The 144,179-nt window shown below is 36.0% G+C and overlaps 1 protein-coding gene across 4 annotated transcripts; it reads left to right on the top strand.

The window, feature by feature from the left end:
- The first annotated feature begins 28,304 nt into the window (after positions 1 to 28,304).
- LOC126827188 (neuroglian) lies at positions 28,305 to 119,955 on the top strand. Of its 4 annotated transcripts, XM_056102373.1 has the most exons (25): positions 28,305 to 28,402; positions 86,215 to 86,353; positions 87,726 to 87,843; positions 88,327 to 88,733; positions 89,475 to 89,603; positions 93,106 to 93,208; positions 94,836 to 95,026; positions 95,560 to 95,691; positions 96,057 to 96,200; positions 96,826 to 97,007; positions 98,211 to 98,301; positions 98,834 to 99,115; positions 99,947 to 100,323; positions 100,821 to 101,052; positions 101,669 to 101,799; positions 102,444 to 102,672; positions 103,876 to 103,998; positions 104,631 to 104,810; positions 105,672 to 105,797; positions 106,744 to 106,926; positions 109,078 to 109,155; positions 110,866 to 110,991; positions 111,852 to 111,924; positions 112,467 to 112,662; positions 112,983 to 119,955. In XM_056102373.1, exons 2-25 carry the CDS (start codon positions 86,281 to 86,283, stop codon positions 112,986 to 112,988), a joined length of 3,912 nt encoding a protein of 1,303 aa, XP_055958348.1. In that variant the 5' UTR covers positions 28,305 to 28,402; positions 86,215 to 86,280; the 3' UTR covers positions 112,989 to 119,955. The 4 variants fall into 4 exon arrangements, with proteins under 4 accessions (XP_055958348.1, XP_055958347.1, XP_055958349.1 ...); XM_056102372.1 differs by having other exon boundaries at positions 112,467 to 119,955; XM_056102374.1 differs by lacking the exon at positions 109,078 to 109,155 and having other exon boundaries at positions 112,467 to 119,955.
- Positions 119,956 to 144,179: the final 24,224 nt, after the last annotated feature.

Here is a 144,179-nt window from a genome sequence, read left to right as displayed (position 1 = left end):
TCTTCAATTTTGACGAGATTGTATCACCATGAGGTCCCCTTTATTTCTACCATAAATAGACAAATAATGTACGGAGGCGTTTGATTAGAAGCACAACAACATCTTCTTCAACATTTCTAGTAGATGCTGGTAGCTGAGTTTTATTCATTTTTTTTTAAATTGGTTTTTCCGAGCTACACGTGAGTTAAATAGGATCATAGGATCCGGAATAGACCATGACGTCATCGCAGCAATCTTATAATTGTGACGTCATATCCGTCAATCGATGTGCAATTGTCCAAGGAAACATGCAAGTCCAGTTTCATGTCGAGCGTTCTTTAATTTGCAGAGCCTTATGGTTTTTTTCGTCTCCAAGAAATACACCAAGATGAGCAGCACCCTGGTCCAATTATATGACCAGAATATCTCTATATACCTCCTGTTCACTATTGATTCAAGTCCTCCAGTGACATTTTCAGCAAGCTTAATCCGACCCTGCTGACCATTTCTATATTATACTATTATTGACATATTACATAAATTGTTTCAATGGCATTTAATATTTGAACGGGAAATACACGGTCACAATTCTATGGAATAGAATTACTGTTTACTACCGAGCGACATTTCCAGTAGGCTATTCTTTAGTCTATTATCGTTGCATGCATGAATCCCTTATCCCTGGTTGGTCATCATTAACATGGTTTTGTTTTGATCGTCTCATCAGGCCACCGATCACCAATGATTTCCCCATTGACTTTATATTAATTCTCATATCTTAGACTTGCTCTAACTTATCCCCAAATTTTCGTTGGATAGAACGCTTTCTACCACAGATGGCGAACCCCCTTGCCCAAAAACACGTATGAGGTTCATCATGAACAACTTGAGATACACAAGCTTTAAGTAGAGATAACCAAACATGCAATTTTCCGCCCTATACTAAAAATTACTTTGACTGTAGGAATAATTGGTGAGCTGCGTCCATCATATTTTATCATCGCTTGATAACGATTAGAAAATCATGGTCGAAAGGTCGCTAAAGAAATAAACATGAATTTGTATTCTATAGAATTGTGTCCATTCTGTACATAAGAGACACGCCACCTGCGGTGAAGTATTTAGTTTTAGAGCGATAGTTACGTATGAATTGTGTCTTGTGTAATTCATTATTGCGGGATGTTCTTTCTTGTTTGGGGATTGGGGAGGTCAAGTGGTTAAATGCGTGCGCGTGAAACCATAAGGTCTGTCATCGAGTCAAGTGTCGTGGTTTCGATTCACCGCTTGTACGTGACCCAACATCGTGGGTTTTCTCCGGGTCCTCCGGTTTTCTCCCACTGCTAAAGACCCATAAGCGCAAGCGAATTATTGAAATAAAAGATATGAACCATATAGTAGTGTCGAATTGACCTATTTTGTGTTGAGTGGACGTTAAACCCAATTTCCTTCTTTTTCTCTTTCGTTTTGCTATGATGTGTTTTATTAATTATGTTATCTTTCTATAGAATTTTAACCCAGAGAATTTACAAATTTGTCTTTTTCGTGATACCAGCCCTACGTTTTATTTCTCATATCTGCTTGTTCCTACGTCTCGGCACTATTTTGACTTCAGAAAAGGACAATCTCGATTCCAGAGATCACCTTACCCTTCGTTTATAAACTTATCTCTGGAATCGACCGACACAAACTAGGTCATTTCGGGACTAACATATGGCTCAATTTTATTTCAATAATTCGATTGCGCGTAGGGACCTTTAGCAGTGGGAGGAAACCTGAGGACCCGGAGAAAACCCACGAGGTTGGACAGACGACCCTACTCCTTGTCACACAATCTGGGAATCGAACCCACGCCAATTGACTCAATGACAGACCTTATGATACAGCGCGCACGTGCTAACCATTCGGCCACCCAACCCTCTGCATTAGAACAGATTATTCAGTGTGATATTTGCGATATGTAAATATGATCGATTATTTTTGATTAAATGCACAGTTGACCAGAGATGGCCTAATTAAGTAGAAATATTCCTCTGTCTATTCATTAACTCTTAACATAAGGCCCAAGCAATTTAAATGTTTGATAAATATATAGTCTCTCGAGCCTTGTGAACAATGTTTTATTTAAAATTTGGATATTTTTAGTAGAGTAATAAAATATTTTTTAATCTTTTTGCAATCTGATTAAAATACAGATATATATTTCGTTTCATTTTTTTTAATACTTTTGATGGCCACTACTACATGAATATCTGGCCGGTTTTAGTGGAAGGCCACGTCAGAGGTCATGCGAGCGGCTTTTGACCTATGACGTCCGACATTTGATTAACCAATCAGCGTTGGCGTTTCTAGGGGTTTACCCACAGTTCCGTGCACCTCACGCCAAAAACTCACCGTTTCATTGGCTAATCAGTCACATCATCCACAACGCGGGTTATATATCAACTCTATCAGATCCTAGTGTAGTAAAGACAAGTAAAACAAAATTTTGAACTATAAAAACGAAACGAAATAGGATCTGCGTTTTAATCATATAAATCTTTTAGAGACATTAAGTAACTGGATAGAGCAATACACTATAACACATACTTATGGAAGAACAATTACTGATTTATTTGGGCGACGTTTCGAAGAGTATTCTTTCAACGTTATCTCAAGTATTTTTTTCTTTTTATATTATTTCGTCGAACGTCGAATGGGCAGTAGGCAACAAGGGGGTCGGGAGGGGGGGTGCTCCCCTTAGAACATTTTTTAAAATCGGGTGTAGAAACGATGAAATCTGGCGTCTTCTGCCAGACTACCAGTTAGAAACCTATCAGATCAAAATACAACTCAACTTGCCCCGTGCTTTTGGGGCAGGGGGCATTTGTAACCATAGCCCCGAGGTTCCGGCTCCCCTGGACAGGTATTCCCGAAAAACAACAGTTCAAATGGGTGAGGCCTAAATGAAGAATAAAAATTCTAACGAAGCCATCCGAATGATGCGGGAAATTTGACGAGACAAATTATTGATTATGATATTTATCATTTATTGAAAGGCTCGTGCATAATATATGATATTACTACTTCGTTGATTATATGAATATGATTATATCTTGTAGTTGACTCATAGGCTCTTATTGTTGTTCTATCATAAAATTATGATGACGATGGCGTTTACAATCTATTGCAATTGGTAGGGTCGGATTAGGCTTGCATGAAACTGCCTGGCTGAAAATGTCAGTAGGGCACTTGCATCAACAGTGAAACGGAAGCATATTCTGGTCATTGTCCATCGATCACACCCACGAATGCTATTTGTATGATAGATAGATAGATATATTTATTTTACACAAAGATATACAACATAATAAAAAAAATTGTAATTATGTTGGGGTTTTTTTTCAGAACTAATTAGGAGGTATATTGGGGTCCCTGAATGCAGCCCAATCAGCCCCCCGCTCCCCCCCCCCCCCCAAAAAAAAAACAAAAAAAACATACACACACACTCACACACCTTAATCCGGGCCTCGCAAAGTGCTAAATATAACCATAGATTTCCTCACTTATCCTAAAGTTTGAGCTTTAGGCCAAAAGGTCTGTTGTCATTAAACGACATAATTTTGTCGATTAGACGTTAAATCTCATCTGCCTCCCTCACTTTTTCCTAAATTTTAGTTGGGTTGAACGCTTTCTACCACAGATTGATGATGGATCGACATGTGGCAACGTCTGGCCTCAAAAGCATGTTTGAGTTCCGCCATTGAAATCACAGAAATAATAAACATGCACCTGGCACAAAATGTATATGCAAACCCCTTTCTTCAATACTACACTTAAACAAGCATACTGCACATAGAGATCTATCTACTTAAAGACACATTATGGGAGATTAGATAAAGAGCTGACAGTTCTAATAGTTAAAAACTAGATAATGTAAAGGGAATTTGCTGAACATTTTAGTCAAATTAATCCACCCAATACCGAAAATTTAGCGATTAAAATTCTTGGCCTAGCCTCGATCATCATTACTAAAGTGGATACGATAAGAAAAGATAGTCTCGATTATCCACTTGTTGATTTAATCATCAATGAGCGTTGAGCAGCAGATCGGATTCGAGTAAGTCTACGTGTAGGATTGTGGGTTAGGGTCAGGCCTAGTTGTAGGGTTAGGGTTAGCGCTATCTCTGTTTACATCTCGTGACCTTGACGAAATCTGCAGGTGACCTTAATATTTAGGTCTAACCCGACTTTATGATGCTTTGGCGCCATCTATTACCCTTGGGTAATTTACTATATTAAAGGTGACCCGCCCACGTTGATTATATTCTACTAACGATATAAATGTTATAAAATATTTAGTTACGCCTGGGACATGGCCTTACAGGAGTAACATTAAAAGATCCCGGCCCATCAGATGGTTGAGAGAGGAATGTAAAATGTTCTGAGAAGTAGGTCAATACAATCACCAACAATCATCTATAGGGACAGTAATCAGTATTCTATAGTGTTCATACTATCTTGATGTTATTCACCAGTCGTCAATATAATATTAGGTATATTAAAGTATATTAATGAAGACAAACATGGCCAGGCACACTTTACAAACACTGGAATACTGACCGTAATTTTTTTACAAACCATTGTTCAAAATAGAGAGAGAGAAATTGGACTTAACGTCCATTCGACAAAAACTAGGGCATTTCAGGACTAGCATAAGGTTCGATTTTTACAAACCAGTGTTCAAAATAGAGAGAGAAATTGGATTTAACGTCCATTCGACAAAAACTAGGTCATTTCGGGACTAACATAAGGTTCAATTTTATTTCAATAATGCCCGTAGGGTATTTTAGCAGTGAGAGGGAACCGGAGGGCTCGGAGAAACCCCACGTATAAGCCTGGGATCGAAACCAAGCCACTTGACTCAATCACAATTTTAATTCAATAATTCGCTTGCACATAGGGGTCCTTAGCTGTGGGAGGCAATCGGAGGACCCTGGAAAAACAGGAGGCTGGAAAGGCGACCCTACTCCTTGTCACGAACAAACGGAGAATCAAATCCACGTCACTTGACTGAATGATCATAAGGACAGTCAGTGAATCAAGTGGCGTGGTTTAAACCCCAAACATGCACGTGACAAGGAGTAGGGCTGCCTGTCTTATCCCGTGAGATTTATCCGGGCCCTCTGGATTCCTCCCCTCCGAATTATTCAAATAACATTGTATATATACTCTTCAAAAAAAGTCGGGGATTGAAATGCAAATACCTATGCAGGTTGTGATGTGATAAATAGTTATGAACACTTGACATGCTTTGAGAGTATGTTCACAGATGAAGAACTTATCGGCACAACAGAAAAACTGAGCTGCATGTGTGACACGCAATAGCGCCATACACGTGGGACAGCGTGGGAGGGGTTCATTGTCAAATTTGACACTTCAAGTAAGGGTTGATGAAAACTGCCGCTTGCTGGTTTATCTTATCCATGTTTGCTTTCCTATCGGTTCATGCATAAGATTTACTGTTTAGCGTATCTTTGCTTTAGTGTGTTACGTTTAATTTGATCGGGAGACGTGTTCGTCGACGTCAACGTCAACCGACAACACTGCAAGAATTGGCCGTGGCACTGCAAGAGGAGTGGGTCAGATTGCCCCAAATCGGGATTGAACGGTTGATTAGGAGCATACCACGACGAATTGCTGAATGTCTGAGGATTGGTGAAGCAATTACTCATTATTAAGACAAAAATCAAAAACGTTCATTTTCACATTTGACAGTGTATCTCTTTGCGAGTGAAATGGGGCCGTCAGATAAGCCGCCCATTTGAACTGTATTTCTTCATGTGTAGGCAATTGGCCTGTTATTAACGTACACTGGTTACCTCTAATAACAACAGCATTGCATTTTCGCAGTTTTGTATTGTTTCTGAATATCCCCTACTTTTTTTAAGTGTATATTAGTCCCGAACACAGTCTGTGTCCATTTTGGGATGAATTACCGGAATGCCAATAAAAATGAAAAACCTTAGAATGTCGAAAGTTAATTTATGTGAAATCCTCTGTTAAATTGTTCGGCCCTCAAAGTCGAGCACCCTGTGCAACAGCGCGGATCACACACCCCTAAGGGCTGGACCGTGTAGACGACAATATGTTATTTGTAGCACGAGTCATTATTAACCAGCAATAGATTTTAATTAATAACAATAAGTCTAATAATTAACCATTATAAATAATTAAAATAATTATAAGTTATGCTTGCACGGAATAGATCATGCTGATCCATCGACTTTTGTTCATGAGAAAAATCATTGTAACTTTTGCGATGGTTTGGTCACGATCTATTGGCTTATTGTAATACAATCCTACATCTTTGTCTGGTAATGATAGACTTTTAGTTGCTCGGCTAAATCGTCCAAACATTCTTTTTCGCTTGAACCATTAGCAGTCTATAATTTGGCGACGAAGGCTATCAATTTATGGAGTCGCATTTCAATGCACCAAAGTATACTGTATTCCCGAGCACGTGACTCTGCTTTGAAATCTTCGATTTTTTCGAACAATCTTCCTCAAAATGTCTTAAAATCGATGGATAATCACCGAGAGACGTTTTCACTTGACGTGCATTTCAAGGACCCTCACCTTCGTCACCAATAATTGCAAAGGGAGAAAATATCGAGTGCAGAATTTTAATTTGTGAATGTCGATACGAAACCAGCATTGCATGAGCTTGATTCTCTGTCATCATCCTGGTGATAATTATTCCAGGGCACGTGCTCTATTCTCTTAACACGTCTGCTATTTAAGGCCGCCATCTTGATAAAGTGACAGAAACAGGTTCAAGTTTAATTACTTGTTTTCTATTTCTGGCTCTACACCATGATGATTAAAACACGACAGTTCTTAAGGCGATGTTGTAACGTTTTGGTTACTCGGTTTATAATTAAATTGGAAATTGAGTTTATCGTATAGACATTTTAAAATGGCTGTTGATCTTGGACAGAAAATGTTCATGCCTCTTCCTACTTCCATCCATATTCCAGAAATTTAAAAAAGTAGAAGATCTTAAAGGGGCTAAAACACCAACTCGAAATTTTCCATAATATTTGAAATTAAAAACATGAATTAGAATTTTCCATAATATTTGAAATTAATATACGAATTGGAATTCAAATTGGTCTGATCAGAGACCGTTCCAAAAGGAACTAAGTCCACCCCTGCGTTAAATCCCAATTCCTTATATTCCCTTACTATGACAATTCTAGCTAACAGACAAACCTTACTGGAAAGAACATTCAAAATTATGTACACAGGTCACATTTAAAATTATAACGAAATGGGTTGAATCTTTCAAAATTTACACAGACATGCAAAGACCGAAAAACATATATGAGATTAGGCAAAAATGATTTACACCGGAAATGATGAGCTGTGGCGTAGAAAATTAGATGCAAAAAAGGGGCTAAATCTATTTGTTAAGGTCAGCTCAATTTTCGTCAAGGTCGCTGAGATGTAAATAAGGTGAGGACACGTGATTGTTGCACGAGATTGTAGGTTAGGGTAAGCATTAGGGCTAGGTCCAGGGTTAGGGTTAGGGTCGATTAGGGTTGGGTGGGATTTGCTCTAGTTGACCAAACTTGAAGTTGGTCTTATCAAATAGACCTAACCTGCAAAAAAGCACAAGTTATTTATTCCTGAACAATAAAGTCTACTGTTAAAAACTATTCTAACTACGTCATCTTGATCTATTATATATGTATAAGCCCACAAATTTTAATACATGTCAGTTATCTACATCTACACGAATGGTTTTAATGTCAAACGGGCGTTAATATCTACAATTGCTGTTTGTAGTATAACTGATTTATTGTGGACTTGAATTTATCTGCACTTTAAATTTGTACAGAGCAGCGTGTTGAAGGTAAAAAACACATCCTGGATTAAGAATTACTTGTACATAGTCACAATAACATCGTTGTTTTTGTCCTGGGAAACAAACTGTGCAGCGTAATTGCTTATCTAGTATGCCCTCAGGAGATCGACGATTTGAATATTAATAATAATTGCTAAATCTATTAGATTTTAGAAGCATACATCAAACCACTAAGCACCCTGGAGTTGTTACTGGATCAATCTATAACATACATATCCGATTGCAGATTGAACAATGGCCATATTGCAATTGTTCGCCTGTTGAATAGAAAAAACAACAACAGAAGACGTTTGAATGTATTATATTGTGCGGATAATCATTTAGTTTTATTTCTGTGTTGCCACATGAAATATGAGACCGGGATTTTAGTTTGCCGAATGTTTTTATTATCATATTGCTGTTGTTGTTGTTCACTGGGTTATTCAAAATCGTAATCCCTGGAGTCACCGTGGACGTATGGGAGGAAGTAAAATTAATATCAAAGGCCCTTACTTGAAAGTGATTTTATTTGAATTTAACAAACTGCCATTAGTCTGACGCTTGAAGTCTTATATATATTCGAATCATTGATTATTTAAGCCGCATCCCCCATTCTCTCGACCAAAACTCAAAGTTATTTCTGGCATTTAATCCAAACTTATCCATCCTCCCGTTTCCAATAATCTCGAAACGACTTATTGTTGTTTATAGGGGATCTGTGCATGGGGTTCAACGTCTGACATTTATACGCACACCGAGCTAATGAAGACGAGAGTACGCAATGTAGTGTGTTGTGGGGGATATTTTTGCCTGCTCTTCTTGGAATTTTAATTGCCAAGGGTTCTTTTACGACCTGCGCCTTTGACAAGGCTGGAAAATTTTGAGGATTTCTGGTCGTCACTGTGGCTCAGTGAGTAAGACGCTGGCTCGCTAGTCTGGAGGTCGCGGGTTCGATCCCGATGTTGGCCGAGGTAGTTCATCAGAGATATTTTCGGCGTGGTCCCCCCTTGTTAGTGGTGCAGGACAGAATGTCTGGCAAGGACAGCTGTCTAGTCGTTCGGAAGGTACGGAAAAACGAGGTCCCGTGTACTCATTGGTCTCAACGTAAAAGATCCCTTGGCAGTTGGAATTCGATATAAGAGTAGGCCGTAGCGCCGCTGTCCGGGACAAATTTCCGCCATAGCACACTGTATGGCAGAAGAGAACAGTAGGACGTTAAACTCCATTTCATTTCTTTTCTGAGGTCGTGCTTCTTCCAACACCGGGATCGGACCCGGTACCTCTTAGTAAGTGGGCCAGCACTGTAATCACCGAGCCAACATATCTTCCCGGCGCTATGAACTATAGACTAACCTTGTACTATTTATAAAAATTCCAGACAAATTCATTTTACGATTCATTAGATTTTGAATTATAAATATGCTAAACTTCATATAAGAAGGGATTAATTTACCGAGAAAAATGTCGATCGAATTCTACCTTCCGCTTGAAAGGAGAAAAGGCTGTTCTGGTCGGACTTTATTTCTCTAGCAAAGCTAATTTTAAAATAGATTAAGATTGTTTTTTTACCCTTGATATTAAAAGCGTGGGTACTGGACGCTTTGTACTGAAAGGTCCACAGATCACCAACAACTGTGAATTAATGAGTAACAAATGAACTCCGTATAGAAGATCACATTATTCTAACAATATTGATTTTTAGACATCAAGTTATATCGTGCTATATAGTTCTATTATCAACACACTCATATCACGTAACAAATCCTGAATACGAGTAATTAGCTTCTATACAGACCAGTGTTTCATGTATTGAAGGAATCGGTTAATTCATGCTACTACTGCGGCCATCAGCTCACGTCTCAATATAAACCCAGTGAAATGAAATGAGATCAAATGGGGTTTAACGTTCTACTTTCCTGTGCTGACTGTATAATGTCAGTGATCATGATATTGGATATAAAGTTGCAGAATTGTCAATTTGCGAATATTGGCGCGCAATTTTGACATGTTTGTTAGTATTATTGACCGGCATGACATTCGATTCCTGGAACGAAAATAAAATGAAATAGGGTTTATTGCCTACTGTTCTGCTCCTACTGGGCTAATGAAGACGGGCATATATACGCCATACAGTGTGCTATGTGGGAAATTTTGTCCGGGCAGCGGCACTTATATCGTTCTGGGATCGAATCATGACGTTGACCGCGAGGAACTAGGCCATTGATAGGAAAAAACTATGTTGGGACAAGATCTTTTTTGCCCCCCCCCCACTCTTTTCCAACACTAGTCATATTTAGATGATCCACTAGCAGATTGCGATAAAGCGAAAACATGTGTACATACTTGTATATAAGCTTCAAAGGAACAAAAAAAAGTTCATGTATAATTCAATTTTGAACTTTGGTATTCATGGACCCTATGGACTCTTTTGGGCCCTTATCCAAGGCGTCCTCCAAATCGCGTAATTATTCCACAAATTCAGCTGAGAACATAATAATTTCTCCACTGATCAACTAAGATGGCGACAGTGTCGTTCATGATCATTGAGTGGCATTTAGCGATTGAACGACACTAAAAACACAACACAGTTTATATGGAAATACAACCATTAAGCTTGATAACTATAAGAGAATACTTGTCGAAACATGCTATGCCTATAAACCAGTGATTGTATTTCCATATAAACTGTGTTGTGTTTTTAGTGTCGTTCATGGTTTGGTGATGCCCGGGATCGACTTGTTGAGTGTATGTCCCCAAGACTCAGGTATAGGGACTAGAGTTCAGAAAAGTGAGAAAGAAAGACTATAAATAGACTATCAAACAGATTAAATATTTAAATATTGACATTAATTAGGGCAGTTTGTACCATAAAGTTAACAGTGATGATTTCAGAGAGAGAGAGAGAAAGAGAGAGAGATGGGGTTTAACGTCCACTCGACACAAACTAGGTCATTTCGGGAATAACATATGGTTCAATTTCATTTCCATTAATTGGTCCTTAGCAGTTGGAGGAAACCGGAGAATCTGGAAAAACCCCACGAGGTTGGACTCCTTTTCACGTACAACCGGGAAATCGAAACCACGCCAGTTGACCCAATGACGACCTTATGATGCAACGCGCACGCGCTAACCATTCGGCCATCCACCCCCCCCCCCCCCGATGATAATTTCAAAAAACTTGATTGAATACTTCACTCTCTAATATGATGCCCCCTAAAATGTTTGCTCGCTGTCGTCGCCTCCTTCCCCACGGCCTCTTTACATACCACTGAGTGACAATATGTTTCAGGTTTATGATTTCGCACTTTCTCTGGCAGTATCTACAGTATCGATATGTGTATAGTCGTTCTCTTGTTTATCAAGTCCATTACACTTGTAGCAAAGAGCTTATATTGAATCATGTAAGTTAATAAAGTACGGCCATTCCGTTCACTCCCTCTGGCTACAAAAATCTATAATCGTCCCTTCTATAGTATAAAAACTTCATCTAATATTGACTTTGGTCCAATCTACGTCTTATAAAATGGCTTTCAGAATAAAGCTGGGTCACATTGATTGATAAACCGAATATTGCAAGGAAACACGATCCAACATTTTCAAGAAAGAACGTTCTAGAAACTTAAAATGTTCTATACACGCAAAGATAATTTGATAACCTTTTTCTTAAAACGCGACCAATTTACGAATCCTTACAGATTACAATAAATCAAAGCTTCTTGAGTTCAGATCTAAACGATCTAAACTTAACGGAAAACGCCGAAGGGGCTAGAATGTGGATGTTTTATTTATCTTGCAGCATCGAAGAAATGAATCTCAGTAAAACAAATAGTTCATCTTGATGTTCCATTCATAATACATTATTTTATGCGTTGCGATCCATTTCTGTTCGGGGGGGGGGGGCTGAATGGTTAGCGTGCGCACGCTCTATCATAAAGTCTGTCATTGAGTCGACTGGCGTGATTTCGAATCCCCGGTTGTACGTGACAAGGAGTAGGGTCGCCTGTCCAACCTCGTGGGTTTTCTCCGGGTCCCCAGGTTCCTCCCACTGCTAAAGACCCCTATGCGCAAGCGAATTATTGAAATAAAATTAAACCATATGTTAGTCCCGAAATGACCTAGTTTGTGTCGAGTGGACGTTAAACCCAATCTCTCTCTCTCTCTCTCTCTCTCTCTCTCTCTCTCTCTCTCTCCATTTGTTTTCCGACGTGGTTTCCCCTTGTCAGTGGTGCAGGACGGAGGGATTGACAAGGACAGCTATCTAGTCGTTCGGATGGGACGAAAAACCGAGGTCTCGTGTACACATTGGCGTGTACGTAAAAGCTCCCTTGGCAGTTGGAATTCGATATAAGAGTAGTGCCGCTGCCCGGGCAAAATTTCCCTCATAGCACACTGTATGGCGTATGCCCGTCTTCATTAGCTCAGTTTAGGAGCAGAACAGTAAGACGTTAAACCCCATATCATTTCATTTTCCAGTCGGAGCAGAACCGTAGGACGTTAAACAGCATTTCATTTCATTTTTATTTACGTATCGAAAGCAACAAGAGAGAGATAGAAGTTGGGTTTATGTCCACTCGACACATATGGTACAGTTTGATTTAAATAATTCGCCCGTAGTAGAGGGCCTTTACCAATGGGAGAAAACCGGAGGAGCCAGAGAAAACCCATTGAATTTTAATGCAGAATTTAGACAGTGAACATTCTTGTTTACGAACCTTATCGGTACACCAGAGAGAGAGAGAGAGAGAGAGAGAGAAATGGGGTTTAACGTCCACTCGACACAAACTAGGTCATTTCGGGACTAACATATGGTTTAATTTTATTTCAATAATTCGCTTGCGCGTAGGGGTCTTTAACTGTGGGAGGAAACCGGAGGACCCGGAGAAAACCCACGAGGTTGGACCGGCGATCCCATTCGTTGTCACGTACAAGCTTTTGATCGAAACCACTCCACTTGACTCAATGACAGATCCCCCCCCCCCTCCTGCAATTTCCCAAAGAACCGAGTATCAGTAAATACTCTCCTAAAACGCCAAATTATCGATGAATTCAAAAATACTCGAGACTTTGGTCTTTATCGTACCGACTTTAGTAATGATGGTCGAGGTTAGACTAAAATTCAAAAGCTAATATCTCAGTTCAGAGTTGTAGGATTTGACTGAAATATTCAGCATATTCTATTTAAGTTATCCTAACTAATACAGCGAGAACTTTCAACTCTTTATTTATCTAATCTCCCATAATTCCCCTTTTAGCCAATGTGTCCTGTTTCGTTTATTTCCAATAAAACCAGTGATTATTGGAACGACTCTATAAATGTATTTGTAAGTCAATCCGATGCTATTCCTGTCTAGAAAAGATCGAAAGCTTTGATTCAGAGACATTTACGATCGGAACATTTTACGTCATGGTATAAAAGTTATTCTTGAGAGTAATATGTTTGCAATATCAGCGCCCATCAGTGAAACATGCAACCGATCATGGATCATGGTATAAATGTTATTCTACAGAACAATTTGAGTAATATGTTAGTAATATCAGCACCCAGCAGTGAAACATGCAACTGATCAATTTAATCGGTATTATTCTGTGATACATCAAACATGGTCCCACCGCCATCAGAAGGTTATAAAGGTGAATAATTCATGAAGTTGTGGAATAATAAAATAAGCTAGATCAAATCTAACGGCTCTTTACTATATTTGTCAGGAATTGGTATCCACGAAAATTCAGAATTTGGGGGCGTATTACCTACGATTTTCTCCGGGAAGAACACGTGTTGCCATGGTCATATGTGAGAACTGTCTTGCCAGACTCTCAAAAATGAGGGAGCCACGGTGGCTCACTGAGTAAGACACTTTGTGATTTTCCAGCTTGGTTTAACCTTGTAAGTGGTGTGGTAAAGAGGGCCTGGTAAGTGATGTGGTAAGCAGGGCCTGGCAAGAAAGAGTGTCTAGTTGTTCAGTTGGGACGAAAAGTCGAAGTCCCTTGCACGAGCGGGGAATTGAAACCACGCTACTGGACTCAATGTCAGCCCTTATGATCCAACGTTAACCATTCGGCCACCCAATCCCACTCCAGTTTCTGAATAATATAATTTATTGTGGAGAAAGACAGAGATCATGGAGTTGGTTTATATTTTATTTACAGTACAAGACGTTAGTAAATCACAATTAGTGCCGGCCTTTAAACCCGAACAAGAGAATATTCAAATTATGTTGTCAGAGATAGGTCAAAATGCTATCGTGACTGACCAAGTCTTGAGTGCAGATGGATATTGTGCGAATCAATTTTATGAGTGTATTGCATGTCCAGGTTGATGTTTGACCAGGCATCAAGATTAAACCAAAAGATTTATTGTTCATCAATAACAATATGAGTCACTCGGGTCAGATCTGACCGACAGATTAATACGACTTACTGATGAAAACAAATCTTACTCATACCATCAGGCGGTAAGTCTCGATGGCCTTGAAGGCATTATCCAGATTTCTCATGGGTTTCCTTTACTTTAAGCTATCGCCCACAATACCAAACTGGAGAGAGAGGGAGAGGGGGGGGGGGTAACGTCCACTCGACACAAACTAGGTAATTTCGTGACTAACATATGGTTAAATTGTGTTTCAATAATTCGCTTGCGCGTAGGGGTCTTTAACAGTGGGAGGAAACCGGAAAACCCGCAGAAAATCCACGAGGTTGGACAGGCGACTCATTGTCACGTACAGACCGTATTGACTCCAAAACCTGATTTTGTGATGACCGCCATTATTTTCTCGGTCATAACATTAACACCATTAGATAAAAAAAAATGTAAATCATGCAAGACCAAAATCGATATTTACAAAACTGATTTAGATTTAATTATTTATATCTACTTCCGTAATAATAATTATCAGAAAATCATGACTCATGATCGTACATCTACCTAATGTAGCAGCCACGTGATGACTGACCATTGGTCAACCATATCTGTGATTTATGCGGTGTTATCCGTGGGGGTTACTAAGAGGGATAAAACTTTCTGATTTATGGACTTGTTCTGACTAGGGATCAGTGAGGTTACCGCCGGAAATCACAGGATTTGTCTCCTATTCTATTCAGATTTGTCACAATATCACGTCTGTCTTTAATTTACGATGTTTGTTGAAACTTGGGTTGTGTTGTCGTCTGATATAAAGAACAGACAAATCTTCAGTATACTTTATTCCCATTGACCTCCTCACCTTTCATGGCTGATAATCGCAGATTTTTAATTAAAATTATTGAAAAGGAAGGCCAAATACACACCTCACTTTTACAACTCTGCCTCTGCCTCTACACCCCACCTCCCTCTCGTAAACCAGCTTAGATCTAAGATCTGAAAAAATCTGTGTTCTTCTATAACAGAGTTCTGTTCGGCCAGGGTCTGTCACTGGAATTGTAGCACGAGACTATTACTTCCGGGATTAGTCTAGACGTAGACTTAATAGAAATTACTATCATCCACCCGTTCCAATATTACCACCTAGAAGTGGATAATAATAACGAATTAAAACGGACTATAAGGAGGTAAACGGCAAGCCGTTTTTACCGCTCGGTAAATTTATGACATCCATCATATGGACATAAAGGTCCACTTTCCAGAATATTCGTATCTTATGGTTTAATAATGGTTTATCACCCAATAATACATTCTACAGTAGATATCGCTTGTGTGATAAGGCCACAGATCACTAAAGATTTCCCCATTGACTCCAATGTTAATTCTCGTATCTTAGACCGGCTCTAACTTTTTCCCAAATTTTCGTTGGGTAGAACGCTTTCTACCACAGATGGAGCAACATGTGGCAACCACTTGCCCAAAAGCACGTATGAGGTTCTTCATGAAAAACTTGAGATACACAAGCTGGAAGTAGAGACAAATAAACATGCAATTTCAGGCCCTACATTTCAACCTAACAAACCTCTCAACTCTTGTATCCTTCCGCATCAAAATTATGAATATTCACCAAAACCTGGCAGAAAATGTATTTTCAAACCCTTTTCCTCGATTCTACACCAAAAAGTCAACAAAAATCGCCATGCAAAAGGGGGGAAAAGGAAAAGGGAGAGGAAGACTAAAAATAGCTTTGGAATATTTGGTGGTCTGTGTCCATAAATTTCAGAATCCTTAGGAGATATCGCTTTAAATGAATTTGATTGGTCAATCAAAGGAACTACTTTTTTTTTATTTTCAATGAACAGTTCATTTTTTATTAAAAAGTTCATTTTTCATTAAAAAGTTCATTTTTCATTAAAAAGTTCATTTCTTATTAAAAGTAATTTCTTTCTTATTAAAAAGGAACTATTTTTATTTAATTGGCCTTGATGGAAACACTGGGTCAATATAAAGGACTTTGAATTGCTGCAAAAAAGATGATGTATCACTAAGCCGTAATGTAATCAGGTTCAGTAAAAGTGAAATCTATAGCAAAGAATTATATTTATTTATTTGTGCATGTAAGAAGGGATTGGGTGATAAATAAAATCTCCTACTCGTCTTATTTTATATCAAAAAAGACTGATAGGAGATTCTCTCTCTCTCTCTCTCTCTCTATATATATATATATATATATATATATATATATATCTTGGAGTTATCTCGACTGTCCCTGGATTGAAAGCTTCCATGTGCGTGATGGACATTTATTTCGCTAGAGTTAGGGTTAGGTTTAAGAATTTTAGATCAATCTTATAAATTTGAAGGACAATTCAAATCACATTATTCTACGATAAGATAATTTATTCTACAGGGATATCAGTTGAAAACAGTTTCAATTCCTTTCACCATTTACCAACGTTTGATTTATTGAACATTTTGCAAAATTCGACATTCACGGCAGACGATATAATCAAGTCTTCTTTTAATATAATTGACTGTAAGTCGGGTGATTATCTGCATGCAATATGTTCCAGGAGAGGTGGAATGGCCGAATGGTTAGCGCGTGCGCATTGAGTCAACTGGCGTGGCTTCGATTTCCCGATTGTACTTGACAAGGATTAGGGCCGTCTGTCCAACCTCGTGGGTTTTCTCCGGGTCCTCCCGTTTCCTCCAAGAGCTAAGTGCCCTCCCACAGCTAAGGACCCCTTTGGAGTAAAATTGATCCATGTTACCCTCTCTCTCTCTCTCTCTCTCTCTCTCTCTCTGCAATCTGTTAAATTTAGCCGTTACATTAAATGCTGAGCTTTTGTAATCGGATTTCTGAAACGTAAACCTAAACTTTGAGCTTTTTGCGATGGGGTGGTGGTGGTGGTGGTGGGCTGCGTTATGATACATTTATGACAGCAACAGCAACCGTGCAAAGATCACAAGCGCGTGTCCAGAGTAAGGCGTGTGTGTGGAGGGGGGGGGTATGATGTGTAGAATAAGCTTATCTGTAACATATCTTTCATTGTCGGTCACTTTGGGCACTAGTAAGACCGGTTCACACTATTACCATGGACGCGACCTGTTCGGAAACATAATAAAATACAGTCAAATAGTTTGACTGTTCTTGTCTGCGATATCACCTCGGTGGAAGCGGACGTTAAATAAAGCTACTTCACATACACATACACACATTTGACTGTTCAGTAAATCACTGATTTATCGACAATTAATCCAAGTAAACAGTCATTTCAATAGGAACGAACAATCTATCAAAAGGATATCGTAGATCTCATATACTGAAGTCTATGTATATAGACCTAACGTGGTATACTATATCATAACCGGATATCGAAAAATACAAAACCGTTAATCCTAAGCCAAAATTTAAACAACTTAAACCCCTCCATCGTTAAGCCATCAAATAAATGATTAACTTGTCTTACAAAGCTCTATTTCCATAACCGATAGCCTCGTTTATAATTGAATTTTCCATTTCACTTCGAGGCCTTGTTATTTATTCAAACAAATCGTTGACCATAAAGAACAATTCAAAATGGCGGGCATCAATTACCTTTAACTCACAAACAACAGAGATTTTTAGGTCTTTAGAGTATTGGATTTCAAATACGAAACAATGTGACATCAGGGGGGTACGTGACAAATGCACGCGACTGGGAATGGCGGTGCACGCGCATTGGTTCTGTGAGAGCACCTTAAACTAACAAACTATTTATTCTGGGTCATGATTTTCTGCCATCTGGTCTTTTAGAGGCAGAAGTTTCAACTAACAGCAAATTGTTTTCAATAGATGAGTTACATGAGTGGGATGTGTAGTGCTTTGATGTTGGACTCCGACTGTTGGAAAACGATAATACGAGATTAATAGGAAAGGGATGGGATTTCAACTCTTGCCCTTGTGAGTTTACGTCAAAAATAATTGAGGATGCGAGTGCAATAAGGTGCCATTTCACACAATCTGCCAAAAATAGTATTTTTTACATATTTTTAGACCAGAACACTAAAACTGACATATACTGTGATAAGAGGAAACAGAATGATAAAAATTAACAAGTTGTTAAGAAAATCTGCTAAAAATAGATTTATTATAAATAATCAAATATCCTTATTTAAAAACAACGGCACTATTGCATCCTCAATTGTTTGTCAATGTCGTTACAGTCTTACTGTGTAATTCTTGAAGGATGCATACATAGGACCTTATGCACCTGCGAAATGTAGGGGTTCTAATAAGAATGAGTGTATCGATTCCCTATAAAGTGAAATTCACCCTTTCTGCTGATTGCCAGAATGGCTATGGAGAGTAACACTATTGCGGGAGGCGGTGGTTGATGTTCCCAGTATAGAATAGGTATAGGGTCGAGGTGGCGGGGCTTTGAGCAGATGGCATCCATTTTAGGGTCGCAGTGGGGGTGGGGTGGGGTTGAGAGGATTTAAAGCAAATTAAGGGGTTTGTTTATATTTGAAATTGTTTCTGTTGTGCAAGCTGAATTTGAATAAAGAGTTTATTTCATCTGTTTTTAAATTTTAAAATGTCTTCTTGTCACATTCTCAGTATAACTTGGCCCTGTACTTGAGTTTCTGGCGTGGTTTCCCATTGTCAGCGGTGCAGTACTGAGGGCCTTACAAGGACAGCTGCCTAGTCATTCGAACGTGACGAATAACCGAGGTCCCGTGTACATATTGGCGTGCACGTAAAAGATCCCTTGACAGTTGGAATTCGATAGAAGAGTAGGCCGTAGTGCCGTCGTCCTGGCAAAATTTCCCCCCATATATAGCACACTGCATGGCGTATGCCCATCTCAAATAGCCCAGTCGGAGCAGAACAGTAGGACGCTAAACCCCATATATTTCATTTTATTTCTATACTTGAGTATTGGGGGCATTCAATCAAATGATCAAGGACATCAACAAACCCCATGGAGAAATGCCGAAGGTACATTCATTGGTTGCCTATAGTTATAAACCCCTAACTCCATCCATGAGAACGACAGATACCATATTTCCCTGACCCGAAAGAAAATAATAGACACATTTTTCAACAATAGAGGCTCGATCGTCCTTTTAGTACATCATCTGTAGGCTATAATATATTTTGTATGGATCTGTGGCAAGTTGGCTGTTCAAATAAAAAGTGCCAGTGGATATCAGTGACTATGACAATTGAATACATCCGTTGAACAGCGCCATTCATCTTACCATGCTACACTGATTGTATTGTTAAATCTTAACCTCGACAAATTGTCACACATAATATACTGATAAATTACCTTCGAAAAGATAAAAAAGGGGGATTAGGGATACATTCCATTATATTGCACACATTCACCGTTATCTTGGAAATGGTTGGAGGGTTTCTGATAATTGACAGATTACAGTATTGTTCAAAATCTCGTAGGATATAGGACGATCGGACACAGGTTTTTTTTAACACAAATCCTAACCCTGGTAGGTGAAGCGTGGTTTGACGCATAGCGTAGGAGCCGGGGGGGGGGGAGGCGGAAGCTATTTGCCCGAAAATTTTCGTTTTCACCCGAATTTTCAGAATGAATCAATCTTTCACTAAAACGAGTTTTCCACAAATGTTATTGCGCGAGGTCTTAAGTATTATAGTATTGAAAACGTAAACCGCGAGCGATTTCGTTTAACAATTAAACCAATATATTTCTTTGATATATCGTCTCATTCTCTGATGTCTGTGCCCGAAAACCAGCCAGAAATACATTGCCCGAAAAATTATGGGGGGCTGTGGCTATGGTTTGACATACCACTTTTCTGCTCCATCTAAGCTAAAGAAGGCGGACAAAACATGGAGTCGGGAGACCATAGTGCTCTCTGACCCGCCGTTTAACTGAATAAAACGGTCGGTCATTACCGTCATACAAGGGGATCACGTGGCTAAGTGGGTAAGACGCTGGCTCGCTAGCCTGGAGGTAGGGTGTTCGATCCCTGCATTGGCCGAGAAAGTTAATCCAGATTTTCCGGCGTGGTTCCCCCTTGTCAGTGATGCAGGATGGAAGGCCTGACAAGGACAGCTGTCTAGTCGTTCGGATGGTACGAAAAACCGAGGTCCCGTGTACACATTGGCGTGCACGTAAAATATCCCTTGGCAGATGGAATTCGATATAAGAGTAGGCCGTAGCGCCGCTGCCCGGGCAACATTTCCCTCATAGCACACTGTATGGCGTAGCCCAGGTTAGGAGCAGAACAGTAGGACGTTAAACCCCATTTCATTTCATTTCATTTCCGTCATACACAATTATATGAACACGTAGGAGACGTATTTGAGTCGATTGGATATAATGGAATTATTGTTCAACGTCAATACAAAGAACTTTATTGTTCTTAAAAGTTTTTTTTTTGCACGGGAAACCATGGTGCTCACGGGTGCATTTGAAGCCAAGAACAACGAGATCGAGTTATCTATATTTCCTGTAATTTAAAAACCTGGGGTCTGAAAGTAGAGGTTTTACACAAAAATATTCAACGAGGTTGCCGCTGCACTGACACAATTTTCTTGAACCTCGATATCGTACATAACTATTTACGTACGAAAATTAAATGGTAGCTAACTTTTCACTTCTCTGCAGGGGCCAACTATGTGTTAAGGCCAACTGAGTTTTTGTCAAGGTCGCTGAGATGTAAATAAGGTTAGGGCACGTGATTGTTGGCGAGATTGTAGGTGTTTCGGTAAGCATTGGGGCTAAGTCTAGGGTTAGGGTTGGGATTAGCGCTGGCCCTGTTTACATCTCGTCATCTCAATCTGAACGACAGACTCACCCTACCTGCAGAGAAGTGACTCTGACACAGTGAATAGCCATGATAGCCACGTTATCTAAACGTCACAGGTCATGAGGTCACACCAAGAAACAAATGTAAACACCATCATTATGATCATTATCAACATTACAAGACACAACGTTACATTGTAAACAATAGCCTTCTTGCAGCCTTTAGGACAGTACAATCCGTACAGAACGTCTTATTGCTTCTTCCAATGATTTTTCACAAAAATAACATCTACAACTCTAGATTTGACGTCGGAATATTGGCACTATTTTGTGCTTCGGTCGTGTCTATTTCAGATATACACAATCAATTCTGTTAATGTTTTTAGCGTGGGGATTGACTAAAAGTTAATTTATTTCAGTTCTAAACAAAAATTTAAAACTTTAACGCAATTTTAAAAAAATAGCCAAATTCTGGCTGGGATTACTGGGCGTGCGAAAAAAAAAAGCCAGCTACCATTTAATTTTCGTACGTTAGTTACGTACGCTCGTCATCTATGACGAAAAATTGAGCTGGCCTTATCATTTAGCACGTACGATTCAATGTTATTTCAATAATTCGCGTAAGGGTCTCTAGCAGTGGGAGACAACCGGAGGACCCCGAGAAAACCCACGAGGTTCTCACGTACAAGTTTGTGATCGATACCACGCCATTTGACCCAACGACAGATCTTATGATCTAAAGCGCACGCGTTACACCACACGACTTCCCACCTATACAGTAAATATTGAACAATATAATTTCAGGAGATGTTGAAAAACATGTCTGTGCAACAGATAATTGATAGTTCTAAACAAATCTCACCATTTCCGCTCCTTGCTATATAAATATATACTATACAGCACAATTAATAGACTTGTTTACAATGTGTGTTATATAAATATATACTACAGCACAATTAATAGACTTGTTGACAATGTATGCTATATAATTTGCCAGTCTATTATCACACGCTTCCTGCAAATCAAAAAGGTGAAATAATGTTGCCAGGCAACGTAACTTGAGTAAACATTTCTCTGTTATTGAAAATCATATTCACACATCGGCCTATAATAGATTAATTAGTCAAATAAAATGGGGTTAAATAATGAAATGAAATGAAATGGGGTTTAACGTCCTACTGTTTTGCTCCAAACTGGGCTAATGAAGACGTGCATGCGCCATACAGTGTGCTATGAGGGAAATTTTGCCCGGATAGCGGCACTACGGCCTACTCTTATATCGAATTCCAACTGTCAAGAGATCTTTTACGTGCACGCCAATGTGTACATGGAACCTTGGTTTTTTGTCCCATCCGAACAACTAGACAGCTGTCCTTGTCAGGCCCTCTGTCCTGCATCACATACAAGGGGGAACCACGCCGGGTTAATAATAGAGACGAGCATGCGCCATGTAGTGTGCTATGGGGGAAATTTTGTTACGGCGTACCCTTGTGTCGAATTCCAACCGTCAAGTGATTTATCCGAGACTTCGGTTTGTCGCCTCATCCGAACGACTAGACGCTGTCCCTTGTCAAGCCATCCAACCTGATAAGTGAGCACACAACGTTGAACTTTCTCGGCCAAGTCAAGTGGCGTGGTTTCGATCTAAAATCTTATTCAATCAGATATTGTTGATAAAAATCCACTTGAGTGTCTCTTATTACCTACTTATACCTAAATAAACTCTTCCTATATAACACTTGACATCGCTATAGTATATTATATAACTTCTGTTTATATACAAACAATCCATATTGATGATATTGATGACACTCTCGGGGGTTGGGTGGCTGAATGGTTAGCACGTGCGCGCTGTACCATAAAGTCTGTCATTGAGTCAACTGGCGTGGTTTCGAATCCCCGGCATGGCAAGGAGTATGGTCGCCTGTCCAACCTCGTGGGTTTTCTCCGGGTCCTCCGGTTTCCTCCCACTACTAAAGACCCCTACGCGCAGGCGAATTATTGAAATAAAATTAAACCATGTGTTAGTCCCGAAATGACCTAGTTTGTGTCGAGTGGACGTTAAATCCCATTTCTCTCTCTTGATGACACTCTCAGGTCTTTAAGATAAAGTAATATTTTAGAAAGTTGGCAGACAGTACAAAAATGAAATAATATAAAATGAAATGAGGTTTAACATCCTACGTGTCTTCACTAACCGGGATAATGAAGATGGGGATACGCGATGCAGCGTGCTTTGAGCGACATTTTGCCCAGGCATCGGCGCTATGGCCTAAGGTTGTTTCAATTTCCAACTGACATGGATGGAGGAGGGGGGGGGGACTTATTCCTTCTTCGTCCCATCCGAAAAACTAGACCCATCTGAAAAACTGGGACCAATAACAAGGTGAATCTAGATCGGTAAATCCCGAGAAACACTTTCGACTAACCCCAGGATTGAACCAGCAAGGTACCCACCGAGTCACCATAACTCCCTGCAGTTTTACTCAAACCATGTTAAGCCTAATTATAGAAATGTACTTTATGTAAATATATGGTTGGGTGCACTGATTTAGAAATGAAAGACAGTTGTGGTGTCTTTCAAACACATGTTGTAATTTGTTCAGCTTGCTGAAATGCCAACTGATGTCAGGCATATTATTACCTAGATGGAAAATGTTGAAGGTCCAATAACGTATTTTGAAGGTGTAATTAAATATGGAAGTCAGAATAGATCTAAATGCGCACTCGGCAAACCTCGACAAATTCCGGTACCCTACAGTTAGATGTAGGGTACTGGAATCTGCCGAGGTTTTCCGAGTGCTAAATGCGCACATATACGAAACTTACACTGTCTGTCTGCAAAATAGCCCGGCTTGAGAACAGACATAAAGCCAATCTGATTAAAATACAGATCTATATTTCGTTTCGGTTTTTTTATACTTTCGTTGGCCTCCACTAAATGAAGATCAGCCCGGTTGTAGTGGGAGGCTTTTGACCCCATGTCGTCAGACTTTTGATTAACCAATCAGCGTTAATGTTTCTAGTGGAATACTTGTCGCAACAGACTGTTTCATATGGCTAGTCCCTCACATAAACCCAAACGTAGTTTACATAACAACCCTTCCAGATCCTAGCGTAGTAAAGGCAAGTAAAACGATATTTTGAACTATAAAAACGAAATGAAATAGGATCTGTGTTTTAATCAGATTTTGACACGAAGCTATAGTTGAAAACAGTAAGTATACTTCGAGAATTTTGAGAAGTATTTATTCCGCTTCCATTTGATATATAATTAAATTGAAAATGTTTATTTTGTCTTTGTGTGTATGAAACAGATTAGAACCACATACTTTTGTTTGTACACAATATTGTTCAATATGGCGGCCATTCAGGGCTGAGACCTATTATTAAAGTAGATAGTTTTCTGCGTCCAGAATGGTGGTAGTGTAACAAATTTCAAACGTATGATATAATCTGATTCCCGTATGCGCATTTATTGTAATTAATTTATGAGAGAGAGAGAGAGAGAGAGAGAGAGAGAGAGAGAGAGAGATGGGATTTAACGTCCACGCGACACAAACTAGGTCATTTCGGGACTAACATATGGGTTTTTTAAAAATTTTATTTCAATAATTCGCTTGCGCGTAAGGGTCTTTGGCAGTGGGAGAAAACCGGAGGAACCGGAGAAAACCCACGAGGTTGAACAGGCGACCCTACTCCTTGTCACGTACAATCGGGGATTCGAAACCACGCTAGTTGACTCAATGCGCACGCGCTAACCATTCGGCCATTCCACCTCTCCCGGAACATATTGCATGCAGATAATCAATTGAATTAAAAGAAGACTTTACCCAAAACTTACAGGTGGTGCTGGCTTGATTATATCGTCTGCCGTGAATGTCGAATGTTGCAAAATGTTCAATAAATCAAACGTTGGTAAATTCTGAAAGGAATTGAAACTGTTTTAAACTGATATCCCTGTTGAATAAATCATCTTATCGTAGAATAATGTGCTAACCATCCCCCCCCCCCCCCAATTAATTTATGGCACTTCTTGAAGAATTGAGCTATTTTTATTGTTGTTAGATTTATCATACATTTTTGGAATTTTCAAAAATATTCTTTAATCAAAATGAGCAGGGGTCTTTAGCAGTGGCGGGAAACCAGAGGACCACGAGGTTAAAAATGAGCAAGTTCTTGTACTCTCTTTCTATAACATACGCGTCGAGGCCTCAGTTTCCTCCGTAATTAAGGCATATTATATACATATTCTAAAGGTTTTAAACCCCCATGGCTTTAATTCTTAGACTGGGAGAATAAACTCTTACTTCTTTTCTGATATTAATTCTTGGGGATCACGGTGGCTAAGTGGGTAAGACGCTGGCTCGCTAGCCTGGAGGTCGGGTGTTCGATCCCTGCATTGGCCGAGAAAGTTCATCCAGATTTTCCGGCGTGGTCCCCCCTTGTCAGTGATGCAGGACGGAGGGTCTGACAAGGACAGCTGTCTAGTCATTTGGATGGGACGAAAAACCGAGGCCCCGTGTACACATTGACGTGCACGTAAAAGATCCCAAGACGGTTGGAATTCGATATAAGAGTAGGCCGTAGTGCCGCTGTCTGGGCAAAATTTCCCTCATAGCACACTGTATATGGCGCATGCCCGTCTTAATTAGCCCAGCTCGGAGCAGAACAGTAGGACGCTAAACGCCATTTTATTTGGGAGAATAAACTCTTACTTCTTTTCTGATGCATTGATAAACAATAAGTAGGCCTATATAAGATTGTAATACTAAAGAAAGGCCTACCGAAAACTTGCAAAACAAATTAACACTAAAGTAGGCCTATCGAAGATTTTAAACACAAATAAACAGAACACGGATGTACCCAAAAAATCGGTCGACCATTAGATGGAATGTCAAAGATGATAAGAGGTGCAAATGTAATCGACTCATTATCTATTTTCAGTTCAAAATACTTATGACTAGAACACGTCCTATTATTTCTCGACCAATCAGCCCGGTGCACATCAAACAATCAAACGCTGCTATCATTATCATCATTAAATTGTTTGGACGGGAAGCCATGCCGAATGCCGAAAGGCTGACCCACAAGGTCAAAGGGTTCAATATTTGAATGCCAGTGATAATCTGGTGCCAATTTCCTTTTCTATTGTTTAAATTATAAACAAATCTTCCAATACCCAATATAACCACGTGTCTATTTCCCGCCACTAAAATTCCAATGAGTTCTATTTTGGTAAGAGAAACCACTTTGATTTGTTTCCACGTGTCTTTTTATACCAGAACAATGAAATGTGGTCCGATATTGCCGTCACCTCGGCGTGTATCCGACCGCCCGTAGTCTTTCACAATTTATTGTGTAAATTCTTGTCGAATCTGCTATGCATTTGTTATATCTATGAGACGAAGAAACCCCATTGATTTTTTTAAAAATAACGACATTGCAGGATCTTTGGATCTGGGTGAAACTGATCTGCGTTGCCACTATTGCTTACTTCGTTGCCTGGCATTGTATTTATTGGAGTTCAATTCCCTTCTTGTGTGGCACAAGAAACAATTAAAAAAAAAAAAAAAAATATCACGCAGACAAACCACAATTACAAAATGAACGAATATCATAACATTAAAAAATAAAAAGTGACAAAAGTATCCGAATATCAAAAATCCGACAGTTACAGGTGCCTGCGCATTTGTTATGCCCACGGTACGAAACATTAGTAGCCTACAGGAAGGGAACAGAGAGAGAGATCTGAGAGAGAGAGAGAGATTAATAGGCAAAAGGAAGGGGAGAGAGAGAGAGGGGTAACGTCCACTCAACACAAACCAGGTCATTTCGGGACTAACATACGGTTCATTTTTATTTCAATAATTCACTTGCGCGTAGGGGTCTTTAGCAGTGGGAGGAAACCGGACTACTCAGAAAAAACCCCACGAGGCTGTTCAGGCGACACCACGCCATTTGACTCAATGACAAATCTTATGACATAACGCGCACGCGCTAACCATTCCGCCATCCAACCCCCCGGGAAGGGAACATGAGAAGATACATTCTTATAATTGAAATGTTTGTCAAATTAACACTTCTGGTTTTGACGCATGCTGGAGGATTAAGTTGTGCAGAGAGACACAATGCCACATCAGGTGTTGTTCACAAACAGTACAAATAGCCTACTAGGCTAATGACGCATTTTCTAAACATAGAAATATACAGCCTATCATTGATTATGAGACCAAAGGTCAGTTCTCAATAATTAATTTCGCCATTTATTCAGTCTGGTACTGAGAATTCTCAATTAGTCGACCATTCTTGTAAGATCTGTGATGCTCACCAAAATTTAATCAACCTGAAAGTTTCCTATTGGAGCATTACCAACTGAGATAAAAGCGACCGAAATGACACCTTTGAGAGTTAATTTATTTCACGTGACTGTATAATATACACTCTGATAACTAAAAGATCAAAATCTCTAATTTTATACCGTGTTTATTTATTTAGGGGTATTAATTATCCATAATCATCTTTGTTACATACGGGAATATATTTTTTTTTCAAAAACACCTGCATCGACTATTCAATAAATAAATCTAAGTGATCTAACAGTAGATTTTCGCCACTGCCCCATCAAATTTTTTTGCCATAGTTCATAGGTAAAGGGGTAGCCTATCGTGGGGACTCAGTGAGTAATTTGGGTCTGACCCGCTAACAAAGGAGGTCTCGGGTTCGCTAACGGTATTGGCCAAGAAAGTTCCCCGGGATTTTCCAGTGGGATTTGTCAGAGGTGCAGGACGGGGAGCCTGGCAAGGAACAGTCTAGTTGTTCGGGTGGGACGAAAAATCGAGTTGTCGTTTACACGTTGGTGTGAACGTAATTTTAAGAACCCATGACAGTTGGCATTCGTAATAACGGTAGGCCGTAACGCCGCTGCCTGGGCAAAATTTCCCTCAGTCATAGCACACTGCCAGTCTTCTTTAGTCAGGTACATGTAGGTGCCGAAATATAACTTATAATAAGTCGTCCATTTCACACTCCACAAGTAAAATTTCAATAGCCATCTTAAAATACAATTATGTATTAATGAAATCCGTCCTCTATGTAAAATTACTAATTAGCACCTGATCAATTTCATGGTGACAAACTCGCTTCTTCTCTTTATTTGACAGCTGTAGGATAAAAAAAAGAACACGAAATTGAAAGTAGACACACACCGCTGCGAAATGATCGATCCATGGCGCGCGCTAGTTGTCAAAATACCACAGATCCATTGGATGGTAACGGTCACGTGGTGCAATATATATGCGAAGCATTAGCAGAGAACGGGTTGACATTTAGAAATTGGTAAGGTGAATGTGTGGATAATTTTAACCTACGAAGGGAAGTACTGTTAAATTGTTTCACAATAAGGTATGTAACGTTCGCTGATATTTTTGTATGTGTAATGTATTTGAACCAGAGAATGCCGGTGCATCGTTAATCTGTTTGAAAATAAAATAAAAAAATACAAGCAAAGCAAGGTGGAAAGCCTGCAGACGGCTCCACATGTTTCTATAATAGCGTGATTGCCAGGAATCAGAATTGCCAGGAATAGGAATCGGGATCATCAGAATGGTTCCATGGTTTGTAATGGCACGGATCGATAGAAAGCTTCTCTAGCTGTTAGTTAGAATTAGCAAGTCGCCATTTATCATATGTAAGACTGTGTGGTTTGTGTGCAGACATTCGGTCTTTTTCATTTTTGACTTCGACAACCTGTTAATCATTGTTGTAATACTTATCTTATTGGAAAATAATTAGATCTAGGCTGAATAGGCTTTTATGTTGTTATTTGTATTAATTATGAAGCAGACGACGCTTGTCACGCTTGGCTGGGATCTAGATAGTTTGTCCCAAAAGATAGGCCTGACATTATGAATATGATGTACATTAGGCATGCCAGTATTATTAGGTGATATTGAATTGAAATAAAACTGGATTATTAATAAGAGAAACTAGAAGAGCCAAGCTTTTAATACAACAAGCTTTAGACCACTGTGTTAAGATGTGGGTCCTGTGTACACCTGTACATGGAAGATGGGCAAAATATTTCAGGTGTAGCCTATATATATACAATTAAAGCATATTATTAACCAACATCATCATATTTATTTTTTTCTGACACATATTATAAAAGTACATTTTATAATTGTGGGATCTGAAAACAAGTCGGAGCTTATATAAATTCATCATCATATGAACATCTAGATGTTGCCCAACATTGCACCATGTCATTATTCATCTTTCTGTTTTGCCTGGCCTTTGCATTTCATAAATTATTCATCCTGTTTAGCGGTCCCAACTTGTCCAGGATGTGAGCTTGCCTGTCCCACCTCTTATGTTTTCTCCAGGTCTTTTTGGTCTCCTCCCACTGCTAAAGACCCCCATGTGTAAGCGAATTATTGAAATAAAATTGTACATGTTAATTGTTAATCCCAAAATGACTTAGTTTGTCTTCGAGTTGGTTAACTTTCTCGCTCTCTGTTAACAGGTAGATTATAAGTTCTAATGGATAAAACACACTCTGTATTTTATAAACAACTGTAGAAACACATGCAGACTAATAATAGCTTATAATATATCAGGAAATACAAAAACACATTTCTGTATTCATTAACAAATTGCCAAATAGCAAGCCTAGATAGGCTACATATATGTTTGTAATACTTATAAATATTTCGAATGCAAGCCATGATGGATAAGCTTCTGCATTGCATAAAAACATGTTGACTTAGACAACGAAACTAATATAGGTCTAGACTTGTTTCAACACATCAATGATCTTATTGGTAAAGTTTGTCAGTAGAGAGGATTAAATTCTGAATTTAATTAGCCCAAAGATTTGGGATGACCCCTCACCCCTCACCTCTACTGCTCCACTATTTATACAACTTTACACACATCAATTTGCCCTGTTTACATTGGTCGAACTCATGGCAGTTGTAAGTGTACAAAGTGAAATAGTCTGAATGCAGTATACATGCTCAGGACTCTGTTTCTCGAAATCTTAACTAAAGATCAAATCCAAATTTTAGTAGATACTTCAGTTTTGATTCAATAAGCACTAAAATTAATTTAATATTATCCAATCAAATTATTAAATTTGGATTTTTTCTTCGTTAAAATTTCGTGAAATAGGCCCCCGAGATGTATTATCATTGGACAATAATCTTTATTAAAGATACTTTATGTAAGATAAGAGCTGGTTGTTCTTGATATAATAGTTCAAAAATAGATAATGCAAAATGAATAGATTGAAAATTTCATTCAAATTACTTTATTCTGGTTGAAGATATTAGCCTTTGAAGGTTTGACAAGATGTGTGCACTGATTGTAACCACCTTATTTAAATTAAGTCATTAAATGGCCAAACTGTTCTAATCTACTTAAAATCGGACCCATCTGGTGACATTGAGAGTTGATTATGGTCTTGTCATGTTAATAAATAATTAAAAGTTTATATAACATTTAAGGCCTAAAGAAAGACCTGCAGTTGGCAGATTTGACTCTTGAATAATGCCCTGTTTAAGTTAATACTGTGTGCTTTATTTGAAGCCTCATCTCTGATTGTAATTTTGCATTTTGTTCGGAAAATAACATATTTTCGATAATAAAATAACTTATTTTAAAATGTACTCCTATCATATGTTTATCATTTTATTATTATGACAAAATAAAAAATATCAATGTCAGTAAATAATCTCCGGGCTTGGATTTAATTGGATTAAAAAGATGCTTATTAAAATCTGTCAGTGAAACTCACATGTTTTTGGCTTGTGTTGACTATAATTTTTGATTCATCATATCTTTGTAAATACTGAACGGAAGTCAACCATTGCTGGACAGATATTCCTTTCTGAGATTCAACTTTCACAATATTGTAGTTTCAGTAAGGGATTAAACCATACTAAACTTAGGCTGTCTGTCTACAGTTAGCTCCGCTTGAGAACAGACAATAAGCTAGTTGACTGACATTTTATGTCCTAAATTGACGATTTTAGTTGAAAACCGCTAAGTGTACTTCAAAAATTTTGTTGAGTATTTATTTTGCTTCCATTTAAAAAAATTGAAAAAGTTTATTTAGTCTGGGTGTTCAAGACAGATGTGAAATGGAGTACAAATGCATTACAAAACAGTATACTAATGTTTGGATATGGCAGCCATTTACGGCAGAGATCTATTTTCAAGGAATGAAGTAGATACAGTGCAGAATGGGATTAAACATCAATCAGACACTTTAATGTTGAAATATGAAGCGACTGTCTTGACATGCGAGTTTTCTATTTGATTGTTTCAAAATATGCATTCATCATAGCTTGTTAATTTTAATGCATGTGCTTTTTCTACACCAATCAAAATATAACCAGTTTTGCATCCTAAAAAAAAAAGGAGGATATTCAGTGACATTTTGAAACCAAAAATTAGGAGAGATAACTGATCAAGATGTCTGCTCAAAAGTCGCTAATATTGCTAGTATTAATGTCATTGAGGTTTTGGGGGATTAGAATTAGAAATGATACATGTAGGTGGTCAAGGGGTTACCACATGTTGTCAATAGCCTTTGGACTGATGGTCAGTGGTCAGTTTTGAATGAATGGCTGAGTGACCCTTGTGTTTTGTTGTTTATCTAGAGGGAGATATGTCAGATGCACTTATGAATGAAAACTGAAAATCTGTCAATCAAATTCCAGTCCCTTCCTGAATGAAGCTGTTGGGGGCTGGGATTAGTCGTGTGGTCTAACACGTGCTTTAGATCATCAGACATGTTGTTAAGTCAAGTGTTGTGGTTTCAATCCCAGGCTTCGATGTGACAAGGTGTAGGGTAGCCTGCCGAACCTCATGGGTTTTTACTGGGTCTTCTAAATCTCAAGGTGGGGGTGGCCGAATGGTTAGCGTGTGCTTGCTGTATCATAAGGTCTGTCATTGAGTCAACTGGCAAGGTTTCGATCCCCTGGTTGTACGTGACAAGGAGTAGGGTCACCTGTCCAGCCTTGTGGGTTTCTCAAGGTCCTCTGGTTTCCTCCCACTGCTAAGGACCCCTACGCAAGCGAATTATTGAAATAAAATTGAACCATATGCTAGTCAAAAATGAAATGACCTAGTTTGTGTCCAGTGGACATTAAACCCCATCTCTCTCTCTCTCTCTCTCTCTCTCTCCTCTCTCTCCTCTCTCTCTCTCTCTCTAAATCTCCACTTTCCTGGTACTGCAAGTATCATACTAATATAGTAAGTGCAGGGGGACTGCACCACACACAAAAACAAATATACAAGACAAACCTACGGACAAGACACAATATACAATATCAAATCAAGTGTGTGGATCCAGGGGTTAGTCGTAAGCATCCACTGCGCTGTCCCGGGCCTGTAGTGATACAGACTTCAGTCCTATACTGCCGCTACTGCAAGTATTAAACCAATGACTAGTGTTCAGTGGACAAGAAACTCTCTCGCTCGATCTCTGCTGTCAAACATTCATTGTTGTTCAAAATCAATTTGCTTGATATATTGATTAAATGATTTTTGTTAAGATTTCTTTCTATCAGCAATTCTTTAAAAGACAGGATATTAAAATAATCAGAGACTTGATATTTATAGAATATTAATTACTCTTACCGTCTCCAGACATGGTATTTATTAATATTATAGATTTTCTCTCAATCAGTCTTTTTTTATTGAATACATGTCTAGTCTATGTAAAAGTTCAATGCCTTTTTATTACTGGTTTAAAAAACAATGAAATAATCCTGATTTATAAATGAAATAAATTGGATTGAATTTCCAACTTTTCTGCACCAAAATAGTTATACCTTGTTTATTGGTGCCGTCCAAACGACGAGACAATAATTTGCTTGAAAAATCTTTGGGGCCCAACCTTGTGGGTTTTGTCCAAGTCCTCTGCCTTTGCTCCCACAATCCTACTGTTTTTGACCCATAGGCGTAAGCGAATTATTGAAACAAACTTGTACTGTATAGTTCCAAAATGACCTAGGGGGGTTGGATGGTCGAATGGTTAGCGTGTGCGAATTGTATCATAAGGTCAAGTGGCCTGTTGGTTTCTATTCCCCAGTGGTACATGACAAGGAGTAGAGGCGCTTGTCCAAGTCGTGGGTTGAAATAAAATTGAACCATATGTTCGTCCCGAAATTATCTAGTTTGTGTTGATTAGACATTAAACTCTATATCCCTCTCTCTCTCTCTCACTCTCTCTCTCTCTCTCTCTCTCACTCTCTCTTATCTTTTTAAATAGATGATTTGTAATTTTGTACAAGATTTTAACCAGCCTATAACTGCCGAGAGATTGTCTGTATGACTCTCTAGCTCTCTCTTTTTAAATACATTTGTAGATGATTCGTAATTTTGTACAAGATTTTAAACAGCCTATAACTACCGAGACGGTCTGTATGACTCATTCTGTTACTTAGAAACATATTACATAATTTATGTATAATAAATCAAGTTATTCCACTCTAGGTCTTTTTTCTATTAAAACTTAATGATGTAATTTAGCAGAAACAAGTGCAATCATGTTCACTTCATAAAGTTATAATGATTCCAATTAATAAATTAATAGTTGACGCCATTGTGTAACCTACTCAAGCACAATAATATTAGCCTCAATTATCATGATGAAAATATCAAAAAAAATTTGATCTTAGTCACTTCAAAATTGATTTTTTTTTAAAAATTTAATCATATTGTTCATACTGACATGGATTGATTTGACAATTTGAAAATGCAGAAATTTGGTGATTGAATATAATTATGTTTCAAGATTAAGGAATTAAATTTGTTTTTTTATGTCAACAGCTTAATAAAGAAATGAAAAGGGGTTTTACAAACTACTTTTCTTCTTGGTCAGTGTACATGTAACTTAAAGATACATTATGGGAGATTAGATAACAAGTTGGCAGTTCTCACTATAATAGTTAAAAACTAGATAATGCAAAGGCAATTTGCTGAAAATTTCAGTCAAATTGATCCACTATGAACCCAGAAATAAGCGATCGAAAGTTCCGCATAGCCTCGGTCATCATTACTTAAGTCGGTACGACAAAAATCATAGTCTCGATTATCCATTTAATCATTAAATCGAGAAGGAAAGTTATGCAGCAAATCGGATCATAACCCAACAATTATCGAAGGCTTGCGTTGACTTCGAGATTTGAATTTGGCCAGGATACGTTAATTAATGTCTAATTAATAGTTTATATAACATTTCAGGCCTAAAGAAAGACCTACAATAGGCAGATTTAGCTCTTGCATAATGTATGTTTTAAGTACCGGTATTGAATTTGACAAAAGAATAAGCAAAGGGTTAACAATGGATGTACATGTATATTGTTTTTTGACGTTGCAATGTAGGTTGTTACACCACAACCCTGGCAAAAATACAGCACATGAATATAATCTGCCTGTCCAACCTTGTGGGTTTTCTCCAGGTCCTTCGGTTTCCTCCTACTGTTAAAGACCCCTACGTGCAAGCAGATTATTGAAATAAAAATTGAACCATGTATCAGTCCCAAAATTACCCAGTTTGTGTCGAGGACATTAAACTCTCTCTCTCTATTTATCTTATTCGGATTCATTTAATCTTTTATGTTTAGGGTTTTTCAACCATCAGTGGTGTAGGACCGGGGGCTTGACAAGGAACAGCTTCTACTCTAGTGGCTTTTAGTGTGTGGTTTGTATATGTACATATTGGCATGCACGTAAAGTAAAGGAGCCCTTGATAGTTGAATCTGAATTAAAATTAGGCTGTAACACCACTGTCCAGTCAAAATTACCTCATAGCATCCTGCATGGCGCTTGCCTGTCTTCATTAGCCCAGTTGGTGCTGAAAAGTAGGATGTTAAACCAGGGTTCTTAATCCATTTTGAAACGAACCGGCCAGAGTTGGGTCAAATGAGGGCTCAGTGGGCAATAGGTTAAATACAAACTTCCATTCCCTTTAATTTTAACCAGACTTCACCAAAAATAATTCCTGGTAATTATTTATGGAGAATTTCGTATTCTTATGTATGTGGTTACCACAAAAATAACACAAATATACGTAAACCTTTTGAAAATTTTCCATATTTAATTCATGTACAGCTTGATGTTCAGAGCAGTAATATTTCTGAATAAATTACTGTCTTCATTTACTCGACGCAACATTCGTGTTTCATCAGTTGAACACGATGATCTAAAATATTAGCATTTTTCTACTATTGCCAGTATCAGAAACCCTATTTCATTGACAAGTATGCAAAAATATCAAGGAAGGAAACTAATAATTAGTGTTTCTAATTGAATAGAGTCTGGATGTTTAAAAGAAATGATCTATTATCACCCTCAATTACATTTTAACTATCACATTATAGTTTCCTTCCAGATCGTAAAAAATGACTTTAATTAAGATTAATTACCCCTGTGGCGAGTTTTACCCTCATTCTTTTTATCATCAACCTCCGCATGCAGTCTTCACTTGATCTCTAATTTATTAAAATCAAGTTCTGTGTTTAAAGGGAATTGAATTTGCATCTTGCTTCACACTCAAGACATTTAACTGGATTATTTAAGAAGAAAAAAACTTGGGGAAACTTTGTGAAACAGGACAAACCTGTTATATATTGTGTTTTATTTAAATTAATGCATCTGGACTTGAAAATTGGTTTATATTTCTAGATATATAACAAATTAAAAGCTTATTTTAATACAAATAGACCGGCATTTAAAGGAGCTAATCGCTAATATTTTTAGTACCTAGAAATTGACACAAATGGATAGCAACGCACATAATAATGTAATATGAATGTACATGTATGTAAACTGATTTACATTCAATCGTTTCCGTTTTTACTCTTAATTTCAAATCAGTTATGATTGACGAAATATGCCTGAAGTGTCAATTGAATGGCAATCTCTAGCGTCTGGTTATTCCAGTCTACATTGATAGTATTTATTGCACATGCTCTCCAGACTAGAATGTGGCATTACCATTTGACATGACTTGTGGAATATATCTAGCCTTGTTCTTCGAGTCCCTTGTTACAAATGGCGCTGAAGCGCATTATGGTACACGATTCGTGTACCAATGTTAAAATGTTTATTACATCTTAAATATTGGATATCAGAAGCCCATCTTTTCACGGTACGATAACAACATCAATGATACAGCGCGCACATGCTAACCATTTGGCCATCCATCCCCCCTCCTGGGTTGTAATGAGATTTCTAATAATTAGTATTTAAATCTAGAGTCAACAGCAAAAATTAATTCTATATGTGGGGCCCACGTGGGGGCAGTGGATGGCCGAATGGTTAGCACATGTGTGCTGTATCATTAAAGGTCTGTCATCGAGTCAACTGGCGTAGTTTCGATTCTCCGGTTGTATGTGACCAGGAGTAGGGTTGCTTGTCCAACCTTTCAGTTTCCTTCCACTGCTAAAGACCCCTACGCGCAAGCGAATTATTGAAATAAAATTTAACCATGTGTTAGTCCTGAAATGACCTAGTTTGTGTGGAGTGGAGTTAAACCCCATCTCTCTCTCTCTCTCTCATTAATTTTAAAACTCATCTTCTCTAGCCCCGTTGGTTAATCCTCATATTTCTCATTATTATACAAGACAATAGTTTGGATTAGACTAAATATGTGACCTGGATTAGGCTGAATATGTGACCTATTTTTTTTTATATTCATCAACAACAAAAGAGTGTCTTTTTAACATAATTAAGCGTGGATTGTCACATAGTTTTAATGTAAAGTTGAAGGGTAATGTCCACCCCTACACACTGTGGAACATATCTAGTTACTATCACACTATAATGTTTTATAATAAGGCCACACCAATTTTATTTTCTGTTTTTTGGGAAACACCTGTCAAAATTTCCTTCTAATTATTCTTCAAGCAAAAGGCCAATTTAAAGCTATATTATGTGAGATTTAGATAAAGAGCTGACCTTTTCTGCTGTAATAGATGACACACAATCATTGAAAGTTTCATTTAAATTATTTTATTCTGAGCCAAGTTATCACTGTTTGTAGTTTTGACAAAATGTGTGCATTGATTGTTCATTATCGTAACCACGGTACTGGTATACTCAAGACTTAGACTCTAGTTAAAATCTCAAGCATCCGATGGCATCGAGAGTTGATTACGGTCTTGTCATGTTAATATATGGCTAATTAATAATTTAGATAACATTTAAGGTCCAAAGAAAGACCAGCAATTGGTAAATTTAGCTCTTGAATTTAATGTGATCTTTACAAACCAAAAGTACTTGGTTGTGCTGATCAAGAGCTTTGTTTCCAAAATTTTGAAGTTTTGAAATCTTAAGCAACACATCTTTCATATGATTCAAGTGGCTATGTACATGTATTTGTAAAGGCCCTTAAGAACTGAAAATTGGTTGTGCTGTTCAACAGCTTTGTTTCCAGAATTTTCAAGTGGCTATGTACCATGTATTTATCAAATTAAATTGCTGCGGCCTTAAATAGAAAGACAGGGCGGGGAGAAGTTATTGAAGTGTTTCATATAAATCTGAAAATGAACATCTGTTTTGAGTGATTCATTCTGTATCAACAACTTCAGAAAGAAAAACTTTAAAAATTCATTTACTTTTAATTCAGATTTTTGATTAGCATGAAAATGAATTGAATTCTATAGAACATCCTCGTTCTCGCAATCTTCTCGACTATCACTATTGAATTGTACCGCTAAAAAAAACAAATATGATCCCCTTATTTTTCTTTAAGAATTAATAGCATTGGTCTTTATTAGGGTTTCAGTTTGAATCATCACAATTTAAATCAGGATTCCTTGTAATTTAAAATGTATTCCAGACTACGTTTTCAGTTTTCTTTATAGGTTTTTTTTTTTTTTTTTGAGGAAAAAGGGAAATAGCCCAGAAGGCATAGAGAGAAACCAATAGAGTATCATGTTAGTGCTTTTAATTTTGATTTCCATGGGCTTTAAAGGAAATGAAATTGGGTTTAACGTCCTACTGTTCTGCTTTGACTGGGCTTATGAAAATGGGGATATGTTATACAGTGTGCTATGAGGGAAATTTTGCTTGGACAAAGGCAAAACGGCCTACTCGTGTATCGAATTCCAACTGCCAAGGGATCTTTTATGTGCATGCCAATGTGTACATGGGACCTTGGTTGTTGTTCCATCCGAACGACTACATGTTGTTCCTTGCCAGCTTTGTTTAAAGACAATCTAAGGATAATGTGTACGCTTAATAAATTTTGTCAGGACCTAGTTGGTGAACAACAATGTAACTCTGGGTGGTTCAGTACATAAGGTGCTGGTTCAGTAACCATGTGGGCCGTGATTTTTCAGCTTAGTTACCGCTTGTCGTATTTGTTTGTGGTACAGGAAGGAGATCCTGGGCAGGAATATCATCTCATCGTTCGGATGGTATGAGGTCCTAGCGTGCACATAATAGAAACCTTGGTCATTTGAAAAACTGAGGTCCTGGTGTGCACATAAAAGAACCTGGTCAGTTGGAATTGAAAAAAATGGAGGACCCGAAAAAAAACACCACGAGGTTAGACAGGCGACCCTACACCTTGTCATGTACAAACATGGAATCGAATCCAAGCCACTTGACTCAATGACAGATCTTATGATGCAACGTGCATGCGTTAACCATTTTGCCACCCGACCCTCCTGTCTTCACTCAATCTGGTTAAAACGCAGATCCTATTTCGTTTCGTTTTTATAGTTCAAAATTTCGTTTTACTTGTCTTTACTACACTTGGATCTGGAAGAGTTGTTATTTAACTTGTGTTCTGAATGGTGTCAGGGATAAGCCAATGAAACAGTCTGTTACGGCGAGCTTTAGGCGTGTTTTGCACGGAACTGTGGGTAATCCACTAGTAACATCAATGCTGATTGGTTAATCAAATGTCTGACGTCATAGGTCATAAGTCGGTCTTTTGACCCCTGACGTGACCTATGGCTATAACTTGTCAGATCTTCATGTAGTTGAGGCCATTGAAAGTATAAAAAAACGAAACGAAATATAGATCTGTATTTTAATCTGATTGGTCTTCACTAGCCTGGTTGCTGCAGAACAGTAAGATGTTAAACCCCCATTTCATTTCATTGATTGTAGTTTGCGGTTTGTTGTTTAAAAGTTAAACCAACCATTATGAAAGGATGTTAGTTGATCATATCCTGTAATTAACGGTTGACACGGGCGATAACTTAACAATCCATCAGCTTACAAAATGATCGTATCTAAATGTCAGTACTCTATTACTATTCACATTTCAAAATTGGGTGGAAGCGTAATTTACATTAACTGTGTCGTTTCTTCCAAATAGTAAAGGTTGCACATGAATGAAAATGTTGTAATAGTCTGACATCGTTGTAATATTTTTGTAATTATGTAATTTTGATTAAAATGATCAGCTTAATATGATAAATGAAGATTCAGATGCATTTCATACAGAAAGAGTTGAAAATAAAATAACCGTATTGTATTTTTAGAATTACACAAATATCAATTTCTTAAAAAAGGTCACATCAATCAAATCATGCAGGGCCTGACAAGGACAGCTGTGTAGTCGTTTAGATGGGACAAAAAAACCAAGGTCCTGTTTATACATTGGTGTGCACGTAAAAGATCCCTTGCCAGTTGGATTTCGATATAAGAGTAGGCCATAATGCTGCTGCCCGAGTAATGTTTCCCTCATAGCACACTGTATAGCATATATGTCCGTCTTCATTAGACCGGTTGGAGTAGAACCTTAAACCCCATTTCTTTTTATTTCTGATAGCAATTTGATAGATTTTTGAAATGAAATGAAATGGGGTTTAACATCCTACTGTTCTACTCCGACTGGGCTAATGAAGACGCGAGATGGATTTCTAATCCCATGCTAACTACAATATGGTGAAAGGGATGACCGGGATTGGAAAACACAGAGATAAATTATTATCATCATGTTTGTTTTCAGATTCATGTTTGTTTTTAGTTTCCTATTCTTTTATAAATAAATAATTAGTGGAAATACCAAACACAGGAAGTATTCTGTATATAAACTAGGAGGATCAATTTACCATTGCCTGGTGAGTTGAACCATTCATAAAGTATGATTGAACCCTAAAGGTGATCCATGTGACCTTTAGTAGTCCCTGTTGACCAGTTTAGTGGTTAGATAGATAAATAATATGGTCCGATTTTTCTACTACATTACTCTCAAGTCTCAATATTGATAATCAAATATCACTGACTGTGTTGATTGATATCTTGCTAGGAATATTTTCATCTGATAAACATACCAGAACGAGAGAAGGTGTGATGTCCAGATGAATGAATGAAATGGGATTTAGGTTACTTCTTTTCTGCACCAACCAGGCTACTGAAGATTGGCATACACAGAGACTGATTTACCTACTTGTGGCACCTAGGCCAAACTCACCAGTGAGCCCCTAAATGTTTAATAGAAATGTTGAAATTTATTAAAATGTACGCAGGCACTCTGCATGAGAAATTGGTTTCAGTGGGCCATAGGCCAATTGGGAATGTGTCACTGGGCATACACTGTATAATGTACTATGAGTGAAATTTTGCACGGACAGCAACTGTCGAGGGTTCTTTTACATGTATGCCAACATGTTACTGCACACAGGACCTCATTTTTCATCCATCCAAAAAACTAGATGCTGTCCTTTCCATCCCTCAGTCATGCACCACTAACATGAGGGAACCAGGCCTCACTCACTGAGCCACTGCGCCCCCCCATTCCAGACCGGCCAAATATTTGGTGGTCGGGGTCAAGTAACTGTAAATACAGTTAATTTTTTGTTTTTGGCGACAGCGGTCTAAGTACTAAGTAAATTGTGATGTATGTTATTATTAAACATTAAAATTGCCACCCAAACTGAGTGAGAACATTCACCTCTTTAATCCCCCCTGTGCTTGCTACCATACTTGTAGGTTCCCTTCTCCGTCCCTGTCTTTATTAGCCCAGTCGGAGCAGAACAGTAGGACATTAAACCCCATTTCATTTCATTCATACAGATGATATTTTACTCGATTGACGAAGGAATGAGAGGAAAATTATTTTCTCATTGTTGCGGGTAGTGTTTCCATACTTGGTTATCTATGGAGAAGGGGGATATATTTTGAAAGAAGGAAGTAGAGTTAGAATGAGAAGTTTATTTCCCTTGTCCATCATGGTATAAAAGTATATTGTGATGTTATTAAATATATTAAACATGTGTTTTATGTTTTGTGTTAAGTGTTATATTATACATGCTCAATAACATGAGCAGGGTTCACACGTGTTTTTACACAGTCAAGTTATGTGCTGCTTCTGTGGGAATTAAGTTGAATTGGAAAATTTTACATGTAGCTGTTCATGAAATACTCCTTTGTCTGGGAATCAGGAATTTGTGTTTTGTCCAGAAGAGAGATTCTAAATATGAGGTTAAAATAACAGTTTTTCCAATTTCCAGGCAAAATTTCCCTTGCGCATTGCATGGCTGTCTGCATTATCCTGGATTGTCATTTATGATGGTTACAATTAAAAGCAGTTGAGCTGCAAAATATATTATAATATAAATATTGATTTTAACAAAAAAAACTTTGATGCAGTCTTCTCCATGGTCAAAAGCGGTCATTTTATATGATGGTTACAATTAAAAGCAGTTGAGCTGCAAAATATATATTATAATATAAATATTGATTTTAACAAAAAAAAAACATTGATGCAGTCTTCTTCATATCAAAGCAGTTTTGCTGCAAAATATATATTTTATTATGAATATTGATTTTAAAAACCCCCCAAAAAACAATGATGTAAGTAGGTTAATAATATACATTGTACATGTATATAAGTATCTGCAGCTGTACAATAAAATATAAACTGTAAATTATTTGAATACAAATAGTAAATTCTAATTGTAAGTTCACTTAGGCGTGTAAATGGCATCGCTTACATGCGTACCATCATATTATGGATGTTGGAGTTTAAATGATCTGTATATTTCACAAGTGAAAACAAATAAATTGTACTATTTTAATAAGTTTTGAATAATTTTTTTAAATGAATTTTTTTCTATTAGTGGTCTTAAACTCTTTATTTAAACTTTATTCTGGCATGGTTGAGCTTTAAAGCATCAATGAAAAAAATATTTGAATGACCTGTAAATTACACAGGGTGGAGTTTGCTAGTCCCAAAATAAACTGTTTGTTGGATGACTATTAACCCTTTGAAAACAAGTGGCCAGATTTTCAGCTACATGGTTGTTTACATTTTGATTTTCAAATCTTGGGTTCAAAATCCAGTGTTAATCTGTGAAATGTTCAGGAACTCGAAGGGTTAACACTATTTTTCTCTGTTTCTTGTGTTGCGGGGAGTTGGATGGTCGAATGTTTAGCACGTGCACGCTGTATCATTAGGTCTGTCATTGAGTCAACTGGTGTGGTTTCGATTCCCCAGTTGTACGTGACCAGGAGTAGGGCCGTCTGTCCAACCTCGTGGGTTTTCTCCGGGTCCTCCATATTCCTCCCACTGCTAAAGACCCCTACGCCCAAGCGAATTATTGAATAAAATTGAACCATGTGTTAGTCGCGAAATGACCTAGTTTGTGTCAAGTGGATGTTAAAGCCCATTTCTCTCTTTCTCTCTTGTGTGACTATGAGCACCTGCCATACTGTAGTTCATGAATTGAATAGTAAATACTATATGGGTCATATGGTTTCTTTCAAACCTATGGATTATTAATCTATCAATATTTATAATAAGTGATGAGATGTCCATATGGAGAGTATCAACTGTATTTTACACACCCACTCAAACTATACACTGTATTCACCTGCTATGATAAATTTAATAAATATTTGATTCAGTAGGGAAGGTGGTAATTAAATTTGATCTTTATTTCATTCTGGGATCTTCAGTGGCTAAGGTGCTGACTTGCTAACCTAAAGAGGGTCTGTTAAGGAAAACCCAAAATCCTATATGAACATGTACTAGTTGGCATGCGCTTAAAAGAACCCTTGACAGTTGGAATTCAAAAAAGGCATAGATGGAATTGCCGCTGTCTGAGCTAAATTTCCTTAATAACACTATAATACCTAGGAACTTTTGTGGCCAGTAATAGGATCTAACCCAGGACCTCCCGGTTATTGAGTAAGCGCTACACTCGCCAAGCTAATTTATCAGGATCGGTTGGTAGAGCAGTTAAGCTCAACATAATAATTAGAGTTTGTTCATTTAGGGCTTAAGTCTGCAGGTTAGTGGTGCAGGATGGAGGGGCTGGCAAGGGACAGTGTATATAGTTGTTCGGACGTGACAAAAAAAATTGAGGTCACGTGTACACATCAGCGTGGACGTAAAAGAACCCTTGGCAGTTAGAATCCAAGGGTGATATCGCAGACAAGGAGTCCTTAAAAGTTTTAATCAAGAATGTATTTAATTCTAATGGTCACCGCCTCTTCATAATGTCTTGCAAGCACATCATGGTCCTATGTAATACCATGGAATCCATTTCTGTCATATCCATAATTGATCAAACTGTTTAAGTTATAAAAACTAAATTAAGAATGTATTTAAAATTCTACTAGTCACTGCCTCTTCACATAATGTCTTGCAAGCACATCATCGTGAGCAATACTATGGAATCCATTTCTGTCATATTTGATGAAACTGTTTAAGTTATAAAAACGAAATCAAAAATGTATTTAATTCTACCAGTCACTGCCTCTTCACATAATGTCTTGAAAGCACAACATGGTGAGCAACACTATGGAATCCATTTCTGTCATATTTGATAAAACTGTTGAAGTTATTAAAACTAAATCAAGTATTTGTTTTGACAAACAGAGAGGGTGTTTACCAGTGTTTAGATCCTTCAGGCAATTATTGTCGGCCATTTTCTTTTCTCAGTAATAGATGAGTCATCCCTTACTGCAACATTGAACAAATTTACTTTCTGGTAACCGTAGTAACAGAATGATAGTTTCTGTTTCTCTGTAAACAGAACCACTTGTTGTGTTGTGATGTGTTCCTAACAATCTTCGAGCACTGATTTTCAATCTTCTCTGGATCTATTTTTTCGTATTCATTATTGGCACGATGACTATGGAATCAACATCAATGTCAGTATTGATTTTCTGATTCACCAAGTCTTTGTATATTTGTGGTTAATTTACAATATAAAACCTTATTGATTCATCCATTATACAAAAGTTCTGATTAAAATTAAATTGTATATAGATAGATCTATTCTTTGGAACCATAAAAAACCATTATGTAATATTAAGTGCAGGAGGACCGCACTACACGCAAAACAAACATCTACAAGATAAACCTGCGGACAAGATAGAAAATAGACATTGCACTAAATAAACAAATATCAAATCAAGAATTAGATAAAGAGCTGGTCATTCTTGCTGTAATACGAGGGCTGGATGAAAAGTTCTAAGTCTATCGGTGAAAGACCTTCAAATCAAGAATTAGATAAAGAGATGGTCATTCTTGCTGTAATACGAGGGCTGGATGAAAAGTTCTAAGAAGAATTAGATAAAGAGATGGTCATTCTTGCTGTAATACGAGGGCTGGATGAAAAGTTCTAAGCCTATCGGTGAAGGACCTGCACAAAGTTGATGGTTTCTATTTATTTTTCTACATAGTCCCCTTTGAGGTGTACACACTTTTGCCTGGATGCTGGTTAAGAAGAAATTTTCTTCAGCCACGCTAAAAAAAGTCGTTTAGCTGACATGACGTCTCATCCATGGTTACAAATCTGACCCAAAAATTAGCAGGATCTGCTTCAAAACCGGAATGTCCGGAATCTGTCATGTTTCTGATCCGCAGTCAAGAGCTTTTCCACCAATCTTGCAAAAACTTTTGTCATTCCTAACTCATTAGCGATAATGCGCTGAACCCTCACATAAGAGATGCCCACTACACTGGCAGTATGTCGTGTGGTCAATCGTCGATCAGCCATCACCATGCCATGCACCCAGGTAATGTTTTCTTGAATGGTTGCTGTTTATGACCTTCCAGGACGTGAATCATCGTCAAGGCTTTCTCTGCCACACACCTTAATTCCACAGTCCACTTCTGTACTGTGGTAAATTTTAAATCACGCAGGTGTTCAAATGCATTGATTAGTTGATTATTGGCTTGTCATGTGAATGAATGGTTAAATAAAAATTATATAATATTTGAAACCAAAATAAAGATCTGCAATACATGTAGGAGATTTAACTCTTATATAATGCATCTTTAAAAAAGAGGGAGGTTGGGTGGTCTAAAGCGTATACTGTAGATTGGAACATAATATTGGAACATAAGGTCTGCCATTGACTCAAGTGGCATAGGTTTGATCCCACACTTGTACGTGACAAGGAGTAGGGTCGTCTGTCCAACCTCATGGGGTTTCTCCAGTTTCATCCTATGTGCGATTGAATTATTAAAATAAAATTACCTAATTTGTTTTGAGTGGTCATTCAACCCCATACCTCTCTCTCTTAAAGTTAATTTTTTCCATGTCGATATCACTCAGTTCTTTATGCCATGCATACTACAAACTTACTAAATTGTATAAACATCCACATTTCACAAATAAAAGTTTTTAAAGCACTAATTCTTGTTGAATTGGGTAGCTATCAAAATATGGGGTTTGGGTGGCATTTGGTTTAAAGCATGCACGTTAAATCACAAGGTCTGTCATTGAGTCAAGTTTTGTGGTTTCGACTCTTCACTTGTACATGACAAGAAGTAGGGTGGCCTGTCCAACCTTGTTGGTTTCCCTGGGTCCTCCGGTTTCCTCCCACTACTAAAGACCCCCTATGTGCAAGCGAACTACTGAAATAAAATTGAACAGTATGTTAGTCCCAAAATGACCTAGTTTGTGTGGAGTGGTCCTTAAACTCCATTTCTCTCTCTCTATCTGGCTACCAAAATAGCATTTGTTTACAGTTTAATTAAGGGATGTTATTGCAAGATAAACAGTGGGTGTTTTATTCAAGAACTTTGCATGAACCAGAGTTTAAACAATTAGAATACATATTAAACATCTTTATGCAAGAGCTAAATCTGCCTATTGAAGGTCTTTCTTTAGACCTGAAATGTTTTCTAAATTATTAATTAGACATTAATTAACTTATCCAGACCATAATCAACAATCGATGGCATCGGATTTCTCCGATATTAAATAGATTAGAACAGTTCAGCCATATTTTGATTTAAGCTAAAAATAGAGGAGTGAGACTTAGCTTCGAACAATTAGTACGGTGGTTGAAATTATTGCACATGTCTTGTCAAACCTTCAAAGGCTAATATCTTCGCTCGCAATAGAGTAATTTGAATGAATTTTTCAAATTATTCATTTTACATTTATCTATTTTCGAACTATTATAGCAAGAATGGCTAGCTACATATACCTAAATCTGACATAATGTATCTTTAATGTACATGTTTAACAATTAGTATGATTAAAGATACATTATGGGAGATAAGATAAAGAGATGGCAGTTCTCGCTATAATAGTTAAAAACTAGATAGTGTAAAAGTAATTTGCTGAAAATTTCAGTCAAATTGATCCACTATGAGCCGAGAAAGAAGCGGGTGAAATTTTTGCATAGTCTCGTTCATCATTACTAAAATCATTAATATAAACAGCATAGTCTCGATTATCCACTTTTATCCACTTTTTCTGATTTAATTATCAATAGCCGTTAGCGGCATATAGGAATCTAATCCAGCCAACATCGAAGGCTAGCCTTGACATCAAGACATGACACAATTATATGGAATACAAATTACTTAAAGAGTTTATTACAGCTCAATCTCATCAACCAAAATAGTAAATCTGAGGGTAAATATATCAAAGTGTGTAACAGTCTAACATTTCTCATGCGATGTAGAGATAGTTGTTTGGTGCCGAAAGGATTTGCTTCCCACCCCCTTTGATGGTTTCCAAATGATTATCTCTGATTGTATATAGATTATAGATGTTTGTCTTTGTTCCATATTTTGTATATATATCCTATTGCACTATGATGGTCATTCTTTGCTTGATAACGACGGGAGAATCCTCGTCGAAACGTCACTGTAATAAACTCTTTAAGTAACTTGTATTCCATATAATTGTGTCATGTGTTATTCTCATCCAGTTACTAAATGCCACTAAAACAATTGACATCAAGAGTTTATTATGGTCTGGATAAGTTAATTAATGTCTAATTGATAATTTAGATAACATTTCAGGCCTAAAGAAAGACTTGTAATAAGCAGATTTTGCTCTTGCATAATGCATGTTTAATGATGACAAATTATTCTGGTTTGCCTAGACTTATTGAATGCCGATCTAAAAAGACAGTCAAAATTGTAAATCCTTCAATCATCAGTCAGCTTCTTTGGTTCTCTTTGATTAGCACCAAGATACTTGGCTGCTTAGTAATTTATTATCTTGGACGGGTTTGACAAATTGGCTGGATGAACAATCTTAATACCCAATCTTTATTGTCTATAAGACATAAAAGCAACATGGTCAGAAAAAAATTGTACATGCTCATTAGAACATGTCATGCATGCTTTATTATCATGTAGAAGCTTTATTGTCCATATGAAAATATAATCACAGGAGAATGTTAAACTATTATTGTATGATCTGGGATCCGTGCCGCAGATGGAACATGGCGGATGCCTTTCTATGATAGCAGTGTGATTAACATTCTCGACTTGCCATGGTGGAAGTCGTTCGTTTAATGAACCCTGCTTTACACTTATTTTTAATTAGGCAAAAATAATTGGCACTCAAAGCATGCATTTAATTATGTTGCAAATGTATTCATTTGGAATTCTTTACATGTATGCACTGACTGAAACAGCCAAAATATTTTGTCTAAAAACAGCTAGTTAGCATCCCATTTTCTTCATTTCTGTGAATATTATTTATTTTAGTAACAGTATTTTGGCAAAACTATTTTTTAATTGAAATGAAATGAAATGGAATTTAACCTTATTTTTCTGATTATTTATTTATTTATTAATTTTTTTCAATACACAAATGTTAAAGATTGCATACAATTTAAATATCAGTATACAATCTAAACAAATTTAAATTTGAATAAAAAACATTTCAATTTATGTATATGAAAATAAATGGCCAGTGTTCTTCATTATTTTGTGGGAGTATCATTATCAGTACTATGTGAATGAAAGGACAGATTAGAATCTAACGAAAACAAACATTAAGCTACATGGGTTTACATGTTAACATTCTTGTAAAGGATACTTAATGTTCCTCCGCAATTTTCATCTACTATATTATAATAAAATAAATAGGTAAATGTACTAATAATAGACTGGGATAGTAAACAATGGTACTCTATCAGTAAGTATATATGTGTCAGTGTCATCACCTTAGAATAGGTAGATCTAGGGTTAAAGATATAGGATATCTTAACTGGTATGTGTCAAATTGTTTTGCTAAGACCCAACCACTTTAAACACAAGTTTTTTGTTATTTTATTAGACACCCATATTGGTTCTTCAATAAATCAAGTAGCCAGCTTTTTAAGCTTCCCTGCTTAAAAGGATTTATTAAAGAGGCAAGGAGTCTGATCTAGTCAGAAAAATTTACCCATCATTACTCAGCCTTTTAAATATGCCAATTGTTGAACATTCATAATGAGTTGGAAATGAATTGAAATGGGGTTTAACATCCTACTATTCTGGCCGACTGGGATAATGAAGAAGGGTATTGAAGTAAAAGTTCTAACAATTTAAACTGTGCAATATTAAATAATGCGCATAGATTGTTTATTTCTCGATAACATCACTTCACTGTAAACTTTATTTTGGTAGCCAACCAATTTAAAATTTAGAGTTTTCAAACATTGTTTTTAAGAAATGTGGAGATTTGTAAGATTCAGTAAATTAAAAATTTTAACAGTTTAAACTCCTGTACCGTACTTACAATATTCTAAAATAATGCCCAATATTCAACTTTTGATAGTGAGTAAGATGTTGGCTCGCTAACCCTGCGGTCCCGTGTTTTGTGCCCGCGTTGTCCGAGAAAGTTCCTTGGGATTTTCCTGCTAGGTTCCCCCTTGTCAGTGGTGCAGGACAAAGGGCCTGGCAAGAGACAATGTATTATAGTCATTCAGGTCGGACAAACTTTCCATAGCACACTGTATAGCGTATGCTCGTTTCATTAGCCCAGTCGGAGCAGAACAGTAGGACATTAAACCCCATTTCATTTCATTTCTCTTTTGATAGCGTCTTGACCATTAATAGGCTTGAAGATAACCATCAATAGTATGTGTTAACTAACACTGTTAAATATTGCTACTTTAAAGTTGTGTTAATAGTATATCCTTAGGCAAATAATATCTTCTATTTATCCTAAACTCTTTTCTAATCTAGCCATCCTATTTAACTTCAAACAATCTGACCTCAAAGAATGTCAATGATTCTCTGATAATTCATTAATATTTGATGAACAATAATTATCTTTTCCCCAGTTTATTTCGTTTTTCCCAATTATTTTCTTAGTGCGAGTTCTTGTGAAACAGTTGTTAGTGCGAATTCTCTTGAAACAGTTTTTTCGTTTTCTTTTGAGATCGAGAATTGTAAAAGATCATCCTACTGTCGTTGAACGTTATTAACATTCTGAAACATCTTGTCCAGCTTTTAAAATAGAAACACAACAGGAAAAATCAATTATTAATTTGATTAATTTAAACGCAAAAACTTGTAGATTTTTACAACTCTGACTTAATTAAAAGATTTAAAAGTTTTTGTTAATCTTCAAACATTCCACAAAAGCATGTTCCTGCTGTTGGTATTTGAATAATGGTGATAAGGCTGACGGCTCTCAGCAGACACACAGATTGTTGTTGCCCAACAAAAGATTCAATCATAGGATTATCTTGAACTAAATCAATCAATCAGAATTTAGATACCTTCAAGGTATTGGATATGACACTTGATATTAGCTTTTACCTTTAAGCTGTGGAGTCGATGGGTTGGTTTTTGTCTTCACAATGATGTAGTACTGAGTGATTATCAATTGTCCTGGGGGTAATGAAATGAAATGAGGATTAACGTCCAACTTCGTCCTGGGGGAAGACATTTTCTATAGCTGCAGGAAGATCAACAAAGTCATCAATATTTTTTGTGTATCTTATTTTAGAAGATCATTTGTAGAATTTTAGTGGCTCTTATAAAGAAGATACATTATGTAAGAGCTGGTTGTTCTTGTTATAATAGTTTAAAAAATAGATAATGCAAAATGAATACATTGAAAATTTCAGTCAAATTACTTTATTCTGGGGGAAGATATTAGCCTTTGAAGGTTTGACGAGATGTGTGCACAGATTGTAACCACAGTACAGGTTGTTCGAGGTTTAGCCTCGCTTCACCATTTCTGAGTGAATTTATGAATGTTTGAAGTTTTGACAAGATTTAGCCTGAATAGTCTTGATTTTTAAGTACCATTGCTACAATGATAAACAAATGCCCTGTTGTCCATTTTAATGTTAACCAAGTATATGGTGTAGATGGGCTAATTTGTTTAATATCTCGGGCATCCGTTGGTTTAAATAGTTGATTATGGGATTGTTGTCATGTAAATAAATGTTTAATTGATATTTATGTAATATTTGAAACCAGAAAGAGACTAGCCATAGGCAGATTCAATTCTTACATAATGCAGTGTTAAATTTTATATTTTTTTGTTTATCATCAGTAATCTGATAGATATAAAATTTCCTGATAAAAATGTGTTGTTCAGGTTTAAATTCCATTACAATATCTGGTTATTTATAAAGAAAAGCCAAGAAGAATCCACTTAAGGATTTGTTTTGACATTGACAGATAGAAGAGAAATCTGTTATAACCCCTGGCATAGTATAATATAAGACTTGTGAGAAATCTCAGATTAGCCATTACAAATCTGCATAATTCCTTGCTAAGACAGATCTTGATGTCTATACAGGAAGATAAAACAAATCTACTAGTACATTTAAAACAAAAACTTGTCAGCAGCTGACTGTAAAGTGGTATAATAAATTATTAATTCCTGTTCTGGAAGTAATCCTACACAAGGTATTGATTAATCTGATTAAAATACAGATCCTATTTCGTTTCGTTTTTTATTGTTCAAAATTATGTTTTTCTTGTCCTACTATTTTTAATTCCTGTTCCGGTAAAAAATCCTACATTTACACAAGGTATTGTTCAATTTGATTAAAACACAGATCCTATTTCGTTTTGTTTTTATTGTTCAAAATTTTGTTTTTCTTGTCCTACTATTTTTAATTCCTGTTCCGGTAAAAAATCTTACATTTACACAAGGTATTGTTCAATTTGATTAAAACACAGATCCTATTTCGTTTTGTTTTTATTGTTCAAAATTTTGTTTTTCTTGTCCTACTATATAACTTGTCAGATCTCCATGTAGTGGAGGCCATCGAAAGTATAAAAAAAAAAACGAAGCATAGATCTGTATTTTAATCAGATTCATTGTCAATTCGAGAATCACTTACAAACTACTATATTGTGAAAGTTAAATCTTTGAAAGCAATGGAATGTCAATCCAAAATAGTTCAGTTCCGGTCATTATTTACAAAGATATGGTGAATTGAAAATTTACAACGGGATACAGTCAAAACAAGTCAGTGCCATGTATAATCTTCTCTTAAATCTTTTGATTGGCCTCTTTTTAATCCGATTGAATCCAAGCCGGGAGATTATCTACCGTTCATATCTTGATTTAGATTTAGATATTCCCCTACAGATACAAGGGGGTTGGATGGCCAATTGGTTAACAAGTGCGCGTTGGATTGTAAGGCCTGTCATTGAGTCATTGAGGCTTGATTTTGATTTCCCGGTTGTATGTGACACTTATTATGGTTGCCAGTCCAATCTCGCAGGTTTTCTCCGGATCCTCTGTTTTCCTCCCACAACACCCAAACTCACGCAAATTATTGAAATAAAATTGAACCCTGTATGTTAGTCCTGGTAGTTAAACTCTCTCTCTCTCTCTTTCTCTCTCTCTCTCTCTCCACACTGGAGAATAACAGATAAGCTGTCTATAAGCAATCAGTGGTATAAAAGCTACCAAGCGGAAATCATGTCAAGTCATCTGATGACACTAATCTGAAATCATTCATCTATTTATGTCTAAATAAATCATGCCTTCATACTTTATCTTTAGGCTACATAGAAAATTCTGATATACCAGTAGTAATAAGTCTACCCAGATTCACAATTTTACACCATCAATAGTCCAATGACTAAAGGCTTTAGGTCATGTTTAAGATTAACCTAGAAATACAGTCCAGATGTACTCAGTGGGGACATTTTGCCTGGACAGTGGTGGTACTAGCACACTCTTATTTCAAACATCTTAATTGTAATCCAATCTGATTAAAACACAGATCCTGTTTTGTTTCGTTTTTTATAGTTCAAAATTTTGTTTTACTTGTCTTTATTACACTAGAATCTGGAAGAGTTGTTATATAACCCGCGTTCTGGATGATGTGAGGAATTAGCCAATGAAACAGTCTGTTACAGCGAGTTGACCTCTGATACGACCTTCCACTACTACAAGTCAGATCTTCATGTAGCAGAGGCCATCGAAAGTATAAAAGAAACGAAACGAAATATAGATCTGTATTTTAATAAGATTGAATTACAATCCAGAAGAGTTGTTTTTGGAGCACCTTGCAGCTGAAAATCACTCTTCATAATTCCCTGATGTAATTTTATGTCTTTGAGAAATGGTCAAAAACCACTGACTTGTGTAATTGTATATGGTGTGTATCAATGAGAGGAACTACTCTCTTATATAATTCAACCTGTCCAAATTGGATGAGCTATTTCTGACTTCTGCAAATTAAAGGCGAGAATTTTCAGCTAACCTACCAAATGACTGCAAGTATTTTAAATTTGCCTAGAAAAATGTGCAGGATATACTGCTCTGTTTCACTGGAAGTTTGGTTGTGAAACTGTAAATTGAGATATGATACTTCTTTGGTCTTCAGTCCAGACAGGCAGCCGAAACATGTAATTTCCCTTTCATACACGGTTTTAATTAAGTTAGGTTTTAAAAAGATTGGTTTGATAATATGGTACTTGAAAATGACTTCTTGATCCCTTTTTGAGAAAGAATAAGGTTTAAAGAGGATTTATGTAAGAATTAGATAAAGAACTGGCCGGTCTTGCTATAATACTTAAGATAATGAAAAATGTATATATTGAAAATTTCATTCCAATTACTATATTCTGTAGTCGTTGTTGTTTGTATTTTAGAGGAGGGCCGGAAAAGGCTCCCCTTAATCAACAAATTGAAAAAATCGCTCCCCTAGAAAAGCTCGTCCAGTTTCGATAAGAAGAGTGATTTAGAAATTAAGGAGAGTGATCTGATATTAAGGAGAGTGATTAGTTGTATGTATGGGAAATGGTTCCGAAGATCAATAACTGCATGTTAGGGGGTCATTCCTGAATTCTTAAAGGATAATAAAACCCTCCATGACTTTGTAAAGGAGAGCGATTTTCAACTTTAAGGAGAGGGAGAAAAAGCTCCCCTCGGTCGACATTCAGAGTGATCGCTCGCCTTAAAAAAAACAATGACTGATTCTGAGCAAAGTCATGAGTGTTGGAAGATGTAGCGTACACTACTCAACAACCTCGACTTATCCTTGATTATCCATTTTATTGTTGAATTTTAAAATCTCACGGACGGCAAATCCATTAAATCTCTGCCATCCGATTGTCTAGATAACATTTGAAGCCAAAATGAAAAAGAACTGCAACAGGCAGATTTAGCTCGCACTTAAATAATGCATCTTAAATTAATTTGAACGGGAAGACTTTGAAGTCAGAAGTTCTATACACATACCGGATAAATTTGAATCAGCTGTCTCCACTTCGTAAAGATTATGGAACTTTCTTTGTAAAAGTTTGTTTGATAGAAATTCATGTCTGTCTGCCTTTAACGAAAACAATTTCTATATAATTACCCAGACAAAGTGTGGTAATCATCTTTTATTTTTTTAAAGATACATTCTCACGAAAGTATTTATACGGTAGTTATTTCCAATGAAACTATGGCAAATTTGGTATAAATGAAAAGTAGAGAAGCCCAATCCTAATAGAAAAATACCGGATTCCCTGAAAAACACCCATGAGGCGAGAACTGGGCAAAACAACAGCTTATTGTCAGCCAGCTTGACTTAAAGAGCGGTTATTATTTCTTGATAAAATGATTAGGCGATTTTTAGAACATTGAGTGGTTTAAACGTTCAACAGACTCTGCAGAAGATAATCCAAGAATTTACTTGGGCATTAATATGTATGGCAAATGGACAGTAAGTAATGACAAATACATTCTCAGAATGGACCCTCCCTCAACCAAGTTACATGAGAAACATGGCTTCTAAAATAGATTTGAAGCAAGTTTTTGATAGATAATTAGTTTGAATATATCATGAGATCACTCTGTTTGTACCCGGGAAGGCATCTTTAAAGCATTTTTTATAAATTGTTCAAGTCTCAGCATTCATAGTCATTTAGGGTTGCTGTGAGAGTTGGATTGTCTGGGAATCGTGAATGCGTAAGCAGACTGGTTATGTAATGGCGAAACTTGATTTATTCTTGCATGAGAAAGATTTAAATTACAGGAATCCATGAATAATTAGCAAGTGTATTATACAGTAGTATCCATAGGCGTACGAGCTGGGGGGGGGGGGCTGCCCCCCCATTTTGGGCACCAAATGCTGGGAAAATTTGGGTACACAATTGTATTTTGTAAAAGTTGTATAAAAAAAGATATTGTGTTCATGAATGTGTCCAATTTAACAGCGAATTTATTATTATTATGTAACATACTAAGAACCTAACTACATTTTTTGGGCACCAACCACCACCGCCCCCCCAGTCAAAAATAAGCCATAAAATGTGCTATGAGGCAAATTTTGCTCCAGACAGCGACGCTATGGCCTACTCTTATATCGAATTCCAACGGCAATGTGTTGTCCCTTGCCAGGCCCTCTGTCCTGTCCCACTGACAAGTTGGAACCACACGGAAAACCCAGATGAACTTTCTCTGCCAGCACCAGTATCGAATACAGGACCTCCAGGTTACTAAGCCATGATATAATTGGAAAATGGAAATAAAGTCAAATATAAAGTGGAAGATGGGTTTATTACTTCAAATGCAAAGATATATTTAGATGCTTTCTCTGTGAGAGTTTGTTTAGAATTTGAGGTTAGATTAAAATAAATTCCCTCCCATCCTCCCACCATTCCTTTGTAAACTCCCTTCCCCACTCCACCCCACTCCACCCCACCCCCTTAGCTAGGATATCTACTTTAGCATTGTCATTTCAGCTCACATTTAAATCTGTTTATTCTTTTCATGTGTTTCCATAGGGTTTTGAAGATTTTGAATTTACATGTATTTTGTTTGGGGAGGATATATTAGCCAGCTTGGCAAGTATTCATTTTGCAATGGATCAGGTGGCATTTGTTAGTCTTAGGGGTTTTGATTAAAGGTGTTGAAGCTGTACCCAGTAGTTGATTAGTTGCCCTTAGAACTAATAATCTAGTTAATTACTTTATGCCAATCAGTGATATCAGATTATTGGAAATTATGTAACCTTTAATTATCATCTACTCAATTAAATGGTGTACATGTATGTAAATCGTTACAGATCATCCAGGAGATATTACGCTAACAAGCTATTTATATTTAATGTAACGAAAGATTAGATTAGTAAGGGAGAGGTAAGCTCATTATTGAAATAAAAAGGTACCATATGCTAATTCCGAAATGATATCTCTCTCTCACTCTCTCTCTGTCTCTGTAAACTGTAATGTTATATATATGTTTATTGTGGACTTGTGTCCCTCTTTCTGTTTAAACATCTGTAATGTCCTAGGTATGTTGCTGGGTCTCCTGCCTCTTTCTATGATTGTATTTTGTGTATCATCTATTATTGATTATCATTGTGTTATTTATAGCTCTTTCCGTATCTACAAACAACATACATGTTAACTGTGAGATCAATACTTACATTCCTTTAGGATTATTACTTCATTAAACTAATGCCTATACTAGGCTATACACAAGACATATTGATGAGAACGAATCTACTGTTTTTATCTTGTTACAACTGTATTTGACCTTTACTTTCAATTGATATAGAATTACACTTTTATTATAGAGCATGATAACTGAAATTTTATTTTAATAATTTGTAGTGATGCGACAGACAGACCCTACTCCTTGTCAAAGACACCATGCCAATTCAGTTGTTAGAAAAAAAACTCCATTATGAAAACAGACAACAAAATAAATATGTAGCCTAATATTTTTTCACTGGAGTCCCAAGTACAAGACACAGATCCAAAACGGATACCAAATCAAATCCATAATAATACAAATGGTATGGCAGCACCTGAATCGCAGTACCCAGCACTACCGAATACCAATATTTATTTGACGTCTCTACAAGACATTAAAAGCAATAATCATCATTTGAGGGATTATGACCTTGGAGTACATAATGAAAAATTAGATATTGTTCGAAAAAATGCACAATCTAGATTGGTAACTTTTAAAGTTTCAAACTCAGTTGATTTCCATTCTGTAACATGAGCAGCTATACTTAATTATGAGAGAAAAATTTCATGAAATCTTCAAAGACATCTGCCCTCACCACTTGGTTTTGTTACTCCAGATGGCTATATATTAAACTGGAGTTAATATTATAGGATCTGTTCGACATTCTCTCAGAATAAATCTACACACTTTCTGGTTAAAAGTTTTATTTATCATCAAATTTGACTACTGTAATAATAGCTTTTACCTTTTAGCTGAATATTTAGGATCTGTTTGACATTCGGTTAATAACGTACCATCTTTTATTTATCATCCAATTTGATCATACAAAAGGTTTTAGCTGTATTATAGATAAAAAGATATAAAAACTCTCCAACTGTTATAATGTATAGATGAAGATAAATGAATGTTTGGTATTGATTGGTATAAAACCTGTTTGTAACAGATACATACACATACATGCTGAGATGTTTTAATTCAAACCAATCTGATAACATACGTCTCTCATCTCATTGATGGTTTCAGTAACATTTACTAACATACTGGTACATAGAATTCTATGGAATATGATTAATGTTGAACCTTTCGTTCAGGTTTCCTTCAGGTTTCTCTTGTGTTGTCAAGCAAATGATATTGCGCTGAAAAGCGTCAACTGTTTCAGGTGGACTCTGACCCGTAGAAATTTGTACTTTTATATGGCACCATACTTGTGACAATTTAGGCTTATAAAAAAAAATTTTTGGGGGGGGGTGAGACAATTATTATTGTGATTTTTAGAAATTGTGAGGAAATCTGACCTGTAGAATTTTGTAATTTTAGATGGCATTGTACTTTGAAAATACTTTCATGGGCTTATTTTTTGCCACGAACGAAACTAAGTGAAGCTTTTATAGTTGTGATTTTTCAGTGCTACTCTGTTAGATTTAAGACTTTTTGTTACAAACAGCATTAAGATTGGATGTGACTTTGTATTCCATAGTGTAAAAATATCTTATTATTGGTTGTCAATGTCGATAGTGTACAAGTAAGATTATGCCCAGGGGAATTGTGAGTTAATCTGGTAGCAGGCAGTAAGTCATGGAATTGTGAGTTAATCAGGTAGCAGGCAGTAAGTCATGGATGGAATAGAATATAGGAAATAACAGCATGAAGCTGTCAAAGAGAAACTGGAAGCGTGTTATTGATCTGGGAGTGAGATCTAAGTTGACCCAGTAAAAGTATGTGTTACCATTACTCACCATCGTTTTAATGCCTGTTAAATCCTGACAAAGTCTGACACATTGAACATAGATGACTAATGTACAATAACCATCAATACTTTCTATCTTTCTATAGTCGTTCAGTCATCCTGCAAGTTGTTGATGTTCCTTCCTCCCACCTTGATAGCATCATCCCAGAGTTGATGACTAATATGTCTCAATAATTAAGGAGATTGCATAAATCTCTTTGATGAAATGAAATGGGTTTTAACATCTTACTTATCTGTACCATCTGGGTGAATGAAATGAAAAGGGGTTTAATGTCCTACTGTTTTGCTTCGAACTGGGCCTGGGTGAAGGAAGACAGGCATATAGCATGGCATGCAGTGTGCTATAAGAGAGAGAGAGAGAGAGGTTTAAGGTCCACTCGACACAAACTATGTCATTTCGGGACTACCATATGGTTCAATTTTATTTCATTAATTCGCTTGCGCGTAGGGGTCTGTAGCTGTGGGAGGAAAACGGAGGACCCAGAGAAAACCCACGAGGTTGGACAGACGACTCTACTCCTTGTCACGTAAAACCGAGAAATCGAAACCATGCCAGTTGACTCAATGGCAGACCTTACGATACAGCAACGCACGTACGCTATTTGACCATCCATTCCCCTGTGCTGTGATGAAGAATTTTGCCAGGACAGCAGCCTTTCTGCCTATTCTTCATCGAATTCCAACTGTCAAGGGTTCTTTAAAGTGCACATCATTAGGTACACAGGTTAACCTTAATTTTTTTTTTGTGCCATCCGAATGACTAGACTCCCTTCGGACCCTTCTCCTTCCCAGACTCCAATGTCGGCGCCTTTATCATGAAATTATAAACAATTATTTCCACAGAACCAAAATAAAAACCGGTGGAACGACAGCTTCAAGATGCATTATGTAACAGCTAAATCTGCCTATTACAGGTTTTATTTTGGCTTCAAAGATGCTTAAAGATGCATTATGTAAGAGCTTAATCTGCCCATTATAGGTTTTTATTTTGGCTTCAAATGTTATATAAATTATTATTTAGACATTTATTTACATGACAAGCGTATAATCAACTCTCTTGACCGTAGGATGGCACAGATTTAAAGCAACTGAAATGCGATCACCATTTAATTTCAAAATGGAGAAGAGAGGCTCGATTTACAAGTAATGTTGCTAAAATAATAAACAATATTTGCCACATCTTGTCAAAACTTCAAACAGTGATAACTTCACTGAAAGAAATGTTCAATATATTATAATTTTGTATTTTCTATTTTGGAACTAGAATAGCAAGAACGTTCAGCTCAAAATTTTACATAATGCATCTTTAACCGTTTTCATTGATAAACTCCTGTTGACTTCATCCATTTCCAAATCACGGATGGGAAAAAAACATTTTTTTTTTAAATGATTGAAATGTAATCTTCTTACTTGAAGTAAATTGAAGTAGCTTTTGCTATTAACTCCTGACAGTTGTGTATCTTTTGAAGTGAGAATCAACTGATTGTTCTATTTATCACATCTGTCAATTTGATTGAGTAGTAGCACATGAAAAATAAGTCTAGATAGATGGTGCACAACATATTTATATGCCCACATCTCAGGAGGACTTTTATAGTACTTCTGTGGTTCTGTCTGTTTGATTGAGTAGTACATGAAACACAATTGGGAATTAAAAGAAAGAGAATGAAATATAATAGTCAGTGTAAATCAATTGTACTGCTCAATGGTTGAGAGAGAGAGAGAGAGAGAGAGAGAGAGAGAGAGAGGGTCATTTCGGGACTAACATATGGTTCAATTTTATTTTAGTAATTTGCAGTGAGGCAGATGACCCTACTCCTTATCATGTACATGACGTGTGGAATCGAAATCATGCCACTTAACGCAATGACAGTTCTTTTGATCTAAAGCACAAACATTAAGACTATTTGCCCCCCTCCCCCTCCTTACATTTATATGCCCACATACATGTATATTGTCATCACCCTAGTTCATCTGTGGTTTGGTTGCCACTGTTGGTCTGTCTTACTGCGGTCCTTTCCATCCTTTTGAACGCGACAGTCATTGTTTTCCATCTGTTTTTAACGGAACTTCGCATTTGGCTTTATGTCTGTGACATATCAGATGAGTTGAAATCAGAAAGACATTCATCAATTTTTTGGCTAAACCAAGGCACTTGGTGTAACAAATTGTTTATGATGGCAACTTTAAAAAAGTACCCAGTATATATTTTTTTGGGGTGTTATCATTTAATAAATATTCTCTCTTTTTATGTTTCAGGTGAGTTGTATTAATGTTGCTACTAGTACATGTAATTCAAGACTACAAGGGATATTACCTTTAATTATTCGAAATATATTTTCTACTCACGGAAGTCAAGTATTCATGTTCAAGTAAGTAGTACTATGAATTAATTTCAGACAAGAATGTAGTGTTTCTATATTGAGAATTAAGAGAAATGAACTGAAAGCCTCTTTCAATCAAGATTTATCTACATACAAGATTAGCCTTCATGTACGCTTGTTTCTCTGATAAAACCAAATTTCCGCCCCCTGCTGAATAGCAAAATTATTTTTTTTTTCCATTTATTACTATATCTACAAGAGAGAGCGATAGATATGATTTAGTTTGACGGACTGAAGTACTGCAGCAAATAGCAAGACTAATATTTGCTAAAACCAAATTTGCGCCCCCTGCTTAATAGCAAAATTTTTTTTTTTCCATTTATTACTATATCTACAAGAGAGAGAGATAGATATGATTTAGTTCGATGGACTATAGTACTGCAGCAAATAGCAAGACTAATATTGATTGGAAGATTCTGTGAAAACTAAACTCTGCAGGGATTTGTGTTTCTGACAAGTCCAGGAATATACAGTTGCTGTATCTCTATACATGTAACCATCAGTGCTGACGATATTCAGTGAGAAAAAACCGGAATACAGAATGAGAAGAGTATTGATTTCTGTATCGAGTAGCCATTACACGGTTTATAAAAGCCAGTAGAAGGTGGGTAAAACCATCTATAATGAAGTAGGCCACAGAAATGTGCTACTAACTCATATCTACTTCACATCATCCAGCATAAATCTCAATTTATTTCACGGTGTGGTTCAAAAGAAAAATAGAATTAATTTGACATTTGAAATTGTTGAATTGGATAAAGTTTGGATATTACCGTTTGTCATCAGAATTAGAATGTTATAAAACAGAATTGAGGTAACTTGAATTTGTATTTGATTTTCTGAAACTAGTATTTGTTGACAATTTGTATTTTGTAATTTATTTGGCCATTTTAATAATGATTGATATTCAACTAAGTTTATTGTTTTGTAGATGAGATTTGTCACCATAATAAAAAATTTGTTAGTCTTCTCTGTGCAGTTCAAGTACTGGGAGCTGCAGTGGCTCAGTAATTTTGGTTCTGGCTCACAAACCAAGTAGTCCCAGGTTTGGTCCTGTGGTTCGCCCATGTCAGTCGTTTGAATGGGACGAAACACTTGAGGTCCTGTAACAGTTGCAATAATCCAAATTCGACAAAAAGCAGATGAAAATTCAACTGCCATGGCAAAATTTTCCCCAGAGGACAGTGTATGTCCATCTATTGAATGTTCCATTTTCTTAATGTCCCTTAGATGATCGTTGCACCATGAAATAAAAGTCAATGTTTATTTCCCATATTTTTAGAACACATAATAATGTTGAATTTGCACTATACAATTGCGATACACCACCGGTTTGATTATTAGGAAAACTTGGCACTTTCAGAAAGAAGTTCTCAAAATTGCGTCGCCAGAAGAGTGTGTAGAATTTTCAGTGCAAAGTTGTCCTTGTTTAAAGAAAATCGGATAAACTTGAAAGAAAAACAGCTCCAGACTTTGAAAGCTTTGTATGAAAAACATTCTTCAAAGGTGGCGTCATGGGCAACATGGTTGGTAACCCGGGAACTTGAAAAATGAAAGTAGTTCCAATGGCAGACTTCATCATACAGCCGAGGCTAGATTCTAAGATTAGATCTAGATTGTTTATAGACACAAAAATAGTTTTTCATGTCTATTAAATAAAACCTTGTAGACAGATAGTTTGTGAGATTGTTATAATATATCCTATCATTAGAATTCATATATGTTTTTTCACAACCACGTGGTAGTGTTTTTGGGTGTGTTTTTTGTTCCTTTTAAATTGCTGTGGACAGTCTGTAAATCCTCACTTATTTTTCGTGGAGAGAGAGAGAGAGAGAGAGAGAGAGAGAGAGATTAATGTCTCCTCACACAAACCAGGTCATGCAGGACTAACAAATGGTTCAATTTTATTTCAATAATTCGCTTGGATGTAGGAGTATTTAACTGTGGGAGGAAACCGGATGATTCGAAGAAAATCCACAAGGTTGATAGGCTGTAAGAACTCTGCAAGTCAATGTTGGATTTTGTTTGAATTAGAATTAGATATGTCGGTATTTTATGAGGAACCCAATCAAAATGTAGATTTGCAGATGGACAGTTCTGACGTCAAAGCTGGTGTTAAGCACACTTATTCATTGACTAACAACGTTATGTTATAATGGAAGCTGAGATTTACTGGAATAATTTATATAGTAGTAAGGTGAACCTATTAATATTAATGACACCCAGGATAGAATTATCTAGAGAATGATTCCAACTCTTTCTGGATTATCGACATCCATTGATTGGCAGGTAATTTAATTTGTAAAGAATTTCCACATTCTCCATGAGTCATTGCCTCATTGACCAATTTATTGAGAAAGACTTACCAGTGACTCTGACGACACTGTATATTCTGTGTATATATAGAGGATGGAATTTAGTCAGTGAGGCAATGGAAATACATTGATTTTAATCACTTGTCAGGGGTAACATCATACTAAACTTATGCTGTCTGTCTACAATTAGCTCCACTTGTCAGGGGTAACATCATACTAAACTTATGCTGTCTGTCTACAATTAGCTCCACTTGAGAACAGACACTAAGCTAGTTGACTGACATTTTAGGTCCTATATAAATCAACGATTTTAGTCAAAAACACTAAGTATATTCTGCTATTATTTAATAGAGTTGAAAAGGTTTAATTAGTCTTTTTGCGTTAAAAAGAGAGAGAGAGAGATGGGGTTTAACGTCCACTCGACACAAACTAGGTCATTTCGGGACTAACATATGGTTTAATTTTATTTCAATATTTCGCCTGCGTGTAGGGGTCTTTAGCAGTGGGAGGAAACCGGAGGACCCGGAGGAAACCCACGAGCTTGGACAGGCGACCCTACTCCTTGTCATGTACAACTGGGGATTCGAAACCACGCCAGTCGACTCAAATGACAAACTTAATGATACAGCGCGCGCACGCTAACCATTCAACCATCCAACCCCTCTTTTTGCGTTAAAAGATGTGAACTGATGGAGTAGGACCGCATTACAAAACAGTTGGATTGTTGGATATGGTGACCATTTAGGGCAGAGATCTATTCTTGAAGTAAGAGTAGATAGTTCTAAGTGTGCAGAGATAGAGAGAGAAATTGGGTTTAACGTCCACTCGACACAAACTAGGTCATTTCGGGACTAACATATGGTTTAATTTTATTTCAATATTTCGCTTGCGCGTAGGGGTCTTTAGCAGTGGGAGGAAACCGGAGGACCCGAAGGAAACCCACGAGGTTGGACAGGCGACCCTACTCCTTGTCATGTACAACTGGGGATTCGAAACCACGCCAGTCAACTCAATGACAGACTTTATGATACAGCGCGCGCACGCTAACCATTCAGCCATCCAACCCCCCTTTTTGCGTTAAAAGATGTGAACTGATGGAGTAGGACCGCATTACAAAACAGTTGGATTGTTGGATATGGTGACCATTTAGGGCAGAGATCTATTCTTGAAGTAAGAGTAGATAGTTCTAAGTGTGCAGAATGCGTAGCATCATTAGAAATGAAAACCTGAAGTACACCAGTGTACACATGGACATTGATGTTACAGAACCCTATGTTAGAATTAGGCAGAAACGCTGCTGTCTGGGTAAAATTTTCCTATGTTGCATTGCACACGTAACCATAGAAATAAAAAACACCATATATGTGTGTTTTTGAATGATCAAAGTATTGTATTGACAAGACTTTAAACACCACTCCATTAATATTAGATCAGCATTCATAAAAGCAGACAAATTGGCTTTGTCTGTTTTGAGGTGCTACAATGTTCTGTCATCTTGTATTAAATGTGTCAATACAAACTGGCGTGTATTGCTAAAGCTATATGTCTCAATTCGTACTAATATGTGTTGATACACAATTGGAATTTGCTGTTCTATCCTCAAAAAAAAAAAAGATAATCATAATTTTATCCAGTTTATAGGTTACTGTCAATATAATAAGGCAAACAATGAATTAACCATACATTATTCAAGAACTAAATCTGCCTATTGCAGGTCTTTCATTAGGCCTGAAATGCTATAACTATTAATTAGACATTTATTAACATGAAAAGACATTTATTAACATGAAAAGACCTTAATCCACCCTCGATGCCATCTCAATGCCATTTGACTGAAATTTTCAGCATATTCCTTTTACATTATCTACATTACATTATTGTGAGAACTGCCAGCTCTTTATCTAATCTCCCATATTTTCCCCGTTAATTTGATCCACTAATTTACCAGGCGAAGATTTGATTGGACATGAATTTTGGTCTGTGATTTAATACATTGTATATTTTACTGTACAAAGAGATTTGTGTTTAATTTGTTGGATAAGAATGTTATTGTACTCCGATATTAAAATATTTTTCTATTGTTGTACAGGAAACGCACACCTGGGATATTCAGGTATATAAAGTAATTGTCCATGGTATATTATTAATATTGTTATATATTAGTTTGTGATAAAATTTATAGAATATATAATTTACTATAGTATTTCGTGCAAGCTGTCGTAGTTTAGATTATACTATAATAAAATACTTCATTTAATACCTGAATTCTCGTATATCGTTCAATTTATCATGCATATGATTTAAATGAAATTATAATCCCTGCTATGTTAATTTTTTTAATGTACATGTATCATGTAAATAAGATAGTGGCCCATGGAAAGGAATCACCACATGGTGTCTCTTTTAATCAGGTCCCATCTGAGGGATAACGAAATACTCTGTGTAAAACTAAAAACAAATAAAGCAAAAGGTTATGAAATGCCTCTAGTTAAAGCTGGTAATTTTAAGCTAACCTGTTCAGACGACCAAGATCAGTCAGCTTAGCAAAATGATAGTTTTCTCTAAGACAGGTAGCAAACTGGGTTTTCCGAACTTTAACCCCCCCCCCCCCACCTATGTGTTCAGATTATAATGTTTCACTAGCCTAACGATTGCCAACATTTTTAAGCCAAATTGTTTCAACCAGGCATTTATTAATTGAACTAGAAATACACAGATCAAAACTCAAAACTCTATAGAATATTGTCCTTTAACTAGGCTTCTCTGTGACCAGCGTAACTTCATTGTCTGAATTACGACAGATGAAACATCTGTTGTGAAAAGTTTTCCTAAATTACATACTTGTACGTAGATTCCACTCAACACAAACTATGTCATTTCGGGACTAACATATGATTCAATTTTATTTCAATAATCCGCTTGCAGTGGGAGGAAACAGAGAAAATCCATGAGGTTGGACAGGGGACCCTACTCCTTGTCACGTACAAATTGGGAATCGAAAACACGCCACTTGACTCAATGACAGACCTTATTGTGCGTTAACAATTCGACCATCCAACCCCCGCATACGACCAGACCTGCATGTATTGTAGTCTAAGAACAACATGATTTATTGATTAACAATAGAGTTATCAGTCTGACATTCTGCTAGAACGACCAGTCGCACCATTTACAACGTATTAATTATTGATTAAAGTAAACAACACAACTAGTACATCAATTACCGTTTTATCTCTTTCAACCATTGTGTCTGCTACATGTACATGCCATTTGTAATCAGACATTTTAAGTATATTGGAATAATCTATTTTGTCAACTTTTGTCTGAATGTGAGAGAGAAATGGGGTTTCAACACCCACTTGACTCAAACTAGGTCATTTCGGGACTAACATATTTTTTAAACTTTATTTCAATAATTAGTTTGCTTTGGGAGGAAACCGGATTGCTGTGGTAGTCAAACTGTAAGAGCACTGCATTGTCAAGTAGAATATTTCTGGTTTCTAATCTCAGCAAGTGACAGAAGAATTTTTGGATTTCTCCAAGTGTATTGGGAATTGCGCATGCACGGGTTGATGACAAGTAAAGTGTTGCCTAGTCGTTAGGATGGGACAAAAAACGAGATCTACCAATGTCCATGTTGGCGTGCATGTAAAAAAACTCATGACAGAAATGCCGCTGTCTGAGCAATATTCTCCACCCGAGCAATGTACACTTGACCAAAGAAAAAACAACCATGTCTGTTTCAGAATGACCGAAGTGTTGTGATAATGACACGTTAAACTCCTTTCATTTTGTAATTACTTAAATTTTGCAAATTGGCTCACCACATTCTACTGTTAAAGAATGTGTTTTAAAATATTTTTCATACAAAATGCACCCATAAACAAATCTGTGGACCAGTGAAACTTCAGGATTTCGTTTGTTCTTATGGCTTGAGGGGGTTGGATGGCTGAATGGTTGGCACGTGCGTGCTGTATCATAAAGGTCTGTCATTGAGTCAGCTGGTGTGGTTTCGATTCCACAGTTGTATGTGACAAGGAGTAGGGTCACCTGTTCAACCTCGTGGGTTTTCTCCAGAGCCTCCGGTTTCCTCCCACTGCTAAAGACCCCTACGCGCAAGCGAATTATAGAAATAGAATTGAACCATGTGTTAGTCCCAAAATGACCTAGTTTATGTGGAGTGGACCTTAAACCCCATCTCTCTCTCTCTCTCTTTCTCTCTCTCTCTCTATGATGGCTTAACGCCCACTTCCACCAAGAGTGATATCGCAGACAAGGCAGTAAAGTTATTTCAAGACGACTCTATTCTAAATTCCTATGGGTCAAAATAATAAACTAATAAATATTTCTCAATATCTAGCCATCTTGTGAAGATGTGCACCAATTATTTCTGATTTAATCGCCAGCTTAACGCCACACCTAAATACGATAATAATATAGCTGAAGGGCAAGCTATAGTATAATTACCCCAACTACTCAGTAAAGTCCATCAAAAAATCTGTATTAATATTGCCAATGATAATATTATGTCTAGGATGATAGTATTATCTAAAACAATAGAAGATGAAAGATGTAGACCTGCGATTTAATGTGATCTGTGTTTATCGTGAGTATATAAAGTAATAAATGGTTATATGTTTTAGTGGTGTATTAATGGTGTAAAAACATCCTGACTATATAATAAATCTTTTATATTTAAGCTCTTTTATGTACTTAGAGTTTTATTACTGTTATTATTATAAACATTAGGACAAGCAGGATTAGAAATAACCCTTTTAATTTTTAATTGACAAAATTATCAGGCACTATGCTATATAACTCTTTGTTGCAGGAAACTGCATTTCTCAGGATTTTCAGTGTGGATTTCGCCTTGTCAGTTGTTTAAGGAACAGGGCATAGTCATTCAGATGGGACAAAAAATTAGGTTATGTGTACACATTTGCATGAAAATAAGATAGTCCTTTGTAGACAAAACGGTAGTGTCTTGCCCCCCCCCCCACACACACACTTCATTCACACACACTTCATTACATGTGCACGTAACCATGGTAAAACTAAGGTTTTCTATATAAAATGAACTAAATTTTGTAAGGGAACCTAGATGACGTTGCCTTCTCTTTTCATTATTTTATGCAAGAATAAAGAAAGGTATAATTGTATTCATTATCTGCTTTTAGTGCATCCAACTTCTGAGTTTAAAATTATCTCTTTAAAGTTGTTAATCTGATAGTTGATAATAAAAGATGAATTCTTCCACAAAAACTACCAGAACAGAGACCTTTAAATAATGTAATGTAAATCATTGCATAGAGTTACATCTGGTTCAGAGACCTTTATTTATATCATGAAATGTAAATCTTTGCGTAGAGTTACATCTGGTGCAGAAATAAAACACATGAATACCTGCAGAAGTGTGAGAAAATCGTAGTAAAAGTGAGGTTACATGTAAATCTAGAAACCGGGAAACGCCTAAATATCATCATATTTCAGTGAAGTACTTTCGAGGTAAATGACATGAATGTGGCTTGATGCCAGTGGTTGAATGTAGAAACTGACTATAGCCTAATTTTAGTTGGGGAAGGAGATCTGTGGAAACTATTTTAATACTCTGTTATATGACATTTAGAAGTAGAGGTATACATTTATGATAACACATCTTTATGGATTTAACACTTCTTAGTTTATTCGTGGGGTTTCGTGGCCGAATGGTTTAACAAGTGTGCATTAGATGATTCCCCACTTGTACGTGACAAGGAGTCGGGTTGCCTGTTCAACATTGTGGGTTTTCTCTAGGTCCTCCGATTTCCTCCCACAGCTAAAGACCCATACGGGGCAAGCGAATTATTGAAATAAAATTGAACCATATGTTAGTCCCGAAATGACCTAGTTTTTTGTCAACTGGATGTTAAACCCCATTGTCTCTCTTACTTTATTATATCCATTGCTCTGTAAAGATACCTGTAAGAGGATTGAAACATTGCAGGTAATAAACTTACTCTGTAGTACATGTATGGTTATAGTAGACTTGTTGAACATCCCACCCACTTTCATTTCATTTCTGTTAGTTGTATACCTGTAGTTAAAACTATTTCAAAGAGATTTTCTCAGTATTGTTAACACACCTATTTCTAAAGGTGTGTTTTGACTTTGTGATATGCATTATTGTAATTTAATACTTTTAGTATTTCATACCCTATATGAAAGACAGAAAAAAACGTATGTTAACTGACTGAACTTTCAAAATGTGAATGAAAAGTGTTATCTTGTTATCTATTATGTTCATAACTCATTTTTCTGATGTTTCCACATGAAAGTCCACTGTACAAAAACGTTCTTTCTTTTTGCTTTGCATTGGGTCTGAACGGCTGCCGTAGCACCGTTGTCAGGTCAAAAATTCCCTCATATCAGACACTGCATGGTGTATGCCGTCTTCATTGGCACATTGAGTGCCGTAAAGTAGGACGATAAACCCCATTTTATTATTATATATTTGTGATTTGTCAAGTATGTAATCATCCAATTTATGTTTGGATTATCAGGTGTTATACAGTAGGTGTGTATTAGACCAGAACTATGTTTATTACAAGGCCAGAGATGTATTAGAGTGTTAAATATATTATATAGGTGTTCTACATCAGGTGTGTTTTAATCCTATCTATCTTGATTGGAAGGCTAGTAGGTGTGTATTAGATCAGACATATGGTTATATAGGCCAGAGATTTATTTGGTGTTAAACATATTATATATAGGTGTGTATTATACCTGTATTTTTGTAGATTACAAGGCCAGTGATCTATTATATGTTAAATATATTACATATAGGTGTTAGACATTAGGTGTGTATTATTTCTGTAGATTACAAGGCTAGTGATTTATTAGGTGTTAAATATATTACATATATAAGTGAGAAGTGTGTATTATACCTGTGTTTATGTAGATTACAAGGCTAGTGATTTATTAGGTGTTAAATATATTACATATATAAGTGTATTATACCTGTGTTTATGTAGATTACAAGGCTAGTGATTTATTAGGTGTTATACACTAAGTGTGTATTAAAACAATACATGTATATGGAGTAGTTTATAGTGTGTTAACTTGCGCACTAAACTTATTAAAACCTTTAAAAAGTTTTATGGCCGTCATATTGATTTGATTGGTAAATATAATGTGTCTCTCTCGGCTATTATTCTAGATATATTTAATTGACACGTATACTATTACTATCTCCCTGATAATGTCTACTACATCGTTAACACAGTTCATCGCGTGCATTTTGCATACCGATAGTTCATTGGCCAATCACGCTATTTTACCGAGATTTCGCCTAATAGTTTGGATGCAGCTATGGCGGATGTGGCGCCAGGCAGGGTAAGCTTACTCTTCCGGACACCTGTTACCACTGTTTGTCGTGTATTTTGTACACGAGCAGTCCATTTACTGATTACACTATTTAGCTTGAATACACTATTTTGCCTATAACGTTTTTTAGGACTTCGAATTCTGTCTTATGGTTTGGATTGTTTGTACTTGTTTTTTGTTTTATTTAAATATGTAGGTGTCTTTTAAACTAGTGATTTATTAGGTGTTAAATATATTACATATAGGTGTGTATTCTCTATGTAGATAACAAGACCAGTGATTATTAGGTGTTATACACAAGGTGTGTATTAAAACAATATATACATGTATATGGAGTAGTGTGTTAAATATGTAGGTGTCTTTTAGTGTAGTGATTTATTAGGTGTTAAACGTGTGTATTAATGTGTAGATAGGACCATGTTCAAATATTGTGTACTGATTATGTTCTGTCTTTTCAAACAGTGAGAGTAATATAGCATTCTGAGTCATGGTATTTATGCATTCAGTTCGTTTGAATACCCATATTAAAATAACATGCTATCAAATCAATATTGTTTTAATAATTGCGTTAAAATGTATTTACTCTAAATACTGAATGTAAATATAGAGTGAATCAATAGCGTGATGTAAACTGTACTCTAAATATTTATAATGTAAATAATTGATCGATTGATTAATGGATGACATATCTATTGTTTAAAGATCGGCATGTAGCAGGGCTCAAATATTGATTAGCATTATTCCAAAAATTGGATAGCAATGCAAATTTCACATCAAATGCAACACCAAAAGGCATTGCCTAGACACCTATTGATTTCAAATGGTTTGTATGCTTTAAACAAAATGTCAAATCTGGTAAAATTGGTAGTGTATGTGGCACAATATGTACTCAGTTTGATCTATTAATTTCAAATGGTGTACTTTCTACAAAATATCAAACCTGCTAAAATTGGTTGTGTTAATTGCTTTCTTTTGACAGTCATGTGGAACAATATGTACTCAGTGTGAAATATTGTTTAGAAAGTTATTAATTTTCACAGCGAGATCAGTCAATTATTCCTGTGTTGAGATCTATAGATGGAATATTTTAATATTGTTATATTAATAAAGTATTGTGAGCCCATTTCAAAGACTAATATTTGTTTGCTTTGCTGTAAAGAACATAAAACTACTTGGTTAATTAATTAATTGTTTTGATGGATAGATATAGAGTATGTTTATCTCTTTCAGTTTAGTCTCTAAGGCCTGTTTTCCATGTACGCTTTGCCGCCAGCGAAAGAAAATCTGTTTAAAGCGGAAATGTGTACATTGAAAGCAGGCCTTAGACTAGACTTATTTTAGTGTTTACTTTATCAACTTCATAGAGTTTTATTGAAAACATCAGATGTTGTATTATTCTGTTTGGCTTATGTAATATTCTAGTTAGCTTTTGTCTGAAAATGTTTTCAAATTTATGCCATGTTTCAGTCAAAATTTTTGAGTCTTCCATTATTTAGTTTGTTACATTAAGTTACAGCTAATATTCCTTTCTACTGTAATTTTGCTCGATGCCAGTGTTGGCCGAGAATATTCATATGGGTTTTCAGACATGGTTCCTCCGTGGTGTAGGACAGAGGGTCTGGCAATGAATGATATATAATTGTTTGAATGGATCGAAAAACTAAAGTCCTGTGGTGCACATTTGCGTTCACGTAAAAGAACCCTTGGCAGTTGGAATTCGAAATAAGAGTAGGCACCAGTGTCCTGGCAAAATTTACCTCATAGCACACTGTATGATGTATGCTTGTCTTCATTACTGAGTCAGTGCAGAAAGGTAGGATGTTAAACCGTGATTCGATAATAATATGTAGCCATTCTCCAAATGCTTTAAAATTAGTTACATATGATTCACAGCCATTCATTGAAAAGATATAATTCTATGTAAATGATGTTGGTGTTAAAGGAAGTTATTAATCATGATATTTGATGGTTTTTGGTTTCAATATGAATCATATAATTATAAAATCTGACCTATCCACATCCTTCCATCCACCAATTCAATATGTACTTTACAGACAATCACTTAACCAGCTATAACTAAAGAGCAACATATTAGCATTTCATAGTCTACTCCAAATAAATTTAAACTAGCTTAGTCTCTAACTGAATATCATTCAAAATCTTCAACATTGAAAACACAAATGTTGATGATGTGATCTTACCGGGAAAAGATGGGCTTCTTTAAGATTTAAGACAAAATAAACATTTTACCATTGGTACATGAATCATGTACCATAATGCGTTTCAGTGCCATTTGTAACAAAGGACTCGGAGAACAAGGCTAGATATATTCCACAAGTCATGTCAAATGGTGACGCCATATTCTTATCTGGAGATAATGCACAAAAAATACTATCGGTCTAGACTGGAATAACCAGACACCAGATAGAGATTGCCACTTGATTGAGATGTCTGGCGTATTTCCTTGAACATAACTGATTAGAAATTACAGTAAAAACAGAAACGATTGAATGTAAATCAGTTTATATTCATTCATGTTACGCTATTATATGATTTGTGTCAATTTCTAGGTCCCAAATATTAGCAGTCTAGCTCCTTTAAGCTACATGTACTTGTTTTGTGTTTAATTTAGACAAATTTTATTTCTTACATATTTTTCCTTTTACACATTTCTTGAGAGAGAGAGAGAGAGAGAGAGAGAGAGAGAGTTTAACGTCCACTCAACACAAACTGGGTCATTTCGGGACTAACATATGTTTTTTTTTAAAAATTTCATTTCAATAATTTGCTTGCGTGTAGGGATCTTTAACAGTGGGAGGAAACCGGTCATGGTATAGAATACAGATATTAGTAAAATGTTTTCTAGTATGAGCCAAAATCATGTTTTTCTACCTCCTCTAAGCAGGGGAACCGCACCACAAACAAACAATTACACAAGACAAATCTACAGACAAGACACACAATATACAGACAGTACAAACAACAAACGCACATATCAGATCAAGTGAATGGATCCGGAGGCTAGTCGTAGGCCTCCACTGCGTGGGACAGTCCCGGCCTGTAACATTGTTAATAAAAGTAGTGTTAAAGATTATGAAACTGTTCTACCAGACTTGTTTTTGAATCTTTACTTTTCATAATGGTGTCTATTCATTATATATCTTATTTGAATAAAATAGTGTTTAAATGAACATGTACCTAACACATGCTGTAGACAATACATGTATTATTCATTTCATAGACAAGTATATAGAAGCAGTTGTCTTATTCTTAGTCTCTTTGTACATACAAGTTAACATGTATATTGTTTCCTTTTAAATTGGGGGGGGGGGGAGGTTGGATGGCTGAATGGTTAGCGTGCACGAACTGTATCATAAAGTCTGTCATTGAGTCGACTGGCGTGGTTTCGAATCCCCGGTTGTACGTGGCAAGGAGTAGGGTCGCCTGTCCAACCTCGTGGGTTTTCTCCGGGTCCTCCGGTTTCCTCCCACTGCTAAAGACCCCTATGCGAATTATGTAAATAAAATTAAACCATATGTTAGTCCCGAAATGACCTAGTTTGTGTCGAGTGGACGTTAAACCCCATTTCTCTCTCTCTCTCCTTTTAAATTGAGTTGGGGGGGGGGGGGTATATATATACGTTTGAATGAATGTAAGAATACAGTACATCTATGTGATATTCTGGGGATTAATTTTTAGTAAATTCCTAGAAACAGTTTGCCAGTTTAATGTTTTGAGTTCTTTTTAATGAATGAATCATTGTATATATCAGGATGAACCAGACCACTTCCCATGTTGAAATTATCATGTCCGTTTGAATGTCATATTAACATCAGAAGACTTATTTTCATATTCTTGTACACATCGTGCATGAGCTTAGTTTTAATACATTTGTATTTTAAATCTCTCACGAGGTAAGAAATTTAATCTAGTTCTGTCAAATGCATATATTTCTTTCTTGGTCCGTTTTCTTTAACCCATTTGGTGCTGAAAAGTATGAAGTTAATTGACATTTTATTGATTTCATTCTTAAACTAATAAAGGAATTTGAGATCTTTAGGTGCTTATTTTCATATTCCTGTATACATCGTGCGTGTGCCTAGTTTTAATACATGTATATATTTTAAATCTCTCACTAGGTAAGAATTTACCATCTTTTAACTCTATGCAAAGACTAGACATGGTGTTTATAAAATAATGACTGTATAATATAGCTACTTTAAGGAAAGCACTGTTACAGATTAACCAATTTAGTTTAGAGACCAATCTGTTGGTATGAAATGTTGTAATTGCATGTTGCTAGGGAAAATTAGATCATCAATAAACAATGAACCTATTGATATTTTAGACAACTACTGTTTGTAGCAATCAATAACAACATGGTGAAGTTCTATTAAATTACTTCGATATGTAATATATTATTTTAACAGGGTTGGGTGGCCGAATGCAAGTTAGATTATAAGGTTTGTCATTGAGTCAAGTTGTGTGGTTTTTATTCCCTGTTTGTTTGTGACAAGAAGTTATCCTGCCTGTCCTCTGGTTTCCTCCCACTGCTAGAGACTCCTGGACATAAGCAAATTTTTAAGATAAAGTATAAAGTTGAACCCTATGTTAGACCCTAGTTTGTGTCGAGTGGACGATAAACACGATTTCTTTCTCTCTCTCTATGTATCTCTCTTATTTGTTAAATATTAGAATTAGCCGAATACAGTTCTGATTTCTGAGCGCACAAGCAACATATCATACTTCATACTCTGAAATCATGTGAATCCTTTGAAACTTACAAATACAGGGTCATTTCATCCCAACTTAACTGAAATGTAGAGATGTTTTTTTTTTAAAAATCTTGATGTTGCATTGCGGATCTGCAATGTGTATCACAATTCAAAATCACAATCATGTATATAAATTACTAAAAACTAATAAATCTAATCTTATGAGCAAAATGTTGAATAGAGTAATTTGAACCAAAAGCTGTATTAAATCCTTTACCATGGTTTGAATGTTGGAACAATCTCAAAGTCCGCATTTGATACGGCATGAACCGATATACACCTTCTACCTTGTTTTAAGTGGTGGAACAACCTTTAGAATCAGAAGTGTATAACAAATATAATTCATATAATGCTACAAATGTTATTTTACAAGCCTGGAAATGAAATAAGGCACCTGTCACAGACCATGTCTATTTATAATTTCTCTGGTGCCTGTCATTTTGTCAGACAGATTTTCCTTATAGTGTCTTTATTAAGGTAGATGATAAACATGCTAACACAAAGTTAAAACTCTCAGGTAAAACTTACAATCTTTATTTCCAGACCCCTTCTTATTTTATAGAATTATAACGAGATAGAATTTGTCATTGAACAAGTTGACCTGACATAGAACGTTTTATATTATTTTGAAGAATTAGAATAATATAGAATTTGTTATTAAACGAGTTGGCCTGACATAGAATGTTTTATATTATGTTTAAGAATTAAAATAGTATTGAATTTGTTATTGAATGAGTTGGCCTGACATAGAATGTTTTATATTATTTTATAGAATTAAAATTAAAATAGGATAAAAACAATTTGTTATAAAACAAGTAAGCCTGACATTATACAATGATTTATATTATTTTAAAGAAGTAAAAAATTATAGAATTTTTTGGTCCGACATGAAATGTATTATATTGTGTTATTATAACATGTTTTTTCATATTAAACACTGAGAAATGTTGCTAAAACTGTTCCCGATAATATCACTATATTTATATATTAATATTATTGGCATCACCGAGATCAATAGCGACTATAATAAACTGTTTCTGCATGTTTACAAAGCTAGTCAATAATATGCGTAATGAACTATTTTTGTTTCTCCGCATTCGGGACTTATTCATCCAGTCATTAAAGAGTTCTGACCTTGTAACAAGGCCATCTTGATTGATTTTATGGTACTATACCAAGCGTACATTATTTCTATATATGGAACTAGATGTTAGTCACTGTTTCCGACTCAATAAATGAATGGTATAACTTGATTAGATGTTTTCCGATCCACGTTGTGCAAATCAATAGCAATCATTGTACGAATATAAAACAGATTTTCTAGAGAGTTGATCTGCAGTGGACTTGAACAGTTGAAATTTGAAATGAAATGAAATAGAGTTTGACGTCCTACTGTTCTACTCCGAACTGGGCTAATGAAGACGGGCATATGCCATACAGTGTGCTATGAGGGAAATTTTGCCCGGACAGCGGCACTACGGCCTACTCTTATATCAAATTCCAACTGTCAAGGGATCTTTTACGTGCACACCAATGAAATGGAGTTTAATGTCCTACTGTTCTGCTCCGAACTAGGCTAATGAAGACGGGCATATGCCATACAGTGTGCTATGAGGGAAATTTTCCCCCGGACAGGGGCACTACGGCCTACTCTTATATCAAATTCCAACTGTCAAGTGATCTTTTACGTGCACACCAATGTGTACACGGGACCTCGATTTTTTGTCCCATCCGAAAGACTAGACAGCTGTCAGGCCCAGTTGAAATTTACAGAAACTTTTATTAAATTGAAGCAGGTTGGATGGCTGGACGGACGGTTTTAATCCCACATTTGTACATGTCACCTGTTCAACCTTGTGGGTTTTATCTGGGCTCTCTCAGTTCCCCCAACTGCTACAGACCGCAACGCGCAAGGGAATTATTGAAATAAAATTTGACCATATGTTAGTTCCAAAATTACCTAGTTTGTGTCAAGTGAACGTTAAACCCCATTTCTCTCTCATCTATTGAATTGAAGAACTGGTAAATACTTCAGACACGCATAAATGATGTGTTATTAATCTTAAATGGAATATACTTTGTAATCATAGTCGATTATACTCTTGCACTGCTTCAGCCAGACACTGTCTTGTTCGTTCGTACGGACATAATTAGAATATTGTTCATGCTTTCATGATAAAATTGCTGAGAAACCAATCGGAACGAAGCGAAACCAGCTGAATTTTTTTTATTGTCAGTGGAATTAAATGGGATTAATGTCTCATCATTAGTTATTCTCAGGCACTAATTTATATTTCTATGGTTACATGTTTAACGAAGCGGTGGAGAACTTTTCCTTGACAGTGGTGTTTCTGCGGGCATGTCAATATGAACATATTGACTTTTGTTTGTTTTTTTTAAAATCCCATCCAAGGAATAGGGTCGCCTGTCCAACCTTGTGGGTTTTCTCCGGATCCTCTGGTTTTCTCCCACTGCTAAAGACCCCTACGCGCAAGCGAATTGTTGAAATAAAGTTGAACCAAATGTTTGTCCCAAAATGACCTAGTTTGTGTTGAGTGGACGTTAAGCTCCATTTCAATGGTTAATCTTGTTTGAAGTTGAACTTAGATTGTGTTGAGTGGATGTTAATCTCTGTTTCTCTTGTCTCACTACTGGATATAATATTTTTTATTGGATTATAACATTAGGTTCTAACACTGGAACGAACTATCATTCTTCCTATATTACACGAGAAATGTGAGTCATGATGATACTATTAACATAGTGGCTTGAAATACATCCTCCTCATTTATCATTTATCATAATATCTATAATCAATATGTCTTTGTCTATAATATTATACACAGTGTCTCATCTTGACTGGAGTCGCAGTGTCTCAGTAAGATGCTAAGGAGGTCTCGGGTTTGGTCCTGGTGTTGGCCGAGAAAATTCCTCAGAATTTTCTGGCGTGGTTTCCCGTCGTTTCGTTTTTATAGTTCAAAATTTCGTTTTACTTGTCTTTACTACGCTTGGATCTGGAAGACTTGTTATTTAACACGTGTTCTGAATGGTGTCAGGGATAAGCCAATGAAACGGTCTGTTACGGAGAGCTTTGGGCATGTTTTGCACGGAACTGTGGGTAATCCACTAGTAACATCAATGCTGATTGGTTAATCAAATGTCTGACGTCATAGGGTCATAAGTCGGTCTTTTGACTCCTGACGTGACCTATCGCTATAACTTATCAGATGTTCATGTAGTGTAGGCCATCGAAAGTATAAAAAAACGAAACGAAATATAGATCTGTATTTTAATCAGATTGTGCTAATAAGAAAGCTGTTGGGAACATCTGACATCACTACACCTTTGGAACATTTGGAGGAGGGGGGGGCGATGGCCGAATGGTTAGCCAATGCACGCTGTATCATAAGGTGTGTCATTGTATTAACTGGCAGGGGGTTTCGATTCCCCAGTTGTACGTGACCAGGAGTAGGGTCGTCTGTCCAACCTCGTGGGTTTTCTCTGGGTCCTCTGGTTTCCTCCCACTGCTAAAGACCCCTATGCACAAGCGAATTATTGAAATAAAATAAATGACCTGGTTTGTGTTGAGTGGATGTTAAACCTCTCTCTCTCTCTCTCTCTCTCTCTCTCTCATAGTTGTAAGAATTAACATAATCCTATCATTAGGCTCCTATTCAACCTACACACAATAACTATAGTCAATACGTCCATTCCCTTCACACACTCACACAAAAACCTCCCCGTTGTTTAATACCCGATAATGTTTTACACAATTAACATTTTTATAAATCAATACTATTATCAATTTGCAGGCGTTTTTTATTGTGTGATAACAATAGAAATTGTCAAGCGAGAAGTGACATTAAATTCTGTTATTCCTTCTATTCCACAACTAAATATAGCAGCCTACCAGCTCTAATATCTCTGTACGTGATAATAATGCCTCGTTAAGTTTTAGATGAGAACATTAATCACCTATTTCACCTTCAGTCATTGCATTTGATCATTTCATCATTATGCTGCTTCAGAAAAATTCCATTATCTCATATTTTCAGAAATTTTTCCGCAGTAAATGAGATGAAATGAGGTTAAAGTCTTGCTTTATTTGTACTACTGAAGACGGGTATACGCCGTGTGGCATGAAGAAAATTTCCCATGGACAGCGAAATGTTTGCCTACTCTTTGAGTCTCTATCATATTCCATTGCCAGCAAGTAAACGGATGGAGTTTGGCTTTGCGTTCCATCCAAATGATTAGATAAATAGCAGGGACACAACGCAGAAAAATCTTGAGGAACCGTCTCGGTCAAAACCAGGATCGAACCGGGTTAGAGAGAGATTGTCTGCGATATCACCTCAGTGGAAGCGGACGTAAAATACAACTAACCAACAACACGGGTTAGAGAGCCATTGCCTCACTAAGCCACCAATGTTTTTGCTTGCTAGTCATTTAGTTCCACCTGTCAAAGGTTCTTTTACGTACACATAAAGGGTGAGCGTGTGGATATTTGTTTTATGGTTCTATCCGAATCGCTAGACATGTTTTCTTGCACCGCTGATAAAAAGGGAACCAGGCTAAAAAATCTTAAGGAACCCTGTTTACCAACACTGAGATCCGGTTAGTGAACCAGCACACTATTCACTGAGCAACAGTGGACCCCTTAACAGACAGGAGGTTGGGTGGCCGAATTGTGCGTGAGATCACAAAGTCTGTCATTGAGTCAAGTTGCGTGGTTTTGATTCCCCGCTTGTACGTGGCAAGGAGTAGGGTCGCCTGTTCTACCTCATGGATTTTCACCAGGTCATCTGCTAAAAACCCCAAGATGCAAGCGAATTATTGAAATAAAATTGAACCATATGTTACTCCCGAAATGACCTAATTTGTGTCGAGTGGATGTTAAACCACATTTCTCTCTCTCCCTTTACAGACAGAACAGCAGGAATTTATTCAAGTGATCTTGTTAGTGATTATTGATCTTGATGCAAGTCATTGTTGTAGAAATTACATCTCAACTCATGTGATCTGAGTCTCCTCGAGATTAACTAAACAATAACAGGTTTCACGATAGTAATATAGGGGACAATTCAACGATTTCGTGAGTAAACAGAACTCAGACAAATATTTTATCTGGTTATGTTGATGATTGATTATTGTTGAATAAAAGGTGCATTAAATATTATGTTTGGCTTGGCAATGGGTTTTGTTACATGCTATGTTCCACACTTTCGTGCGATGTGTTACGATAGGAGTGTTAATTGAGTTCATGCTCTGGTACGTGCAGATATGTTCGGGTACATTTCGATATGATCAACACAATTGCTACAACTGAACTCAATATATGATAAGACCTGATAGGATCACCATGATTACTTCACGATTTAAAACAGGATTTCAATCGCAAGCACGAATCGTGATTGTGGGAACCTAGCATAAGTTATTGTTTTAATGCACAGAGAGTATTGAAATAGGCAAGCAATATATTTTAATCTCTGATCGTGTTTTAGAAAGATTGTGATTGAAACAAGATTTTTGAGAATTTTCACACTGACTCCCATTTCTGAAGTTCCAAAGATGAAATGGGAGCCACTGTGACTCAGTGAGTAAGATGTTGGCTTGTTAACGTGGAGGCCCGGTATTCGAGTCTGAGAAAGTACATAGGGACTTTCCCTGTATCGGTGATGCAGGATGAAGTGTCTGGAAAGGAAAAATGTGTAGTCATTTGGATGGGACATTGTTGTGCACGTAAAAGAACCCTTGATATAGTGCCTTTGTCCGGGCAAAATTTCCCTCACAACACAACAGATCAGTAGGAGAGAGAGAGAAATGGGGTTTAACGTCCACTCGATACAAACTAGGTCATTTCGGGACTAACACATGGTTTAATTTTATTTTAATAATTCGCTTGCGCGTAGGGGTTTAGCAGTGGGAGGAAACCGGAGGACCCGAAGAAAACCCACGAGGTTGGACAGGCGACCCTACTCCTTGCCACGTACAACCAGGGATTCGAAACCACGCCAGTTGACTCAATGACAGAATTTATGGTACAGCGCGCACATGCTAACCATTCGGCCATCCCCCCCCCCCCCCAGATCAGTAGGACGTTAAACCCGATTTCATCCAAGGATGAATCATTTACCTTTCTTAGAGAAACATCACTGTTTATCCAGCATTGTGTATAAAACAGTAAACCTATTTGCGTGATGATTTTGCTTTATCTGGACTAATATTTTTTCTATCAGCTGGAGAATAAACATGTCTCCCCACACAATGAAACAAAATCTGATTAAATCATTTGTCTGGAATCATTCATTTCTTTCTCTCGAGATTACAGAATATTGTATTTTTTGATGTTTATTAATAAAACCTTTTAGAGCTTTAATTTAATCTAATTATTTGATATTTGATATAATGGTAATCAAGCTAGGGTTAACCAGTGATTTAATTTCTTGTGTGTCGTTGACTTAAAAATTTGGTATTTTGACTTGTATAATTGTAACTATAGTCCTGTTTAACCAGTGATAAAATTTCTTGTGTGCTATTGAGTCATTGACTAAAAACCATTCGTGGTACCATTGTCCTAAAACTAATTGGATACGATAGTTTCTTTGACATAAGGAGGTAAAGCTGACCAAACAAAGAAGTACTGATCCAACCTTAGTAGAGCTTAAATTGACTGACAAAGACTATTCTCTGACCAATAATTACTGCTATAAGATGCGTCATGGTGATGCAGCGACCAAATTTCAACATGTGTCGTAAACCACAAACAGGAAGGGCACACCCTTATTTTAGTGGAGAGGTCACTCAAACATCTGGAGTATTAAACCATCCTGGAGAGATGCAACAAAGGGGGTTAATCCTCAAGGGTGCTATCACTTTATAGATCAGGGGGGGATCAATCGTAAATTTGTAGCTCTTTGTTGATTAGTTGTTTGAACTTGAAATTGACATTACTACTTTGAAGTTGTTAACAGGCAGAGAGAAATAGGTTTAATGTCCACTTACCGTAGACTAGGAACATTTTGTGTGTAACATGGTACATTTGTATTTCAATAATTATCGCTTGTGTATAGGTAATTTTAGCATTGGGAGGAAACGGGAGGACCCAAAGAAAACTCTCGAGGTTGGACAGGTGACCCTACTCCTTGTCATGTACAAGCTCTCAAGATAGAAATCATGCTACTTAACCCTTACGATATCAGGCACGTGTTGGACCACTTGACAACCCAGCCCCTGTTTCATGTTGTTAATTCAAAATATGAACATGCAAATAATGAATAAAATATGCAATTAACATTTATCAGTAATCGCTAAATGTACCTGCTGGGTTATTATTCATTGAATAGCAGGGATATTATAATTGTCTCTAGTTAATCTGTTTTATGACATGGATAATATCAGATGGCCAGCTTGTTGAACTTAAAGAATCCACATTCATCTACAGAATTTTGATTAAAACACCTGAAACCTTGATGAATTTCATTCAATTTAAAGGTGCCGATCGTTATTTGAGAGATTATTTAATCCCTTGTGAAAGTTGAATCTCTAAAAGGAATATCAGCCCAAAAATGGTTCCGTTCTGTACAGTATTTATAATTATAACGATATGGTGAATTAAAAATTCACAACATGCGACAACCTTTACAGACGATATCAACAAGCCAGTATAAGTGATTGGTAAATTTTTTTGAATCTAATTAAATCCAAGCTGACGATTTTCTCTCGTTGATATTTTAATTTTGTTGTCTTAATTAACTATTAAATAATCAATTTTAGAACATTTTAGCGTGGATTAAATAATGAAAAATTAGATATTTCAAGTGATGATTAGTGGCTTTAAACATCGGGAACCTTGTTGAGTTTCATTCAAAACACTGTTCACGGTAGTATATTAATGTTCTGGTAAATAACAAAAACTACTTGTAGACTAATTGTTTAGCCGCCTCTCTGTTCACCAATAACGGAAGCTGTTGCTCCTGTGATACAGCACTGCCTCGTTCCACCTGAGACTCATTTTGTGCTCCGGTCCCCGATGCTTATATAAAGGGAACATCTGCACAATCTCACTTAAGCCTGACGTAGGGTTGGGCAATATACTGGTTTTTGGTATATCGAGATAAAATCATCAGCGATTTTATCATATCAGACTTACCTAAAAATATCAAAAAAACGGTATATCGTGATAACCAAAATTATTGCGATATGATAATTATCGTGTCCCAATACTGATGATAATACATATATGCTAAATCATCTCCTATGACATTCTAACTATTGATGAAATTAAATTCATCAGTAAAAATAGCTTTATTACGTACCAGCTGGTCTAGGGTAAAGCTCCATCATGCATTCTACCGATGTTACCAACAAGAATCTGACATCAAGCTGACGATTTTCGACCAAGGTATTTAAAATTCAACTTCTTAAGACACATGTGTATAAATTATCACGATAATATCGTTTATCGTGATATTTGATAAATTATTATCACAATATCAGTTTTTCATTATCGCCCAACCCTAGCCTGATGAGTTCAAAATGAACGAAACTACTCACTTTCTGAGAGAAATCTGGAACGACTAATCGCCACTCATAGATTTCTAATTACTTCTAGACTATTTGTTAAAATCATCTCGGACCCTTATCTGTTAAATTGGACAATTATTATTATGTAAACAGTGGCCAACATCAAAGAAATCTATTTTGTAATCTCCGTAAATTTACATAATATTACCAAAAATATTGTCATTTAGATTAATCATGAAATTCTGTAACTACCAATTTAAAGACAATGGAATCTGAAAAAGGAACAATTTTATTGTCAAACAGACAATAAATCATGTATTTACGATACTTCCATAATGATACCAATTACAATTGACATGGTCCAGTCAAAGAGAATTCCTAGATCTAATGACCGGTCATTATCATCTCCATATAAATTATCTGATCCACCACCAGAATATGTTTGCTGGACATTTGTCCACTTGTTAAATTGAGCGTGTAATAGGCCTTTGTTCGTGTGGACATTTTAGAGTGGTCATTCACTCCGGCCAATTACCCATCAAGTAGAGGATCTATAATGACTTGTTTTAGTCAATGACCATTTTGATGTTTAACCTCCGAGTTAAATATTGATAATAATAATGACCATTCGCGACATAAAAATTAATTAGTTTAAAAGTAAACATTATCAAGTCTATGTCTTTAAATAATACAAATTGAAATTATGTTTTTGTGAGTCCGTCTTTGTGAGTCTGGTTAGAGGAGAAAATTAAGACTTTAAACACCATTTCAGTCATTTTGAGCCACAAGATTGTTTCTTAAAAATTAGGAAGCGATTATTGTATGATTTATACAGAGATAAAAGAAGTAAAGATAGCCAAAAACAATAGATTAAAGTTTAAAGTAGCTAAGTCTCTAACTCAATATCGTCCAAAGTATTCGACATTGAAAACACAAATTATTTGTCGGTTTAAATCAACATTGATGTTTTGATAATATCGGGAAAAGATGGGCTTCTGATATCCAATATTTAAAACAAAATAAACATTTTACCATTGGTACACAATTGTACCATAATGCGTTTCAGCACCATTTGTAACAAGGGACTCGAAGAATGAGGCTATAGACAAATTTCACAAGTCATGTCAAACAGTGACGACTTATTTTTATCTGAAGAACATGTGCAATAAATACTATCGGTGTAGACTTGAATAACCAGACGCTAGAGATTGCCATTCGATTGAGATTTGTGGCGCATTTCGCTGAACATAAGTCAAGTGATTAGAAATTAGAGGAAACACAGAAACGATTAAATGTAAATCAGTTTATATACATCCATATTACATTATTATATGCGTTGTGACCCATTTGTGTCAATTTCTAGATTTCAAATAGTAGCGATTTAGCTCCGTTAAACAAGTTTGAACCAGGGAGGTATTCTGGTACGAAGGTCACTGCTCTATAACTCGACCACCACTGCCCCTGTAAAAAGCAAACTTAGTACCAATATGATTAGCCTTTTAGCCAGGAACACATTAAAGCCTTTATACAAACAGTGGTACTTGTATATTACATCAAATGTACATGGAGTAGAAAAATAGACATGTTGTTAATAAATTTATCTAATTTGAAATGTCAGATCAATTGAATTTCATGATAACTGTTTCAAGATGGATACTGTAATCCTGTTAGATGTATCTCATTCCTGTCAATTCTGTTAAACATACTTGTTTGATGTTATCCAGCTTTCTAAATGTTCACTGGGGTTTTAGACAGAGAAATTGGGTTTAATGTCGTAGTCCACTCGACACAAACTAGGTCATTTTGGGAATAACATGGTTCAATTTTGTTTCAATAATTCGCGCGCTGTATTATAAGTTCTGTCATTGAGTCAACTGGCCTGGTTTCGATTCCCCGGTTGTATGTGACAAGGAATAGGGTCGCCTGACCAATCTCGTGGGTTTTCTCCGGGTCCTCCTCCTGTTTCCTCCCACTGCTAAGACTCCTACGAGCAAGTGCATTATTGAAATAAAATTGAACCATATGTTAGTTGAGTGCCATCTCTCTCTCTCTCTCTTTCTCTCTCTCTCCCTCTCTCTCCCTCCCCCCTATATTTGTAGAGTGCACACATTATATTTAATATATAATGTCAGTGAACTAATATGTCAGTAATTATAACCTATCTTCTCTGTCATTACATTTTGATGTTTAATATATTATTATAACCTTTGACCCTAGTAGTATCATGACCCCTGACCTCTTGACAATTCATCAAAATAATAGTTGAAATATGGCATGTGTTTAAACATTGGGGGTGCTCTTCCGGTTGAGTGTGAGATGGTTTTGTCATAATATATAACACCTGATTGTGGAATCGCACATATGTAGAACTGTTTATGTTATTTGTTCAAAAGATAGCTATTTAATCTGAGATTTTCATTCAGATACTTTTGTGGCTTTATCTCTGAACTTTTAGTTACTTTTAAGATTTAAAAATTTGTTACTTGGTGATTCATTTCATTGTATCAATTTCTGAGGATTCCATTATTACGTCACACTTAAAGATCGATTTTCCCTAAATACAGTCTTTTTCTTGGATTATTCTGTCCATATTAAGGGTTGCATCCTCAAAATTTTGGATACTTTATCTTAGAATTGTTATACGTTGAACTAACCGGAAGGTCACAGACTCTATCCTAGTGTTAACCAAGAAAATTCCTCAGGATTTTTTCAGTGGGTCAGAACAGAGGACCTGGCAAGGAAAAGTGTATAGCTATTAGTATAGGACAAAAAAGCAAACAAAATGCTAAAAACAAGTTCCAGTGTATACCATTGCTCACATTTGGAAATCGGGCGTATGCCCATTTTCATTGCCTCAGATGATGGAGAAAAGAAATATGTTAAAACCCTATTTAACTTTTGAAATGAATTGAACTGGAACAGTTTTCAGGAATCAGATTTACTCGTCAAATGTTTTTAATAATTTGAACTTTATTTGTGTTTTTCAGGTTGTAGGAGGGGTAGTGTATTCAGACCAGATGACCTTTAGAACAAGTTGACCAGCATCTTCAAACATGATTCCTAGATCCACAATAACCGCTTATTTACCAGTCCTTATATTACAGATAGTTTTATTACAGTTAACAGGTAAAAATATCTTTTATTCAGGAATTTTGACAGGGAGGATGCGGGGTGGAGACATATGGGGATTTAACTCATGAATTTGACGGAGAAGCGGAGGATCCCTACCCCTTGAATTCCCCCTCTGGACATCTACCTGTTATTATATTTAAGTTTTTCATTTCTCAGTTTAAGTTCTAGTTTTAGGTTTATGAAAATTGAAAATGTACAAGTAAGCCAGATGTAACAACTCGACGATTAAATAAAGGTTTAAATTGTACCATGATTATTTACAAGCCATAGATTGAATGAAAACCGTGAACTGGAGTGCATTCGTAATCAATTCCATGATTAAGTAATGAATTGGGATTAAATAAGGCTATAGGTTGAATGAAACTATTATTACAGTTTATTCGTAATATCATTTAATCTTGTGCTCTGATGGATCGATGTGACAATTATATCTTTTACATCATCACAGCATCCGATTACTGTAAATTTTACCATGATATCATCTGGTTACTTCAGGATCTGTAAATGTTACCATGAGAGGATCTGGTGACTGCAGGACCTGTAAATGTTACCATGAGAGGATCTGGTTACTGCAGGACCTGTAAATGTTACCATTAGATGATCTGGTTACTGCAGGTCCTGTAAATATTACCACAAGGGCATCTGGTTACTGCAGGTCCTGTAAATATTACCACAAGGGCATCTGGTTACTGCAGGTCCTGTAAATATTACCACAAGGGCATCTGGTTGCTGCAGGTCCAGTAAATGTTACCACAAGGGCATCTGGTTACCGTACTGCAGGTCCAGTAAATATTACCACAAGGGCATCTGGTTACTGCAGGTCCTGTAAATATTACCACAAGGGCATCTGGTTACTGCAGGTCCTGTAAATATTACCACAAGGGCATCTGGTTGCTGCAGGTCCAGTAAATGTTACCACAAGGGCATCTGGTTACCGTACTGCAGGTCCAGTAAATATTACCACAAGGGCATCTGGTTACTGCAGGTCCTGTAAATATTACCACAAGGGCATCTGGTTACTGCAGGTCTAGTAAATGTTACCACAAGGGCATCTGGTTACTGCAGGTCCAGTAAATATTACCACAAGGGCATCTGGTTACTGCAGGTCCAGTAAATATTACCACAGGTCCAGTAAATATTACCACAAGGGCATCTGGTTACTGCAGGTCCTGTAAATATTACCACAAGGGCATCTGGTTACTGCAGTTCCAGTAAATATCACCACAAGAGCATCTGGTTACTGCAGGTCCTGTAAATATTACCATGAGAACATCTAGGTTACTGCAGGTCCAGTAAATGTTACCATGAGAACATCTAGGTTACTGCAGTAAAACAATTAATTTATTAAATGTTTTGTTTATTTTAGGTGCCAATTATAGTCCACCTCGGATAAATGAAAATGCGTTTAAGATAAGGAATGTATATTTTAAAGAAGAAGAAGATATAGAACTTCCATGTTCTGCGGAAGGTACCCCTCCACCAGTGTAAGTTTATTTACTTTTATTTATAATCGCCGACCATCTTCGTTACGGAGCCGCTTAGGCTCTCTAGCCAGGAGATCCTAAGTTTGATCTTGGTGTTGTTCGAGAAAGTTCTCCAGGATTTTCTGGATTGGTTTTCCCTGGTCAGTGGTGTGCACGAACGAGGGCCTTGCAAAGAACAGTGTCTAGTCGTACAGATGGGAAGAAACACCGAAATAAGAGTAAGCCATTGCGCCTCTCTCCAGGCATACTGCCCATCTTCAGAAGCCTGGTTGGTGCAGAAGAGTAGGGCGTTATACCCAGTTTCTTTATTTTATTCCAACCTCGTGGTTTTTCTCCGGACTGTCCGGATTCCTCCCACTGCTAAAGACCCCTATATGCAAGCGAATTATTGAAACAAAATTGAACCATATGTAAATTTTAGTCTCGAAATGACCTAGTTTTTGTGGAAGTAATTTTGATGTATTTTTTTATTTTGTTTTTCAGGTATTCGTGGATAAAAGATGGCGAAGAAATAGATTTAGAATCTCCAGAAAATAAAGGACGCATGTCTTTTATTAATGATGGAGGGTCGTTACACGTTAAACCCGCCAAAATAGAGGATGAAGGAATATACCAGTGTCGGGCACGAAACGCCCATGGTATTAGTTTATCTGTGAAAGTGAATGTGAGACAAGCGAGAATCGAACCTTTTAGAACAAGAGAACCAGAATTGTTACGACCTCTCTTGTCACATGCGTTAAAGTTAGTTTGTGTTCCACCATTAAGTGTTCCACCTGCAAAGATTAGTTGGATTATCGATAAAGGACTTGATGATGAAGATCAAGACTCAAACGACCAGGGTGCTTTTAATTCTGTGAATTTAGATGATAGGATTACAATGGATTTTAGTGGTAAGAAACGATGGCTTCAAAATTTATTGTTTATAGATTTATTGAAATAGATTTTATGTATTGAAATCTGTGAAAATTAAAAATGCTTTAAAAGAACGGATTACTAGACCCGGAAATAATGTCAGGCACTAATAAACTGAATGCATGACATTTTTTAACTCTAGGAGGGCCCGGTTTCGATCCTGGTGTTTTTCCCTTGTCAGTGGTGCAGGTTGGAGAACCTGGCAAGAAAAATTGTTTAGTCGTTCGGATGAGATGAAAAACAGGTTCACCCATATCACCCATATCACCCATTTGAACGACTATACTTTGTCCCTTGCCAGGCCCTCCACCCTGCACTACTGACAAGTGGGAACCACACCACAAAATCCTGATAAATTTTCAACGCAGGGATCAAACATTCGGTTTAGTGAGCCACCGCGGCTTCCCTTTATGTAGTAGACATGGTCTCTCCGGATACAATATAAGGTGGACTGTTGCAAACCACAAATAATAGGTTGAACTGGACTAGGATAAAGATTTCTGAAAGCGATTGGAACCAAATTAATCATTCTCTAACGAAGATGTCTCCTTCATCTGTCTGTCTGATGTCACACTTTTTAGGACACAATATCCTTGCTTCGAATTGAGATAGAATGTTAAAACTTGACATAGGCAAAAAAGATTCAAGTATAAATTTTATGAATGGTTTGAATATTAAATTAGACCACGATAAGTCATAATAATTTCGATATGTTTCAGGTAATTTATACATCACTAACGTAAAATTTGAGGATGCTCAGAATGGTAATAAATATGTTTGTATGGCTAATAACGCACAGGTACGATCGTTTAATCAAGGTGAAGACAAGATAGTAGAACCACTAGGAAGTAAGTATATTTGTCCCTTAATCCAATAACTCAAATAAAAACATTTTGATAAGGTGTGAAATATCATTCATTATTGAAAAATACAAATAAATGGTTAAATTAGACCCCAAATCTGACTGCATATACAAATATATCTACCTTTTGCCTACCCATCTAATAGACCATTATACACCATATCTACATAATACACCATACATAATATACCAATACACACCATAAACATAATACACCAATATACACCATATACATAACACACCATAATACACCATATACATAATGCACCAATACACACCATAAACATAATGCACCAATACACACCATAAACAACACACCATTACTCACCATATATACATAATACACCATTACACACCCTATCTACATAACACACCATTACACACCCTATCTACATATGGTGTTTAACCCCATTTTTCTCTCTATATATATATAGCATCATTCATATCCTTATTAGGATTTATTTTCTAAAAAAAAATTATATTTTAAGTTTTATTTCTTTTTGTTGATTTTTTTTATGAACATTATATTTTATTTTTAAAACAAATTGTTGCTATCCATCTATATAGCATCATTTATATTCATATTAATTTATTATCTAAAAGCATGTCTTTGATTATTTATGTTTTAAGTTTTAAAACTGCTGATTGATATTTGCATTCTTAGAAAATATCTTTTTTCATGGCTTCATCCTCACTGTAATGTACTCTGATTTATTATTTGGCTGGAGGGCCTGACAAGGGCAGATGTCTAGTAGTTCGGATGGGACGAAAAACCAATGACCCGTGTATACATTGGCATGCACGTAAAAGATCCCTTGGCGGTTGGAATTCGATATAAGAGTAGGCCACCGCCCGGGCAAAATTTTCCTTATAGCACACTGTATGGCGTATGCCCGTCTTCATTAGCCTTGTCGGAGCAGTACAGGAGGATGTTAAACCCCCATTTCATTTCATTTCTAATTCATTTAATATTTGATTAAGAAAACAAAACAAAATTGTCAGCGATAGATAATCTCCCGGCTTGGATTGAATTGGATTAAAAAGAGGCCCAGTTTTATACATCCACATTGAAATATTGTCATATTGTCGTCAATACCATCTGTCGGTCTGGCATCCACAATTGCTTGTGGACGCTCTAGAATCTATTTAAAGTTAATATCCGATTGACTTTAAATTTATATGCACTGTTTAAGGTCATGAGACGAAGAAGCCAATTGATTTTCAACGATTTCTGAAATTACTTCCAGAGTTAAGGCCCTTGATATTAAATGTTTTGGTATACTAAACGTTAGAACTAGAAGCCAAACAATTTCTATTGATTTCTGATACTTACTTAATGTGTGTTGTAAATGGTTCATTACTGACAAAAGAAAAAAAAAATGCGACAACACTTGACTGTCCGGTCGACTTACATGTAACTGCTGGGGGCGTATCTTTTTTTGCCTTTCAACCTATCTTTACTCCTTTTAGAGATTCGACTTTCACAATATTTTAGTTTCCCAGGGATTCAAAATCCATCATGAATGACAATCAGCAGTTTTAATAATTTATTTTTGTTTTATTATTTATTAGGGTTATGCTTTATTTCAAGTGAATCTTATTTGAATAATTTATTCTATTATTTGATTATGTTTAGTTGAAGGACAGTGTAAGTTATAAATAGTATTATATGTAATCAGGGTGGATTGGTTTTTGCTTGTACAGTCTGTTAGCTTATTAGTCAATTCTTGACATCTAGAACTTGTAGGATTGTATAACATATATTTTATCTAATATAAATAATGTACTAATGGCACATTATTTGAAATAATGATACACCAACATCAAAGGGTCAAGTCACATCTGTATTATATATCCATATACATGTATAATGTATACTAGGTTGTGAATGTTTATTAACAATAATAACCAACCTGGTCACTATTATAAATGTCAAATAATCTTGATCTGATTAAACCTGAATGTAGAACTATAACTTGATCTGATCAAACCTGAATGTAGTAGCAGGACTACAACTTGATCTGATCAAATCAAGATGTAGGTGGGACTACAAGTTTTGCTAGTTGATTTTTGAGCTTGTAGTTTTGATTGACAGGTCGTTTTGTCCTAGCAAACGTTTCCTTGCTTGCCAGACATTATAATCAGATCACTCAGTATGTTGAAGAATTCTGTTAGATTGACCTAGACTTTAGAATCTGTAATAATATAGTTAGTCTAGTTTAACCCTTTAAACCTGAGCTATCAGACTTCGAACCCTTATGCTGCAGGGCCCCGTGAAAGAGCAGCCAACTCCCTGGTCTCGGCCTTCACATCTATATATATAGACACCAACTGTTAGTTTCTATAGCACCCCAAGGTAAAATATTAAAGACAAATCAAGAAAGCAACGTTGTGGTGCTCCAATACGAGCAGCTGGTTCTATTCAGTTCAGACATCGGACGTCTAGGCAACAACTGTCACAGGAACGTCCAGGGACCTGTGGGGGAGGGGGGGGGTTAAAAACTTTAAAGGTGAATACCGACTCGAAAAATCTATTAAACAATTAAGATACCTGTAAAGGTTCTGCTATCAATGAACTAACAAATAGAACGCTTGCTTATAATTAACAACAATAGCGCATGATGCCAATATATTAAGATGATTAGAATATAGTTATAACGTAGAGGTAGTAAAATACTAGTTAAACACTGACTCTGTCGCTACTTGTATGCATTTGTATAGATTTCAAGAGGGTGCAGGTTTGGAAGAGTGGATTTTATACAATCCTGGAAATAATGATTTAGGCCAGATCTGGCCCTGGTTTCACAAACCATTCTCAGTAAGAATTTACGCAACTTTCAATCACTGTTTCTGAGAAATATCTTTGATCCAGAAACACAAAACTTTGCACATAGTTTCTTATTGATGTATTTGATACATTAAAACAACCAAAGTTTTATAGCTTTTGAGCCTTCGCCCCACAAACTTGTAATACAAGCAATTATTTATAGTATTTCTGTCGTAGAAACTCCTTGGATTTAACCATTTGTGCATTTCCATGGAAACAAATTTGGCATATTTTTTGCCTTTTGGTATACATGGGCGTGAGATGTTTATAATAGAATCATTTTGGTACCAGAAATAATTATTCTCTGAAGTAGGAAAATATAAGCTAGAAGTTATGAATTACATTTTTAGTACTGTTAGATTTTACTTTCTTATATCTTTTTATTTTTCATGACATAATGCTGGCCATGAATTACCCCTTTAGTTCCTTTTGTTATCCTATATTTTAAGTTAAATGATTTTCAATTGTGTAATGTTTCAGACCATTAGAAAATGGTGTATATTAAAGAAAAAAAAAAGTTCAGTCTTTAATTATTGTTGAAGAATTTTGCCCAGATACGATCACCACCACTGAATAATTAGACGAACTAATGAATAACAGTAGGAAAGAAATGGTTGTAATATATTCCAGTTTAAATAAATCAATTTTTGTTTTGTTTCAGTGCAAGGTTCAAATCTGCCCGTAGAGATGTTGTGGCATTCTAATACTGATGTAGAAGGCCTGGTTGGAAGAACAGTTCGATTTAAATGTATATTCTCTGGAAAGTATGTAAACGATGTTGTCGTGAACCTAGACGTTTTATATTGATATTAGATTTAAATGTGGCCCTAGCAGACGAATGATTAATACTAATTATTTAAACAGATAGGTTGTTTTGGCATCAGATGAATTTGAATGTCAATATATAGATAAAAACGAGCCATGACTGGTTTCCACGAAATGATTCCCCTGAGAAAAATAAACATTTTAATATTGATCTCGATGAATGATCTTAAGAATTTTATGCTATACGTCGATTTGATAAAAACATAAATTTTATTTTATTTGTTAAACCTTTAGCCTTTGGACTGCCTGAAATTGCTGCTCCCTCTAGGGTATCAAATTCTTAATCTTTTAGTAGGCCTACTCTGGCTGTCTGAAACCCCTGTCTCCTTTAGCATCTCAAATTATTCTTATCCCTTTCGTATTTGGGCAGCCTGAAACTGCTGCTCCCTATAGCGTATCAAATTTTTAATCCTTTAGTACTTGGACTGCCAGAAACAGCTACCCCCTTTAGCATCTTGAATAAAAAATTCTAAACCATTTACCACTTGGGACTGCCTGAAACAGCTGCAGTTCAGCTGCACCCTCCCCCCCCCACCCCAATTCTTAACCATTTACCAGGACTACCTGAAACTGCTTCTCCCTCTAGTATCTCAAATTCTTAATTGCACTACCTGAAACTAGCGCCTCAAATTCTTAATTGCACTACCTGAAACTAGCGCCTCAAATTCTTAACCCTTGGACTGCTCGAAACCACTGCCTGAGCCGCTTGAGTAGCCGTGAACTATTTAAGTACTGTATACTCCAGCCAGTTGAGGCAGTCTGTGAAACAGTTGTTTCGGGCTCCAACCTCGTGGGTTTTCTCCGGGTCCTCCGATTTCCTCCCACTGCTAAAGACCCCTACGCGCAAGCGAATTATGTAAATAAAATTAAACCATATGTTAGTCCCGAAATGACCTAGTTTGTGTCGAGTGGACGTTAAACCCCATTTCTCTCTCTCTCTCTCTCTCTCTAGTTGTTTCGGGCAGTTTTTCGAAAATGAGCTGCAAAACTGAACCCAAAAATGTGATAGAATATTTATAGGCAGATAACCAATGAAATGATAGGTTCTTTTGAGTTCTTTTGAGCTTTGTCTTAATGAATGCACAGAATTCTGGGAGATACTATAGAAGTATTAAAGCAAAAGAAAAATGGATGGTAGATGTAAGCAAGTCTGGACATAATGCATCTGTCACAGATTTTGTCAGACACAAATTACCTCACGTTTTTATACACCCACATTTTCATGTAGACGCATTATGCTGTCTCCCCTGTCCGTCTGGACATCCGTTCTCATTTGAATTGGACCGTAACGTAAGGATTATCCGATTTTGATGAAACTTAAAATATATATGTTTATATCCCAAAGATCTTGGTTCCTGTTGATATTGTTGAATGTCGGACCATAGCATCCTGGATGATGGCCCATGATTGTACGAAAAATCGTTTTTTAGCTTATTCTCTGTCCATCTCTTACAAAATGTGGGCGAATCTTGCATGACAACTGCTTGTTAATTCGAATATGATGAAAAATACTGAATTAGAGGTTGAGCTTCTTTAACGATCTTAATTCATTATTTCAAATTTCAGTCCACAACCCCATATTACATGGATTAGAGTAGAAAAGAAAGCCGAAGCCGATAGAATGAAACAGAGCGCAGATAAATTTGAGTTTGTTATAAGGAAAGTTCAGTATAGTGATGCTGGTGAATACGAATGTGCAGGATTTAATGGAATTTATGAACATCCAATCAAACATCGTTTCCGTTTGAACGTAGAAGGTAAGAACTACATCGATTATAATTATACTCTGGACAAAATACTGTTAAATTTTGTATACATGTTTTGCCCATAAATTTCTGACATGTCCTACGTGTACTCATGCATGTCTTACCATTGGTTGTGAGAAAAAATGGGCCTTCACCTTGTATATGAAATGCAAGATCGTTTCCATCGGAACATACATGATTATACTCGGGACAAAATAGGGTTAAATTTGTATACGGTGTCAAATATGTTCCCACATGTCTTACTATTGGTTGTGAGGAAACATCAGGACTGTCAGTTGATTGATTGTAAATCAGGACTGTCAGTTGATTGTGTGTAAATCGGGACTGTCAGTGATTGAGTGTAAATCAGGACTGTCAGTTGATTGATTGTAAATCAGGATTGTCCATTGATTGATTGTTAAGCGAAGCTTATGTTGATCTTACAACTTAGAGAAACTTGTGTTTCGGGAACTGAGAGCAACTTACATGAAAACTGAAAATGGGTTGATGTGTAAAATGAGAGATTTATTTTATTATTTTAACAGCTAAACCTCGATGGACCAAGAAACCAACTGATATTGAGGCTGGTGTGGAGGAAGATGTTACATTTTTATGTGAAGGGGAGGGAACTCCTACACCAGATGTTCAATGGTTTATCAATGGGAAACCTTTAGAACGTAAGAATCTATATATATTCTACTCTGTCAACATTCCCCATTGATGGATTTATATGTATATATTAGGCCTACTCATTCTTTCTGTGTACTGTAGGATCCCTTGTTAGTAAGACTTTTATACAGAAATCCATGTTATTAAATATAAATGTACTTAACTTAACGTACTTATAAACACACTTACAAAAAAAAAAAGAGAAACATTTTCTGTATGATTTTGATTGTGGAGACCCCTACATTTAATCAATTTAATCCAATAAAAATGTATCACATTTTAGTCCCAAATTGACCTAGTTAAATCCCATTTCTCTCTCTCTGTCTCAAAGGAATTTATTGAGATGTAAAAGTTGATATTTTTCGTTTTTCAGAAGCAACAGAAATTACAAGACGAACATTCCGTAAAGGTCAACTAATGTTCACTGATCTTCAGGAGTCTGATTCTCAGGTTATTCAATGTAACGTCTCTAATGTTCATGGATTTCTCTGGGCAGACGTGTTTCTTAATGTTTTGGGTAGGTTAAACTAAAATAACTGTAATATCTAAGCAATTATGGCAAGGATGCTATTTCAAATTTTTTTGTGTTGAACATTTTTACAGACTGATAAAGGGGCATAACTCTTATTTATTTGGACTCAAGACTAGCAATTATTTGCCCATTGACTTCAATGTTAAATGGCTGTAACATCACAGGCGGTAGCTTTTTGCTCAACATTCCGTTGGTTCCAATCTTTATAGGCACAATGGGGACCACATTTGGCAATCTCCTCATCATAATTTTGTACAGGGTTAACCATTTAGATTTTTTGCTACGGGGATTTAAAGTTGACTGGGGTGAAAATCTCACTTCCGACACAATGATTGCTCTGCAGAAAGACACTTTACACCCCCTATCCCTCTGCTGTAATATCATCAGTATTACCCCAAACTGCTTTGAAATTGCAAATTTGATCCCTTTTCTCCAATTTTAGACCAAAGAGTCAACCCAAAAATGCAGGAAGAGGGGAGAAAAAAATTCAGGGAAAAATTGTCAATTTATAACTCGCACTACATTCGTCCATCATGATGTAAGGGGAAATAATTACTAGTCTTAGTCCATTTCTCTCTCTCTCTAAAGCAATTCATTTGTATATTTACAGCCATTCCAGCTACAGTAACTAAAAGACCAGAACCCTCGATGAAAGTAGCAGAAGATAAAACAGTGAAAATAACATGTCAGACAGAAGGTAAACCCACACCAACTGTCACATGGTTTAAAGGTGACCAACAATTACTAGGAGGGCGTTATAACATATTGCCAACTGGTGATTTAGTTATAAATGTAAGTTAGATTTATGTTTTATATAACATATTACCAACTGGTGATTTAGTTATAAATGTAAGTTAGATTTATGTTTTATATAACATATTACCAACTGGTGATTTAGTTATAAATGTAAGTTAGATTTATGTTTTATATAACATATTACCAACTGGTGATTTAGTTATAAATGTAAGTTAGATTTATGTTTTATATAACATATTACCAACTGGTGATTAAGTAATAAATGTAAGTTAGATTTATGTTTTATATAACATATTACCAACTGGGGATTTAGTTATAAATGTAAGTTAGATTTATGTTTTATATAACATATTACCAACTGGGGATTTAGTTATAAATGTAAGTTAGATTTATGTTTTATATAACATATTACCAACTGGGGATTTAGTTATAAATGTAAGTTGGATTTATGTTTTATTATTCTTATACCATGTGGGGGTTGGATGGCCAAATAGTTAGCAAGTGCGCCCTGCATCATGCGGTCTGTCATTGAGTCAACTGGCGGGGTTTCGATTCCCAGGTTGTACGTGACAAGGAGTAGGGTCGCCTGTCCAATCTCATGGGTTTTCTCCGGGTCCTCCAGTTTCCTCCCCCTGCTGAAGCGAATTATTTAAATAAAATTGAACCATGTGTTAGTCCCGAAATGACCTAGTTTGTGTTGAGTGGACGTTAAACCCCCTTTCTCTCTCTCTCATATACCATGTCTGGTTGATGATTGGGGGTTGGGTGGCAGAATGGTCTTTTGCGTGCGCTTTTTATCACAGGTCTGTCATTGAGCAATCTGATTAAAATACAGATCTATATTTCGTTTCGTTTCGTTCTTTTATACTTTTGATGGCATCTACTACATGAAGATCTGACCGGTTGTAGTTGAAGTTCACGTTAGAGGTCATACAAGCGACTTTTTGACCCTATCACATCAGACATTTGATAAACCAATCATCGTTGATGTTTCTAGTGGGTTACCCACAATTCTGTGCACCTCATGTCATTCGGATGGGACGAAAAACTGAGGTCATGTGTATATGTAAAAGATCCCTTGACAGTTGGAATTCGAAAAGTAGGCCGTAGTGCCGCTGTCCGGGCAAAATTTCCCTCATAGCACACTGTATGGCATATGCCCGTCTTTATTAGCCCAGGTTAGGAGCAGAAAAATAGGACGTTTAAACCCCATTTCATTTCATGTAATTATTTGAACAGGGTGTACGGTTACGAGATAGTGGTAATTATAGATGTTTTGTGGAGAATAGATTTGGTAAAGACAATGCTAATGGTACCTTGGTGGTTAGAGGTAAGATAATACAAATATACAATGCATATTACATTCATATACACAAGGAAACGTGCACATTTTTACTGGTTACATGAAAATGATCCCATTATGTTTGCATTAGAAAACGCATACATGGAAAACAGGCCTTAGACATTCCACCAGTCTTTGTCTCACTGATAATATTTTTCAGCCAATCTTCTGGCCAGAAGTTGTAAGTAGGGAACGAAATTACTCAAGAAAAAAACAACCCAAATATTAGTCCAATCTAAAGTCTTCCAATGTTAAAAGCAAGAAATGATCAAAGAAACTGTCATATTATAGTGATTTTTTTAAATATTCTAATTTAGAACACATATTCTGGCTGACTGAACCCCACCTCCAGAAAACTACAATCCAATCTAAAATCTTGCAATGTTAAAAACAAGAAATAATTCAAAGAAACTGTCTATTATATGGAGTAAATTTTTTTCAGAATTTATTTTTAGAACACATCTTGTCTGACTGACATTTTTTAAAACTATGACTCTTGATTTAATTTTCTATTTATTAGGAAAGACGTTGATAGCAACTGAACCTGTAAATCTTCAACCAATTCACGGGAACGACGCCATGTTCAAATGTGACGCCCTGACAGATCCACATGAGAAACACAAGTTAAAATACACCTGGTATTTGGACAATGAACCTGTTATTATTGACAACGATCGAGTCTTACAAGAAAATGGAGATTTGATTATTAAGAATACCAACAGTAAAGATACAGGGAATTACACCTGTATAGCGAGTAATGGTTTAGATGAAGATAAGGCATGGGCAACGATGAAAGTTAAAGGTATTTTATCATTCTATAACTGTAGCTTTAAATGGGGGGTTGGATGGCCGAATGGTTAGCATGTGCGCATTGTGTCATAAGGTTGAGTCAACTGGTGTGGTTTCGATTCCCCAGTTGTACGTGACAAGGAGTAGGGTTGCCTGTCCAACCTCGTGGGTTTTCTCCGGGTCCTCTGGTTTCCTCCCACTGTTAAAGACCACTACACACAAGCAAATTATTGAAATAAAATTGAACCATATGTTAGTCCCTAAATGACCTAGTTTGTGTCGAGTGGGAGTGGACCTTAAACCCCCCTCTCTCTCTCTCTCTCTCTCTCTCTCTCTCTCTCTCTGTAGCTTTAAAATAAGGTTTCAACATTTGTATTTCTCAGACAGTTTGCTTTGAAAGAGTATATAGCCATTCTTGAATGAGTTTGTGATAGAACTGTCTATTTTTAAACCGTCTATTGCATACACTTTAGATCATAAGGTCTATCATTGAGTCAAGTGGTGTGGGTTCGATCACACACTTATAAATAACCTCATGGGTTTTCTCTAGATCCTCTGGTTTCCTCCCACTGTGAAAGACCTCTACATGCAAGCAAATTATTGAAATATAATTGTACCATATGTTAATCCTGAAATGATCTAGTTTGTGTCTAAGTGAATGTTAAACCGCACTTCTCTCTCTCCCTCTGGTTTCTTCCCACTTCTAAAGACGACAATGCGCAAGCAAATTATTGAAGTGAAATTGTACCACATGTTAGTCCCGAAATGATCTAGTTTCTGTCGTTTAAACCTTAAATCCGACTTCTTTCTCTCTCCCTTATGTCAATTTTTTTTTTATTTTCAGCTCCACCGGATCCACCCTACAATGTTACTGTGTTAACATGTCTAGGTAGAGAGGCACAGATTCGATGGGAGTTTGATGCCAGTCAAGAGAATTTCTCACCGTTACAGAAATTTATCTTAGAATACAACACCTCATATGCACCGGAACACTGGGAGATGGGAGCTCAACCTAAAGCCAACGAAAGACAGGCCAAGATTATTCTTTCTCCGTATGCTAATTATACATTCCGTATTAAAGCCGTGAATCGGATTGGAGTCGGTCAGGCCAGTCCTCATACATCGGTCATCTGTCGAACACCGATAGCTCGTCCAGGTCATCATCCCGAGAATGTGAAAACTGTTGGAGAAAAAACCAACTTTTTGATCGTGGAATGGGAGGTAAGTGAAGTAAAGGAATTTTATATGTTTTGTCAGCTTTGCGTTAATTAACTTTGATGTTATTTTATAACTTGCTTAGTCTGGACATGACACACCATATACTTAACACAACTGTCACACAACACACCATATCTGTAACACCACTGCTATGGTGTCACACAGCCCAGTGCTACACTGTCACACAGCACACCATATACTTAACATGGCTGCTACACACATTCACAGCACACCAAATACTTAACACCTCTGCTACAGTGTCACACATCACACCACTGCTACAGTGTCACACTGCACACCATATACTTACCACTGCTACACTGTCACACAACACACCATATACTTAACACAACTGCTACAGTGTCACACAGCACACCATATCCATAACACCACTGTTACAATGTCGCACAGCACACCATATACTTAACACCACTGCTACACTGTCAAACAAGACACCACTGCTAAACACTGAATTCTAATTTCTAAAATTTGTGTTTCAGCCAATGGAGAAGATCGATCTAAATGCCGAAGGTTTTTTTTATAATATAACGGTACAGAAAGAAGGAGATGACACGGTAGAAAGTTATATCATAGATGATCATACAATCAGTCGTAAAGAAATACCTGTTGATACTGTCTACGAGCGTTATATTGTTACTGTACAAGCTAAAAACCAAGTCGGTTGGCCGTTACGTGAAGCTACACCTATCACAGGATATTCTGGACAGGCTGGTAAGCAAAAATTTGGAGGTCTTTAAATAATAATGGATTGTTGTAGCCATAGTTTTAAATTCTTCTACTTCTGATTATTATATAATAATAATCAATTTGTATAGCGCTCAGTGGTTTCAATTCCCTGGTTGTGCGTGACAAGGAGTAGGGACGCCTGTCCAACCTCGTTGGGTTAGTCTGGGTCCTCCGGTTTCCTCCCACTGGTAAAGACCCATATGTGCAAGTGAATTATTGAAATTTAATTGAACCATGTGTTGGTCCCGAAATGACCTAGTTGGTCTATCTCTCTCTCTCTCTCTCTCTCTCTCTCTCTCTCTCTCCAGCTAATAAACTGCTCCAAGACGCTCTTTACAACTAAAATACATATAACTTAAAACAATAGTTTTAAAACATTAAAAAATTAGAATGTCAACTCATAGTTTAAAAAGTTCAGTTTTAAGATTCTTTTTAAAAACATTAGAAGAGTTTTTTTTTTTTTACATGACTAAGTAATTGATTCCAGTAAAACTAAGCATCAAATCAAGGAATAAAACATTACATTTCAGTAGGACTGCTGTATGTTGTCTGGCAACCTCTTTACTCAATATATTAAAAAATTGTGTGTTTTTTTTGACAGCACCGTTAGTGGTTCCTCAAAATTTTGAGTTAGATCCGGAAAAGAATATTTCTAGTGCAAGCGCCGGATTCCGATGGGATCCAGTTGACACGAGTCCAAAATCAATGCAAGGAGAGTTCACAGGTTACAAGGTCAGTTTTTCAGTTCCTAGATAGAAAATATCGTGTAATTTTCTCTGTCTGTTCTGGGTGTTGTATTGTTTTGACATTCTCAACAACAGGTTCATACAACAAATTAAATCACTGTTAGAGCGGTCAAGTTGGAATCCGGGGGGCGGGTCTGGCAAGGAAAGTGTTGCCTTTTCATTCACATTGGATGAAAGTCAGAGGCTAAGCCACGTATGCATTGAGATGAAAGTAAAGGAAACCTTAACAGATGACAATCAAAGGTGAAATTCTTCTTCATGAATCTGCACACGTAACCATAGAAACAACAAATCAGACAACACAATCACGTTTCTTGGGGGATGAGACTATATTCAACAAGTCGATCGTTTATTGAAATGTACCTGATTACTTGTTTATTGGTGCATAACGAAGGGCCTGGCAACGGACAACATCTAGTCATTCGGATAGGACGAAAAACCAAGGTCCCGTGTACACATTGGCATGCAAGGGAAAGAAGCCTTGACAGTTGGAATTCGATACAAGAGTAGGTCGTAGTGCTGCTGTCTGGGCAAAAATTTCCCTCGTAGCATACAGTATGCTGTATGCCCATCTTCATTAGTCAGTGCAGAACAGTAGGACGTTAAACCCTATTTCATTTGTTTCTATAGGTGAGAGTGTGGAAGAAAGATCAACAAGACACAACAATGAAAGAAATATTTATTCCTCACACCCCATCACGAGGTAAACGACGACGGAAGCGAAGGCAGGTGGAAAAAGTAAGGACAGAAGTTCGAGACCTGCCGTCATTCTCGGACCTAGAGGCTGATGTGGTAGCAACTAATGCTTATTTTAGTTCTAATGGTAGTAATGTCATTAACTTTACAACACCAGAAGGAGGTAAGATATCGCAGTATTACATCATATACTAGTACTCCCACAAGTATTGGCAGTTTGGGAGCCACGGTGCCTAGGTGGTTAAGACACTGGCTCGCTAGCCTGGAGGTCGGGTGTTCGATCCCTGCATTGGCCGAGAAAGTTCATCTGGATTTTCCGACGTGGTTCCCCTTGTCAGTGGTGCAGAACGGAGGGCCTGACAAGGACAGCTGTCTAGTCCTTCGGATGAGACAAAAAAACGTAGTCCCGTGTATACATTGGAATGCACGTAAAAGATCCCTTGGCAGTTGGAATTCGATATAAGAGTAGGCGATAGTGCCGCTGCTCGGGCAAAATTTCCCTCATAGCACACTGTATGGCGTATGCCCATCTTCATTAGCCCAGTATAGGAGCAGTAGGACGTTAAACCCCATTTCATTTCATTGGCAGTTGGAATTCGATATTAGAGTAGGCTGTACTGGCGCTGTCTTAAGATATCGCTGTACCACATCATATACCACACTGTAGGACTCGCACATGTATTGACTGTCGGAATTCGATATAAGAGTAGGCTCTAGTGGTGCTGTCCTTGCAAAATTTCCCTTATAGCACAATGTATGGTGTCTTCATTAGCCCGAAGTCTTAAGCTTTTTTAGAAGAGCATCGCCTCCCAGAAGAACAACTACAAGCAATCTGATTAGAATACAGATCTATATTTCGTTTAGTTTTTTAATACTTTGGATGGCCTGTTGTAGTGGAAGGTTGTGTCAGGGGTCATGAAAGCGGCTTTTGACCTTATGATGTCAATTATTTGATTAATCAATCAGTGTTGATGTTTCTAGTGGGTAACCCACAGTTCCGTGCACCTCACGCCAAAAACTCGCCGTAACAGACCGTTTCATTGGCTAATCCCTAACATCATCCATAACGCAGGTTATATAACAACTCTTCCAGATCCTAGTGTAGTAAAGACAAGTAAAACAAAATTTTGAACAATAAAAAAACGAAACGAAATAGGATCTGTGTTTTACTCAGATTGAACTACAAGCTGAGTATCACTTGGTGATAAATTACTGGTCCAATAATATACAAGAGCACAAAAAAGTTGACTTTGATAGACAAATGATAAAGTTGCATTATTGTAAAACTTTGAGAGTTTTTATTGATTCGTGCATTGTTTTGTAATAAGATATATATTTATATATGTATGTTTTATATATTTGATAGTACCAACTGCTGTATCGTATTTCACGGCTGTAAATGTAGGATCAACACACTTTACGTTAGCCTGGGGTGAACCTGTAGAAAAGAATGGTATTATAACTGGTTATGATATCGGTTATCAACCCAGTAAGTTATTAATTTATATTACTATATATGGTCATTTATATGTCTTAATATTGGGGCCGTGGTACTCTCGACTAGGATGTTCCAGGTGTGAAAACCTGACTGACTTGATAAAAATTCTTCCCCTCACATTGCAACCATAACCCTAAAAATAAGAATGAATACATGTTGGTCTCAGACAACCAAAATATTTTGTTGACAAGAGTTTAAACCATATCCACACAGAGATCCATATACTTCATACTTCAAGAATAGATCTCTGTTCAAAATGGCCGCCATATCTTAAAATTAGTATACTGTTCTGGGATGCGGTTCTATTCTGTTTCACATCTGTCATACACACAAAGACTAAATAAACTTTTTCAATTCTATTAAATGCAAGCAGAATAAAAACTTAACAAAATTCTCGAAATATACTTAGTGTTTTCGACTAAAATGGTTGATTTAGTACTTAAAATGTTTGATTTAGCGCTTAAAATGTTTGATTTAGCACTTAAAATGTTGGTCAACTAGCTTAGTGTCTGTTTTCAACCAGCTCTATTTTAGTATAGAGGTTGATATTGAGCTTGGGCGCATATATCAACATCAAAACAACTGTGGATGTTATTTTGATTGAATGTTTTTTTAATTTAAAGTTAATGGTATTGTTTATGGAGACATGAAGGAAATGGAAACACTAGGTGCTGATGTACATCAAACATATCTCGGTGGTTTAGAAGCAGACACACAATATCGTATATTTATCTGGGGTAGAACACAACAAGGAAAAGGCAGCCATTATATTATAGATGTTAAAACATCAGAAAAAAGCATTCGTGAGTTTTAATTTAATTGTTTAGATGAATTTTGACATTGTGATAACACTATTGTTGGGTGGTGTGGAGGGGGGGGGGGGGGTAGGGGGGGCACTGTACGTGTATCGGTAATTATAATAACACTTGTTTACTGACTCGGAGATCCTGGCCCCAAGTTCACAAAGAATTCTTAGACTTAAGTTAAGAATTTACTCAGAATTGTTTGCCTTATTTTAACTAAAATATAGCCTTTTATAAAACTTTTGTTGTTTTCATGTATCAAATACATCAATAAGAAACTATGTGCAAAGTTTTGTGTTTCTGGATCAAAGACATTTCTCATGAACAGTGATTGAAAGTTGAGTAATTTCTTAACTTAAGTCTAAGAATGCTTTGTGAAACCGGGTCCAGGATTTGATCCCAGTGTTGGCTGAGAAAGTTTTTCAGGATTTTCCGGTCTGATTTCCCTTTCGCCTGTCCAACCTCGTGGGTTTTCTCCAGGTCCTCCGGTTTCCTCCCACTGCTAAAGACCCCTACGCGCAAGCGAATTATTGAAATAAAATTGAACCATGTGTTAGTCCCGAAATGACCTAGTTTGTGTCGAGTGGACGTTAAACCCCATTTCTCTCTCTCTCTCTGATTTCCCTTGTCATTTGGATGAGCTGAAGAGCCAAGGTCATATATGTATCTTGTTAAAGATCTCTGAATTAAGAGCAGGCCATAGTGCCGCTGTCCAGGCAAAATTTCCTCCATTGCACACAGCATGCCGTTTGCCTGTGGTCATTAGCCCAGTAGTTGGTGCAGAAAAGTACAACGTTCAACTTTATTTCAGTTCTCTTGTTGGGACATACATTTTGGAATTTCTATATTAATATTTTTCAGCATTAGCTAAGCCTGAAATATTAGAGGCCTTATCCAGACCTAATTCGGTCAACGTAACATGGAAGCTACCAGATAAAGAAGGTCAAAGAGTTGGCGCTGATTACTATGTTGAATATAAAAGATTTGGTATGTTATCTTTTTTGAGTATAGTTGAAAATACCTAAAAAAATACACGTTTTTATTACCAACATGTTTACATACAATGATTTCCAGGGTAATGAAAAGTCTTATAACATGATGTCATAAAGGCCTAAAGCAAATTGGGCGGGTGGGGGTGGGGGGGGTGGCCGAATACCGAATAGTTAGCGCATGCGCATTATTGAAATAATTAAAAACCATATGTTAGTCCCGAAATGATCTATTATTCGTTATTCATATACAAATTATGAATGTTTTCAAAACAGATTGTAAGTAAAATATAATTCTCCGATATTATCGATTGGCAGCGCTACATAGCACACTGTATGGTGTGTGCCCGCATTCATTAGCCCAGGGGAGTCATGGTGGGTAAGACGCTGGCTCGCTAGCCTGGAGGTCGGGTGTTCAATCCCTGAATTGGCCGAGAAAGTTCATCTGGATTTTCCAACGTGGTTTCCCCTTGTCAGTGGTGCAGGATGGAGGATCTGACAAGGACAGCTGTCTAGTCGTTCGGATGGAACGGAAAACCGAAGTCCAATGTATACATTGGCATGCACGTAAAAGATCCTTTGGCAGTTGGACTTCGATATAAGAGTAGGGCCATAGTGCAGCTGCCCAGGCAAAATTTCCCTCATAACACACTGTATGGTGTATGTCGTCTTCATTAGCCCAGTCGGAACAGAACAGTAGGACATTAAACTCTATTTCATTTCCATAAGTATAGTTTATTGTTGTATCCAATTACTAGTACAAGAGTAGGGCCATAGTGCCGCTGCCCGGGCAAAATTTCCCTCATAGCACACTGTATTGCGTATGCCCATCTTCATTAGCCCAGTCGGAGCAGAACAGTAGGACGTTAAACCACATTTCATTTCATTATCCCAGTTGGAGTGGAAAAGTAAGATGTTAAATTTCATTTGATTTGTATTTGTAGGTTTAGTAGGTAAATGGAATGTACACAAGAATGACGACGCCATGAATAACTGGATTGTAGTAGATAATCTGGAGTCAGGTATAGCTTACGAGGTTCGTGTCGTAGCTCAAACAGGAGTGCCTGGTGATCAAGACTATGCTCAAATGGCCAGTGAAAAACGAACTTTCACAACAGGAGGCACTGGTATGTTCATTTTGTTTATTGTTTGTTTATACTCTGCTGATATATATATATATATATATATATATATAATGTTTATGGCGTTGGAATTATAGAATTTAACGCTTTGAATTAAACCAGTATATGATAAATCAAAACTCTATGTCCATATTTTTGCACCAGGCCCAGCGCTACTCATTTTGTTGTTCTTGGGGGCTACACTCTTCAAAAAAAGCCTGTGGGCTTGGCATGCTTGTTCTTTACACAAATGCACGTCAGTAGACTTCCAAGATGAGGGGGGTTGGACTGGCGAATGGTTTGCGTATGTGCTGTATCATAAGGTCTGTCATCAAGTTAACTGGCGTGGTTTCGATTCCCCAGTTGTACGTGACCAGGAGTATGTTCGCCTGTCCAACCTCATGGGCTTTTCTCCGGGTCCTCCGGTTTCCTTCCACTACGTGCAAGCGAATTATTGAAATAAAATGGAACCATATGTTTGTCCCGAAATGGCAAGTTTGTGTCGAATGTACGTTAAACCCCACCCATTTCTCTCTCTCTCTCTCTCTCTCTCTCTCCCAAGATAACTGGAGCCACGGTGGCGTCGCTGTCCGGGCAAAATTTCCCTCATAGCACACTGTCATGCCCATCTTCATTAGCTCAGTCGAAGCAGAATAGTAGGACGTTAAATCCCATTTCATTTCTTTTCCATGATGACTGCAATGACGTCGTACTCAATTCCTGGTCCACAGTACTGTTGTGCTTGTTAAAGACAAGTAGTAGTATAAAACTATTAATGACAGTATATCACCTCGGTGGAAGCAGACGTTAAATAAACCTATTTCACACATATAGTGGAATGATGAAAGCAAAGTTTAATATATATATAAAATTATCAAACTGTTATACTTGTCATGGAATGATGAAAGCAAAGTTTAATATATAAAATTATCCTAAAATATTTGACTAAATAACAGCTTGAAAACATGTATATAAATATAAATTTCCCGAAGATTATCCAGCTGTTGTACTAGTCGTGGAATGATGGAAGCAAAGTTTAATATATAAAATTATCCTAAAATATTTGCATAAATAACAGCTTGAAAACCTGGATATAAATTTCCCGAAGATTCTCAGTGTATGTTCTTAATTCCAACGCTAAGGTTTTTGTGATTTTCTCTTGTGCATTAGGGCAATCATATATTCTTAATGCTTTTATTATGTATAATTTATCTTATAAATATAGGAAGATTTGCTGTGTTTTTTACTCTCATTTATGATCTTTTTTTTTTCTTTTCTTTTTTTTTTTCTTTCTTACTTTTGAGAGAAAGCAGGGCCTATTAAAATGGGTTTTGTCCATCCATCTGTCAGCTTTTTGAACGCAGTAACTTAATTGAGGTAGAATGTTCAGACTTGGAGTAAATGTTCGTTAGATGAATGTTTTGACGGAGTTCGATGATGGACATTTTCTGCTTGAGCTGAGCAAAGATAAGCAATTTGAATTGTTGATGCTTTGTTGAGTGAGATTGATGAAACTTAAGTTTGTAGTTTCAATACATCAGTATTTTGACTAAAATCAATAACAAGCATTTTCTGCTTAGGTTAAAGATACATTATGGGAGATTAGATATAGAGCTGGCCGTTCTCACTATAATAGATAAAAACTACATAATGTAAAGAGAATTTGCTGAAAATTTCAGTCAAATTGATCCACTCTGAACCAAGTATTTAGCAATTGAATTTTGGGCCTAGCCTCGATGATCATTACTAAAGTCGCTATGATAAAAACATAGTCTCGATTATCCATTTTTTGATTTAATTATAAATGAGCATTGAGCAGCAGATAGGATTCTAATCCAGTAAATATTGCAGGCTAGCTATGACATCGAGAGTTGATTATGGTCTGGATAAGTTAATTAATGCCTAATTAATAATTTAGATAAGAAAGACCTGCAATTGGCAGATTTAACTCTTGCATAATGTATGTTTAAAGCAAAGTAATAAACAATTAAATTACTCGATGCTTCATGGAAAGATAAATGAGTAAATAATGAATGTCATCTATTTATTTTGGGATGGTGGCGGTGGATATTTAATCTTTATTTCATTATGACTGAGTATAATGGAGTAGGCTATAAATTACTCTGTTTTAAGTTTTGTTGATTTCAAATTCACTAGGTAATTGGTATCCAGTGATGGCTAGAGTCTTTTTAAATGGCTCGATCACAAACAACAATAGCACGACAGATGGGGGAGGTTCTTGATTTCAAATCATATTTGAATTTTGAAATATTCAAGCATTTTCGTGATATCAGTGTAGAATAACTCGCATGGTTGATACCATTCTCAGAAAACCATCAGCTGCAGTATTTTATGGGCTGTCCAGTCCTATGTGAGAAATTCAAATGTAATATGAAATATTTTCCTACCGATGCCATTCTCAAAAAAAACCAACAGACACAGTGTTTTACAGGCTGTCGAGTGAGGAAGTCTGTTGTAATATAAGAAATGTTCGTATTGAACACCAAGAATTTTAATATTTTTGAGAATAGATGGGTTTCCGAGAATGGACTGACTCTTAAATAAAATCTCCCCGCAAATCCACTGTTTTATCCAATTCACTGATTGCCTTCCTTTAGGTTAAAATACATGTACTGTACTTATAATGTTGATTGAAGCCTTGCAGCATTGATCGAATAAATTAACATCAGACAATTTTATAAGATTTAGTATAATAATTATAATGATATAACACCAGGGACCTGTTTCACGAAATTTTAACTAAAGATAAAATCCAAATTTTAGTAGATACTTCAATTTTGATTGGCTAAGCACTAAAATCAATATAATATTATCCAATCAAATTACTAAAATTTGGATTTTATCTTAGTTAAAATTTCGTGAAACAGGGCCCTGGTTCACACGTGCAAATTAAACCGGTTTAAAATCCCTGCTGATTGTTATACCAGCTGAACTTGCGCGTGTGAACGCAAAGATGGGGCAAATAGGCCAGTTTTTAAAAAAAAAAACCTTTATTAAATAACAGTTCCAGCATTGCATGTTGTTACTGCAATGTAAGGATGCAGACCACCGTAAATGAAATAAACTGGCTCTAATGAATGTTGTAAATTTTGTCATTTGATAAGGTCCTCTAATTACAACAACAACTAACATAGATATTAGTGAGGTATTTGTTGTAACCATAACAACTGAAAGCTTTAAGCATATTCATAGAGGTTTGTAATTGGTTGCCATAGTTACGTTACTAACAACTGCATGTTGAAGTCTTTAATTCTGACGTGAGATTGTGAATAATATTTAAACTTTTTATGTATTTGGAAGAATTGAAAACAGAGACAAGAATTGTATTATTGTTGATGATTTGGATTTTGTTGTTTATTTTGGAATTGAATTACCATGAGCTCTTTTAATTAGCTGTTAATATGCTTTTATGTTTTGAAGCTTTTTTGTTTTTTGGGGGGCCACAGTGGGTCAGTGAGTAAAACATTAGCTCGCTTACCTGGAGGTTCCATGTTCGGTCCCTGCGTTGACCAAGAAAGTGCATCAGGATTTTTGGCTTGCATTAACCCAATCGGTGGAGAAACTTTCATTTCCTAATCCTACTGCCCGGAAGTCAATGGATGGCAGGGCGTTAAACAGTTAGACTGATTTTGTCATATATATTATACCGTAGGGTAGCCAGTCCCAACTCCAAACTCGTAGGTTGTCTTCAGGACCTCTGATTTCTTCCCCTGCTAAATACCCCTACACGCAAGCGAATTATTGAAATAAAATAGAACCATATGTTAGTCCTGAAACCATATGTGAACCCTGAGAGGACTGTGGAGTGGAGGTTAATCTCTCTCTCTCTCTCTCTCTCTCTCATAACAATGGTAAATCTTGTTTGATGTTCAAGTTAGATTGAGACAAAAGACACTATTATTAAATATTTTGAAATTATTTCAGCTTTCAAACGTTCCAACATATTATCTTCTGGATGGTTTATTGGTATGATGGTTGCTATAGCGATATTGTTACTAATATTGATTATTGTATGTATTATAAAACGAAATAGAGGTGACAAATATCATGGTGAGTCGGATTTTATATTAAAGGAGCTAAATCTCTATTCTTTGGCACCTAGAAATGGACACAAATAGGTTGGAATGCATGTATTAATGTAGTATGAATGTATATACCGGTACACTGATTTACATTCAATCATTTCTGTTTTTACCGTAATTTCTAATCAGTTATGTTCAGCGAAATATGCGAAGAGTCAAAATTAAATGGCAGTCTTTTGCATCTGGTTATTCCAGTCTATACCGGAAGTATTCTCCCGTTGGGTATGTTTAGCCTAGTTCACTGAGTCACTTCATTACAAATGGCACTTAAAAGCTTTCTGTGACAATTTGAAAATTTTCATTTTGTCTTAAATATTGCATATCAGAAGCATATCGTTTCACGGTAAGATCACAACATCAATGTTGATTTAAATTGACCAATAAGTCGTGTTGGCAATGCCGAAGACTTGATGATATTGAGTTAGCGACTTCCCTGCTTTAAGCTTACAAATAATCTGGATGCCACAGTGGCTCAGTGAATAGGGTGGTCCTCCTGGCACAAATTGTTTTAAAAAATATCTGAAGTAATCATTTTTTGTACAGATTAGAAAAATAGATGTGTAATACAAGATTCAAAAAGTTACCATTCAATTGACTTTTAATTTATTATTGCCCTTGATAACTTTGAAAAATCTTACTTAATTACATAATGGGTTGTGTCTCACGATCAGGTTTTAGTGTCTTTTAAAAGCTCCCATTATTTACAAAACAATATATAGGCGACAAGCTATATGGACTGTATAGCTGCTGTGATCATATGTTTGGTTGCCTGACAACCTATCTTTGTACTTGTTTGAATATTTAATTCCTGATTATTTTTATTACCAGTTCAAGAGAAGGAGCGATTAAGGGGAAGTAATCAAGAAGATCCTGCTGAAAATTTTAATGAATTGGGAAAAAGGTATGAAAATTATTGTCATCTGTCATTGAGTCAAAAGGCGTGGTTTCAATTCCCCGCTTGAACGTGACAAGGAGTAGGGTCGCCTTTCAAACCTCTTGAGTTTTCTCCCGATCCTCCAGTTTTCCAATATATACAAAAAATGTTTTAGAATTTAATTTGTCGCAGGAAAAAAGTTAATATTTCTAGCTCATTAAGCCGCATCAATGTCATCCTTATCAGTGATTGTCGCGGCCAAGCAAATATTCAGTGCGGATCAGTGTGCTAAAGACCCCTACTCGCAAGCAAAATATTGAAATAAAATTGAAACATTTGTTAGTCCCAACGTGACGTAATTTGTGTCGAGTGGACGTTAAACCCCATTTCTCTCTCTTTCTCTGAAATGTGATGATTGTGAGAATCATTTAGCAACATGACAATGAAAATCCTCCGTCCCACATTAGATTACTGGGAAGGATTGTCTGAAAATAATTGAAGCCGTTAGGTATACATTAAATTTCAAAGAAGGATTTGTGATTTAAAAAAAAAATGGTTTCTTTTTCTAGTGATACAAATGGAATTGGTCAGAGTGGATCATTTGATAACAATCCTGAAAAAATGCCACTGGGTGATGAGACAGATAGCATGGAGGAATACGGGGATGTCGATCCAGCCAAATTCAACGAAGATGGATCATTTATTGGAGAATATGGAGGTCAGAAAGGCGTAGGAGATCAACAAGCTTCAACCATGGCAACACTGGTATAGTTCATCATGTGACTTCAATGAGTGCTGGGAGTTATGTGCCCTTGTTGTAAAAAAAAGATGCTGTGAGATTTCTCTATTAAAACTTGTGATTGGTGATTTTAATATGTAAGGCCTTAACATCATAAAATTTTTAAACATACAGGTTGCCAGCCTGAAAAGGATTCCATCTTTGTGTAAAAAAAAAAAAATTAAGCGCCAATCATCAAACATTCAATCAAGGAAGATAACTAAATCTAAGAAAGACAACTCTGTGATAAATGGGGAAGTAATTCATTCAAAGGGAAGTAATTGTTTTGAAATGCTTTGAATTTCAGGCATGAAGAGGTTGTTTTTTATTGCCTTCCTTTCAATATACATAAAGATAATTTCCTCACACAAGATCAAGGGAGTGGTCCAAACAATATTCCAGAAATAAATTTTAAGATAATTTACAAGAGAAAAATAAAAAACAGTGCTATATTTATTTAAATGAATGCCATATATGGTAGTTTATGTAAATGAGTAGTTAGTAGGTTTGTTTTTGACTAGCTGCCATCAGTAAATAAACGTCACGTTTTTGTTTATGTTTTTTTGTTGAAGCAGCTAGGGTATATGTCTGTTTGTTTTATTAGTTTACGATATTACGAGTATATGTTATTATTACAATGTACTAGATTGTTTTCCTCGTTCTCCTCCCCCTTCCTTTAATAAAACTTATCGGTTGTTACGCAGAATTGACGTAACCAAGACTTGTTATTGGCTGTTAGTTATTATACAGTGATGGATGCCGAAACAAGTTTCGAACGATTTTTAAAAAAGAAACTGAGTGAGCAGGAATGTTGAAAGAAAATATTCCTATAGTTTCCACATGTGCCCTAGGAAAAGCCCATGGGTTACAATAGTTATAACGTAGGAAAGTTCTTCTCCCGCAAAATGTGCCATGTGTAATGGCTTCGGGAAAGTCCTTCTCCTGTGTGATTAAAACCTCATGGGACCAAGTGAATGGGCCGTAGTCATTGGTTACCATGGGCAGTATCATGTTCCCATGAAAATCCAATGAGACACATGTAAAATCCATGTTTATTTTCCATAACCATAAGGAATAGCAGTTATTAATAGCCAAATGATTACTAAAGAATGAAACAGGACATAGTAAGGGGTGTAGAAAGAGGAAACAGACTATATTATTATTTCTGTGGGGTATAATTGTTATATTACTGGTTGTGATGTTGTACATGAGAAATGCTGTAATTTGATTGGCTTATAAGTATTTGTATAATAACAGTGTGCGACACAGAGTTTATTGTTGAACACCCAAGAATGTGTGTGCTTTGATTGTTGTTCTCAAAACATCACTTTTTCTATTGTTTTCGAAACATTTATTTTATTTTTTAGTATATTTTATTTATTCGTTTTTTTTTGTAAGGAAAGGTATCGAAAACTTACATAAACTCTAATTTGGCCTTAAAAGTTAAAAGTCTAATTAGGCCTTAGAGTTCAGTCAACAAATGATTAAGCCTAAAGAATTCAAAGTTAGAATCTCGCCATCGAGAATTAACTTGCATTAAAAGTTTATAGGATAGATCTGAACATTGAAACTGCATGAAGTAATAAAATATAAAACAAAAGAAACTGTTCAATTTTAGAAAAAAATGATAAAAAATACTTTATGAAAAGATTTGAACATTGAGTATGGATGAAATAATGTAAAAAAAAAAATGAAAAAAATAAACCCAACTTTTCATTTCTGAAAAATTTTCAAAAAAAATTGTTTTGTCAACATTTGATGACAAAATGATGTTCGTTAATTCTACTCTAGTCATCAGTGTAATAAAATAATACTGATCCAAAGTTATTCAGGGATCAATCATTGAATGAATCTCGTTTAATGAGATTATAAAAATATTTGTGAGTACGCGAATCATTTAGTTACTTAATTAATTCTCTAACCAGAATCTGCATTTATAGTCACTTTTTACGCCATTAGAGGCTTTTTTTGTAAGATGTAGAAGCATAATAATAATAATAATACATCCATATTTAGCCAATGAAAGTTGAGTATTTAATTTAACTCTGGCTATATTTTCATGAAATCATAATACATGTGCTTTCATAGTATATACACTCTGTACATGTTACGCATAATATCTTCATTAATTCTACTTCTTGTCGTTCATCAACCATAATAATTTTCTTTATAAGAAACTCATAATTGCTAATTAAAGATGCATTATGTTAGATTTAGCTAAAGAGCTGACTGTTCTTGCTATAATAGTTAAAAAAATAGATAATGAACAGGGAGATATGTTGAAAATTTCAGTCAAATTACTTCATTCTGAGCGGAGTTATCATTTTTTGCAGAAAAGTTTAGTGTTGATTGTCATTGCTACCATTGTTACGATAATAAACAAAGCCTCAAATGATATATTTTTAAATTAAGTCATTAACTGCCATTGTATTTAAATGTGTTGAAAATCAAAACCATATGAGGTTCTAGAGAGTTGAGTATGGGTCTGGCATGTAAATAGATATGTAATTAATGATTTATATAACATTTGAGGTCAAACGAAAGATCTGCAATAGGCCCCTGGCATGTAAATAAATGTGTAATTAATGATTTATATAACATTTGAGGCCAAATAAAAGATCTGCAACAGGCAGATTTAGTTCTTACATGATGCATCTTTAACAAAATTTGTCAAAAATTGACCCACTGTGAAAAATTTAAGTGAAAACCTTGATTGACACTCTCCTGGCCATCCGTCTCGCTATTCTTTCTACCTCCTATTTTTAAGTTGTGCCAAATGTTTCTTTATTTTGTTATATTTTTCCTCTTTACTTTCTTTTTTACATTTCCAAGATTAGGTTTTGTTATTTTAAGATGGACATCTTTAAAATTATTTATTGAATACAGAATAAATAACATCTTGATCTTGCCTTTTTTTCTTCACTGACAAATTTGAATTCGAGAAATAACAACATACTAATCTTTGCCTTTCTCATTGTCCTCGACACATTATTCTACATAAAAACATGTTCATATGTTAATGTTTTTAATTGCAAAAAAAAAAAAGCGATCATTGTTCTTCGATTCCTCACTCTGAATAAAACATAGATACTATTTCGTTTCGGTTTTATAGTTCAAAATTTTGTTTTACTTGTCTTTACTACACTTGGATCTAGAAGAGTTGTTATCATTGACGTGTTCTGAATGATGTGAGGGATTAGTCAATGAAACGGTCTGTTACGGCAAGCTTTAGGCGAGTTTTGCACGGAACTGTGAGTAATCCACAAGTAACATCAATGCTGATTGGTTAATCAAATGTCATGGGGTCAAAAGCCGCTCGTATGACCTGTGGCACAACCTATCGCTACAACTTGTCAGATCTTCATGTAGTGTAGGCCATCGAAAGTATAAAAAAACGAAACGAAATATAGATCTGTACTTTAATCAGATTGTTGATTCCTATTCATGGACTTGTTTCCCTAATAGTTGATTCTCTACCAAAGATTATCTTTGTAGAAACCTACACCATTGATCATTTTTAAATTCATATTTTCATTACATACTGAAATAGCATGGGTTGCTAGATTTGTCTTTATTTAGTAGAAAAATTGAGAAAATAATGTTCTACAAAATGTTTGGAATGTGTAAGGCAGGGTTTGAATTTCTCTAATAGTGCAAAACATTTGATAAAAAGTTGCTCGAGAAATAATAATGATGAATACTTGTGTAAGGCAGGGTTTGAATTTCTCTAATAGTGCAAAACATTTGATAAAAAGTTGCTCGAGAAATAATAATGATGAATACTTTGGTTTTGTTTGTAAATTAGATTTATATCCAATGTTTTATAAATTTCAAATGTATTTAATTCATTCAGTAGTCACAGAAAAAGTGGGCCACATTGTTGGCACTATTTGAAAGCATGAGGCGTTCGGATAAATGCATTTATTTTGCGTCATATGTCACTATGTACATGCAGGCCTCAAGAAATTTAAGAAATGTGATATTTGCCTGTCAGGTACACAACTATTTTCTGGATCATTACAATGTTTGAGGCTATATTATGGAATAGATATTATTGTATCTATAAAAGGGGAAAACCCTTTTATATTCAGTTTTGACATAATATGTATAAATATTGTTGTATCTATAAAAGGGAAAAACCCACCTTAATTCAGGTTTGAAGGGTGAAGTTACTATATTGGAAATCTAGCGACATTTCTAAAAACATTGTTTTCTCAATTTTCTCTGTTTTAACTTATATGTTCACCAGTCGTAGAACAACCGTAGACTTGATCAAATAAACTTGATCAACCAGACATTCCTCTGTTTAATTATATAATAGATATAATGGATTGAATGTTGTGTTATAAAGACTTTAGTTCACTTTATATTGTGTTGAATACATTTAATCTTTATTTATGTAATGTTTGCTTAATATATAAATATATATATATAAATTACACAGTTCATGTATGTATATTATTAGCTAGAGTTTATACGTTGCTAAAAATGTTTCTGCAACTTTTTATTGCAAATTTGGCAACTACGCTTTAATTTTTTTACGCTTATATGGGTACTTTCACATAAAACTTGGACTTGTACAAAGAAGGAAACAAAAATTGATTTTTAGAAACATAAATTTTATTTTGAAGACACGCGGTAACCCAGAACAATTTCATAATGCAAAAGTCGGTCGTTAAAGCCACTGATGGTCATTTGAGGGATTTTGAATTTCTTGTAAACTGTAGAAGATATAATGAGCGACATGGGTCCCTTTTTAATCCGATTAAATCCAAGCTGGGAAATTATCAACCATTGATATTTTGCATTGGTTTTCTTAAAGGGGCATTAGGTAAGATTAGATAAAGTTCTAACAGTTCTCGCTATGATAGTGGAAAAATAGATAATGAAAAGAGAATATGCTGAAAATGTCAGTCAAATTACTTAATCACTCTGATCCAAGCTATCAGCGATATAATTATAGGCTAGCCTGGATTGTCATTACTACCGTTGTTACGATAATAAACAAAGTCTCAGTTACCCATTATTACGTTAAATCATCAACCGCAAAACGTATTCGATGGCATCGAGAGTTGATTATGGTCTGGATAAGTTAATTAATGTCTAATTAATAATTTAGATAACATTTAAGGCCTAATGAAATACCTGCAATAGGCAGATTTAACTCTTGCATAATGTATCTTTAAATATTCTCTTAAAAATGCAAATGACAATCAGCGGCTTTAAAAAAAATCACGTATGGGAGAAATTTTTTTAAAAAAAGTGATAATTATTGTGATTTCAAATTTAAAAAGTTTTAAACCAATCTATGCAATGGATATGATTTACTTGGCAACTGTAATTAATTTTACTATTGTCAGGTTTGATTTAGTCGTAGATAGATGTATAGAAAATAGACACCAAAGATCTTTTAAACACTTAGAAGAAATAACTCCACTTTCATAGAAATCTATTACCCAGCTTTTAATGTGTAAAAGTACTAGTTTAACAATCAACAAAAATAAATTTAGCAGTGTAGTAAAATTTTCTATAGACTAGTCATCCTAGTATATTAGGTACGGTCCTACACACATACCAGATTTTGGTCAAAATCAAGCCAGATAAGAAATGAAACCGGGGTTTAAACCAAATTCAAGCTAGATAAGAAATGAAATGGGGGCGGGAGGTGTTTAAAGTCCTACCTTTCTGCTCCATCCAGATCAATGAAGATGGAGTCAGATAAGAACTATCTGGCATTAATTTAATTGTTAGGTGTCATTAATAATTACTGGAATCATCCATATAAATTAGATATATGTAGGTTAAAATAAATAGTTCTATGGAAAACAGTTACTGTATTTTAATACTCAGTATTGTGCTTGAAAACGACAAGAGAATCATTGTAGAAACATAGCTCTGATTAAAGATACAGTAATTGTTATTATAAAACTGTTGTGTTTATCTTAATGTGTTCATTTACTAAATGCCATTTAAACAGTATATAGATATACCATATCCCACACTTTTGTTCACAGGAATTTCAAATTTGTGACCTTACCAAATAATGTTCTATGAGTATGTATTATATAATAATGACTACAGTAGCATTGACAACGATCTGATTACATTGACAACAGTAGAGATCTGTCTGAAACTGAAATATATAAAAAAATAATAATACATCATCATATTTAATTAAGTCTAATTTTGATAGTAGTAATTGACCATGTGTTACTTAGTAATGGCCCTGACAGTAATCTGATTAGAATGACTTCGGTAGAGAACTTTCAGAAACTCGAACTACGTCAACTTTTCGGACTTGTGGGTAGGACTGGATAAGAAATTCTGAACACATCATGACGAAGTATGACATATAAGCATAGTATTTAGTCAGTAGAAAAATAAAACTCCCAGCGCTTGACATTTATGTCCACTTTTCCGTTTTTTATTTTGTATTTTGTAATATATTATATATGATAATGTTTGTAAATAAATTCTCCCTTCCGTTTTTTATTCCGTTCTGCTGACTAGTGTTCATCATCTCATCCTGTGTAAAACTGGAATATTTTGTTAAAATCATTTATCATCATATTTAATTAACATGGTGTATTTTTTTTTTTTAAAGAGTATTCAAGATCTAAAAGAAGCACTTTCTGTTTGTCTTAATGGAAAATTAATTTTTTTTACGATTCCCTTTACATATATGTCGGGCTATATTTATTATATCTTACCACGATCATTTCACCTCCTTGGAAAATTGGTATGGACATGTGACTTAACAATGGCGACGCTCCATTTATAATAACATGATATTTGAATTTAATTTTCAAATTTCCGATGAGTTATCAAATTTGCCCACCAGTTAAAATTTTGATGTGGAAGCCCTATCTTGGAATCATTGACATGTTTTCAAAATTATTTATTTGGACTTCCTGGGTGAATCTTTCTGAGTTGGAATCCAGATTTATTTTGATTTATAAGTAAAAGAATTAAAAATTAGTTTAAAGTAGGCCTAATATGTAGAAAAAACACCAAATTAATTTTCATATACAATTAAAAGATTAGAAATTTATAACTGAATTTATTTTGTTATGGACAGAAAGTGCTACTTTAATTCAAACTTGAACATCATGTGATCATCATCAACCATGTGACATCATCAACGCTTCAAAGTCACTTATTATCATTGTCAGTAACTATAGCGTAACCTTTTTGCCCAAATAATTATCAATTAACAATATTTGTATGTGCAAAATGTTTTCACATCAATCAAAAGGAATAAAATTGTGCTTTGAAAAGATTATTTATTGTTTTTGTAACTAAATCTGTTCGGGGGTTTTTCCAGCATGGTTCTCCCTTGTCAGTGATGCAGGACGGAGGGCCTGACAAGTACAGCTGTCTAGTCGTTTGGATGGGACGAAAAACCAAGGTCCTGTGTACTCATGGATGTGCATGTAAAAGATCCCTTGACAGTTGGAATTCGATATAAGAGTAGGCTGTAGTGCTGCTGTCCGGGCAAAATTTCCTCATAGCACACTGTATGCAGAACAGTAGGACGTTAAACCCCATTTCATTACATATCATTTCTGTTCGAGGTGGGGGGAGGGAGAGAGAGCGAAATGGGGTTTAACGTCCACTTGACACAAAAAGAATAAGGTTATTTGTAGAGTGAGACAGTGAAATGAGGTTTAACATCCACTTGACATGAACTAGGTCATTTAGGGACTAACATATGGTTCAATTTTATTTAAATAATTCACTTGCACGTAGAAGTCTTTAGCAGCGGGAGGAAACTGGAGGACCGGGAGAAAATCCATGAGGCTGGACAGGTGACCCTACTCCTTCTCACATACAGCCGGGGAATCTGTTTGGGGGGTAGATTGGGTTTACATATGCACTTTAGATGATAAGGTCTGTCACTGAGTCTAGTCACATATTGGGAACTTTGGCTGTAGACTGTTAAAACTATAAGCAAACCCACTCGGTAAACCTCAGCAGATTCCAGTACCCTACAGTCAGATGTAGGGTACCGGAATCTGCCGAGGATTGCCGAGTGTAAGCAAACCATTCATTTATAACACCAGTTTATATACAACAGATAAACACATAATAAATTAGGATTTTTATTACAAAATTTAAAAAACATGTAAAAACTGTAATCTTGTATAAATTTGCCCCAAAAATGTATATAATACCCGTATATTTTTATTATAAATTTTATATTTTTATTATAAATTTTATATTTTTATTACAAAATACAAAAAACACTTCATATATGTTTACAAAATGGATTACTGTAAAAAATATATGACGTAACGATATTATGTTGAAATGATAATAAATAAATAAATACCCCCCACCCTCTATTCAAATAATCAAACACAATGTGTTGATCTATTTATCTAGAATCATTTTACTTACTAACAAATAAATATATTACCACTGTTTACAAACATCGTGATTAGTACTGGTACTTACAATATTACTTCATCGTTAAATTATCACCTGTTTACAAACATCGTTATTAGTACTTATAATGTTACTTCATCGTTAAATTATCACCTAAAACTACTTTCCAACACACTTATTCACAAATATAAAAATTAAACATACATTATGGGAGATTAGATAACGAGCTGGAAGTTCTCGCTATAATAGTTAAAAACTAGATAATGTACAGACAATTTGCTGAAAATTTCAGTCAAATTGATCCACTATGAACCGAGAATTTAGCGATTGAATTTTAAGCCTAGCCTCGATCATCATTACTAAAGTCGGTACGATAAAAAAAACATAGTCTCGATTATCCATTCCATGATTAAATCATAAATGAAAGTTGAGCAGCAAATGGGATCATAATCCAATAAATATCGCAGGCTAATGTTGACATCGAGAGTTGATTATGGTCCGGATAAGTTAATTTAAAATGTCTAATTAATAATTTAGATAACATTTCAGACCTAAAGAAAGACCTGCAATAGGCAGATTTAGCTCTTGCATAATGTATGTTTAAATTCACACTCAGCAACAACTCTCATCAGTTCTTATTCATAAACATATACACATAGATGAAGACTTAAAACAACCATAAACCATTCTTATTCACAAACATACAGTTGAATTCACAATTAAATTGAAGCAACTCGCTCACAAACAGACAGTTGAATTTACGGCTGATGCAACTCTAACAAAAATAAATAAATACAGTTGAATTAACAATTAATGCAACTCACAAACATACACTCGAATTCACACTTGATGCAACTCTCACAAACAAACAGATGAATTCACGCTTGATGCAATCTCACAAACATACAGTTGAATTAACATTTTATGCAACTCTCACAAACATACAGTTGAATTAACACTTGATGCAACTCTCACAACATACAGTTGAATTCACACTTGATGACCCCTCTCCCCCTACACACTCACACAAACATGCATACAGTTCAATACACGCTTGATGTCACTATCACAAACATGCATTTGAATTCACAGTTGATGCAACTCTCACAAACATATTATTCCCAAATAGTAGATAAACCAAATACAACATCAATAAAATATGATTTGGCGTTGATTCTTTGTCTGTTAAAATACAAGTCTCTGTTCATCGCCCATTCTGGTACATCAACGACTTTATCTTCAGAAAGATCATCAGCCCAATTAACATAATCTTTTGACAAGTTTTCTTTAGTATCGCTTTCTAAACCTGTTACTCGAGCAGAACCTACTTGGTTGATTTTAGTAGTGACATTAAATTTAAAATCAGGAATCAAAGCCCAGCTAGGAATGTCTACGGCTCCTTCATACGCAGGTTCTTCAGCCCAGTTGATGACAAATTTATGGTAGATAGGATCAGATTCTTCAACATTTTCTTGGGCGATAGAATAGATATGGCGGTCATAATCTAATCCAGGAATCAATGCCCAGTCAGGGACATCTACGGGTCCATTATACACAGGTTCTTCAGCCCAGTTGATAATATATTGATGGTGAATTTGGCTGAAGTCATCAATATTTTCTGTGGTAGACCAATCTCTTCCAGAACAATTATCTTTAGCATGTCGATTAACATCTAATCCAGGTATCAAAGCCCAGTCAGAGACATCTACGGGTCCATCATGCACAGGTTCTTCAGCCCAGTTGATAACATACTGATGGTGAATTTGGTTAAAGTCATCAACATTTTCTTTAGCATGTCGATCAAAATCTACTCCAGGTATCATTGCCCAATAAGGAATATTTGTTGGTTCTTCATATGAGATTTCGTCAGCCCAGTTGATCACTGAATAATGTTGGTTTTGGTTTAAGTTCAGCTGAAAAGTGTCGTCCAATTCTACGTCCAAATTCTTAGTATCTCCATTGTTTGATACTGATGCTGATGATAGAGGTGATCTTGGAACTCTCAGTTCACAAATTTTCTCGTATCCTTGGTTGCATTTCTTGTAGTAAGATACAACTGAAAAAAAGTGAAAAACAATTACAAGCAACGAAAAGAAGAAAAGAAAACATAGTTGACCCTGGTAGATAATAAATAAAATGTTCACCGTAACTAAATGGAACAAGTGAAAAACAGAGGGTCCATGTATACATTGGTAGGGCTCATAACAGATGTCTTGGCATTTGAAATTCGGAAAAGAACAGTCCCCTCCGTATTCCACGTTTAAATAACACATTGTCGTAAGTTGATTTTATCAACTGTTTTGATTCTGTTATTTGACTGGAGCGTTTAATGTAAACCGATTTTGGACACAGTAAAGTGTTAGACTCACTAGACGTATTAACTATAGGGTTGACTAGTAAAGTGTTAGACTTACTAGACGTATTAACTATAGGGTTGATTACTAAAGTAAAGTGTTAGACTTACTAAAAGTATTAACTATAGGGTTAACTAGTAAAGGGTTAGACTTACTAGACGTATTAACTATAGGGTTGACTACTAAAGTAAAGTGTTAGACTTACTAAAAGTATTAACTATAGAGTTGACTAGTAAAGTGTTAAACTTACTGAAAGTATTAAGGGTAGAGTTAAAATCTTTATCAGTTAATGTAACAAACATGTTGTTATCATCATATATGATCTGGCTTAATACATCACCATAGTCTAAACTACTATCACTAAAATCTGGTATTTCTCTGGAATAAATATACTACAAAGTATAAGAGAAAGTAAATTACTGTTTATAGTTCAAACTTCTTTCATTTGAAAAAGCAAAAACCGCATTTAAAACTTATAACAGAGAAAACTAGTTTATCTATTTGTTTTTACTTGTACTCAACTCGACTACGAAAATATTGAATAACTATTGAGTTTTTAACTTTTTTATATTACTTTTTAGAATTTCTTTACAATATAATCAAATATACTTACAATACAGTCATAGTTGTTGTCACTTTTGTGTCTGGATTCACGAAAGGGTAGAAAATGTAATTAATTTCAGAGAATTATCACAGAGCGTCTTTCTTTTAGCAGATAAAATAGCTCAATGATAGAACAAGATGACGTTTTACCTATTGTGACGTCATAATTAAAAGACGTCAAAAAGTTATGGTGAATTTTTTGCCAAATAAAATTAAAATACCCCCCCCCCCACCTTCCCCAACAAGATATTCTGCTTTTCCCGAAACAGATTGAAATGTTATTATTTTTTGCCAAAACATTCCAAAGAAGAGATATTTCCTAACTGTTTCACAGGTTGTTGGTTTTCACATTATAAACATTCATTCTCGATCAAGAAATCGCTATTAAATCTTTACTTTACTACTGATCAAAATAAGACGCCATTTTGATAGCCCGGTTTCAAAAATGAAATGAAATGGAATGGGGTTTAACGTCCTACTGTTCTGCTCCGGCTGGGCTAATGAAGACGGGCATACGCCATACAGTGTGCTATGAGGGAAATTTTACCCGGAGAGTGGCGCCACGGCCTACTCTTATATCGAATTCCAACTGTTAAGGGATCTTTTACGTGCACGTCAATATGTACACGGGACCTCGGTTTCTCGCCCCATTCGAACGACTAGACAGTTGTCCTTGTCTGGCCCTCCGTCTTGACAAGGGAAACCACGCCGGAAAATACTGACGGACTTTTCCGTCCAATATATACCGGGAGTTAACCCGCAACCTTCAGGCTAGCGAGCCAGCGTCTTACTCACTTAGCCATCATGGCTTCCTCCGGTTACAACCGAGAAGACTAATATGAAAGAATGACGAAAAATATTTTCGAAACCAACATTCCTAAAATAGCTATCATTTTTAATAAAACTTCGCCGTCAACTTTTACATCAAATTGCCCGCATCGTCATTTAAAAAAGGATGCGCGGTGGCTCAGTGTGTAGGGCGCTGGCTCACCAACCTAGAGTTCGACCCCAATGTTTGCTACGACCGCTTCTAGTATAGTGTAAACATTGGCGTGGACGCTAAAGAAACCATTATAGTTGGAATTCGAAATAAAAGTAGACATTCCCCCATATATACTGCATTTTCACAGCAACATAACAACATCAATATGGATTGAAATGGGCGCATATTGAATTCTAATTTGTGTTTTTATTTTCGAATATTATTGAAAATATTGAGTTAAAGACTTAGCTCTTTTAAGTTTTGAGAAACAAGCACTGGCTATAGCTCTTTAATGAAAGATCGGATGCGTACATAAACTTTTGATCCTTGACACATAGTTTAAGTTTCGTCTTATGAATCGGATAAAAAATATCGCCTCAGTAAGGTCCAAAAACTTTATTCATATTGCACATTTTGCGTAAAAGGCAGGGGGCTGATGCCCACCACAATTTTATTGTCTCTAGACGGTCCACATAATAATAATAATAATTGATTTATATAGCACCAACAATTCAACTCGGCGAACTGCTCTGGGGCGTTTTACATAAGTACAATTAATATAAAATTACAACAATCACAACACATTAATCCATTAAAAAGACATAAACAAAAAACGCGAGAACATTATTTTGTACACATGGCAAAAGTCTGGCACAAACACAGATAGAACCGTATTCAATCAGTTGTATATTGGATTAAAAAGTTCGGTTCTGATATACTTTTTAAAACCTTTAATAGAATTTGCGCTTTTGGTTTCGTTTGATATTGAATTCCATAACTCACCGGAGTTGCTTTTTTGAAAAAGGCTTAATTAAGAGGTTGTCTGATTGTGATCGAAGGGTTCTGCAAGCTTTATTGGTGTTGAGAAGGCCTCTAAGGTATTGAGGTGAATAATCGTCATTTAGAGCAGAAAACGTAATAGACAGTATTTTAAAATTGATACGTTGACGGACTGGAAGCCAATGGAGATCTTTCAGAATTGGTGTCATGTGTTCATTTGGTTTCGTCTTGGTTATGATCCGGGCTGCTTTATTTTGAAGTTTCTGAAGTCGTTTGATTTTATTTCCAGGTAGATTGTACAAATGTGAATTACAGTAGTCGAGTCTTGATGTAACCATAGTGTTTACCAGCATTTTAGTCGTGTCACTATTAATGAAAGATCTAATTTTTCCAATATTATAAATCTGAAAATTAATACTTTTACACATGGCCAAAATTTGTCTATTCATGTCCAGATGAAAGTCAAAATAAACACCAAGATTTTTTACAGAATCTGTTGGTGGAATTTCCAATTTGATAGTTTTCTGTTTTAGATTTTAGTAGTTGTTGCCTGCTGCTGACTTTCATTATTTCTGTTTTGTCATCGTTGAGTTTTAATACATTTGAGTCAATCCATTTACGAATATCTGATATACAGGCCTCAAGTTTACATATTTCAGATGGTTCAGAGGAAGGTTCAACGGCTATATAAATTTGAGTGTCGTCGGCGTACAGATGGTAGTTAAGACCGTGTTTACGAATGGCATTTCCTGAAGATGTTGTTAATGTAGTAAATAATAAAGGATCGAGAACGTAACCCTGTGGCACGCCATACTTTAAAACCGTTGATATGGCTGGGGAACCTTTGATAACAACTACAGTCCTATATAGAAAGGGACCTAGATTTTTGGAATATAAACACATTTATTAATTCTGACCTCAAGATGGTTCACAACTTGGTATTACATGCTTTTACACTATTTGTCGGGCAATTTCGGTCCGATTTTCACGAAATTTAAACTCAACCGTATTTATGATGTAATGGTGATATTTGAAAGGTTTTTACAATCAATTTTTCGTACAATCAGGGGCCATAATCCAGAAATATCGACAGGAACCGATACCGTTGGGTAATAAACATACATTGTAAGTTTCATCAATAACGGGTAAAAATTGTGACCTCTAGTGGTCTACAACCTTGGTATTATTATGCATATATTTGTTCAGTTCAGCATCAAAGGAAACCACCGTCGACTGCGTTTTCGTGGTAAGGGATTTAGAAAAGAATTAAGACTTCATTGCTCCGCCATGGAATCTAGACCCCCAGGAAGTTCAGGGGCCCACCCGGGCCTAAAGTCCTGGGATGGTACCTCCCAATCATGAATTGCTTCCGCCGGCCCCGGTATAATGTCATCATTGACACTTAGGAAGTACTGTTATTAGCGTACGTGGGTGATCTTAAATTTGACTTTTAATCTGGCGATTTGATGTTCCTTTACGCATTGGACTAAGAATGCGAGTAACGTTGGTCATTGTGCTTATATCAGGTTGTCTCTCCAGTAAAGGAATCCATCATGCAAACCATGTATTGGGAACTGTGGCTGTAGACTGTTAAAACTATAAAACCATTCATTTATAACACCAGTTTATATACAACAGATAAACACATAATAAATTAGGATGTTTATTAGAAAATTTAAAAAACATGTAAAAACTGTAATCTTGTATAAATTTGGCCAAAAAATTAATGTATATAATACCCGTATATTACTATAATAACTTCTATATTTTTATTATAAAATTCAAAAACACTTCATATGTGTTTACAAAATGGATTACTGTAAAAAATATGATGTAAGGATATTATGTTAAAATGATAATAAATAAATAAATAAATACCCGCACCCCACCCTCTATTCAAATAATTAAACACAATGTGTTTATCCATTCATCTAGAATCATTTTATTTACTAACAAATAAATATATTACTACTGTTTACAAACATCATGAGAAGTACTTATAATATTACTTTATCGTTAAATTATCACCTAAAACTACTTTCCAACATACTTAGTCCCAAATATAAATATTAAACATACATTATGGAAGATTACATAAAGAGCTGGCAGTTCTCATCATAATAGTCGATTATAGACTGGATAATGTAACGTCAATTTGCTGAAAATTTCAGTCAAATTGATCCACTATGAACCGAGAATTTAGCGATTGAATTTTAAGTCTAGCCTCGATCAACATTACTAAAGTCGGTACGATAAAAAAAACATAGTTCTATTATCCATTCCATGATTAAATCATGAATGAAAGTTGAACAGCAACTCGGATCATAATCCAATAAATATCGCAGCCTAGTGTTGATATCGAGAGTTGATTATGGTCTGGATACGTTAATAAAGGTGTAATTAATAACTTAGATAACATTTCAGACCTAAAGAAAGACCTGCAATAGGCAGATTTAGCTCTTGCATAATGTATGTTTAAATTAACACTCTGCAACAACTCTCATCAATTCTTAGTCATAAACATATACACATAAATGAAGACTTAAAACAACCATAAACCATTCTTATTCACAAACATACAGTTGAATTCATAATTAAATTGAAGCAACTCGCTCACAAACAGACAGTTGAATTTACGGTTAATGCAACTCTCAAAAAAATAAATAAATACAGTTGAATTAACAATTAATTCAACTCACAAACATACACTCGAATTCACACCTGATACAACTCTCACAAACATACAGATGAATTCACACACACACACACACACCCACACCCTCCCACACCCACGCATGCAGTTTAATACACGCTTGATGTCACTATCACAAACATACATTTGAATTCACAATTGATGCAACTCTCACAAACATATTATTCCCAAATAGTAGATAAACCAAATACAACATCAATAAAATATGATTTGGCGTTGATTCTTTGTCTGTTAAAATACAAGTTTCGGTTCATCGCCCATTCTGGTACATCAACAGCTTCATCTTCAGAAAGATCATCAGCCCAATTAACATAATCCTTTGTCAAGTTTTCTTTAGCATCGCTATCTAAACCTGTTACCTGAGCAGAACTTACTTGGCTGATTTTAGTAGTGACATTAAATTTAAAATCAGGAATCAAAGCCCAGCTTGGAATGTCTACGGCCCCTTCATACACAGGTTCTTCAGCCCAGTTGGTGACAAATTTATGGTAGATTGGATCAGATTCTTCAACATTTTCTTGGGCGATAGAATAGATATGGTGGTCGTAATCTAATCCAGGAATCAATGCCCAGTTAGGGACATCTACGGGTCCATCATACACAGGTTCTTCAGCCCAGTTGATAATATATTGATGGTGAATTTGGCTGAAGTCATCAATATTTTCTGTGGTAGACCAATCTCTTCCAGAACAACCATCTTTAGCATGTTGATTAACATCTAATCCAGGTATTAAAGCCCAGTCAGGGACATCTACGGGCCCATCATACACAGGTTCTTCAGCCCAGTTGATAACATACTGATGGTGAATTGGGTTAAAGTCATCAACATTTTCTTTAGCATGTTGATCAAAATCTACTCCAGGTATCAATGCCCAATAAGGAATATTTGTTGGTTCTTCATATGAGATTTCGTCAGCCCAGTTGATCACTGAATAATGTTGGTTTTGGTTTAAGTTCAGCTGAAAAGTGTCGTCAAATTCTTCGTCCAAATTCTTAGCATCTCCATTGTTTGATACTGATGCTGATGATAGAGGTGATCTTGGAACTCTCAGTTCACAAATTTTCTCGTATCCTTGGTTGCATTTCTTGTAGTAAGATACAACTGAAAAAAAAAGTGAAAAACAATTTCAAGCAACGAAAAGAAGAAACGAAAAACATAGTTGAACCTGGTACATATTAAATAAAATGTTCACCTTAACTATATGGAATAAGTGAAAACAGAGGGTCCGTGTATACATTGGTAGAGCTCATAATAGATGTCTTGGCATTTGAAATTCGGAAAAGAATAGACCCCTCCATATTCCACGTTTAAATAACACATTGTCGTAAGTTTATTTCAAATGACGAGACCTTATACCTCATTTCATTTGTGTAATTTTATCAACTGTTTTAATTCTGTTATTTGACTGTAGCGTTTAATGTAAACCGATTTTGGACACAGTAAAGTGTTAGACTTACTAGACGTATTAACTATAGAGTTGATTACTGAAGTAAAGTGTTGACTTACTAAAAGTATTAACTATAGGGTCGATTATTAAAGTAAAGTATTAACTATAGAGTTGACTAGTAAAGTGTTTAACTTACTAAAAGTATTAAGGGTAGAGTTAATCAAATCTTCATCAGTTAATGTAACAAACATGTTGTTATCATCATATATGATCTGGCTTAATACATCACCATAGTCTAAACTACTATCACTAAAATCTGGTATTTCTCTGGAATAAATATACTACAAAGTATAAGAGAAACTAAAATACTGTTTATAGTTCAAACTTCTTTCATTTGAAAAAGCAAAAACCGCATTTAAAACTTATAACAGAGAAATCTAGTTTATTTATTTGTTTTTACTTGTACTCAACCCGACTACGAAAATATTGAATAACTATTGAGTTTTTAACTTTTTTATATTACTTTTTAGAATTTCTCTACAATATAATCAAATATACTTACAATACAGTCATATTTGATGTCACTTTTGTGTCTGGATTCACGAAAGCGTAGAAAATGTAATTAATTTCAGAGAATTATCACAGAGCGTCTTTCTTTTAGCAGATAAAATAGCTCAATGATAGAACAAGATGACGTTTTACCTATTGTGACGTCATAATTAAAAGACGTCAAAACGTTATGTTGAATTATTGGCCAAATAAAATTAAAATACTCCTCACCCCCCGTCCGCAACACGATATTCTGCTTTTCCCGAAACAGATTGAAATATTATTATTTTTTGCCAAAACATTCTAAAGAAGAGATATTTCCTAACTGTTTCACAGGTTGTTGGTTTTCACATTATAAACATTCATTCTCGATCAAGAAATCGCTATTAAATCTTTACTTTACCATTGATCAAAATAAGACGCCATTTTGATAGCCCGGTTTCAAAAATGAAATGAAATGGAATGGGGTTTAACGTCCTACTGTTCTGCTCCGGCTGGGCTAATGAAGACGGGCATACGCCATACAGTGTGCTATGAGGGAAATTTTACCCGGACAGCGGTGCGACGACCTACTCTTATATCGAATTCCAACTGCTAAGGGATCTTTTACGTGCACGTCAATATGTACACGGGACCTCGGTTTCTCGCCCCATTTGTCCTTGTCTGGCCCTCCGTCTTGACAAGGGAAACCACGCCGGAAAATACTGACGGACTTTTCCATCCAATATATACCGGGAGTTAACCCGCAACCTTCAGGCTAGCGAGCCAGCGTCTTACTCACTTAGCCATTATGGCTCCCTCCGGTTACAACCGAGAAGACTAATATGAAAGAATGACGAAAAATATTTTCGAAACCAACATTCCTAAAATAGCTACCATGTTTAATAAAACTTCGCCGTCAACTTTTACATCAAATTGCCCGCATCGTCATTTAAAAAAGGAGGCGCGGTGGCTCAGTGTGTAGGGCGCTGGCTCACCAACCTAGAGTTCGACCCCAATGTTTGCTACGACCGCTTCTAGTATAGTGTAAACATTGGCGTGGACGCTAAAGAAACCATTACAGTTGGAATTCGAAATAAAAGTAGACATTCCCCCATATATACTGCATTTTCACAGCAACATAACAACATCAATATGGATTGAAATGGGCGCATATTGAATTCTAATTTGTGTTTTTATTTTCGAATATTATGGAAAATATTGAGTTAGAGACTTAGCTCTTTTAAGTTTTGCGAAACAAGCACTGGCTATAGCTCTTTAATGAAAGATCGGATGCGTACATAAACTTTTGATCCTTGACACATAGTTTAAGTTTCATCTTATGAATCGGATAAAAATTATGGCCTCAGAAAGTTCAACATACTTTATTCATATTGGACATTTTGCGTAAAAGGCAGGGGGCTGATGCGCACCACAATTGAACTCATCCAAGAACTAGTGACACTCGTTTTAAGTTTCATCCAAATCGGATGAAAACTGTTGTCTCTAGACGGTCCACAGCCTTGGTATTACATGCTTTTACACAATTTGCGTAACGGGGATCGGCCATTTGACGGGTAGTTTCGGTCCAATTTTCAGGAAATTCGGTCTCACCCATAATTATGATGTAACGGTGATACATTTGAACAGTTTAAAAAAACAGTTCTAGCTCTAGAGCAGTGATTCTCAACCTGTGTGCCGCTAAATTTTGAACGGCACACTAAGAAAATATGATAACCACGTGATTCCAATTGAGTATTCACTTGTGTTTAAGTTCTGTGTTTTTCTTTATTTAGTTTGAGACATTCTATGTGCCTTTGACTAGTCTCTGTCTACGGTTTTATTCCGTTTGACTTACCATGTTTTTATTTTGCAAAATTCAAATATTTTTCATACATATGTATAACCAGGTGTGCCGCTATTTTTTCATGTGTTCCAAGGTGTTCCGTTAGCAAAACAAGGTTGAGAACCACTGCTCTAGAGGGTACAATCAGGGGCCATAATCCAGAAAGAATACGGCCCATTTAGGAAGGGACCTAGACCTTTGAGATATAAACACATTTAATAAGTTTCATCAAAATCTAGATGGTTCACAACTTGGTATTACATGCTATTACACTATTTGCGTAAAAGGGAGCGGCCATTTCTGTCTGGCAGTTTTGGTCCGATTTTCACAAAATTTAAACTCGACCGTATTTATGATGTAATGGCGATATTTGAACGGTTTTTACAGTCAAATAAAAATTGTGACATCTAGAGAGCCCAGAAGCTCAAAATGTGAATTGTCGTACAATCAGGGCCCATAATCCAGGAATATCGACAGGAACCGATATCGTTGGGTAATTAACATACATTGTAAGTTTCATCAAAATCGGATAAAAATTGTGACTTCTAGTGGTCCACAACCTTGGTATTATTATGCATATATTTGTTCAGCTCAGCATTAAAGGAAACCGCCGTCGACTGCGTTTTCGTGGTAAGGGATTTAGAAAAGAATTAAAACTTTATAGCTCAGACAATCTAGACCCCCCCCCCCCCAGGAACTTCAGGGGCCCACCCGCACCTATTGTCCTGGGATGGCACCCCCCTCCCCCAACATGAATTGCTTTCGTCGGCCCTGGTATAATGTCATCATCGACAACTTAGGAAGTACTGTTATTAGCGTACATGGGTGATCTTAAATATGACTTTTAATCTGGCGATTTGGTGTTCCTTTACGAAATGGACTAAGAATGTGAGTAACGTTGGCCATTGTGCTTATATCGGGTTGTCTCTCCATCATGCAACCCATGTATTGGGAACTGTGGCTGTAGACTGTTAAAACTATAAGCAAACCATTCATTTATAAATGAAATGAAATGAAATGGGGTTTAACGTCCTACTGTTTTGCTCCTATGCTGGGCTAATGAAGACGGGCATACGCCATACAGTGTGCTATGAGGGAAATTTTGCCCGGGCAGCAGCACTATCGCCTACTCTTATATCGAATTCCAACTGCCAAGGGATCTTTTACGTGCATTCCGATGTATACACGGGACCTCGGTTTTTCGTCTCATCCGAAGGACTAGAAAGCTGTCCTTGCCAGGCCCTCCGTCCTGCATCACTGACAAGGGAGACCCACGCCGGAAAATCTAGATGAACTTTCTCTGCCAATGCAGGGATCGAACACCCGATCTCCAGGCTAGCGAGCCAGCGTCTTACCCACTTAGCCACGTGATCCCCCATTTATTTATAACACCTGTTTATATACAACAGATAAACACATAATAAATTAGCATTTTTATTATAAAATTTAAAAAACATGTAAAAACTGTAATCTTGTATAAATTTGACCCCAAAAAATAATGTATATAATACCCGTATATTACTATTATAAATTTTATATTTTTATTAGAAAATTCAAAAAACACTTCATATATATTTACTGTAAAAAATATATGAGGTAACGATATTATGTTAAAATGATAATAAATAAATAAATACCCCCCACCCTCTATTCAAATAATCAAACACAATGTGTTTATCTATTTATCTAAAATCATTTTACTTACTAACAATAAAATATATTACTACTGTTTACAAACATCGTGATTAGTACTTATAATATTACTTCATTGTTAAAATTATCACCTAAAACAACTTTAAAACACGCTTATTCACAAATATAAAGATTAAACATACATTATGGGAGATTAGATAATGAGTTGGCAGTTCTCACTATAATAGTTAAAAACTAGATAATGTAAAGGCAATTTGCTAAAAATGTCAGTCAAATTGATCCACTATGAACCGAGAATTTAACGATTGAATTTAAGCCTAGCCTCGATCATCATTACTAAAGTCGGTACGATAAAAGAAAAATATAGTCTCGATTATCCATTTCATGATTAAATCATGAATGGAAGTTGACCAGCAAATCGGATTAAATGCCAATAAATATTGCAGGCTAGCGTTGACACGGAGAGTTGATTATGGTCTGGATAAGTTAATTAATGTCTTATTAATAATTTAGATAGCATTTATGACCTAAAGAAAGACCTGCAATAGACAGATTTAGCTCTTGCATAATGTATGTTTAAATTAATACTCAGCAACAATTCTCGTCAATTCTTATTCATAAATGAAGACTTAAAACAACCATAAACCATTCTTATTCACAAACATACAGTTGAATTCATAATTAAATTGAAGCAACTCGCTCACAAACAAACAGTTGGATTTAGGGTTGACACAACAATTAATGCAACTCACAAACATACACTCGAATTCACACTTGATACAACTCTCACAAACAAACAGATGAATTCACACTTGATGCCCCCCCCCCCCCGCCCCCCCACACACACAAACACACCCATACATACAGTTCAATACACGCTTGATGTCACTATCACAAACATGCATTTGAATTCACAGTTGATGCAGCCCCACAAACATATTATTCCCAAATAGTAGATAAACCAAATACAACATCAATAAAATATGATTTGGCGTTGATTCTGTGTCTGTTAAAATACAAGTTTCTGTTTATCGCCCATTCTGGTACATCAACGACTTCATCTTCAGAAAGATCATCAGCCCAATTAACATAATCTTTTGTCAAGTTTTCTTTAGCATCACTATCTAAACCTGTTACTCGAGCAGAACCTACTTGGCTGGTTTTAGTAGTGACATTAAATTTAAAATCAGGAATCAAAGCCCAGATAGGAATGTCTACGGTTCCTTCATACACCGGTTCTTCAGCCCAGTTGATGACAAATTTATGGTGCATTGGGTCAGATTCTTCAACATTTTCCTGGGAGATAGAATAGATATGGCGGTCATAATCTAATCCAGGAATCAATGCCCAGTCAGGCACATCAATGGGTCCATCATACACAGGTTCATCAGCCCAGTTGATAATATATTGATGGTGAAATTGGCTGAAGTCATCAATATTTTCTGTGGTAGACCAATCTCTTCTAGAACAGTCATCTTTAGCATGTCGATTCAAATCTAATCCAGGTATCAAAGCCCAGTCAGGGACATCTACGGGTCCATCATGCTCGGGTTCTTCAGCCCAGTTGATAACATACTGATGGTGAATTTGGTTAAAGTCATCAACATTTTCTTTAGCATGTCGATCAAAATCTAATCCAGGTATCAATGCCCAATAAGGAATATTTGTTGGTTCTTCATATGAGATTTCGTCAGCCCAGTTGATCACTGAATAATGTTGGTTTTGGTTTAAGTTCAGCTGAAAAGTGTCGTCCAATTCTTCGTCCAAATTCTTAGCATCTCCATTGTTTGATACTGATGCTGATGATAGAGGTGGTCTTGGAACTCTCAGTTCACAAATTTTCTCGTATCCTTGGTTGCATTTCTTGTAGTAAGATACAACTGAAAAAAAGTGAAAAACAATTTCAAGCAACGAAAAGAAGAAACAAAAAACATAGTTGAACCTGGTAGATAATAAATGAAATGTTCACCTAGTTAAAACTATACAGGACAAGTGAAAAACAGAGGGTCCGTGTATACAATGGTAGAGCTCATAAAAGATGTCTTGGCATTTGAAATTCGGAAAAGAATAGACCCCTCAATATTCCACGTTTAAATACATATTGTCGTAAGTTTATTTCACATGACGAGACCTTATACCTCATTTCATTTGTGTGATTTTATCAACTGTTTTAATTCTGTTATTTGACTGTAGCGTTTAATGTAAACCGATTTTGGACACAGTAAAGTGTTAGACTTACTAGACGTATTAACTATAGAGTTGATTACTGAAGTAAAGTGTTAGACTTACTAAAAGTATTAACTATAGGGTATATAAATTAAAGTAAAGTATTAACTATGGAGCTGACTAGTAAAGTGTTAAACTTACTGAAAGTATTAAGGGTAGAGTTAAAATCTTCATCAGTTAATGTAACAAACATGTTGTTATCATCATATATGATCTGGCTTAATACATCACCATAGTCTAAACTACTATCATTAAAATCTGGTATTTCTCTGGAATAAATATAACACAAAGTATAAGAGAAAGTAAAATACTGTTTATAATTCAAACTTCTTTCATTTGAAAAAAAGCTAAATCCGCATTTAAAACTTATAACAGAGAAAACTAGTTTATTTATTTGTTTTTACTTGTACTCAACTCGACTACGAAAATATTGAATAACTATTGAGTTTTTAACTTTTTTATATTACTTTTTAGAATTTCTCTACAATATAATCAAATATACTTACAATACAGTCATAGTTGATGTCACTTTTGTGTCTGGATTCACGAAAGGGTAGAAAATGTAATTAATTTCAGAGAATTATCACAGAGCGTCTTTCTTTTAGCAGATAAAATAGCTCAATGATAGAACAAGATGACTTTTTACCTATTGTGACGTCATAATTAAAAGACGTCAAAAAGTTATGTTGAATTATTGGCCAAATAAAATTAAAATACTCCTCACCTCCCTTCCGCAACACGATATTCTGCTTTTCCAGAAACAGATTGAAATATTATTATTTTTTGCCAAAACATTCTAAAGAAGAGATATTTCCTAACTGTTTCACAGGTTGTTGGTTTTCACATTATAAACATTCATTCTCGATCAAGAAATCGCTATTAAATCTTTACTTTACTATTGATCAAAATAAGACGCCATTTTGATAGCCCGGTTTCAAAAATGAAATGAAATGGAATGGGGTTTAACGTCCTACTGTTCTGCTCCGGCTGGGCTAATGAAGACGGGCATACGCCATACGGTGTGCTATGAGGGAAATTTTGCCCGGAGAGTGGCGCCACGGCCTACTCTTATATCGAATTCGAACTGCTAAGGGATCTTTTACGTGCACGTCAATATGTACACGGGACCTCGGTTTTTCGCCCCACTCGAACGACTAGACAGTTGTCCTTGTCTGGCCCTCCGTCCTGGCAGGCCAGACAAGGGGAAACCACGAAGGAAAATACTGACGGACTTTTCCGTCCAATATATACCGGGAGTTAACCCGCAACCTTCAGGCTAGCGAGCCAGCGTCTTACTCACTTAGCCATCATGGCTCCCTCCGGTTACAACCGAGAAGACTAATATGAAAGAATGACGAAAAATATTTTCGAAACCAACATTCCTAAAATAGCTACCATGTTTAATAAAACTTCGCCGTCAACTTTTACATCAAATTGCCCGCATCGTTATTTAAAAAAGGAGGCGCGGTGGCTCAGTGTGTAGGGCGCTGGCTCACCAACCTAGAGTTCGACCCCAATGTTTGCTACGACCGCTTCTAGTATAGTGTAAACATTGGCGTGGACGCTAAAGAAACCATTATAGTTGGAATTCGAAATAAAAGTAGACATTCCCCCATATATACTGCATTTTCACAGCAACATAACAACATCAATATGGATTGAAATGGACGCATATTGAATTCTAATTTGTGTTTTTATTTTCGAATATTATGGAAAATATTGAGTTAGAGACTTAGCTCTTTTAAGTTTTGCGAAACAAGCACTGGCTATAGCTCTTTAATGAAAGATCGGATGCGTACATAAACTTTTGATCCTTGACACATAGTTTAAGTTTCGTCTTATGAATCGGATAAAAAATATCGCCTCAGTAAGGTCCAAAAACTTTATTCATATTGCACATTTTGCGTAAAAGGCAGGGGGCTGATGCCCACAACAATTTTTTTGTCTCTAGACCGGTCCACATAATAATAATAATAATTGATTTATATAGCACCAACAATTCAACTCGGCGAACTGCTCTCGGGCGTTTTACATAAGTACAATTATTATAAAATTACAACAATCACAACACATTAATCCATTAAAAAGACATAAACAAAAAACGCGAGAACATTATTTTGTACACATGGCAAAAGTCTGACACAAACACAGATAGAACCGTATTCAATCAGTTGTATATTGGATTAAAAAGTTCGGTTCTGATATACTTTTTAAAACCTTTAATAGAATTTGCGCTTTTGGTTTCGTTTGATATTGAATTCCATAACTCACCGGAGTTGCTTTTTTGAAAAAGGCTTAATTAAGAGGTTGTCTGATTGTGATCGAAGGGTTCTGCAAGCTTTATTGGTGTTGAGAAGGCCTCTAAGGTATTGAGGTGAAGAATCGTCATTTAGAGCAGAAAACGTAATAGACAGTATTTTAAAATTGATACGTTGACGGACTGGAAGCCAATGGAGATCTTTCAGAATTGGTGTCATATGTTCATTTGGTTTCGCCTTGGTTATGATCCGGGCTGCTTTATTTTGAAGTTTCTGAAGTCGTTTGATTTTATTTTCAGGTAGATTGTACAAATGTGAATTACAGTAGTCGAGTCTTGATGTAACCATAGTGTTTACCAGCAATTTAGTCGTGTCACTATTAATGAAAGATCTAATTTTTCCAATATTATAAATCTGAAAATTAATACTTTTACACATGGCCAAAATTTGTCTATTCATGTCCAGATGAAAGTCAAAATAAACACCAAGATTTTTTACAGAATCTGTTGGTCGAATTTCCAATTTAATAGTTTTCTGTTTTAGATTTTAGTAGTTGTTGCCTGCTGCTGACTTTCATTATTTCTGTTTTGTCATCGTTGAGTTTTAATACATTTGAGTCCATCCATTTACGAATATCTGATATACAGGCCTCAAGTTTACATATTTCAGATGGTTCAGAGGAAGGTTCAACGGCTATATAAATTTGAGTGTCGTCGGCGTACAGATGGTAGTTAAGACCGTGTTTACGAATGGCATTTCCTGAAGATGTTGTTAATGTAGTAAATAATAAAGGATCGAGAACGTAACCTTGTGGCACGCCATACTTTAAAACCGTTGATATGGCTGGGGAACCTTTGATAACAACTACAGTCCTATATAGAAAGGGACCTAGATCTTTGGAATATAAACACATTTATTAATTCTGACCTCAAGATGGTCCACAACTTGGTATTACATGCTTTTACACTATTTGTCGGGCAGTTTCGGTCCGATTTTCACGAAATTTAAACTCAACCGTATTTATGATGTAATGGTGATATTTGAAAGGTTTTTACAGTCAAATTTTTCGTACAATCAGGGGCCATAATCCAGAAATATCGACAGGAACCGATACCGTTGGGTAATAAACATACATTGTAAGTTTCATCAATAACGGGTAAAAATTGTGACCTCTAGTGGTCTACAACCTTGGTATTATTATGCATATATTTGTTCAGTTCAGCATCAAAGGAAACCACCGTCGACTGCGTTTTCGTGGTAAGGGATTTAGAAAAGAATTAAGACCTTATTAATCCGCCATGGAAGCTAGACCCCCAGGAAGTTCAGGGGCCCACCCGCGCCTAAAGTCCTGGGATGGTACCTCCCAATCATGAATTGCTTCCGCCGGCCCCGGTATAATGTCATCATTGACACTTAGGAAGTACTGTTATTAGCGTACGTGGGTGATCTTAAATTTGACTTTTAATCTGGCGATTTGATGTTCCTTTACGCATTGGACTAAGAATGCGAGTAACGTTGGTCATTGTGCTTATATCAGGTTGTCTCTCCAGTAAAGGAATCCATCATGCAAACCATGTATTGGGAACTGTGGCTGTAGACTGTTAAAACTATAAAACCATTCATTTATAACACCAGTTTATATACAACAGATAAACACATAATAAATTAGGATGTTTATTAGAAAATTTAAAAAACATGTAAAAACTGTAATCTTGTATAAATTTGGCCAAAAAATTAATGTATATAATACCCGTATATTACTATTATAACTTCTATATTTTTATTATAAAATTCAAAAACACAAAATGGATTACTGTAAAAAAACAAATATGATGTAAGGATATTATGATAATAAATAAATAAATAAATACCCGCACCCCACCCTCTATTCAAATAATCAAACACAATGTGTTTATCCATTCATCTAGAATCATTTTATTTACTAACAAATAAATATATTACTACTGTTTACAAACATCGTGATTAGTACTTATAATATTACTTCATTGTTAAATTATCACCTAAAACAACTATCAAAGATGCTTATTCACAAATATAAATATTAAACATACATTATGGAAGATTAGATAAAGAGCTGGCAGTTCTCATCATAATAGTCGATTATAGACTGGATAATGTAAAGTCAATTTGCTGAAAATTTCAGTCAAATTGATCCACTATGAACCGAGAATTTAGCGATTGAATTTTAAGTCTAGCCTCGATCATCATTACTAAAGTCGGTACGATAAAAAAAAACATAGTTCGATTATCCATTCCATGATTAAATCATGAATGAAAGTTGAACAGCAACTCGGATCATAATCCAATAAATATCGCAGCCTAGTGTTGATATCGAGAGTTGATTATGGTCTGGATACGTTAATTAAGGTGTAATTAATAACTTAGATAACATTTCAGACCTAAAGAAAGACCTGCAATAAGCAGATTTAGCTCTTGCATAATGTATGTTTAAATTAACACTCTGCAACAACTCTCATCAATTCTTATTCATAAACATATACACATAAATGAAGACTTAAAACAACCATAAACCATTCTTATTCACAAACATACAGTTGAATTCACAATTAAATTGAAGCAACTCGCTCACAAACAGACAGTTGAATTTACGGTTAATGCAACTCTCAAAAAAATAAATAAATACAGTTGAATTAACAATTAATGCAACTCACAAACACTCGAATTCACACTTGATACAACTCTCACAAACATACAGATGAATTCACACACACACACACACCCTCCCACACACACGCATGCAGTTTAATACACGCTTGATGTCACTATCACAAACATACATTTGAATTCACAATTGATGCAACTCTCACAAACATATTATTCCCAAATAGTAGATAAACCAAATACAACATCAATAAAATATGATTTGGCGTTGATTCTTTGTCTGTTAAAATACAAGTTTCTGTTCATCGCCCATTCTGGTACATCAACAGCTTCATCTTCAGAAAGATCATCAGCCCAATTAACATAATCCTTTGTCAAGTTTTCTTTAGCATCGCTATCTAAACCTGTTACCTGAGCAGAACTTACTTGGCTGATTTTAGTAGTGACATTAAATTTAAAATCAGGAATCAAAGCCCAGCTTGGAATGTCTACGGCCCCTTCATACACAGGTTCTTCAGCCCAGTTGGTGACAAATTTATGGTAGATTGGGTCAGATTCTTCAACATTTTCTTGCGTTATAGAATAGATATGGTGGTCGTAATCTAATCCAGGAATCAATGCCCAGTCAGGGACATCTACGGGTCCATCATACACAGGTTCTTCAGCCCAGTTGATAATATATTGATGGTGAATTTGGCTGAAGTCATCAATATTTTCTGTGGTAGACCAATCTCTTCTAGAACAGTCATCTTTAGTATGTCGATTAAAATCTAATCCAGGTATTAAAGCCCAGTCAGGGACATCTACGGGTCCATCCTTCTCGGGTTCTTCAGCCCAGTTGATAACATACTGATGGTGAATTTGGTTAAAGTCATCAACATTTTCTTTAGCATGTCGATCAAAATCTACTCCAGGTATCAATGCCCAATCAGGAATATTTGTTGGTTCTTCATATGAGATTTCGTCAGCCCAGTTGATCACTGAATAATGTTGGTTTTGGTTTAAGTTCAGCTGAAAAGTGTCGTCCAATTCTTCGTCCAAATTCTTAGCATCTCCATTGTTTGATACTGATGCTGATGATAGAGGTGATCTTGGAACTCTCAGTTCACAAATTTTCTCGTATCCTTGGTTGCATTTCTTGTAGTAAGATACAACTGAAAAAAAGTGAAAAACAATTTCAAGCAACGAAAAGAAGAAACAAAAAACATAGTTGAACCTGGTAGATAATAAATGAAATGTTCACCATGTTAAAACTATACAGGACAAGTGAAAAACAGAGGGTCCGTGTATACAATGGTAGAGCTCATAAAAGATGTCTTGGCATTTGAAATTCGGAAAAGAATAGACCCCTCCATATTCCAAGTTTAAATGCATATTGTCGTAAGTTTATTTCAAATGACGAGACCTTATACCTCATTTCATTTGTGTGATTTTATCAACTGTTTTAATTCTGTTATTTGACTGTAGCGTTTAATGTAAACCGATTTTGGACACAGTGAAGTGTTAGACTTACTAGACGTATTAACTATAGAGTTGATTACTGAAGTAAAGTGTTAGACTTACTAAAAGTATTAACTATAGGGTCGATTATTAAAGTAAAGTATTAACTATAGAGTTGACTAGTAAAGTGTTAAACTTACTGAAAGTATTAAGGGTAGAGTTAATCAAATCTTCATCAGTTAATGTAACAAACATGTTGTTATCATCATATATGATCTGGCTTAATACATCACCATAGTCTAAACTACTATCATTAAAATCTGGTATTTCTCTGGAATAAATATAAAACAAAGTATAAGAGAAAGTAAAATACTGTTTATAATTCAAACTTCTTTAATTAGAAAAAGCAAAAACCGCATTTAAAACTTATAACAGAGAAAACTAGTTTATTTATTTGCTTTTACTTGTACTCAACTCGACTACGAAAATATTGAATAACTATTGAGTTTTTAACTTTTTTATATTACTTTTTAGAATTTCTTTACAATATAATCAAATATACTTACAATACAGTCATAGTTGATGTCACTTTTGTGTCTGGATTCACGAAAGCGTAGAAAATGTAATTAATTTCAGAGAATTATCACAGAGCGTCTTTCTTTTAGCAGATATAATAGCTCAATGATAGAACAAGATGACGTTTTACCTATTGTGACGTCATAATTAAAAGACGTCAAAAAGTTATGATGAATTATTGGCCAAATAAAATTAAAATACCCCCCCCCCCCACCTTCCCCAACAAGATATTCTGCTTTTCCCGAAACAGATTGAAATGTTATTATTTTTTGTCGAAACATTCCAAAGAAGAGATATTTCCTAACTGTTTCACAGGTTGTTGTTTTTCACAATATAAAGATTCATTCTTGATCAAGAAATCGCCATTAAATCTTTACTATTGATCAAAATAAGACACCATTTTGACAGCCCGGTTTAAAAAATGAAATGAAATGGAATGGGGTTTAACGTCCTACTGTTCTGCTCCGGCTGGGCTAATGAAGACGGGCATACGCCATACGGTGTGCTATGAGGGAAATTTTACACGGACAGCGGTGCCACGGCCTACTCTTATATCGAATTCCAACTGCTAAGGGACATTTAACGTACACGCCAATGTGTACGCGGGACCTCGGCTCTCGGCCCATTCGCACGACTAGACAGTTGTCCTTGTCCGGTCCTCCGTCCTGACAAGTAAAAACCACGAGTGAAAATCCTGATAAACTTTTCCGTCCAATAGCGGGAGCGAACCCGCGACCTTCAGACCTTGGGTCAATCCCTTTTTGACCAACAGACCAAGTGGGACATAGTCTCTCTTGTCTTCTCAGCTGAACTGTTTATTTAGACTTTCTAATTTCAACTTCAAATCTGGACTTTGGCCTCCACACGGCAAACCAATGGGAATTATCATCTTTGGATGGAATAGAAATGTCATTTTGCTTCTTTACTTCACCTGTATTAGAGCGGCTCCTCTGTTGTTATCAGAGAAAACCATGCCTGCATATGCTTAATCCGGCCAGGTGACAACATGCTAGCCCAATGTTTAAAGGAAACCACTCTGGACGCCACTAGCAGGGGTGGATCCAGGATTTTTTTCAGGAGGGGGTTTGCTAGGTTCGTGACACAATGTATCCTTTGAGGGGGGGGG

Source organism: Patella vulgata, chromosome 7 (genome assembly GCF_932274485.2).
Source record: "Patella vulgata chromosome 7, xgPatVulg1.2, whole genome shotgun sequence".
In the NCBI taxonomy this organism is placed as follows: domain Eukaryota; kingdom Metazoa; phylum Mollusca; class Gastropoda; family Patellidae; genus Patella; species Patella vulgata.
Note: the sequence above shows the minus strand (reverse complement) of the source record. Positions and strands in the feature narration are given on the sequence as shown.

Excerpts from the sequence above, each read along its gene's own strand:
- LOC126827188 (XM_056102373.1), top strand. The coding sequence starts at position 86,281 with ATGATTCCTAGATCCACAATAACCGCTTATTTACCAGTCCTTATATTA. Across the intron at positions 103,999-104,630 it reads TGATATCGGTTATCAACCCA|TTAATGGTATTGTTTATGGA; the intron begins GTAAGTTATTAA and ends TTTAATTTAAAG. Across the intron at positions 109,156-110,865 it reads TAGCACGACAGATGGGGGAG|CTTTCAAACGTTCCAACATA; the intron begins GTTCTTGATTTC and ends AAATTATTTCAG.